Source organism: Lytechinus variegatus, chromosome 3 (assembly GCF_018143015.1).
Source record: "Lytechinus variegatus isolate NC3 chromosome 3, Lvar_3.0, whole genome shotgun sequence".
Classification (NCBI taxonomy): Eukaryota; Metazoa; Echinodermata; class Echinoidea; order Temnopleuroida; family Toxopneustidae; genus Lytechinus; species Lytechinus variegatus.
In genome coordinates this window covers 3,164,000-3,285,895 of record NC_054742.1, presented here as the reverse complement: position 1 = coordinate 3,285,895, position 121,896 = coordinate 3,164,000, and the positions used below count along the sequence as shown (strand labels likewise).

At 35.1% G+C, this 121,896-nt stretch overlaps 4 protein-coding genes across 9 annotated transcripts; 2 read left to right on the top strand and 2 right to left on the bottom strand.

Annotated features, from left to right (window-relative positions):
- The first annotated feature begins 2,714 nt into the window (after positions 1 to 2,714).
- LOC121410000 (protein ATP6V1FNB-like) lies at positions 2,715 to 4,889 on the top strand. Its single transcript, XM_041601806.1, has one exon. It carries the CDS (start codon positions 2,871 to 2,873, stop codon positions 3,426 to 3,428), a length of 558 nt encoding a protein of 185 aa, XP_041457740.1. The 5' UTR covers positions 2,715 to 2,870; the 3' UTR covers positions 3,429 to 4,889.
- A 6,970-nt stretch (positions 4,890 to 11,859) lies between these two features.
- Positions 11,860 to 92,509, bottom strand: LOC121409999 (trichohyalin-like). Of its 6 annotated transcripts, XM_041601799.1 has the most exons (56): positions 92,437 to 92,509; positions 89,148 to 89,346; positions 87,715 to 87,861; positions 87,114 to 87,386; positions 85,998 to 86,083; positions 84,018 to 84,190; positions 83,260 to 83,349; positions 82,273 to 82,476; positions 81,391 to 81,631; positions 80,233 to 80,419; positions 78,506 to 78,717; positions 76,259 to 76,382; positions 75,417 to 75,574; positions 74,527 to 74,698; positions 74,015 to 74,144; positions 72,504 to 72,753; positions 69,165 to 69,283; positions 67,420 to 67,623; positions 66,681 to 66,877; positions 66,116 to 66,241; positions 64,794 to 64,950; positions 64,299 to 64,439; positions 63,902 to 64,190; positions 60,698 to 60,842; positions 58,696 to 58,870; positions 58,132 to 58,319; positions 56,983 to 57,177; positions 56,251 to 56,488; positions 54,518 to 54,633; positions 53,937 to 54,109; positions 53,174 to 53,381; positions 52,654 to 52,815; positions 49,280 to 49,438; positions 48,710 to 48,892; positions 48,174 to 48,336; positions 47,645 to 47,835; positions 47,039 to 47,259; positions 45,748 to 45,935; positions 44,521 to 44,550; positions 43,782 to 43,921; positions 42,553 to 42,745; positions 39,221 to 39,363; positions 37,954 to 38,085; positions 37,192 to 37,411; positions 36,267 to 36,340; positions 35,249 to 35,378; positions 34,740 to 34,745; positions 30,925 to 31,007; positions 30,065 to 30,250; positions 25,864 to 25,998; positions 25,357 to 25,374; positions 24,185 to 24,244; positions 20,057 to 20,203; positions 19,574 to 19,678; positions 19,037 to 19,264; positions 11,860 to 12,238 (listed from the first exon to the last, which is right to left on the bottom strand). In XM_041601799.1, the coding sequence occupies exons 2-56, from the start codon at positions 89,274 to 89,276 to the stop codon at positions 11,963 to 11,965; spliced, it is 8,820 nt and encodes a 2,939-aa protein (XP_041457733.1). In that variant the 5' UTR covers positions 89,277 to 89,346; positions 92,437 to 92,509; the 3' UTR covers positions 11,860 to 11,962. The 6 variants fall into 6 exon arrangements, with proteins under 6 accessions (XP_041457733.1, XP_041457737.1, XP_041457734.1 ...); XM_041601803.1 differs by lacking the exon at positions 24,185 to 24,244; XM_041601800.1 differs by lacking the exon at positions 34,740 to 34,745.
- A 937-nt stretch (positions 92,510 to 93,446) lies between these two features.
- On the top strand, positions 93,447 to 95,042 carry LOC121412170 (UPF0739 protein C1orf74 homolog). The gene has a single exon (XM_041605078.1). The coding sequence runs from the start codon at positions 93,555 to 93,557 to the stop codon at positions 94,527 to 94,529; it is 975 nt and encodes a 324-aa protein (XP_041461012.1). The 5' UTR covers positions 93,447 to 93,554; the 3' UTR covers positions 94,530 to 95,042.
- A 7,096-nt stretch (positions 95,043 to 102,138) lies between these two features.
- Positions 102,139 to 111,806, bottom strand: LOC121409998 (mesencephalic astrocyte-derived neurotrophic factor homolog). The gene is made up of 4 exons (XM_041601798.1): positions 111,219 to 111,806; positions 109,310 to 109,434; positions 105,691 to 105,832; positions 102,139 to 103,992 (listed from the first exon to the last, which is right to left on the bottom strand). The coding sequence occupies exons 1-4, from the start codon at positions 111,319 to 111,321 to the stop codon at positions 103,814 to 103,816; spliced, it is 549 nt and encodes a 182-aa protein (XP_041457732.1). The 5' UTR covers positions 111,322 to 111,806; the 3' UTR covers positions 102,139 to 103,813.
- Between the last annotated feature and the right edge of the window lie 10,090 nt (positions 111,807 to 121,896).

The window sequence follows — 121,896 nt, the reverse complement described above, 5'->3', positions numbered from 1 at the left end:
AAATTGAAAGAATATCTTTCACTTGAGAGTCAAAAAGAAGATGCAAATGATATGTTATACGGTTGATTAAGCCTGAATACTGACCTAGGTCTTTTCTCTTCTCTACCAGGTATTATTATGTATTTTACATAGTGTGATTGAAGCTTCGATATGTTCTTTCTTCTATTTCTATTTCTTTTATCTCTTCCTATTCTCCTCTTCGTGTTGTTATTGTCGTCACCGTTTTTGCTGTTGTTCTTCTCCTTATTTATTTTCCTTCGTTATCAGTTTCTTCCGTCTCCTTCTACTCCTCGTCCCCATTATTCTTCTGTTGCTCCTCTTCCTTCTCCTTCTCCTTCTTTTCTTCTTCTTCTTCGTTATATTCTTGTATATATCTAATTTATTGTCTATATATATTATTTATTGGTAATACTAAATTCTGATTTTTTTCCTTCATTTTTGATATGTAAATAGTATAATTGAACCATTTTATTATCTTAATTCAGGACCCCACTGGAAATAAGCTTTCGAGCTTTCGTGGGTCATCCTGTGCAAGCCTGTTGTTTTAATGCTACTGTATATATGTTATGGTGACTTGCCAAATAAAATCAATCAATCAATCAATCAAATAAGATGAGGAGAAGACTTGGAAAAAAATAATAAAAAATCTTTCATGTCACTATAATTATGTCACAATTTTTTTGCTCGCGCTTCGCGGTCGCATTGCCTTTTAGGTGATTAACATATTTTGCTCAATATGGAGCTTAAAATATCAAATTTTGAAGTCAATATACAAAACATATTTCAGCTCGGAAATCGAACTTTCATAATTTTGTTTGATTTACAAATTGATTATTTAAAGGTGCTCTGTAAAACTTTCTGTTTTTATGATCTGAATATTAAACATTATTTTGATGTGATTTGTCAGCTACCTATCATTTTCCTGTATTCCATTAAGTTCTCAAAACATCCCTTTTCAGGTCAGATTGTCAACTGATATATATTGCTATAACTGCCCAGAATTTTGATCAGATTAAAAACGTATATCAAAATTTTCTGCTCGCGCTTCGCGCATGCAGTAATTATTTAGTTGGATCCTGGAGTTGGATATACATCTCGTTTAGGATCACAAATATTGCCAAGAATGTTTAAATTTTAGGACAAAATAATAAAAAAAAAGCTCGCGCTTTGCGCTCGCATTTAAATAAGGCTTATCTATCTATTTAAATAAGGCTTATGAAATTATTTTTCATGTTGAATTATGAAAATAAAGCGACTATTAGGACTACCCCTTCAAAAAAACTAACAAGCAAAAATTAACTTCGAGCGGCCTATCGGGAAATGTGGCTGATTTTTTTTGTTGCTGCCGTCTTATTTGATTCGCTCCCTTGTGATATACAAAAATGCACGGTCTCCACGGCCTTCCTATTGTCATGCACTGAATAACTTGATGTAATGATTCCATGATACTTATTGATTCTCCCTATTATGTATATAATGCCGGGATATAATGTTTTCTGTTTTTACTTTGTTTTGTTACATACATTGAATTGCTATTTGTTAAACTGCAAGGCGCCTTTGAAAAGCAGTTTTGCATAACAGACTAGGCCTACTATGCCATGCAGTATACAATTAAGAAAACAAATTGCAATTAAAAAAAAATCTCCCCCTATTGGCGAAGGCTGGATCCGCCGCGCCCCTGAATCTAACAATTCCTTGCTTAAGTTCAGTTAGTATCATAAACAAGAATCGCATTGTGAACTAAAACGAAATCACGCAGACGAAAGTGTTGTGTTTTCACAAAGTAGCCAATTGTTTTTGAATATATAATGCAATATTCCAAGAAATGGGATATTTTTTAAATTAGGGTAAATTATTGATGATCTCACTTCCTTTTCCATCTTTTTAACACTCATAACCGTAACGGTATGTTTTCTTTTTCAGGCTGTGTCAAAAGGGGTAATAAATATTATTTCTTCTTCCTTTTTTTCACCCCGGCTTCTGCATCTTTCCCCTTACCACTTTCCTTCTCTCCCCCTTCAAATTTACCTCCTTGTATAGGCATATATATATATATATATATTCTTCTACCTTTTTTTTCTTTTCCGTTTCGTAATGTTTATATCTCCTTTATCGCTGTTTGAATGTACTATCGAATTGCTATGTATCATCAAAATGCTGATTGTAAAGCGTTCTAATGTTCTAATATGCAGATTTTTGTCGCAATTTTACCATAAACATTTTTTTTGCTGTATCATATCCTCGTTGAAAAAAGCAGATCAACAAACAATTTGAAATTTATAATAAATTGCAAGACAAATCATTAAAATAATTTAACCCAAAATAAATTTGCGAATTTCTTGCAGCACTCCTATCCCCAACGTTAAACTTGCAGTGTCTTTGTTACGTGTTAGTTTGCTCAATACAATGATTCACCTGTCACATGTCAACATTTAACAGATAGTCGGGTCTGTTGATAGGGGTAAAAAGGATATTGGAAACCATTTTATGATATATAATTTCCATTAATAGTTTTGATAACCCCATATTATGCAATTGAATATTATACATGAATTATTCATGGCTAAAAATGCTGGAAATATTTACACTAGATTTTAAATTACATTCCAAACAAGTCTTATTTATGCACAATAACCCCTACAAAAATATTGGTATATGCCCAAACCGGCGTATCCATAACAACCACACGCGCTATGTGTACGTGTACGTGTATACTGTTTACTGAAAAGATCCGCCTACCTACCCTCGTCGAAACGACTTCGCTGGATACACTGGGTAGTTTAGATTTTTACACGTTTTTATTTGCTTCACCTGGACATTTTAATCATAACTTCATTTTCCTGCTGAAAGAATAAATAAAAACCGTCAGAATGGGCGAATTATTTGATGTACAGCGACAGAACTTTTGGACTGAATCTATCCACAAAGAAGCATATACACGACTGGCATGGCATGAGAAGTACAGCAAGGAGTTTGCCCGTGAGTCTCGGGAGGGAGGGCAGGCAGCGCTCGCTAGGAGGAAGCGGCCTGATATGGTGCCAAAGGTGAAACTCATCCCTGTTCAGTCTTTGAAAACCAAGAAAGCAGCAGCAAAGATCGACGCTTCCAAAGCACAGGAAAGTTCAAAGAAGGAATTTGAAACACTTGCTGGCAAAGATCCTAATGCACTATTGGTTGAAATGAGGCCAGTTACCGCTGATGTTCGTGAGCAATTGTTCCAGGGATTCAGCAAAGAAGGAACAGGACGCTATGCATATCTTCAGATGCGAAAATTGAAGAAACCAGAGATGAAGTATGAGGTTCCACTCACCAGTTCATGGGAATATGGATGGAGGTTGAATGATGTTGTGAAAGAATTCCGTGCACCCACGTACGGCCGTTCTCGAATCGTAAAAGACACCTTTTTCCGTACAAATGGAATATTGTAGTCAGTGATGATATACACCCTAGATCTAGATCAGACAATTCATAATCTAATGTTTAAGCCTACCAAATATGGTTAACTAGTTGCAGATCAGATTTTTTCGGCCTAGAAACAATAAAAAACAAAATAACTGCATCAAAGAAAACAGAGATTGGTCTTGAAAAAAGAAAAAAGCCTGTCATGTCTTCGATTCTTACAGGAAAATGAGTGAAATCAAGCAAACTACAGAGCCAGAGGGTTGATTCATGTGATCTGATTGAGTGATTCAACAAGATTTCAATGCAACATGCAATATGATGTCCTGGATTTCATTCCTTTTCTGTTCTGAAATGATATACTCTACTGTCTTTGTTGGACTATATCTACATTACAAAGGGCTGCATCGAAATGTTGAGAGACATGCATAAATATTTTTTTGTTATTTCAGCAGAATGATACTTTGAATCTATTTCAATTTTATCAAGGACTGGATGCAAGGGGGGGGGGTGGTTCAGATAGTCAAGATTGATAGAAATACTGATGAATTAAAAATATGTTTATTTAATCATATGCCAAATTTCATACTCGTATGTTGAAGGCAGAGAAAGTGTCATACATGTCATTCTTCCATTCATCCAAATGCCCACTTTCTTATATCAGTGCTAAATTTATATATGTGAATTGTATATTTTTTCATAATTGAAACAGTATTCCTGAAATTTCACAAATCTATGCATTCCTTTTCATTATCTGTGATTTGTTTTTGTTCAAATTTGTAGAGTGTGAAATAATTATCTTGAGAAATAGGACATTGCTCCAACATGTTTACAACATAATATTGACCCGAATGTTTATGTTTAAGACAAAAATCTTATTTGAAAGGAAACCATGCAATATGTATCTTGAATTGAATAAAGATCATTGATGCAGTTAGACATTTATACCGCTACATGAATCTATTTTACAATTTGAAAGTTTAACAGGGTCATAATATATTGGTATGCAATGAATATAGGCCTGTCATAAATTAATGAGTAAAATGGTAAAGATTGTTGAGGATACAGTTAATGTAATGATTTGTTACAGATGTTAAACAGAAATTCCTTGACCAGCACTCTTTTGTTGTCATAGAGCAAGTAAGAGGAAAATGTGTTATATTCAATCCTATCCAGGTGCATATTTTTCATTCATTGCTGCACAGATATTTGTTGATTTTTTCTGTAGTTATATGTATTCAGAATCCTTTCCCCCTTGAACATGCTGATTTACAAGAGATACCAACTCGGGTGATGGGATATCTGCTGTTCTAAATATTCTTTTCAAGTCCTTTATCTGAGACTTGTATGTATGTGATGTTTGTTCATTTGGAACAAATACATGTAGGTGTGGAACAAACTATTGGATTTTCACCTGTATATCTTTGAACTATAATTGTGAATTCAAATTACATTTGCTTATTCCTCACTGGAGTATGCAATAAAAATTATATTGTGCTTTAATTGAATTGATTCTACTATGTTTTTTTTAATAAATATATTGGATAGGTATGTTTTATTTTTTTTGTAAAGGTCAATTCCACCCCAGAAAAATGTTGATTTGAATCAATAGAGAAAAATCAAACAAGAATAATGCTAAAGGTTTTGTCAAAATCGGATGTAAAATAAGAAAGTTGTGACATTTTAAACTTTCAGTATTTTACTCAAAACAGCTACAATGAATGTGCACAAATTTGGCAACATGTAAATGAGAGAGTCCATGATGCCCCTCACTACTTTTGTTTTTTATTGTTTCATTTATACAATATTACAATTTTTAGAGATTTGACAACAAGGACCGACTTGACTGAACCATAAAATGTTAAAACAATGGTAATCCACATGTTCAGGGACAAAGAAAACTTTGTTTCACTATAGAATTAGGGGAAAATTAGAATATTTGCATTTAATAAAATACAAAAGAGATAGTGACGTCATCAGTCTCCTCATACCTACCAGGATGTGCATATAATTTTTTTGTGAAAATAAGCGAAACTTAAAAATGTCATATCTTAATTAATATTTTACAGCTGATTTTATGAAATTTTAAGTGATATGCATGTTGGATTTTTATCTTTTTATTCAAATCAACTTTTTGTTTGGGTGTACTTGTCCTTTAAAGTTACAGGCAACATTATTAACAACTGGTAACCCTTTCTTGTGGTTAATATACATCACATTTTCATTGGTGTTCAGTTCCAAAGAATTGGTCACCAGTCATCTGTATGGTTGCTTGTACGTAATGTACAGCTTTACAAAACATCTACCAGAAGTTGGATAAACATGAGGGGTTTAAATGAGAGCGGCAAATAAAATACATGTAGCAGGACAGTGAAAGGGAAGAAAGAGAAGAGGGAGCCAGACAAAAAGAAATGGACGAAGGAAACAGAAAAAGAGAGAAAATATAGAGGATTGGAAAAGTGAAAGAGAAGGGAGAGAGAAAGAGAATGGGAGACAGTTGATGAGTGAAAGAAAATTATTTAATATCCATACATCAATCAATCTATTCTTACATAACAACATATAAGGAGATAAACAAAGGTGAAGAGGCAATGCATTCATAATAAAACCAAATAACATGGGCACTGTTAAGTATGAGAAGTGATAATTGTGATTGCATTACTATTCAAGGAGTAACTTAAAGGACACTGGTCGATTTACGAGTCGTGTATTATCAGGAAGGTTAATGTTCCACTTTGTGGCACCAGAATAGAGGAGAGATCTGGTAGAAAGTGGTGGAACAGTCTTAAAATCATATTTGACTGTCGAGAATTTCTCATTGGTACTATGGCTAGACGTACAATTAAACATGTAAGTATGGGTGGGGCAAGTTTATGAATTATTTTAAACATTGTGCAGCAAGCAGTTTTCCTTTTAATTTTGGCCGAGATGATCTATTAAATACTTCATTGGACAGGGTATCACAGGTTAAGTGTAAAATTAAGTAATGTATGCCGCTTTATGGAGGCGATTAAGGATATCTTAATTGATATACACTTCTCTCTGTCCATACATTGCAACAGTGGAGAATATGGGGCATTATATATCCCAAGTAAATTGTTCTGCAGAGAAGGTAGATCTCAATCTCCTCAAATTATTGCTTGACATTTTTGGCAACTTTGTATGACTTCTAAAGCCAAGATATGAATCAATAATGACCCCGAGACACTTATATTTATGAATTTGTATAGAAATGGGGAAGCTGCGGCAACAGATCCATAAAACGTAAAGTTAACATTCAATCTGATATTTATTCTGAAGTTAGAGCCCTTTTTAGTACTGAAACTTTGCATAGTGAACAAAAAAAAAGCATGAAATAGGAATTGAAATGAACGGTTAGTTTGCATGTTTTCATTTGTGAAACCAGGGAAGGAGGAGTTAACTCCCACTTCCCTGGTCCAAGTTTCATGTAACAGATCCATTTGCTTTCACCCAGTTCAGAGTTATGATACATGTACTTCGATAAACTTAACCTTGGTTAAGAATTTCAGTTGATTACATCATAAGGATTCGCAAAACTGAAGTCATATTGCAAGCAGTATCTCTTCAAAGAATTTGATTGGTCTACACTTTATTTTCGTAATATAGGTCACAAGTTTCCTGTCTGTATCTCTTTTGAACACCTCATATCACACCATAGAGATATATATACTTCTCCATCTATCACACTGACTATATAAAATTACATAAACAAACCAATAGTGATTTCTGATTGATTCGGTTGAGTATCGTGCTTTTCTCATGAGCCAATTACACAGGTAGAATTTTCTCTCAAGTTAGCCAGAGCACAATCCTCTTCATCATAACTATTATCACTACCTTTATCATCCTAGCAGCTACAATCTGAGTCATCACCACAAATCACCATGATCTCTATCATCATCACAATCATCGGTAAATTGCCAACTCGTCCACTTCCCACATGGTCTACCTTCATTTAGTCTAATGCCATTCCCTCCATCAACACTTCATCTAACAACCATTTGGTCCAATCATCACTTCCTCTCATAACCAGTTGGTCTAATATCCATTTTATTCTCATTAATTTCGCCGAATTAACACTTAGTTCAATCAGACCAATTGGTATATTGACTAAATGGCTATTGGACCAACTGGTTACTAGGTGAAATGGTGAGTGGACGAAATGGCAATTAGCCCATGTGGATAGTGGATGAAATGATGGAAGACCAAATGATAGATGAGTTGCCAATTGGACGAATTGGCAGTAGACCAATTGAAAATAAACATCATTATCATTGTCGTCATCATCACCACCATCATCAACATCAGCAACATATTCATCATAATCACCACCACCATCGTCATCATTGTCTTTCAGTAAAGGACAAGTCCACCCCAACAAAAACTTGATTTGAATAAAAAGAGAAAAAATCAACAAGCATAACACTGAAAATTTCATCAAAATCGGATGTAAAATAAGAAATTTATGGCATTTTAAAGTTTCGCTTCATTTCACAAAACAGTTACATGCACATCTCGGTCGGTATGCAAATGAAGAACTGATGACATCACTCACTCACTATTTCTTTTGTATTTTATTATATGAAATATTTTTATTTTCTTGTCATTGTCATGTGCAGTTAAGTTTTCATTCCTCCCTGAACACGTGGAATTCCATTATTTTAACATTTTGTGCTTCAGGCAAGGAGGTCCTAATCGTCAAATTCGTAAAAATTGAAATATTGTATAATTCAAACAATAAAAAACAAAAGAAATAGTGAGTGAGTGACATCATGGACTCTCTCATTTGGATGTAACTGGCTCGTTCACATAACTATTTTGTTAAAAATAAGTGAAACTTTGAAATGTCATAACTTTCTTATTTTACATCCGATTTTGATGAAATTTTCAGCATTGTGCTTGTCTTATTTTTCTCTATTGATTCAAATCAACATTTTTCTGAGGTGGACTTGACCTTTAAATCCATATTAAATTCATTATCAGTGGAAAGATGGTACATATCAAACCAGGTAGGACTATCTTAGTGTAGGTCTCCAATGACTTCTGATCAATTTCAAGTCCCTCACAGAGGCAGTACTAAATTGATCAATTCTTATTGCATTATTTTGTTGTGTGGATTGAACACTTTATTCAACAGCAAACATCTTTTAAACACAAAGATATAAAACAAAAGTGATATAAAATCTAATACAAATGAGATGTGTATATTAAATACATTCTTCATGATCATTATTAGATAACTATATTTGAATAATTTAAGGAAATGTAATCAACAATATTAATAATTAACTTACAATTGTTTTGTTATAATATGTAGATACAAGAATGTAAATCGTAAAGAAAATAACTGATTTTATTTACAATAAATTACCAATCACAAGATATGTAATAATGAATAGAAAATGGACGGATACATACTTTAGTGAAAGACATGGGAATACAAACAATTGATCAAAGTATATGTAAAATATATTACATAGGTTATGTAGATTCGAATCAGTGATAGGTCAATACGCCATCACATGATCATAGCTGCGAGGATGGCATTTCTTATATTCTAGGTTTTGACGTCACCTCGTCCAATATAGCTGCGTGTATTGTTAATTGCGGCATTATATTCACCAAGGTGACTTCATTTGCTACTTACCCTATGGTTGCATAATCAGGTAGTTTATCTGATGTATGCGCTAGTGGTAACACGTCGACTGCACGAAGAGCGCGCTTCAAAATTTTTCTATTATGACTTAGAGGGATCAGAGCTGCAGCAAGAATTTCGAGTTAATCAGAGAGTCACATGATGAATGCAATCTCTGATGGCGAGTCTACATAGACTCTATAATATAACAGATAATGCCTGGTCTATCTTTTTGATAACAATTCAACTCCCCTCTAAAGCTACATTTTTCCCTAGGGAGAATATTTTCCCTCAGCGCTGCACGCAAAATATAATCCCTTGGGAAAAATATAATTCCGTCGGGTAGAGGAAATGTTATATTCAAACTCTAGGTTGGCAATATCTGTATGATATATATGGATTCAATTTTTGTTAAAAGGAATATCCATCGCAGTATTGAATTTATTGTTAGATAAAATCTAAGATTATAATCATCACACACATATAGATATTATCCAAAGACAAAATATAAACTGATAGCTAAAAAAACAAGAAAAACTTCTCAATAGTTTGCTTTGGAAAAATGTTTTTATAAGCATGGCATTGGAAAAAAAAATAGCATGAGAGAGGGTGCTCAGATTCAAATTTTCACACAGAATGAATTGATAAAAAGTGGTAAAACAGCCACTACATATAATTATGCTGGATATATTGCCACTGATTTCATGAACCATCATAAACCTAACTTTTGGAATGATGTTTTTATTTTATATTCTGAAAGCCTGTTTTCTGTTAACTAAATTTGATTAACCAAATTTTAGTTGAAGTAATCTTCACTCTATAAGAATAAGATTCAAATTTTCAAATGTTTTCAATGTTTAAAATATCACTTTTTATAAACAAAATGTCAATTGTTTTCTACACTATAGGAGACACCAGAATGGGTTAATTGGGCAGGGGTCATAAGCCAGCTTAGATATTGTGTGCATCAAGTGATTTTATAAACCAAGGATTATGAAGCTAAAAACCATGCATATGGTTTTACAAAGATACCTAAACTCGCTGTTTGTGTTTTGTAGTTTCTGTAATGTCTTTCTGGTTTTCATTTCAAATATTCAGCTAATTTGAAATGTAAACAAAAAACTTCAAATTGCAATGTGAAAAAACTTATAATAAGTTATGGGTATCAGAAAAAATACAAACTTTGAAAGTGATTATATAAAAAATTCAAGACCAGCCAAGGTTTAGGACAGTTCAATAGTGATGTTAGAATGACAATCAAACATAATTACATGATTTATTCTTTACTCTCTCTGAGTTCATGATATGACTTCAAAGTCATGATTACATATAACATGAACAAGGATGATTCCACAGATCATGTGAAAAATATAGATGTATTGTAAGTTTGATGTCATTTTGTTTCTACCATAGGAACACTGATATCAGTACATGTAACATTGAAATAATATAATACATATCCACCACCCAACTAAAGTAGTTGGTATAAGTCAACTTTCTATAAATAAGTAGAAATACACCCCAAAGCCCCCCCCCACTTAAACAAGCTGCTTTTTTTTCTTCACTCACTATTTATAATAGACCACATCTATCTACTAACCTTTATGTGGGAAATTATACACTGTGTGCCTACATAATAAATTGAAGTTATATTTCATCTTTAAATGATTAAGTTGTTGATATATATTCACATGTGATTGTCTTTCAATATCATCTTAATTTAATTCTCTTAATATAAGGGTAGGTTCAGTATGAAATCCATCATATATAAAACATTGATTGAGATGAGGAATAATACATTCTAAACACTCAATGTAGACTAACCAGAAATAAAATTGTGGAACTATATCTAAAAAAATCAAGGACAAACATTGTTTCTTGAATATTGAAATGAATCACTCAATGTACAAAATAAAAACAAACATTATCATCTATAGTATGCTACATCATATAAATGTGTCATTAAATATGGAAGCAAATTAGTGAATTTAGGATATGAATTACCTGTAGTTGATGCTATTGCAAATGAACCAAAATGTACACAAACGAATTACCTCTCATGAATGCAAGGAAAAAGATAACAGATAGGAAAATGCAGTTTCCCTTTTCCATAAAAGACTAACAACCATAGGCGGCGGAAGCAGGGGGGGGGGAGGGGGACGGGATCTGACTCCTCCTAAATTCAAGGTGGGGGAACAGTGCCCCCTAAATTTATTTTGATAACTTTTTTTTTCTTGTTGAATTCTTTACCTGTGTCCATCCCAAAATTTCTGGTGGACCCCCCCTAAATTTTTTGGCTTCTGCCACCAATGCTTACACCATTGTGATAAATGTGATAAACATGCATTATTTAAATTTCCTTGAATGCCAAAATTATAGTGAAGCATTTTCAGTGTGACAATTTACTCTATTTGATTTAATTCCTAGAAACTGTATACTGTATCTATGACATCCATCAAGAAATCTCCTGTGTACAAATCTTACAGACAAAGTACTAAATGAACAAGAAATCTACATGTTTTTCATTAAAAGATGTTCATTTGTAGTTTGAAAGAATGTTATATACTAGTAAGCTGCAATCGCATTTTATGAAAATCAAAGATTTTGATTAAATGATTTATGTAATCAAGTGAAGTGTTGAGATGAGTGAGCTATAGTAACAAATATCTCCTCTCAACAAATATATGGGGTGTGATTTGATAATTATTTTTAGGAATGATATTATTTCCTCCATCACATTATCTCTGAAATATAAACCTTTTTATCTTTTTAATGGTAAAAACTGATGTGATTTTGCTCAAGTGACCCTTCAAATTATACATTTATCATGACTAGTCCCACCCCCAGTCTTACAAGGGGATTGCTTTGAGGCTTCACTAGAACATCCCAGTCATGCCCAGTTTTTTCCTATACCTCACTACCATTATCATCTTCTTCTTGTTCTACTCCAGCTTTCTTGCGATCTTCAATCATCTTTGCCAGTGAGTCCATGTCAGGTGCAGCTGAGATACTATTATTGACCTTCTTGATCTCTCTTCTCTTGGCTTGTCGAGACTTGATCAACCGTTCCCTCTCCTTCTGACCCAACAGACGTCCAGTCTTTGGTCGTGCTGATCCTTGTGGCGTTGATGGCTTGGAACCCGAGGAGTTAGAAACCAGTTCTTCGTCATCAGCTGTGAAAGCCTGTTATAAAGATAGGTAACATTATTAAAAACCACTTTAATAAAGAACATTAGTCTGCTATGAAGAAGTTTTGAGAGATCCATCAAAGTATTAGAAGGGAGAGAAATTAATCACTTTAAAATAAATGACAAAGATAAACTTGTGGGACGTTCTCATCTTGTATGTTTTGTTCCATCACAAATTCAAATTAAATAATTTACTTAACATATTAAACATAAATAAATCCCAATTTAATTCAAGTGATTGATGATTTTACAATATAAGATATTTGTGTGTAAACAACCTAGAAATACATGTTTATAGAGCTCATATTTCAATAATGTAGAAAACATAATCAAAGATATTTGAAGAACTTTTTTTTTACAAAACAAAGATCATATATCAAATAAATAAACATCATGCAAAAATAAAGGCGAAGAATCCTCCATCAACTATTGAAAAATATGGGTGCAAAATGGGAAAAATAATGCATAACATGGTTGTTATCACATTATAAAAAGACATTTTTCAGCCTAGAATAATATATTTTTTAAAATTTGTGAATAACCAAAGCAAAGCAATAACAGATTGTGAATTTCCCCTGTTGAAACACAAGTAGGCAATACCAATAAAAAAAATAATTATATACACAGTGATAAAGCAACAATTGCTTTTGTACAACTATTGTACAACAGAAGATAATGCATTTAAGGAATACAGAAGTATGGATATTAAACATATACATGTAAAACCATCAGTATTTAATGATCTCTTCTTTCACAAATTATCAAAGCTCACCTCTCTGGCCAAAACAAGTTATGCAGTGACATGGAAAGTGATAAGTTGACCAAATTTTCTTTAACGAAACATTTTATTTAAACTGTAGAATGAATGAAGATATCCTATCTCCAAGACGATAAATTGACTTTGCATAGATGACCCCCCCCAAAAAAAACCCCAATCAAATAAGTAGAAAATAGTTTTTATGTGTTTCCAAGTAATAAATATAAGATAATATGGAAAGGAGGACTGCTATCCTTTTTTTTAAATTAGGGGAGACCGGGGTTAGTTGGAACATGGGGTAAGTTGAAACATTGTAATTTTCTTTAACCCCTGTAAAATAAATTTATGCAATACTGCCCTAAATTTATTGCAACAATAATTCAACACTGTTGTATTATTAATAGCAAAAAATTGAGGGCAGTATTGCATAAATTTATTTTACAGGCTTTAAAGAAAATTACAATGTTTCAACTTACCCCATATTCCAAATAACCCCGGTCTCCCCTACTGTTAAAACCAAGTCCACAAAGCAAGTTGATTTGAGTAAAATGAACAAATGTCAAACAAGCATAAGTCTGAAATTTCACCAAAATCACTGAGATTTAAAGTGAGTTATGTTAAATTCTCTTACAATTACATTCACATCCTGGCCTGCATGCAAACAGGGGGCTGATGATGTCATACCCTCACTATCTTTTATGGTAATTTATTACAATATCAAATATTTTCAGTCTTAGTGCTTTGATAAAAAGAATCTCTTCAGTAATGCTTTGGTAAGAAGAATCTCTTTTTAATTTCTAATAAATTGAATAATGATGACATGAAGGTTCAAATTAAGGTATACATGTTTGGAATGGAAAATTGAAATAATCACATAATAATTTAAAAAAGATATAGTGAGTGTATGGCCCCAATTGTTCCCTCAATTGCATACTATTAATGATGTGCCGCTTGTGCATAACACTGGTTTGTAAAAATAAGTGAAAAATTGAAAGTGTCATAACATTTTCATTACTCCGATTTTGATGAAATTTACATGATTATGCTTGTGGGTGATTCCATACGTGTCGTACGGGACATTTAGAGAACATTTGACAGTTTTTGACAAGAAAAAACAAAAAATATTCCAGTAACTATAGGTGGTCATCAACTACTACCAGAGTGTAAGAAAAACCAAGACTTAACATGACTTGAATTCACATCCTGTATAATACAGATTAAAAATAGTAATGTGTCGTACGGACGCAGAAAAAGTGGCTTTTTTAGAAACCTCAAGTTTGTACTCAAAAGTCTGTGAGTTGGGCAGATAAATTTCATAGAAACTGAACTCAAATTGACACTCAATTACCCAAGAACAAACACATTTATAAAAGAAAGCAAAATAAACATTCATGAATAAATAAAGCAAATTATAATTTTCGAGAACATTGTGGCGTACGGGACATTCAAAATGTGTCGTACGGGACATTCAAAATGTGTCGTACGGGACATCTCTAAATTGAAGCCAAACTTTCTTACTTTATGTCACTTTGACTTCTTCAATCACATTATTTGGCTGATGATAATGATAATCATATCAAACTAAGACATTCATTAGGTTAGAAACCGCTATTAGGTGAATATTTCTGTCAATACATCATAAACAAAATAATGTGTCGTACGGGACAATTGTGTGTCGTACAGGACACTTCTGTGTCGTACGGGACACTTGTGTGTTGTACAGGCACTTGCGTGTTGTACTGGGCAGCCTGAAACATGAACTTTTTATCAATCAGAAGGAGCATTGCCCCTAAATTCTTGCTAATTTATGAAAAATCTTTTAATAAGTAGTCATTCAGGACAATACAATTCAGTAACCTCAATATATACAACTGGGAACAATATGTTATAATTTTTTTCATGATGGGAAATGTACAAGTGTTCACAGCATTTTTACGAGCTGAAAAACTTCAGGTTTTGTGTGAAGTTATATTTTAGGGAATTAATTGATGATTTCCAAACACTATTTAAACAATGAATAAATGAAACTTTGTGTAAATTATGGGGCTAAAATGTTATGATTTTTTTATATAAATGTATATCTATATGATATATGTCACAACTGTCACTTTTTTTGCTTTTTTGGGTCACAATTTTTTTTAAGAAATGCGGTTCTACTTTTTCAAACCCATCTGCATTTCATGAAACCATATGGTTTGTCTTATTTTCCAGATTTTTTTTTACAACTTGAAAAAAGTAAGGAGTTTCAATACTGTATATAAAAAAATAGTGATCATCAAGGGAAGTCCGAATAGAAGATCATGATTGATATGTATTTTTTTTTACATCTTATAATAATTCCACATTAGCATGCAAGAGGAAGTCATCTTCCAGGCTAGGTTGAAATAATTATAAAAGTTTTCTTTTCATGCTCAATGAAAAGAAATTAACCTGCTCTGATCAGTGAAAATCACCAGTTTAGCTGAAGGGATTCACAAAAGAATAAGCCTACATGAAATCAATTAAAATGTTTAGAATCACCTATTTCATGTTTTATGGAGATAAACAAAGTACTTTTTCAGTTCACTTTATGTTAAATCAATTAAATGAATTTAAATATGCCTACTATTTATGGTTTCTGAATCCAAATCCTGCAATTAAATGCATTATTATATTGTGTGTCGTACGGGACATTTTTTAATAGGACAATCATTGAAAAATGAAGGGCAGTAATTAGATCCTTATGAGATAAATCGATCACCCATGGGTCAAACAAAGAGAAACTGATTTTATGAAATTGCATCATCAAAAATAAAATTGTAGGAAAAACTTTTGCATTGTCATGTGTCGTATGGGACATTGCCAAAAATAGGTTCGGAAAAATCAGGGCTGCCCCTATTATGGATCATGAAAATGTTGTAGATATTATTTGGAACCATCAATGATATATTATTCTATTGACCTGCAATATTTTCAATCTTCTCTTGCTTTGCAAATAATTGTTTCAGGCAGAATTTGTACTTGACTATTCAATGAGCAAAATTATTGAAAATTTAAAATTCCACTGTTCTCCCCCCAAAAAACTATATCTGTCTTCACTTTTGGTTAAAACTCATAATTTTCATAAAATTTAGGTATCATAGTAAAATATTACACTACTTATGACTTATTGAAAGCATTTTGAAATTTATGATATTTCTGAAGTTCTAGTGTGGAATCGCCGTTGTGTGATTCTTCTCTTTTCATTCAACCTAAACAAGATCATGGTAGGGGGAATTTACAAAAAAAAAAATATCAAATCACATTATCATTGGTACTCAACTAAGTGAGTAACAATATTTACAGATTCGGTCAGATACATAAAAAGTAGCAAAAGATCATGCTTCAGCAATTGCTTTTAATGCATAACCCTTTTCTTGCCTTCAGGAAGCAATTGCTAGGGTTTGAACAATAGTGACATCACGCTGGTGCGAACACGACTCACAGAAAAGGCAGGACTCCAACACAAAGGTGTGGCAGTGCAAATTACCGCTTCTTTCAGATAACATTTTTTCCTGAGACGTGGTGCCAAACTAACTTGTTTCTTTTTTATAAATTTACCTCTTTGGCATTTGGTCTGCACTTATTAGGAAGAGAACATGTACATGAAGGTTACGGTACACCTTGGGGTTCTATCTCAGGTGCTTAAATATGAAAAAAAAAGCACAAATGCTCTTATCAAGCAAACGCTCAAGCTGCTTTGACGGAGCTTAAAAAACCCCAAGTAAATGCTAAAACGCACAAGCGAAATGTTCGCTGTATGCATACGCTTTTTAGCAATATCTCAGTCATCAAAGAAATGCTAGCAGTCAGTTAGCAATTGCTTGCTCATTTTCATGCATACGGAATCAAGCCAAGAAAAAGTCTAGAAAAAGCAATTGCTACTTTTTATGCAACTGACCCATTGCGGTAATGATATGTGTATTTTAAGTGTTCCTTAGTTGGCCTTCTATGTTGATCAAAATCTGATGTGTAAAGGTGACGAGATGTCAGATCTCAAATATCATTGTGACAGTGATGGAAACTTACTACTATAGCTTCAAAAATCTGTGAGTGATGGGTAATAACTACATAAGATGAATAAATACTGTACAAATAACAGGTATCAGTACGGTAGTCATATGCAATAGTTTAGTTTCATAGGAACAGGGTTTGCAGGTGACAGGGTGATTCTAGTGGAAAATTGTTATGGTAACTCTTGGTACAATCCTTATAACCATGTACATGTTTGACATCAGGATTGTGTCATAATAAGTTGTGCAATCATTCAATGCAGAAGAGCATGTTAAAAGAAATTCATTCAGCAACTGCAATGTGAATGTAAAAATTCAAGGATTTAAAACAAATATAAAAGCAACAAGGCATATCTGCCATAGATTATGTTTACCATCTACGATTAGACAGGGTAAAGGTATTGTGCACATGCTGGTTGTTCAGAAATTGTTTTTCAAATCAAGTATGAATTGTGCAGAAAATGAGCTTAACTCACTTGTGAAATCACTGCATAATTTAGGTTGGATAAATATCCCTACAATAAGATCTTAATTTGGGCAAACACCACAAAACTCAAACTGACCTGTGTAACTGATCTTTCACTGCACAGACAAATAAAATAAGAACAAGGGCATAAAAATAAAAAAGGAAGAAAGAAACTGAAATTATAAAGTTCTTGATTGAATTTACAACTTTATCAAAATATTAGTAGCACTGTATGATATCTACTTAATGACAGCATTTAACTTTTCTAATGCCTAACAACATATTCTTCATATATTTGACATGCAGTGAAATATCAGTTACTCTCAAAATCTAAAGAAATAAAGAAATAACTGGAAAACTTAGAAATAATGTAGAATATTAATGTGCACAATAACAAATAGAGGTTTACTAGGGCCTTTGGAGAAATAAGTGTTTGTAAACATCAGAGATTATATTTTTGAAGGAAAAAAAAGCTGGAAAAGTGATAAAAATTCATAACGATCACAAACTTTAAAAATATTGAAATAAAGAATGAATTGAAATTGAATTTAATCATTGGAAGATTGAATTTAAAAAAAGATATGGTGCACTAATTTGAAGTATTTTATAAATCTTGAATTTTTTTCTTCTATGCATCCCTTTCACATACTAATTTGCTCATTTCTTCCTCCAAGAAATGTAGACAAGCATGACAGCGTGGATTGATGCTCTTACTGAGCATTCCCTCCTACAAAGAAGATTAATAACAATACCTTCATGAGCACTGAGAAAAACTAATTTCTAAATTATCATCACATATCTTTTTGATGAAATTGTTAATACTGGCATATAAATGTTTTTTTATCATAATCTTTCATTCATATCTGGTTTAAGATTGTCAAAAGAGTATATTTAAGAAAAGAAAGGAAGAATCCTTAGAAGAAGATTCACATTCCTTTCTAACAAGTCCACCCGTATGTAATAAATTAGTAATGCGTGACATACATGTAAAAAACATGAAGTAGTATTAAAAGCAAACTTCTATCAATTTCTGATTTTATTTTATAAGTAATGCATCACAAAGAACTGCTTAACTTGAGGCAAAAAATTGAGGTGATTTATTTTAGTGCATATACAAGTGGATGTATGCAGTTACATGATCCTATGTGGATTAGATTAAATTAAGTTTATGAATACTTTATGCACGTAATAATGTTTGATTACACTAGGTGTTATACTCAGTTATATACAATTAATGATGTACAGTATACACATTACCTATATAAAAGAACACATTCATCACGAATAAAATGGTATTTTCATATCCAGTACCAATCTGGAGTTGTCCAAGGAAACATTATTTAACAAAGGCAAATTAAATTTGAAGAATTCATTTCATTGTTTTAAAATAGAAATCTAGGTCAATTTTCCTTTCTGATGAACTAATTTTGAAGGAAAAAATGTCCCTGAGCCAGGAAAAAACAAAACAAAAAACAATGAGTTTTATTAGAAAACCTACTTGATAAATGAAATAAGAAGTGCAGTGATACAATAACTTACACTCTTATGTCCTGCTCGATAGCTGGATTCATCTCTCTTGAATTGACTATTGATCCGATCGGCTATCTTCATCATCTTCTCATCTTCCGTCAAACCAGATTCCTCTTTCTCCAAGTAATCTTGAAACTGTTTCTTGCCTTCTCCTTTAAACTTCATGGTCTGTGTGCGTTCATACCGTACACGCTGGACACGTTCCTTTACCATTGCTATCTGACGTTCTCTTTCATCCTACACAATCAAAAACATCATTTCATAATGCTTTCATTTGTATTCTCTAGATAAATCTCATTCTATTCAATGAAACACCTGGATATACTGCATTTTTACTAATGCAATTATAAGAAAATTCACTATGGCCACAATACTTGCTACATTATTTTCCAGTCTAAAAAAGATCTACATTCTCTATAAAATCAAATATGTAATATCTTTCTCATTAATTGTCTAGCCTCTAGCCATTGATTTCTTTATACTCCTGTGGGAAAGAGAGTGGGGTTCAATTTCTCATATATCTTAAGGAAATCTTAATTCTCTCACCTTCTTTTTATTTTCTACCATAGTTTTCTGTCTCTCTCCCAGGCCCAAGATGGTGGTGGCAGCATCCTGAATGCGAGTCTTACGCATCTCCAAACGTTCTTTGAGCTACAAGGAAAACATATAAAAATGAACTGGAAAGTATATCTTCTACTTCTTATGTAAATCTTGGCTTTTTGAGTATATGTATGGGATACCTTCCATGCTGCCATGCTTGATAAGAAATTATTTTTATTCATTTAATTCATTTCAATTTACACTTTATATCTGCTTCTGCATATATGAAAGAGTGAATTAAAAAAATATTTTTGTGTGAATATATACATAATTTACAATTCTTGTAATGGCAATGTCAATTCATGAAATAAAATTCAATATTTAAACTGAAAGGATGACACTAGATAGAAGCATGGAAGAAGGATCTACGAACAAAGTAAATTCATATTATAGAAGTCAATGTACCATCGGAGAAACAAACATACTTACCTCATTAGCTCTCTTTTGTCTTTCCTTCTCCAGTTTCCATTGTGCATTGCTATGATGAGATAGAAGCATCTTGGACAAGTGTTGTTTCTCATCTTCAGACATGTCTACATCAACTACAGTCTTTTCTCGTATTAGACCTGGACCAGGCTGAAAATAAAAGTTAACTCATTCCATTAAATCGTGGACCACATAGGGTTAGGGATTGATGCAAAGAGGAAAGCACAGCCCCAAATAATAATGGCAGAAAAAAACCCCCACAAGAGCAAATTGCAAGACCGGATACTGATAAGTTTACCTAACAACTCAACAGATACAGCAAATTCAATTATTATGATAGAATTAATGACTTGAGAGATAGGAAAGATATACACCACAAATTGAGAGGCAAAAAAAAATCCTTAATTTCTAATGTCCCAGTGATATAGAGATAAGTGATGTTTGATTACTTTCTACCAAGAAAATTAATTGAGATGTGTTGAAGTGTTGTCTTGGTTTGTAAGGCAAAAGGAGGTAGAATTGAGTAAAGGCATTATGCTTTTGAAAATCGGTATAATTTTGGAACCAATGGCCCCCAATACTTTTGTCAAAACCTGACATGGTCTAATATCTAACAGGCAGATTGAACAAAATATACTTGACTTAGACACCATTCTCATTATACTGTCTAAAACTGGTTTACTGGAAACCGGTTCAGGAAACCAGTTCGGAGGATTGCTTTGCTAGCATTCCCATATGATCACCCAAAAGTAGTTTTCAAAACCATTAACCTTAAAGCGGTCTTGTTGCTATGGGAACACTCTCAGAGGGGTGACATGTTTTGCACAAAATTTGAAACCGCAGCGTAGGCATTCCACATAGTGTGTGTAGTGCGCTCACTTCGCGAAATATGGTTGTGTCCTCATTTACGCTAAAACCGGTTTAATTAGGCAAAGCAATCTTCAAAACTACATTGCGAGGTAGTTTTCTGAACCGATTTGGAAGATCTCTTCCAATACCGCTTCGACCTTTCTCATTACACGTTACACTAGTTTCCACTGAACAAGTTTCCAGTAACTAGTTTTATGACGGTAGTGAGAACGGTGTCTTAAATTAACCATTTTCAGCATGCCTTGAAACCCCCGGAGGGGCGAAGGGCCACTTGCATCGACGAGTGGATACCATGCGCAATCCCCAAAAACATGTTAAAAAAAAAGGATGTCTTTTTCAAAATAGGGCACATTAAGTATATACGTAATGAGGGTGTCAAAAACACTGAATTAATGAAAAAAGGGTTTCTATTTTGCTAGGAAAGCTATGTGTTAAGGGTGAAATTTGTGAGGGTATAAAAAAGACTAAAATATTTTATAAAGGATGTACTTTTTATCCCAACAGTCAACACTACGTGTTTAGAGTTCAATTTGCGCTAGGTGTGGGAGGTGGGGCTGGGGCCGTACTATACCCAATGATGCAGGTAAAGGTAAAACCGACAACCGAAGTCCGTGACATCTAACAATTAACATATCGCTGTAATTGTTTAGGGGTTCAATTCAGAGAATACTTGCCAAGGGTATCTTTTTGTTTCAAATACTTGTTACGGGTTGGGTTTCACATGCCAATACTTGGTAAGGGTTGTATTTTGGAATATGGAAAATACTTGTTTAGGATGCTTTTCAAAACCCCATGGTCACGCATGGTATCCACTTGGGCTTGAAACAATAAATGCACTAGAACAGAAGAGAGAATTCACACAGATGACCATGGCTCCGGAAAAAAAATACTTAGCAATTGATTGTACAGTTGTAGAACAAAATTTTAAACCATTGATTGCATTGACAACAATGTTCACTCAATTATTAAGATCAGTCATAAAAATCAGTCACATGATCAGTTTACTCTATTTTATGGGATCTTGATAAACTGAGCAAAGACAATTATCAAAACATTGTTTGTATAGCTATACTTACCTGTAATAAGGTCAAAAACATTGAGACAATTTTCCCCTAGCATAGCAAAAATCATGCAAGGTGAGATGAGAAAAATACTTTTTACTTAATTGAATTAGCATACACATAAAATTTTGGTTAATGTTGATATAATTTAGGTGAAAGTTAGAACCATTATTTACATTATTTCATGCACTCTATTACCCTTTTTACACAGGATTTTCTTAACCCCGGACTATCGCTAACCCCGTACTATCCTTAACCCCGTACTATTTTTTTTCCTTTTCACACATGCCAAATTGTTATTGCTAAACCCGGATAAGGAATGCTTGCTTTTCACACACGAAACTCGCTAACCCCGGACTAGTGGTTTTTGTCCATCATTCGTAGTACAAGTACTTCACTCGTACACTTTTTACACACGCTACAATTTCCTTAACCCCGTACTATAGGTGGGGCCAAATTGCCATTTAGCCCCACCTATAGTACGGGGTTAAGCTTAGCCCACTTTCGTTTTACACTAGCGATCTTAACCCCGTACTCTCGCTCTTAGCACCGCAATTGCTGGGATCACTCTGCTTTTTTGCAGGGCCAAATAATCCCGTACTAAAGGAGGGGTTAGCCCACTTTGCAAAAATGCTGTGTAAAAAGAAAGTGGGCTAAGCTTAACCCCGTACTATACGTGGGGCTAAATGGCAATTTAGCCCCACCTATAGTACGGGGTTAAGGAAATTATAGCGTGTGTAAAAAGGGGGATATAAGTGAGAGGTTTGTATATTAGGTCTGGTATCATTTATCTATTTATTTTTTAAACGAAGAAGTGATATATTTGGTAAAAAAGTTAGCAACACCACATAATTCTATTTACATCCCCTCTAATCTAATACTAGCCATTGACCTTATGAACATGACAAAACTAGAGAAAGAATAATAAGATAAACAACAGCTGGGGAGAAAGTAATAATGCTATATAATATGATGCATATGTATGTACATAACAGAAGCACACTACAATAAACATGCAGGTAAACTTGCATGATATCATAATTCACATTACATTTCATTATTCACCTGCAAGAGTAATAATCATGTGACCAAAAGTTTAAAAGACCACATGCATGTACCTTGCTTGAGAGAAAAAATATTGATCTCTAAAAACATGTTCTTCTCTTCATACACATAAACATTTATGATTGGTTTTGATGATATGCAGATACTAAGCTTGACATTTTAATGGTACATTCAACTATTCACCATTAGACTGAGGACAGAGTATTTGTTTTTATGAGCATGTTTGAACAACGCTTGGGCCAGTGGATATGCAATTATGATATTAAAATTAATTTAAATGGCTACAGCATATTTCAATTAATTTGTTTAATTATATGTTTTCAGAATAACACACAATATATATATATCTGTGCTGTCCTTCATTCTTAAAACCCCACAAACAACCAAGTGTGATCCCTCAGACATTTTTCACAATGTAAGCAAAAACAAGAATCATTGTTTGATTTACACTGTATCCCCTCCTTTTTTTTAGAAACATGGTTTGCAACGCTTTTAAATTGGTCACATCAAAAAATTTTTTTTTTTTAAAGCACTTAAGATGACATTACAACATGTAAAAACAAAAATGCATGGCTCCACAAGCAACTTTTATCAACAAATAACAAATATAATTTTGATGGTTTTTGCGTTGGTTCAATGCTTGATTTATCAAGAAAAAAGAGAAAAGAACAACTGTATAATGCTGACACTGTATTTTGATGCACACAAATCACTGCATTGATTAGTGCCAAAATAGATAATACAGCCTTCACAGTCACCGCAGTTTCAAAGAATGGGAAGGCACAACTATTCAACAATCCACATTACCCAAAAGAGTGACAATCCGAGAAAAAAGAGGTAAAATAAGAAAGGATTCTTTTTTCTTCTAATGTTGCACTTATCCTTAGTATGGTACCATAAGCTTAGACCCAGTATTAGTTTTCATTTGATATTTATCCTAATATCAATACTAAACTATTGGCACATGCATATATATTTTTGTCATCTATGCAGGTTGAGGATGTGATATCACTGCTTGACATAACAGAATACCAATTCACCAGAAACTGGAAAGCCAAAAACAGATAGGAGGGTTTTGGATCTTTGGGATGAAAAGCGCCTTTGTTCTTTTATGCAATAACTTCAATCAACTCACCAGATCCTCAGCTTTGGGTGGTGCCCCAAAATGTACCCCTTTCTTGCCCTTTTTCTTGGGCTTTTCAGAGAGGTAAGCAGTAGATTAAAACAAATGGCAAAATAGACACCCACAATTAATAACAAGAGCTTTGATCTTAATTTGTTATAATTCTTGTTCCATCCACATACTTCACAGGTTTTTTTTTCAGTCAGAAGTATCATTATCTATACTGATTCAATATGACAGAAAGCATACCTTAGACACGATAATTCACATACAACAATATAAAAGTCAGGTCTTACATACCCAAACCAGATCTATAAGTGAAATTGACAAATTATACATGTATACCAAATGAAAGCTCATGAAAAATTGAACACAGCAATGCAAGCTTTACGCATTTTCACCGCTTACCAGATAAATACTTTGCTAAAATAATTATTGGGCTTCAAAAATAGGCTTTGAAACCATGACATCATGTTGTGATTCAATTGGTTCGCACAGAGAAAAAACGGGTGATATTTCTGCTTTTCATATATAGTGCAGTTTATTTCCTTCACTTTTATCACATTGAGGCCGAGATCTCAAGGGGGCGGGGCGGCCTGGGAGGCCCCCCTACCCTCGGCCATATGAACTCCCAAAACACCCCGGCCTAAATAGGGCTAAGCAAAATATGTAAATCACCTAATTCCGCACGAGCAGAAATTTTGTACACTAATATGAAAGGCCTTTTTTTTTTAAGTCTTCCTCCTCTTATTTTCCTCTTCTTTTTTTTCTCCCCTCTTTTCCATATTTTTTCTCTTCTTTTCTTTTTTTCTCTGCCAGTGGGGGGGGGGGGGCCCTCACCCTTCCCCCTGGATCCGCCTATGGTGCTGTACTGTAGCTCATAAATTGTCCATTTGTCAATTTCACTTTTAGTTTCAATCTGTGTCTTTGTACTGTGTGTTGATAATAATTTTGTTTTTTTTAATACTTCCCATTCTACTCCAGCCAAAGTCTATAAAGAGACAACTATAAACTAAATGTAACTTTAATATCATATACATATGCATGTAAGGTTCTCTAATATACCATTTTCAGAGAAAACCACAAATTTCCATGTACAAATAAATATTAGAGTTTGTGCCAATAAAACTTGTATTATTAGTATGCTATAAAAAGTGCAAGATTCTATATAAAATACAGCTTACCTCATCCCCAAAGTTCACCTAATTTAGTTCCAGGAAATGATTTGAATGAAATGAAATTATTATGGGAGATGAAGAAGTGATAGGGCAAAAACTTTAATTCAACACACATGATTAATAAATACTATTATAGAAATAGGAATACATCATTGATTGATTCATTCTTAGAACCAATATTAAAAATTCTGAAAGCCATAAAATGACATCTAACCAACAGTTTGAGGTATTTTAATCTTCATCAAATCCATCACAATTACTCTGAATGGAAATCAGATTGCAAATACAACTAAGGTGCCAACAATAATATGATTTGTAAAGAATTAGGATTGGTGCTAATACTGTGTATAACATGACATATCCTTCCTGGTTTTAAAAGGATCAGCTGCAAATTAAAAGGGCATTAGTACTATTATACAATGAAATCAATATCACTGTAAATCTTAGATAATACAAGAATGAGGCCGACACGCAATATAGTGTAATATGAAATATGAATGCATTTTTGCATACCTTCTTTTTCTCTTTCTCTCTTTCAAAAGAGACCTCTCTTTTCTTTTGTTCTTCTTGAGCCAACCTCTCTGCTTCAGCACGTTCCTCTGCTGCTTTACGTCTTTGTTCTCTCCGGGCAGCCAAACGATCTTGCATCTTGAAGAATAGATAAAAAAATGTTAATTGCTAATTTCTATGGATCTGTTACATCACTACACTCAGACACATATGAAGTGAATATTAAAATAATATTCAATGACAAAAAAGAGGAGAATCTAATCTCTTTGTATAAACATTATCTGTCTAAAAAAAACCCAAAACAACCCTCTTTACCAAACTTTACAGTAGTCACTCCTATAACACTGAGCTCCTTACCACAGTATTGTCTGATGCGTCATGGAATAGAAACCTACATATTCATGTTAACACTTAAAATGCCAATGTTAATTAAAAAGTTTGATATCATAAAACAAGATATGCATTTCATCATAAAAAAATATATATCTCAGAAGAGTATGATGAAAGACATTCTCAGCACAAATTTGATAGGAATCAGTTTGATGAGGTATGACCACATGAAGACCATACTAGTCACTATCGGTGTATTAATGGCCTGGTTCTAGGAATCAGTTTGATGAGGTATGACCACATGAAGACCATACTAGTCACTATCGGTGTATTAATGGCCTGGTTCTAGGAATCAGTTTGATGAGGTATGACCACATGAAGACCATACTAGTCACTATCGGTGTATTAATGGCCTGGTTCTAGGAATCAGTTTGATGAGGTATGACCACATGAAGACCATACTAGTCACTATCGGTGTATTAATGGCCTGGTTCTAGGAATCAGTTTGATGAGGTATGACCACATGAAGACCATACTAGTCACTATCGGTGTATTAATGGCCTGGTTCTAGGAATCAGTTTGATGAGGTATGACCACATGAAGACCATACTAGTCACTATTGGTGTATTAATGGCCTGGTTCTAGGAATCAGTTTGATGAGGTATGACCACATGAAGACCATACTAGTCACTATCGGTGTATTAATGGCCTGGTTCTAGGAATCAGTTTGATGAGGTATGACCACATGAAGACCATACTAGTCACTATCGGTGTATTAATGGCCTGGTTCTAGGAATCAGTTTGATGAGGTATGACAACATGAAAACCATACTAGTCACTATCGGTGTATTAATGGCCTGGTTCTAGGAATCAGTTTGATGAGGTATGACCACATGAAAACCATACTAGTCACTATCGGTGTATTAATGGCCTGGTTCTAGGAATCAGTTTGATGAGGTATGACCACATGAAGACCATACTAGTCACTATCGGTGTATTAATGGCCTGGTTCTAGGAATCAGTTTGATGAGGTATGACCACATGAAGACCATACTAGTCACTATCGGTGTATTAATGGCCTGGTTCTAGGAATCAGTTTGATGAGGTATGACCACATGAAGACCATACTAGTCACTATCGGTGTATTAATGGCCTGGTTCTAGGAATCAGTTAGATGAGGTATGACCACATGAGAACCATACTAGTCACTATCGGTGTATTAATGGCCTGGTTCTAGGAATCAGTTTGATGAGGTATGACCACATGAAGACCATACTAGTCACTATCGGTGTATTAATGGCCTGGTTCTAGGAATCAGTTTGATGAGGTATGACCACATGAAAACCATACTAGTCACTATCGGTGTATTAATGGCCTGGTTCTAGGAATCAGTTTGATGAGGTATGACCACATGAAGACCATACTAGTCACTATCGGTGTATTAATGGCCTGGTTCTAGGAATCAGTTTGATGAGGTATGACCACATGAAGACCATACTAGTCACTATCGGTGTATTAATGGCCTGGTTCTAGGAATCAGTTTGATGAGGTATGACCACATGAAGACCATACTAGTCACTATCGGTGTATTAATGGCCTGGTTCTAGGAATCAGTTAGATGAGGTATGACCACATGAGAACCATACTAGTCACTATCGGTGTATTAATGGCCTGGTTCTAGGAATCAGTTTGATGAGGTATGACCACATGAAAACCATACTAGTCACTATCGGTGTATTAATGGCCTGGTTCTAGGAATCAGTTTGATGAGGTATGACCACATGAAGACCATACTAGTCACTATCGGTGTATTAATGGCCTGGTTCTAGGAATCAGTTTGATGAGGTATGACCACATGAAGACCATACTAGTCACTATCGGTGTATTAATGGCCTGGTTCTAGGAATCAGTTTGATGAGGTATGACCACATGAAGACCATACTAGTCACTATCGGTGTATTAATGGCCTGGTTCTAGGAATCAGTTTGATGAGGTATGACCACATGAAGACCATACTAGTCACTATCGGTGTATTAATGGCCTGGTTCTAGGAATCAGTTTGATGAGGTATGACCACATGAAGACCATACTAGTCACTATCAGTGTATTAATGGCCTGGTTCTAAACATTTGGTTCTATTCAATGGGTCGAATTAGGTATTCAATAGGTCATATCTCGGGACTGTTGAACAGATTTCTACCAATATTGGGTTGTGTATGTGTATTATGATTCTCTAATAAGATAGGAAAATAATACAAGATGAAATACCAAAACCCAAACTAATTGTGCCTTCACCACTTCAGTAAATTAGAAAAAACAACTATGCATATCAAATGAATAGATCCTTGAACATGGAAAATGAGATACAGTGGGAAATACATCAATGAAATAAATAAACTTAGTACAGTAAGTGCATATTATATCATTTGAAAATGCAATTAATATTCTCAAACTTTGTATAATAAATATGTCCAGGAGATGATCTGAAATAAATAGTTAAAAATCAGAAAATTCCCAATCATGACTCCTATTCAGAACGCTATTTGTTAGCTTGGATAATAATCTAGAATAGTGTCTAGAAGTGACTATTGAGAAGTACAACGTAAGCATTCATGATAAAGAACAATCTTAAACAAATCCGTCACTGATGTAAGAGATGAATTATCTTACAGTGTACTTAGTAAATAAGTTTTTAACAAGTGGAATGCCTCTGGCCGTCTCACCTGCATCACGCGGTTCAATATAGCAGCAGTGCTGACTTTGAATACTACTCTAACTCGCACAAGATGTTCAGTGATACATGGTTACTCTTATGTCCACTTTTTATGAACTAGACCAATAAACTTACAGAGATATGATGGTTATTCACCAAAAAACCCCAACATGGCCAAAGTTCATTGACCTTACATGACCTTTGACCATGATCATGTGACGTGAAACTCAAACAGGATATTCAGTGATACTTGATTACTCTTATGTACAAGTTTCATGAATCAGATCCATAAACTTTCAAAGTTATGATGGTAATTCAACAGATACACCCAATTCGGCCAAAGTTCATTGACCTTTGACCTTGGTCATGTGACCTGAAATGTGCACAGGATGTTCAGTGATACTTGATTACTCTAATGTCCAAGTTTAATGAACTAGCCCAATAAACTTCCAAAGTTATGATGGTAATTCAACAGATACCCCCGATTCGGCCAAAGTTCATTGACCCTAATGACCTTTGACCTTAATCATGAGACCTGAAACTTGCACAAAATTTTCAGTGATGCTTGATTACTATTATGTCCAAGTTTCATGAATCAGATCCATAAATTTTCAAAGTTATGATGGGAATTCAACAGATATCTCCAATTCGGCCAAAGTTCATTGACCCTAAATGACCTTTGACCTTGGTCATGTGACGTGAAACTCATGCAGGATGTTCAGTGATACTTGATTAACCTTATGTCCAAGTTTCATGAACTAGGTCCATATATTTTCTAAGTTATGATGACATTTCAAAAACTTAACCACAGGTTAAGATTTCGATGTTGATTCCTCCAACATGGTCTAAGTTCATTGACCCTAAATGACCTCTGACCTTGGTCATGTGACATGAAACTCTAATAGGATGTTCAGTAATACTTGATTAACCTTATGGCCAAGTTTCATGAACTAGGTCCATATACTTTCTAAGTTATGATGTCATTTCAAAAACTTAACCTCAGGTTAAGATTTGATGTTGACGCCGCCGCCGCCGCCGTCGCCGCCGCCGCCGCCGCCGCCGGAAAAGCGGCGCCTATAGTCTCACTTTGCTTCGCAGGTGAGACAAAAATGATATCCTGAAACCTAATTTAAAAAGTATGTTACAAATGGAATGCCTCACCAGTTGATTTTGTTTATTTTTTTGTTCTACTGCTGCTTCTTCTTTCTGAGTTTTGCTTTTTTCTGCAGCATGAATTAGAGCTACAGACAACTCATCTTCATAGTTTCTATCTTCTTGTTTCTGTTTCCTTGCAGCCATCTTCTCCATTGCTTGACGACGCTGTCGCTCAAGTTGAGCTTGCATTGCCTAATGAGTAAAAGTTGAAAAAAAAAACAATGAAAATCTAATGTTATAGAATGTTTGAAAGATAATAACGTGTTACACTGAGAGATTACCAGAACAGTCATGTAAAATTGCTTTTTCCTTTAAATTACTTTCCTGTCTTCTACACAGTAAAATACTTTGTTCTGCCTGGCTTACCACATGAACTGATCAGGCATTGTTTGAATTTTTATTTGAAATACATACAATCATTGCTAGTTGAACACTGGTGATTGTCTTTTTTTAAAGGTTTGTTTAAACTCTCTTTAGACTGAAGAACAATTTTTAAGTTTAAATAATGAACTGGGTTATATTAAATTTAAACATGAGTACTGTGTATTTACTGGGTCAATCTTAATTCTATCATGTCCACCTGTGTTAACTGTTAAAGTGATACAAATGGGAGAAGTGGTTTGGTAACTAATTTAAACTATAACTCATGATTCTTTTTGATTGGTAAACTTATCCTTATCAATTTCCATCTAAGGAATTCTGATCTTAATATTTACCAAAAAAGATTCTTACAAACAATCTACTTCATTTTACTTCCAATACATGTATCTAATGATAATTTTGCCAGCACGTCTTTCCCTTCCTCTTTTTTCAACATTCAACATTATTCTAATTTTAATTAAAAAATGAAAGTAAACGTTAATTACCCTTTTCTTAGCAGCAAACTGGGCCTCAATTTCTGCCATCATAGCATCAGCATCATAGGCTTCACTAGGACGACGCTCACGCTCTGAAATAGAAGAACATTACACAAATTTACACTCTTAATACATATTCATTTATTCTATTCTCATGGGGTACTTCTTTCAGTTAAAGAAACCACTTTCTACAATTGAAAAGCTACAAAGGAATGGATACATTGACAGTACAAATAGAGAAAAGCAACCATTAATGACTTCAAACATTGAAAGATACACACAGATGACAACCTTCACAAACTGAAAAAGAGACTTTGAGATGAAAAAAAAATTGATCCCGCAAAAAGTATTTTTTAAGAGGATAATGAACATTAACTAGAAGGTAAACAACAACAACAGACAGATCTTACCAGAAAACCTTTTAGAGAAGTTTGTATGTACATGCTGGTTAAAAACAAGGCAAAAGAAATTTTGTGTCTCGCCCACTTATGAAAATAACCAGAAATATCATGATTTGCGAGGGCAAGCACGAGGATTATATCGAAACTTCATTGTGAAATGACTACAATGGAATAACACTTGTCATAAGACCCTTGCATAAAAAATTTGATGTTGACCTGAAAATGACCTTTGACCTTACCATGTGACCTCCGACTACAGCATAACACGCAGGTCGCCTAAGTACATCTACAATCCAAGTTTTGTTGAAAAGTAACTTACAGTTGCTGAGTTAGGTGTCACAAGAGTCTTGCATGTAAACTTTAACGTTGACCTCAAAATGACTTATGACCTAACCATGTGACCTCCAACTGCAGCATAAGATGCAGGTCCCCCAAGTCCATCTACCATTCAAATTTGGTTGAAAAGTGACTTACGGTTGTGGAGTTAGGTGTCATAAGAGAGTCTTGCATGTAAACTTTAACGTTGACCTGAAAATGACCTTTGACCTTACCATGTGATCTCAGACTGCAGCTTAAAATGCAGGTCCCCCAAGTTCTTCCACCATCCAAGTTTGGTTGAAAAGCGACTTATGGTTATGGAGTTATATGTCATTACAGGTTTGTGACGTACGGACGACATTTGGATCCCTAAGTCTCGCCTTCACCTCTGGTGGGCGAGACAAAAATGACAAACTGGCAAAATGCACAATGTTTGAAAGAACAAATGGAGCACCTCTGGCAGTCTCCCCTACATCACAAGATTTAATATAGTAGCAGTGCTGACTTTGAAAACTACTATAACATATATGTAGTTATTCACAAAAAACACAATACAAGAATGATACAATACTATGTTCATTGACAATAAATGACATTTGACCTTGATCATGCAACCAAAGTCTTGTCAGGTGAGACAAAAATCATTAGAAGAAATAGAAAAAAAGAAGGGGAAATTTAAAAAGAACAAAAAATAGAAGGTAAAAACAAAAACTAAAATAAAACAAGATGTTAAGTAAACAAATTAACAAATTCAGCCGATTTATAGTTCAAAAGAAAATAGGGGAACATTTTTTTTTTGAGAGGGTACTGGATGCTTGTGTGTTTAAAAAGTCTTTAAAAACCTTGGGGCACTTGTGCATCAATGTCTTCTTAACGAATACAATAGACAACAAAAATGGAAAAAGTAACAAATTTGACAAAAAAGTACAACCCCAATGTACAGTAATCCCATTTTCAATTTTGTTTTTCACATTATCAAACACTTATTACAATAAAAATTCATCAAACCATCTAACAGCGAACAGACAACAACACATAAATTAGTCACTGAGTGATCAAACAAATTAATAGTGACTTCACAGCTTAGTATTGTTGGTCCATTGATCATCTTAAAAAGGAAATTTCTGGCACTCCAAATCTTCATTACTACTGAAATAGAAGTGCATCATTATCATTTTGTTAAAACAACATATTTTGACTTTCGACACGTGTCATTAATCTAAATCTACGACATCAATTTAAATTAGGGTAGAGTCACAGAGATAGGAACAAGTTTTTTCTCTATTCCGTAGTTCAGATAAAAGAAGAGACAGTAGCATAATTTTAGATACAAATTCTAGCTTAGAGCAAAAACATTTAGTATTTTTTCAATTTTAGATGTCTCAAAATATTGAAATATAATTTTAATTCTTATATCAATATAATCAAACCATGGAAGCATGAATGTCATATTTCTTTATTTTCATGTCCAAATTCATCAGTGTTGTCTTCAGTGGACAATGGTTACCATTTTAATAATGCACATTTTTTTAAAATTTAGGCAGTGGGCATAATAAGGACGATCCCCATTTATGTTTGTGCACATCCATATCAGTGCATATTTTAAGCCATGGTTGTTGACTTCACAATAACACCTCGGTCACATTTGCTCTAGGGCGGCCGTATGGCAAGTAAAAAACAGCCGTTTTATTATACTTAATTCAAGTCACCTGTATGTAGCTGGTACAAAAAATGTTGAAATGACTGTTTTTGACTCGCTTTAAGGCCCCCGGAGAGCAAATGTGACAGAAGGATGAGTAATCAGCTAAAGGTATCAGCAAATCTTGATATGTTATTTTACAAAGCTGGTAGCTGTTATGGACCAACTTTTAAATCCCCTTTACCTCTTCAGAATACTTTACTCTGCAGCGCTGCAAAGTATGACCTCGAGTTTGAATAAATGAGATAGTGGTGTAGAATTTCCCTTCTGAAGACACAAGCCCTTTGGTGTGTTTTTTTTTTAAAAGCACATTTGCTCCAACAAAACGTGCTGATATTTTGAAAACAAGCACATGAATCCCCCAATTTTTAATGTTCACACCTCTTTAGCATTCCTTTCTCTGAAGCCATGCAAAATTTTGCAAAAAAGACATGGGTTTTAAATAAAGTGCAGCATCTATTGCACTTCTTTAATTTGTGTTACAAATTTCAAATTTAAAACTGAAGGTGCTACTACTCTTTAAAGAACAAACAAATAGCAACAAATATTAATAGATTCTTTACCATAAGAATATAATTCGGAACTATAATGTACAATTTGGTGAAATTGAGATGGATTTTGACTAATTGAGGTTTACACACAATGTTGTCATCTCGTGGGGTTTCAAATGTAAAAAATATTTTTATTGCATATTTAAATTCTCCAGACCTCGTAAATGGATGAACTTCAACGCTCAATCGCAAAAAATCAAGAACATGAACCCACATTATTTTTTGTTTATTTTGAATAATTAGGTGCTAAAGTAACTATGTGCAAAATTTAGCGAAAATGACATGGATTTCATTTTGACTGTGGAACGTCTGTAAGTGATCTTTGTGTAGTCCATCAATTGATCTGTCTAGGGAGATGTCTCTTCGCATAGAATGAGTACACTGTGACATGAATTTGCGGAAACAAAAAAAATGTGTGATATGACAACCTCTTTTACAAGAGACATCACAGGGAACAGTGATTTTGGATATGAAAGTGATTAGGTGTGACAAGCTAATCCCCAGAGTTCCTTCATTATGGTTTGGATATCAAGTTTGTTATACATATACAATACATTGTGATAGTTGTGAACATAAAAATCCTTGTTTTCATTATTACTTTGGGTGTTGCTCAAATTTTTAACATCTCATCAGAAAACTAGTTTCCCATCGCAGAATCTGGAATTCTGACATGACGCGGGCTAATTCCAAACAAATTTTAGTTAGAAATACATTTTTGCCTGATTTCCAAAATCCACTGAAACAATCCATACAATTGTTAGTTACTCAGTTTGCAATAGATAAGATAGAACATAGAAACCAAAACAACTACTCAAATTAGTTAAGTTTCACACTATTCATTTAATAGGTACTTACTTTTATCTAGACATATAAAGTAATGGACGGGAAATGTCAATTAGTTCAGTAAAAAGAAGCCAATTTAATATGACTGTTAACAAACTTTCAGATAATAAGTAAAATGGCTTTGAAGATGTATAGTTTGAAGATATTTTGAGAAGTACAAACTTCCTAACAGCAATATGTCAAGACAAATACAAAGTGATTAGTGTACATCATAATATAAAATGCTTTGCTTTCATTACTTTTTCTGAAGATATCTCTTTATATTAAAGATCATCATAAAGCATTTTTTTCAGATTTCTTTTGAAACTCAATGTTTTTTAAGAATTAACTCAATAATTGAAATGTTGGCTACTTCTTTAAGATTTGTCTCCTTATTGTGATTGTGTCATCTCATACCCTCACTCTTGAAACAAGGTGAAGATTTCAAGTTAATAAAAAAACAAGCAAGTTTTAAAATTCAAAGACACTGTCTGCAATGGTCCAACCTGAAATTACATCACTGCATTATGACTAGTTCATACCTTTTTCAATGGCTTCTTTCATCTCTTCATCAAGTTTTTGAAGTTCTTGTTCTTTCTGTTCCAATTCTTGGTTAACCTCTTTCATCTCTGCTTCCTGTCTTCTCTCCCTGGATTGCTCCTCTTCTAGAGCCTGAGTAATCAACAAACATCATCATCATTATCATCATCATCACCATCATCCTCATCATTTATTTCCCTCCAATGAGAGATGCTTTCTTTCATGCCATGAATGTAGGTGTCATCGAATTTTTCAGCCATTAGAATTCAAATGTGGAATCTGGCACTCTCTCTCAAAAATAGGTGTATTTTCAAATACAAATAGCCCTTTGACCACTCGCTTTATTTATAAATATAGTAACTGGATATAAGCTACAGACAAAGATGATATCATAAAATTATCAGCTGATTCTATGACTCAGAATGGGTTTAATACAACGTAAACCAAAATACCCAGTTATTTTATTTTGATCAAGGACCAGATTTTTGGTGTAAGTAATTTCTAAGCTCCTTCTAAGCACTTAAAGGTAAATGCTAGTTTTGGTAACGATATCAAAATGAGTTCGTACAGAATCTAATGAAATGACCACCAAAGTGTCTGTTTGTATAAATAAAATGCATGTGCCAAAGGATTCTGGAAGAAATTGTGTAATTGCTGAGAAATCAACAAATAAGCACAGGATTCGGGTAGGGCGTCGGGCCCGACGCTCTAAGCAATAATTATAGATTGTCCCACGTACGTGCGCTTTCTGTGTTGGGGATCTTCAGTGTGAACATTTTTCAGCATAGATTTCAAGATTTCACAAAGTTCAGTTAATGTAACTGTACCAGATCTAGATCCTCGATGATATACGGACAATTAAGGCCTGTTTTATACAGACTTTCTCATGAAATCAGTGTTTACTGCAACTACTGGAATTTTTCTTTAAAAGTATGAATGTTCATAACTCGGTAATTTTTTGTACTCTATCAGGAAAAAGTATAATGCAAGTTAAATGAACTGTATCAATACAAATCCCACCTTCTTTCTGTCTGCATATTCCTTCTCTAGCTTGGCAATCATGGCATCCAGTTCATCGGCTGACCTACCACTTTCTGCAAAATACATAATGTAGAAAACATATTACTCTTGAACAATGCGACATATGTGTAATTCAATGATGGTAATTGTAAAATACAAGAGCTCAAATTTCTCATATATGTAGTAAGGGGGGGGGGGGGGGGGGGGATCTGAACACTTTATCAAAGTCCTAGATCCCAGCATGTATATATGAATTGTGGAGGACCCATTTCAAAATCAACCCTTAATAAAATACAGGTTGAATCAGTATTTTCATGAACACGGGTATGATAATACATGTATGATCACAACCCTGTATGTTGCCTTTGATCATAACAAATAAGTTTTGGGGACATTGCTCCATCCTAAATTATTTTTGTCTTATAAGTGATCATTTCAAAACTTAACTCTATTAGCAAATGTATAGTATACAAATAATTATGGCCAAAAGAGTGTCTGGTTTAAATCTACAATACCCTAAGTGAAACCTTAACTTGAAAATAGTTGCATTCATGTTATTGAGGGCACCATAGAATGGCTCTCACTAATGGCCATCTTTCAGAATTCAATAGACTATAATTACATTAAAAAAAGAAGAAAAAAAAACTGCAGGCCATATAAATGTGCACTCTCCATGGTTTGATGTCCACTAATCACATTAATTATTTGCACAAAGTAGTCTTGTCACCTTGTAGCACACACATTGTGTGATGTCATGCACTGACACCAGATATGACACTTCATGGCAAATATGCTCACTTTCATGACCCTAGTGAGTACCCTATATTAACAACACATACTTTGGACAGATCAATTACACAGATACTTATCATGATGTATACTCTACAATACCTGGATATTTGCTCTCACACACTGAAGCACTTACCATTTTTCATTATATTTGCCTTTTTCTCTTCAAGCTCTTTATCCATAGTTAAGAGGGCACCCTCTCTAGCTTGTATCCTTTTAGTTATCTCCTCAATCTCAGTGGTCATCTCAAGAGTGACCGTAGTGTTGTCAAAGACTGTGACCGCTACATTGTCAAGCCATCCCTCCCGCCGTGCTCTGCGTTGAGAAAGTTTCATCTGAAGGAGGAACTCATCACTCTATGAATAGGAAGGAGACAAGTGAGTGTTAATATATGGTGTAAATCATTGTGTAAGTATTACTTCTATCAGATCCTTCTCAGAGACAAGTGAGTGTTACTATATGGTGTAAATATATTGTGTAAGTATTACTTCTATCAGATCCTTCTCAGAGACAAGTGAGTGTTAATATATGGTGTAAATACATTGTGTAAGTATTACTTCTATCAGATCCTTCTCAGAGACTACAAGAAGAAGCCGATCTTTTACCTGCAAAAGACTTCTCATATTAAACTCATCAGATGATCCTTACTCATTTACGTACATAATGTTCATGAAAAATATGAGAAAAATTAAATTTCATGTTATAAAAATTAGAATAAAAAAATTGAACAATCAAACAATTGATGACAATTGGCATACATTGAATTTTCAATAATTAATAAATACCATTTGAATGACATGTTTTGTGATATATATCCTGATGCAATGCAATGTTAGATGTTTGATCATGGTAAGTGAAGTAGGCTGTTTATGTTGACCTCCCATTATTGAACTGTTACCTTTACTCTTTCTGTAGATTCCAAGAAGAATAATTCTTTGAATGAGTGTCCTACACCAGAAGCAATGGATGCCATACTATGACGTTTATCAAGCCCATGAGGAGGAGGGCCTCTACCTTTTCTTTCATCTCCCTAATAGATATATTGAAGGTGAATAGTGTGGTGGAAAGGCAATCATGTGAAACTAATGTGATATAGCGTTAGAATGATTAAGAGACAAATCCATGAAATAACCTTTTTGTTCATCTGACCATATTTCTCTTCATTCTTACTTCACTTTACAAACGGCTTAAGCCATGAATATTTTAGAGTATTACACCCTTTCATGTGAACTAGATAAAAGACATAATTCATTTAAAAAAGGCCCATTGCATAAGGGCCAGATAAACAAATTTCATGGAATTGCTCCTAAATCTAGATATAAAGTGAACGCCACTTGCAATACATGTATATCGTAAGAGGCAGCATTAATGAAAAAGCATATATGCTATGAAAACATGCAATACAATAACTTTTAGAGAATGATAGCCAAGCTTGAACATGAATATTCCATTCCACAGCGAGCAATAATTTGGTCCTTTTTCAAATCTAGAGGTAAATTTTCATATACATAAACTAAATTTATAATCACTTAATATGCATGAAATCTAGAAATATTATATGCAGCATATTAAGTGAGACAGGTTTATCTGTTTCTTTATCCAAAATGAAATATTCATGTCATACTAATGAAGAAAAAAAATGAATTCAACAGCGAGCTAAAGTGTACTAAGCAGGAACAATTGACAGTATTATTATCAAAAGCATTAACTGTTTGATAACTACCTCATGATCATACAGTGTGTTTTAATTTCTAACAAACTATATGAAAGTAGTAAATTATTTGGGATAATTATGCATTTTATCAACATGAATGAAGTACATGAATCTATAAACATACATGCTATAAAGTATATGTAACAGCAGCCAAAACATAAGGCACTGGAAATATAGATCCAATAAGAGAATTAAGTGGTGGGAAATTATTCACTATTATATGATATATTGAACTAAGCATCTCAGATATATGATTCTGAATACTGGTATGCAAAAGGTGACAGATTAAATAATATATGTATATTCATGTAAATACTAAACAACATGGTGGACAAAGCTGAAAGTGATTAAAGAACAAGGCGTATGAGCTAAATTAAAAATGAAAAATAAATTGGCATGTAAGCTTGAGCAGAAATCAAGAGAACATAAGAGAAGTATTTGTTAGACTAACCGGAAAGCCTTCTAGAACATGGTGAACAGCACTGACTTCAACACTTTGTTTTTGTTGAAGCTCTGATAACATCATGACAGCAAGTTCCTCTTCAATCTCTTCTTTTGATAAACGATTCTCCTCAAGCAATGAACGACGGGTCACTAAAGAAAGAAAAAAAATGTAAAATTTTTTGTGTTGGAAGATGGAAGTAAACAAAAAAATTCTTTATATTACATGTTCTGTTCAAATTTTTGAAATCAACGTATCAGTGGGCCAGCCTTCCACCCCATCTCCTTTTTTCTCTCTCATCTATACAGCAGAAGAAACAAGGTAATGACATTATGGCATTGGATTTAAATAAAACTTAAAGAAGATAGTCAAATAAAAACCCTGTCCAGGTGGAGCAGTAATAAATATCACTGCCTCATCATGTGATCTATCATAAATGGAATAAAAAAATTATTTTAAAGCTGGTGTACCAGATTTATAGGCAAATCTATTTCCTGTGCTCAGATCTGACTTAAAGGACAAATCCACCCCAACAAACTTGATTTGAATAAAAAGAGAAAAAAATCAACAAGCATAACACTGAAAATTTCATCAAAATCAGATGTAAAATAAGAAAGTTATGGTATTTCAAAGTTTCGCTTCATTTCACAAAACAGTTATATGCACATCTCGGTCAGTATGCAAATGAGGGAACTGATGACAACTCTCACTATTTTTTTTGTATTTTATTATATGAAATATTTTGATTTTCTTGTCATTGTCATGTTAAATGAAGTTTCATTCCCCCTGAACACGTGAAATTCCATTATTTTAACATTTTGTGCTTCAGGCAAGGAGGTCCCAATCATCAAATTCGTAAAAATTGAAATATTGTATAATTCAAACAATAAACAAGTGGAATGCCTCTGGCCGTCTCACCTGCATCACGCAGTTCAATATAGCAGCAGTGCTGACTTTGAAAACCACTTTGAAAACTACTCTAAGTCGCACAAGATATTCAGTGATACGTGGTTACTCTTATGTCCACTTTTTATGAACTAGACCAATAAACTTACAGAGATATGATGGTTATTCAACAAAAAACCCCAACATGGCCAAAGTTCATTGACCTTACATGACCTTTGACTTTGATCATGTGACCTGAAACTGGCACAGGATGTTCAGTGGTACTTGATTACTCTTATGTAAAAGTTTCATGAATCAGATCCATGAACTTTCAAAGTTATGATGGTAATTCAACAGATACACCCAATTCGGCCAAAGTTCATTGACCTTTGACCTTGGTCATGTGACCTGAAATGCGCACAGAATGTTCAGTGATACTTGATTACTCTAATGTCCAAGTTTAACGAACTAGACCAATAAACTTTCAAAGTTATGATGGTAATTCAACAGATACCCCCGATTCGGCCAAAGTTCATTGACCCTAAATGACCTTTGACCTTAATCGTGAGACCTGAAACTTGCACAAAATGTTCAGTGATGCTTGATTACTATTATGTCTAAGTTTCATGAATCAGATCCATAACCTTTCAAAGTTATGATGGGAATTCAACAGATACCCCCAATTCGGCCAAAGTTCATTGACCCTAAATGACCTTTAACCTTGGTCATGTTAACCTCAGGTTAAGATTTTGATGTTGATTCCTCCAACATGGTCTAAGTTCATTGACCCTAAATGACCTTTGACCTTGGTCATGTGACATGAAACTCTAATAGGATGTTCAGTAATACTTGATTAACCTTATGGCCAAGTTTCATGAACAAGGTATATATACTTTTAAGTTATGATGTCATTTCAAAAACTTAACCTCAGGTTAAGATTTGATGTTGACGCCGCCGCCGCCACTGGAAAAGCGGCGCCTATAGTCTCACTCTGCTATGCAGGTGAGACAAAAACAAAAGAAACAGTGAGTGACATCATCGACTCTCTCATTTGGATGTAACTGGCTCGTTCATATAACTATTTTGTTAAAAATAAGCAAAACTTTGAAATGTCATAACTTTCTTATTTTACATCCAATTTTGATGAAATTTTCAGCATTGTGCTTGTCTGATTCTTCTCTATTGATTGAAATCAACATTTTCTGAGGTGGACTTGACCTTTAATATTCATGCTACTGTGGTTTACATGTAGTCTTTGTGATCTGCTATGTCATCACCAATGTCTGGACACATAATGCCTTTATTCCCAGACTGTAAATCAATTAGCAACATATCTGCAGAAATCATAATAAACCACAATACCCAGGGGTATGTATCTTAGAAGATGGTTGTCCTGGGGGTAATCATGTAGGGGTATCATCCTAGGGGAAATTGCCCTTGTGGGTGGTTGTCATAGGGGGCAGTTGTCTAGAATAGTTGTCCATAGGTTAATTGACCAAGAATGCAGTTGTCTAGAATAGTTGTCCATAGGTTAATTGACCAAGAATGCAGTTGTCTAGAATAGTTGTCCATAGGTTAATTGACCAAGAATGCAGTTGTCTAGAATAGTTGTCCATAGGTTAATTGACCAAGAATGCAGTTGTCTTTAAAGGGAAGGGGGGTAATCAGGTGGGGACAATTATATCATGGGGTCGTTTGGGGAAAGATGTCCAGGGGAACTTGTATTAGAGGGTGGTCGTCTCAGGATCCATATACTTCCTATCTAATGTTATTAGAATTTAATTGAGTAACAAAAATTAGACACCATTCTCACTACCTTCCTAAAACTAGTTTACTGGAAACTAGTTTAGTGGAAACTAGTTTAACGTGTAATGAGAATAGTCGAAGCGAACTTGGAAGCAATCTTCCAAACTGGTTCATAAAACCACCATGCAATCAGGGGTGTGAGTGGTCACAAATAAAAAGATCTGAAAAAAGCTGAGTGGTGAAAAAGTCTGAAATAGAACGAGCTCCCATTCTTTTTGTACAGAGGAAAGCCCCAAAAAGCTGAAATTAAGCTGATTATCAAAAAAAAAAAATCTGAACTCTCACACCCCTGCACGCAATTAAGTTTTCAAGACCACTTTGACTCGTTAAACTTGTTTTAGTGTGAGGACACAACTGTTCTTCGGAAAGCAATTTTCGCACATTTTGAGCATGCTACTCCACAGAACAAGTGTAGAATGCCTTCATTGAAGTTTCATATTTCACGCGAAATGTGTCACCCCAATGAGATTGTTTTCATAGCAACACGATTGCTTTACGTGAAGTGATTTTGAAAACCACTTTCATGTGATCAAATGGGAATGCTAGCAAAGCGTTCTTCCAAACTGGTTTCCAGTAAACTAGTTATAGAAAGTGTAATGACAACGGTGTCTTACTGCAGAAGTCATGCCATAAGGGATGTGATATCTTACTTTCTATTTTGATGTTAATAGCATTCTTAAGAAGTCTATGTTGTTGTTCTTGATACTCTGAGACCTGTGTAAGATGTCTTGATAATTCTTCTTCATTCAGATTAGATACATCTACATCACCAAACTCTAGATCAGCATCCTCTCGAAGCTGTCGTCTTTCTTCCTTCAGAGCTTCTAACTGGGCAAGCAGATCCTGCATCAAAATATACAATGAGTCTCTTGTATAGTTATAATGCTCATATATACTGATGTAAACACAATCAAACAATGCCATAATAACATATTCATCTAAATGTAGAATATCCTTGATGATTTGGTGTTTGCTTACATGTATTTCATTCAGATACAAATATATATGCCTGGTGACTCTATCTTAAAGGGTTGGTCCAGGCTGAAAATATTTATATTTTAATACATAGAGTAGAATTCACTGAGCAAAATGCCAAAAATTTCATCAAAGTCGGATAACAAATAATAAAGTTATTCAGGTTTAAAATTTAGCAATATTTTGAGAAAACAGTCGTCATGAATATTCATTAGGTTGGCTGATGATGTCACATCTCCACTTTCCGTTATCTTATGTTATTACATAAAATCATATTTTTGTCATTATTTCATACTTGTGTGAATAATATATCTCCTTTATAATGAAATTAGTTGCAGCAATTAATATCTAATGCACTAAATCAGATGTCAATCCATTTTTTCTAGTTCTTGGAGGAAAAAAATTGAATAAACCAAATTTCATACAATAAAATACAAAAGAACAAGTGGGGATGCGACATCATCAGCCCACCTCATGAATATTCATGACAACTGTTTCCACAAAATATTGCTAAACTTTAAAATTCAATAACTTTGTTATTTGTTATCCGATTTTGATGAAACTTTCGGCATTTTGCTCAGTGAATTCTACTCCATTTATTAGGCTATAAATATTTCCAGTCCAGACCATCCCTTTAAGTGCAAGTTTATTATTTCTTAAAATACGGTTGAGTAGAGAAAATGAAATCCTACCTACTTGAAACACATGTGTCAAGTTGGGATGAAACATAATAAAATGTCAGCAGTCATGCATGAAGTAACTCATAACTTGCTAACAGTTATATTCAACTGCATAAATAAACTTATTACTTAATGGTGAAGTGGGTGCTTATCATATATACCAGGAATGAAACAGTTGTATCAAGTTCACACTATTCATTTATCAACTAAAAATTTGTTCCTACCTTCAGAGCTAGCTCTTCAAGTCGTGAGCGTTCCTTGGTATTATTCAAGGCACCATCTACCAGAGTGACTAGAACATCTCTCTCAGTACTCTGCTTCTTATCTACCTCATCCATCACCGTAGAAACCAGGGATATAGGATCTTAAGAAAACAATATCAGGATTAAGGTTACTCAATTCAAGTCACAAACATACATTGATGAAAAAATATAGGTTATAAATGAATATTCATCCCTTGCATACCCTCTCAGGGTAGGTCCAAACAATTACATGACTTGATTAGTGTATAGGCCTATCAATCTCTCCATATTGAAATCAAATGTAAACCTGTATAATTCACAATCACACAGGGACTAATCTTTAGTTATAATAAATGCGATGTTCTCTTACAAGCAAAGTATGAAAACATTGTTATCATACATAAAAAATATATACATACAACTGCTACAGAGCATAAAAAGAATGATTTGTTTATTGCTTAATACAATATGCTGCGCTCTTCAGAAGTGAGATTTGATACATGTAAAACAAAATTATGATAATTTATAACCATATGGCACACATACAACTTGTTCCATTCATTTGGGTTGCTATTCATCAACAACAATGAAATGATAAAAAATGGGTTAGAACATCTTCTATCCTACCCCTCCCTCTAAGTAATAACCTGCAAATAATATATTTATATAAAACATGAAAATGAAGTACTAGAAATAAGTGCTAATGTTTGTAATGAGTTACCTTGCTTAATAACAAGAACGTCTCCATCAGCTGATGAGTGTGATGGTGAGGATAGATGGTGCACACATGATGGAAGCAATGAAGATGAAATTATAGAATGAAAATATATTCTCCAAACTCACTGTGGCATGTTAATAAGGTTAATAAGTTAGAATAGCTAGTGATCAGTAATTACTCTGCTTCAGTGCTGCTGTAAGTGGGTGGATATTATATCTACATGTGATATTAAGTTCTTGTTAGATATAACGAGCCAATGCTATGGGATGCACAGCTACAAATAAAAAGAGGTCTTACATTATTGGGGGGGGGGGGATGAATATAAGTAAATTTGCTTTGTGTTCACGACATGGTATTTGCATGTTAATAAGTCAATTGATATGAAGTAGAGTTAAGAGATAATTATCAGAACAGTTACCACACAAAGTGTAATTATACATCATTATCTTTCACATGATATTATCTACATGCTATGAAGATGGAGTTAATGGATGAATACCCATTACTGCATTTAATGGAATACAGGTGTTTAATGGGTAGTGATGAAGTTAAATTGGAATATAAATCAAGTAAAAGAAATGAATATGAGATTTTATTCAAACATATTAGCAGAAGCAAAGTGGACTAAGAAAGGTTAATTAGTAAATATCCATGCAAAAATCTATAGGAATAAATCAATGAACATGGTAATAAATCATGTATCAGTGACTTGTTAGACTTGGTTAAATTGAACAATGACAGGGGGTGAATTCAGGCATGACTACAGGGAACTATTCACCCAAGTTGTAATACTCTTTGACTTAATGAATTCATCTACACATAATTCCTTTGCAGTTTGGACAAAATGACCAAATCTGAAGATACAGGTGTATAAGACTGATATTGATAGACTGGGACTGAGTTAATAAATTAAAATATGATTTATCTTGGTGGATGTTGAAATTAAAGACCAACCATGAAATATATTAAATCCTAACACATAGCTACCAAGCTTTTGAGACCAGAAATCAGAATGAAGTAAACAGTAGGAATCTTTACAGAAGTTGTATACTTAAGCATTGACTTTTCATTGAATAACAAGGAATATTTGGAAAATCAAGCATTTCAGGAGGTAAAAAATGATAATTTAATCTGCCAATATAGGAGTAGTTGGCTGCTATGCTAACAAATTTTAATAATCCAAAGAAACCCCCAAATATGATATTGTTCTATTGCTGTAATGCATCTTACCTGTCTTGGTGGCATGTGCTGCATCTGCTTTAGCATTCTCTTTCTCTTCAGTCAAAAGTTGTTCTTGAATTTCAGACCTTGTAAGATGCTCTACTTTACCACTTTGTTTTTCTGCTGCCATCTTGGCTCGTCTAGCTGCTAATCTCTCTTTAGCAAGCTGCTTCTGACGTTCTTTATCCTTCTCATAGCTAAGGTAACATGATAGAAAGAAATAATTACACTGATGAACGTCTAAGCCACTTATCCCTAAATCTCGGGGGAGGGGGAGTATTTTCATAAACTGGAAAAGCTTCTGATTTTGTACATTGGGTTATACACCGTCGTATAGAGAAATATAGAAATTTCAGTGACATGTATTTGGTAAACTTAACCTGACACCCACATGGTAGATCCGACAGCCATAAATTTGGTATCAAAATTTGCAGGAAGGATCAGAGACAAAAAGTCCTGAAATTGTTGTTTTGAAATATTGAGGCATAAGGAAGTACCCACAAAAATTTGACAAGGAAGGGCCATACTACTTTTCTTGAAAGTATCATCATTGTTTCAAATAGTGTAAATAATTACCACACAGACACACCCACACATATGTATCTGAAAAAGCTGATGAAAACTAAAGAAATATATAAGAAAATTGAAAAACAAAAAAATACACAAGAAACAACTGCCACTACCTATCTTTTTCTTTCAGGAATTGATGAGGGAGATATGAAAGACATTTGTACCAAAAATTGCTATTCCCGAGGCTTTATTTAGTGAGAAATACCAAAATCTAAGATTTCCCGCTTAAATAAGCATAAATTAATGAAAAAAATACAAATAAAAGGACTTTTGTAAATTTAGCTATACAACTGTGTAGATTACATAATTTTTGACCCCTGAGCAAAATCTAATAGCCATCGGGCAACCCATGGCACAGATCTCAGGGGGGTCATAATGCCCCTCCCCCGTTAACAAGCTTTGTATACCCCAGGAGTATTAGGGGTAATGCATTTCTATCAAATATATAAAAAAAGGCAATACAAATGATTTCATATACAAAGAAAAAAGTCTTTTGCTATAAGACGTTGGGTGCAAAACTGTCAACATTCAATGGAAATAAAATATAGTTTTATCATAATTCAAATGTGCATTTTCTTTCTCTTTATATCCCTTCGTGTTCTGTGAACATTTTTAAATAAATGGATAAGATGATAATTTCAACACACATTAACAGCATGCCAAGTCCAGCATAAAAACTTCCATTTATTTTACAAACATGTATATTTCAATAACATCTCTTAAGACTTACTTGGTTTCTCTAGCCTTCTCATGCTGTTGTGCTAATCCAAATAAAGCAGCAGCTGCTTCAAACTTTTCCTCATCTTGTAGTTTACGTTGATCTCTTCTAAGTTTAGCCAAGGCCAGTTGTCTTTCTTTCTCTCCCTGAAATGAATCATCTTGTTTTCTCAAGGCAGCTAGAAGAGCATTTTTCTCATCTTCAAAGTGATTGTTCAGTCCTTCTAAGATGTTCTAGAAGTGCAATAAGAGAAAATCAATTATTTTAACTTCCATGCCATCATTAGGCATGTTCAGCTTCATTTTAAGTGTGATGCTATGCTAACCTACAAATTCACCTTTCAAAAAATGGTCAACACAGTACTTCATATTACCGATACACTACTTGCTTCTCTTATGAAGATATAAAAGCTATATATTACTGTGAGAAAAAAAGCAAATACAAATAGACTTATTTCCTTTTAAACTATAATATATCGTGATTAACAAGTAGAGAGTCAGACAAAATGACAAAATCAAGAAAAAAAAGAAAGAGTAATAGAGAAAAAGCTTATAGATAGAAAAGAGCAAGAGACAGAGAGGGAAAGAAATAGAAAGTAAGGTAAAAAAAGTAACTCACGTGTCTCTTTTTCCTTTCTTCTAGGACTTCCTTGCGAGACATCTCATGTTGTACAATTTCATCTAACACCTCATCACTAGCCTCTAATCCTTGGGCTTCACGTTCCTCCTTTAATTGCTTCTTTCTTTCAAGACGCTGCTTCAACTTCTCTTCCTGCTCAGTTTTGGTTGCCCCTAGCAACCGAGCAAGTTCTAAACAAATGACATTAAAAATTTGTGATAAAACAATGGTTGTAAATGGAAACAAATGAAATGAGTATTTTTGTGGACATCATCAACACCATTCTTCTTTTCCACCTCATTTTCATCTTCCAAATAATCAATGCCGTCATCAACACCACCACCACCACCACCACCACCACCATCACCATCATCATTGTCATCATTACCATCATCATCATCATCATGATCACCACCACCACCACCATCACCACCACCACCACCACCACCACCACCACCACCACCATCATCATCATCATCATCATCATCATCATCATCATCATCATCATCATCATCATTATCCTTTCTACCTGCTTGATCCTTGATGCCCTGACTGAGTAGGGAGTTGGCCTCATCAAACTTATTTTCTTGTCTCATCTTCCGTTCCTGGAGCTTGAGTTTCATGAGACGAGCCTGTCGCTCACGTTCAGTCAGCTTGGCCCATTCTGCTTGACCTGTCTGCTTAATCAAAGCCTACAGAAAACAAAAATGCATCAAAAACTTCTCTCAACACCACAATGATTTATCTCATACAGCACCAAATAGCAAGGTCTTGTTGGATTGCTGAAAGATTGTATGGAGTAGAACCAAGAATGCAGCATGTGAGAGTAGTAGCAATAGTTATAGTTCAGTGTCATTAGGTTTCAATAAATATAGTTGACATAATATCATCTAGATAATAGTGTACCAAATTTCATTCCTTTTGATAATTGGAGCTCGACTGGTGTGTCAATGGTCATTGTCGATACCTCAGCCATATAAATATATATATGATATATAAAACATACATACATACATTCTACAGAAATCCACAGTCTAATCAATAGCAGGAGTAAAGTGAGCTCACCTCTGCCAGTAGTTTGTCCCTCATCACATCATATTTGTTCTCCAGAGCTTTTAAGAGTTGTTCTTCAGACACCATCTCAGTATCTGACTTGGTCACCAGGACAGTGGCTGCTACATTGTCATTCCATCCATTGGCCCTTGCAATGAACTGAACTTGCTTCAATTGCTTCAGGGTCATTGCACTCTGAAATTAACAAAGATCATAGATAAGATGATCCCTGGTATTTCTTAGATGTACATTAAGAAAACATTAACAAAATGTAACATTTGGGGTGTAATGAGAAACTGCAATTTCTTTTATGAATTGTGAAAGAAACCTAAAGATATCAGAATACACAACTCATCACTTCAATCTGTGGGTCATAGCTCAGTTATTCTTAGGACAGATCATTCTTCTTGAAACAATTAATAAATGACAGATTCTCTCCAAGTATCTCATCAATTTAGTTCCATCCTGTCTCCTCATTCAAACATTTGTGTTCATAGTATTGTGCAGCGCTTTGACACTTTAGAAATGAAATGCATTACCATTATTATATGCTGATTTTCCCTATGAGGTGTGATTTCTTACCTTGCTCTCAAGATCTTCCATGAGATAGCTTGCCTCTTTGTCCTGTTTCTCCTGAAGGTCCGCAATAAGGCTGACCTCTACATCTTCATCTGTGACCTCTTGACCTTGATTAGCTTTCATTACTTGCAGGCGACTCTCAAGCAACACAGCTACTCCTTTCTGGAAGTTTATAGGTTTAAAGGCAACAAAGATGAAACATGTTAGGAATCACAAGAAGTGTTAAGAATTGAGAATTTGAATAACAGCACATAAAGATAGTATGTAGAGATAGAAATGATACATGAAGAAGCTTTTGAAGATCTATTCACTTTGTCAATGAACTCTTGCTGTATTTGTTGCTCCAATGGTACCTTTGGGAATGTCATGACTGTTGAGGGGCCAACATGTATACCTAGAGTACGAAATGGAGAAGTTCATTGGAAGGTGCTCTACCAAATACTCTAATGATTGCTTTGAAGAACAAGAACAAAACAGAGACAGTGAGGGATCACTAAAAGAGGGAAGTGTAACAATATGCATAATTAAGTGTAACTTCCAGTCTAAGGGCCACCGCACACGTTACTACCCGACTGGTCGCCGACTGGCTTGCGACTGAGTGAGGGGAGATGTGACGTCACAGCTCTTGTCAGCTTGAGCGTCGCAGACCGGTCAGAGACAAGTCGCAAGGAAAATCGGAAGGATTTGACATGTCGAATCCTTATGACTGGATCGCAAGCTCAATCCAACTTCCAGCCAATCAGACAGTAGAGTTGCACGACGCATATTATGATCAACGCGCATATGCAGAAGTGCACTTTCTCAGTTGCTTTGCCAAAAAGCAAAAAGCTCATGAGTCGCAGATCGGATCGCAAGGTGTGCAATGTCGAGGCTTATGACCACCTTGCGATTCATCTCCCCTCACTAAGTCACAGACCAGTCGGGTCGTAAGGTGTGCGGTGGCCGTAAGTCAATCTATAAGTAAGAAGTTACAATCCAATGTAAATATCTCTCTTTGTTACACCCTGATCTGATTTCATATTACTACAGGCTTACCACAGGTCAGTCCCCCATTAGCTCATATTCTCATAATTCTTTGTTCTATACAATGCATTAAACATAAAAGAAAAAATCTTGAATTATTATTGTATAAAAAGTTTGGATCAATTTTCAGCTCTTCATCAACTTTTTAACACTAACAAGTGGAGCGCATCTGGCAGTCTCGCCTGCATCACGCGATTCAATATAGCAGCAATGCTGACTATGCAAATGACTATAAAATAATTATTCACAAAAAACACCATTTATATAATATTCTACTATGTTCATTGACCCAAAATAACATTTTATTTTGATCAAATGACATACGACTTGTGCAAGATGACCAACGTTACTGGATTACCCCTATGTCCACATTGCATTAACTATATCCATAAAGTTACGATCATAGTAATTCAACAAATACCCCCAACAAGGTAAAAGTTCATTGACCCTAAATGACCTTTGTCATGTGACCTGAAACTCGGGCAGGATGATCAGTAATGCTTTGTTACCTTTACTGATTCCCAAAAATGGTCTAAGTTCATTGAACATAAATGACCTTTGACCTTGGTCATGTAACATGAAACTCAGGCACGATGTTCAGTAATACTTGATTACCCTTATACTTTTCAAGTTATGATTATAATTAAAAAACTTAACCTTGGTTAAAATTTCAGTGTTGACAATGCTGCTGTTTCCGCCATCGGAAATGCGGCGCCTATAGTCTCACTCTTCTATGCAGGCGAAAAACAAAAAAAACTGGGGGGGGGGATAATGCCCTCTCAACCTCTAAACGCTTCGCGCGATTTTTCCAAAATGCAAAAAGATAGTGCCACAAAATTTTATGACTTTTATCTTTGAAATCTCGCTCAACTTTTGAGACCAAATTTGCGACGTAGAGGTATAGCAACATGATGCCACATGACTTTTTACGAGATGATGTCAAGCCGAAAACAGCTATTTTTATACTTTGTGTACAAAGTATTTGGGAGATGAAATTCATAAAAGGGTGATTTTTTTTCCATTCTAGTTGGTTTTCTTAATTAGTTTAGGGTTTGATTTAGTTGTTAAATGGTCTGTATTAATTTCCATTGAAAAAAAATGAACAACAGCTATTGAATAATTACGGTATTCACAAACACTCATGATTAAAAAAATACTATGTCCATCGACCCAACATGACCTTTGACCATAATCATATGACCTAAGATGTGTGCAAAACATATTTGATAATCTGGGTTGCATAAACTACTTGTATAGATCCATAAACTTTCTAAGTTATGATGCCAATTCAACAAATACCTCCAACAAAGCCAAAGTTCATGGACCTTCAATGACCTTTGATCTTGGTCATGTGACCTGAAACACACACGAGATATTCAGGGATACATAGTTACTCTATGTCCAAGTTTCATGAACTTGATCCATAAACTTAAAATTATGACAATTCCACAAATAACTCAAACATTATCAAAGTTTGTTGACTGTACATCACCGTTGACCTTGGTCATGTGACCTCAACACCGCATAGGATGTTCAGGGGTAATTAATTGCTCTTATGTCTAAGTTACATGAAATTAGATCCATATACTTTTTAAGTTATGATGACAATTCCACAAATAACCCCAACATTGCCAAAGTTAATTGACCCAAAGTGACCTTTGACCTTGGTCATGTGACCTGAAACTCAGGCAGGATATTTAGTGATACACTATTACACTTATGTCTAAGTTTCATGAACTAGATCCATATACTTTCTAAGTTATGATAACAATTCCACAAATAACCCCAACATGGCCAAAGTTCATTGACCCTAAGTGATTTTTGACAGCTTAACAGCAACTTGAGAAAGTGAATGAGTCTCTGTACATATAAAGTCCGACAGAAAGCCTTCGAGTTTGAAGCTAAGTAAGAATGACAACAAAAGTGATGGCAAAAAGAAGCGGGTCCTAACCTCAGTGGAGGTACCAAACCTCAACCTAAAAACTGTGATTAGCCTTGTTAAGGGGTGAATTATTGATGTAAGCTCAACAACAGAGGCAGTTTCTGTAGTAAGTGTGTTATCTCTTCGCATAATACAAGCCAGAATTGCTAGTATAAACTCTGGCTTGGCAAGTAATTTCATGTACCCTGATATCTATGGATTTCCATGTACTGACAATGATCTATGAGTTTGTCAGTGACTGAGAGATTTACTAGGAAATTTGCATCATTACTGTATATCAGATGATGCTATAAACAGGCAAATAGAACAATCAAAGAGAGATGAGAATAGTACCATAAACAAAAGGAAAATTCAGAAGTTGGGGAAAAGCAGAATGGTTTACAAGAGAGAGATCGAGAAAGAGTTGACTGACCCTTAGAATGTCAGTTTGTTCCTCTTCTGTCTCTTTGGTAGGCCCACTTTCTCTCCATTGTCTACGTTGTTCCTTTAGTTCACCGAGTCTCTGTTGACGTTTGTCCTCAGACATCAGATTTGCAGTTTTCCTCAGGTCTCCCTGACTTTCATCTTGCACCAGCTGTACAAGAAAAAGCAAAACATGAGAGCTTAAAACTTATCAGTAAGGAGTATTATTCTGAAAAACATATATTCCATGATTACCTATGCAAACTAGAGCATTCTGCAGAGTGGTAATGCAAATTATCTGATATAACGTCTACATTTAAATATATTTGGTTTATTGATTATGAAGCCTCTCTTCATTTAACCTGTATCTCCAAGGATAAAATGAATTTCTTCTGAATCCTGCATGGTGCAGACATATCCACTCATTAATGTGTAGATTAATTCCTTTGGTTTCATTTCTGGATAAGTAATAAATTCCAACCTTTCTCATCACCCTTGCTCTCACACCCATTATCTCAATCAACCCTCACCTGCATCAAGAAGTCTCTCTCAGTTACATGTTTCATCTCCATCTCTTGGATAACAGCCTCCTGTAAACCTTGTTTGTCATTCTCATTCTCTGGTAGCATTACAGGGGTAACAGTCTCTTTCTTCTCCTGGGAAGCTGCCTTCAGACGGCGTCTCTGCTCTAGACGCTCCTTGGCCAACTGCTCCTGTCGCTTACGATCTTTCTCCACTCTGTAGTAAAAGTATAACATCAAAAATAAAGGAGCATATACAGCAAACTAATAACTTCATACGTATACAAAGAACTTATGTCAACACACAGTATGTCAATATTAGCATTTCTTTCCTGGAATAATGTATACACACATTACAAGTAAATATATATGATATACATCAGGCATTTAGAATGGAACTAAAGTGTTAAATCTTCCATCTTTTATAAAACTGTTTTTCATAAACCTTCATCATCAATTTCTTGCATGAATTGATTAGGTGGTTATTAGATTTATATCCAGGGTACAATGAACACTGAGGGCAGTGCTGTAATAAAAAAGGATCTATTCATTCAAATTCATCATCATTCTAATTCACAGAAATATAAACATTGTAATTTGCTCAACTCCAATTAAAATACTTTCTGTAAATTATGGGTAACAATTACACAGTGTGTAATCTTTTGCATCCAAACTAAACTGTCTATCCTCATGTTATGGCACGCCCAGTTCAGAAAAAAAATTATACATCACAGTCCTTGTTTGAATTTAAACTTTATTCGTAGTAACTTACGCATCATCAGCTTTCTGTGCAAGCCCCATTACAAGAGCAGCAGCTTCAAACTTGTCTTCATGTCTAGCCCTTCTCTGTTCCCTTCTCAGTCTAGCTAGCTCTGCTTGTCTCTCTTTCTCACTTTGTAGTCTGTCACCTTGACCTCTTAGTGCTGCTAACAGGGCTGCTTTCTCCTGTCATGTATATTTATAAAATCATCATCAATCATCATCATCATCATCATCATCGTCATTGTCATCATCATCAATACCAATATCATGATTATCATGATCATCATGATCATGATCATCATCATCATGATGATCATCATCATCATCATGAATACCATTGTCATCATTATCGCCAACCACCAATAACATCATCGTCATCCTCCTCCTCCTCCTCATCAATACCTTCATCATCCTCATCATCAATGACCTTTGTCATCATTATCATCATCATCATATTCATCAGACCAATCCCAAATTGTCAAATAACCATCCAATGATTTTTAAGAGCATATTACTTATGGAAACGTCGAAAGGACTACTAGTGACATTGTGAAAGAAATTATGTTCATGTGATTTTCTACAATAACTTACATCATCTAATCTATTGTCAAGGTCTAGAAGAATATTTCTTCGTTGCTTCTTCAGTTCTTCCTCCTCCTGCTTAATCTCTTCATCCTCAAGACGATCTACATCTTCCTCACTCATTCCTAAATGATTTCAGCATTGACAGTAAATAGAGAAAAAAGGTATAAATTTGGGTGTATAAATCTCTCTTTAATAACTTGTAAGCTATTTGATATTCTCTGGAAAGATTACATAGATCAAAATATTCCAATAATACAAGCAGTGGCTTAGCCATAGCTATGTTTATTAAGAGTTTTGGGTTGTCTTTGATTTCATTCAGGAAAGTTAATTAAATTGTGAGCACAACCGATACTGGTAAGTGAACATTCTGCTTGTAACTACACCATGAGTGAAGGTAGGCCACAGGCTCACTTTAGCTCAGTCTCTTAACCTGGAGACTGATTTTCAGGTCTCAAATGAGGCTGATCAAGATTTTTTTCCCCAGATCCTTGGGATTGACCAACTCCTCTCCCTCCTCAATATAATACTAATTGCCGAACCAACCCTGGATAGAATAATTCCACTATACTTTCTAAAACTCGGTAAAACTTGGTATACTTATAATTTGTATTATTTCAACAGAATAGCCCAAACAGTAGCTGATTCACTGAAATATATTCTGATTTTGTACACTTACATGTACATTACATATTTCATTCAAATCAAGATTTATTTCAATAACTTTCTTGGAGTCATAAAAATCAATAAAAGTGCTTCAAGCAACCACAATTTTCTGGATGTCTTATGCTGCTTTTACACTTGAACGATTTGAGTTCCCGCATTGCCATGATTTTATCTTGCCAGTCCTTGGCAATGTGGGGCACGTAATGCGCCAATGGTGTGTGTGCCATAGTCCCGACTAGTTCACAAGTTTACGCATAGGCATGACATGTTTACGCAGTATTTACAAATAATTTACGCACTGTCACCAGGTGCTTATCCAGCATCAGATCCTTCAAGAATTTCATGGGCCCAACTGTATGGGGACAATAGTGACTATTATGCTTCGGTATAGCCCATACATTTCTTTGTCATAGTTGATGCTGGATACGCAATTGGTCACGTCATTCATCATTCATTGAAGCATAAAATCGAACCATGAATTAGATATAGCCAAACTGCACATGCGTGTGCCTTTGAGGCGAACAATTCTTATGAGTGTGTGAATTTTGCGCAAACTATTGTTTAACTTGTCGCAAACAACTTGTGAACTAGTCATGAACTTATTATCTATTTATTATTTATTCGGCACTTCAAACATATTCAAGATTATGAAAGCAATAACAATCATTACAAAAAATGACAGAGAATATCATACAGGTATGTGCAATATTTGATAGCAGTTTGCCCAGTGCATCAGTTCGTGGCCAAGGAAGAGAGCAAACTTAAACTAAATTTGTCGTGCCATGATTTTAGAAATCATAAACTTTTTGCACCACACTTCAAGCATTGTTCCGCACTGGCCAGCATACTTCAGGAAATGGAATGACGCGGTGCGACTCGATGCGTGAACTATTCGGGCCCAAAAATCGTGCAAGTGTAATAGCTGCATTAGTTATGGTTTCAGCTTAAAAACTTGAAATACAGGGCAGCTTATAATAAAAAAGTGGAAAGGGAGTTCCAAAATAAGACAAGAGGCAGAGGTATCCTACTTCGCTTGGGTCTAGTACATGTGGTAAAAACATTATAAGAATAATTACCTTCAGCGAGTCTCTGTTTTCGTTTCTCAAGCCTCAACCGAAGCTTCTCTTCTTGTGCCTTTTTAGACTCCCCCATTAGTGCTTCAAGAGCCTTTTGTGATTTCAAAGCATCTCCTAGTAGTGCAGAGGCTTCGTCCATCTTTCCTTCTTGTCTCAGTCTTCTCTCTTCTAGCTTAAGTTTCATCAGACGTAGCTGTCGTTCTCTCTCTGACAGACGAGCCCATTCACCTTCGCCCATCTGGATTATAGGACATTATAAAATAACATCACTGTCTGTTTTTCTTCATTCATTTATACTGCTTTCAATGCGATCTGCCTTGCAGTTCAGCATTCTATCTACTCACCTATCCTACAAGTATAGATACTTATTTCAATCTATGATCTTTCAATATCCAATTTACTCAAACATTCACCTATTATTTATCTACTTTCTAATATTAACATTTAAGAGACGAATAATCTGCTGGAAAATTTTAATTTTTGATATTAAACACAATTATCACATTGATTGCAATGAAGCGAAAATGGTTAAAATAAGATGAAATTCACATTTGTTTTCAGTGTCTATCATTTCATTACAAAAAAATATCCCAGAATGAGAATAAGTAAACCCTGATTACAAAAAATTGTGAATTGAGCATGTCTTAGCAAAGCTACTGATAGCCTTTGTGTTATACAATGTGGAAATCATTGAGCGTCATCCTCATACCAATAAGACTGACAACCACTTACCTGTTTCATGAGTGCTTCAGCAAGTAACTTGTCTTTAAGAGCATCATATTTAGCTTCTAGAGCTTCTACCAACTGACTCTCATCAGCCTGATTACCAAGATCTGTACTTGTTATCACTATGGCTACATTCTCATGTATATCAAGTTTGATGGCTTCTAAACTCTCCTTCTGAAGCTTCTTGAGTGCTCCTAACTCCTACAAGAAATAATTGAAGATGAATATACATGAATATAGGGAATGTATACTGCTTTTAGTAGGTGTTTAAGAAAAAAGAAACCATACTAAGTAAGTATTAATAATAATTGGGTATTTCATTCAATGCAAACATCTACCAAATGAGGTGCTCCTTGACTAGTATACAAATAATGAATGTTTATGAGTGCAATAGACAGAATACCCTCATGACATGAAAGATGAAAAGACCCATTCAACAAGGCATAGCTGAGTTAAATTGATCATTCATTTCATCTTTCACCTAATGAAGCTGTCCATTGCAAGAATGAAAAACATACACCATCTGTTTTATATGACACCTAAAAATAGATCCTGGCCATTTGAAATTTATGAATTTTGATGCAAAACATGCTCGTGTGGACAGTGCGAGCTCGGTCTGTTGATTGTCGCGTACATACCATGCACGTTGCAAACACAAGTGTTTTTACTTGTGGTGCCTGGGGCTGGCCTGGCGTCATTGTAAAATGAGTTGAATAATCAACCTCAAATGACTAATCAAAACACAAGGACCTATCGAGGTGTAATATAATTTATCATAAAGAATATTGCTCAGCTAAAGCATTATCTCACACAATCAAGTGACAAGAATATGACTTAGGGTTCTTCATGTTATTGTTTATCATAGCAATCATTATCATTTTATCATTGAAGGATAGGTAGGTCAACATAGCTACACTTATGACAGGTTGGAAGAGAAATATAGCAGTAGTAGTATACCCAAAGTTTTATATCTATATCTGTCCCTGTACATAAGGCTTTCCAAATTTATTTCACAAGGGTGGAGAGTGGCATTTGCAGTTAAATGCCTTGCTAATAGAAGTCAGTGCTGCAGGGGGATTTGAACCACACAACATACGATACAGTCAAGAGACTGATCCACAAACCATTTACTAGTATTATGATGGAATATCTTACCTTATCTGGAAGGGTCTGTATAATAGTCTCACTCTCTTTATCTTGATGCAGCTGTAAGTCAGCCATGATAGATACAATAACCTCATCCAAGGTAACCTCTGAACTTGTAGACTGTAGAAGTTTACGACGTGACACCAGCTTCAAGATGGCTGCCTCTAACAGAAGCTTGAAGTGTTCCTCTTTGTTATCTGAATGAAAATATACATATTCATATACATCAATTGATCTTTTTTTTAAAATTTGGAATACATACAATTTGTGAAATTATTACATAATTAATAATAACAACAAAAGTGGCTACTTACATAGTGCACAATTCTACCTTTTGGTGTTGATAGCACTTCAAGAAGTATAATGTACACATGGACAACAGAAACAGGAATCATCCTGAACAAAATACATCATATACAACTGATGTTCTAAATCAGAAATCCAATTAAAATAAGGACACGCATAAAATAATAATACTACATAATTCTCCTACCAAATTTAGATATATTTTCTACAGATGACACAATGTGAATCTTGCCATCATAGTCTCTATTAGTTTCTTACAATACTTACTCAGGTCGAGTTGTTTTCTCTGATTCCATATCTCTTGTTGTTTTTCAGCTCTAGCTTCATTCATGAGATTCTCTGCAATGAATTTTTCTTCTTCACTAAATTCATTTTGAAGTAGACGTAGAAGAGTAGCTCTCTCTTTCTCATGCTTGATCTCTAACATCTTCATTACAGCATCCTATCAATATACAGGTTAATATGATGAAACTATTACGGAAAACACAAATCTTGATCTCCTATGAAACATATCAAGATCTAGGTTCTACAAAATATTTTATGGGGCATTCATCTGCAGAATATCTTATTTGTAAACATACCTACTTTTGACAAAACATGATTGTTTATTCCAACTTGAAATGATACTTCTCATATTCAAGACTTCTTTCACCACAAAAACTAACTGAAGTGTTTGAATGAAGCTATTAACTGAATAATCAACAAGTGGAGTGCCTCTGGTGGTCTCACCTGCATTATGGGATTCAATATAGCAGCAGTGCTGACCATGACGCGTTTCCTCCGTTTAACCCTAAATAGACTGGGCTATTTCGATGCCTAAGAAGGGGGGGGGGGGGGGGGGGGGGCTGATTCAGCCCCCCCTTATGATCTCGGCCGTCGATCGCGTGATCGCGAAAAAAATTGTCACACGTGTTACCCATGGCATTATCTACAAAACCATAACATCAAATTCTGCAAAAAACCTCATGTCTCATTAATTATGCTAATTTATGCGTAAAATCATAAGTCTGCTCTAATTAATAAAATAATGCCCCTGAAATGCTAATTTTTGTTTCACATACTCTAGATAAGCATCTGATCAAATTTATTTTAAAAAAATTTCAACATCACATTTATTTTCTTATGTATTCTATTGTTTTCTAAATTTCTTATGTATTTCTTTGTTTCTCGACTTTTTGTTTTTTATTGTTTTTTCAATGGAAATTGTCAGGGACTTTATTTTGACCATAAAAAAGATAAAATTAATCGATTTTAAGCAGTAAAGGGAAAAATAATGATACATTTATGAATTTTGGCTAAAAACACCATTTGCATTGGATTTGTACACAAATTCACGTTTTTGAGTAATTTTGGGTCTGCATGCACTTACGAAATGTTGCGTAATTTCGGAACCGCGTACCCGGGGGTCACAATTTTGGTCTCAAAAGTTGCGCGAGACTTGAAAGTAAAAAGTCAGCGAGCGACGCGGTCACAAAATTTTGCACGGCAGATTTTGTGGCACTCGTGTGATCGAAGGTCAAGATCTCGGTTGGGGGCCCACCCCCTTGGCTCTGAGATGGGTCCAAATAACCCAGTTCTTTTGCCTTTAACCTTGGTCATGTGACCTGAAACTCGTCTTATGAACTAGATCCATACACTTTCAGAGTTTTGATGGTTATTCAACAAATACCCCCACATGGCCAAAGTTCATTTATTTTAAATGACCTTTAACCTTTGTCATGTGACCTTTAAACTCGTGCAGGCAGGTTGTTCAGTAATACTTGATCAAGCGTATGTTCAGTGATAATTGATTATTCTTAAGTCCAAGTTTCATGAACTAGGTACATATACTTTTTAAGTTATGTCATTTCAAGAACTTAACCTTCGGTTAAGATTTTATGTTGTCGCTGCCCCGTCGGAAAAGCGGCGCATATAGTATCACTCTGCTATGCAGGTGAGACAAAAATTAAAATTAAGTACAATTGGAATATTAGAATACCTCAATATAGTATGCTTATACTAATCAGTCAGGTCACATACAAATCACTCGGGTTTTGGATTTCGATGCTATTTTTTTCTAACGGTGTCTTCAATTGGACAAACACGCTGGGGAAAAAAAATTAGATTGAAATTTGAGTATTGTTTAAGCCGGCAAGTGCGTTAGAAAAAAATTGTATCGAAATCCAAAACCCCGAGTGATTTCGCACACGCACGTGACCCGACTGATTAGTATAAGCCATATAGTACACATTATTGAATCTTTGCATCTGTAGATAGGCATTGCACTTACCTGCATAGCAGCCTTATCTCCATTATTTAGGATATCAAGATCTTCGCCGCTTTCCTCTTGAATAGTTCCAAGTTTCCTTTTCTTCCTTGCAGCTTCCAAACGTTCCTTGGCCAACTGCTCTTGGCGCCTTCGATCTTGCTTTAGTCTGGTCAGTATTCAATTATAACAATCAAATTCATGATTATGTTTGTGTATTATAATATTTTTCTGTACAGTTCTCCAATGTTATTATTACAATACTATTTTTTGGCATCACATAAGCATGGGAGGCAACTAAACCACTACCGTAAGTAACGGTGTATTAACCACAACCCCAACTTTGGACTAAAAAAAAAAAAAAAAAAATTCTTCTCACATTACATGCATATTTGAGGTACGAAGAAACAAAATCTAAGTTTTTAAGATTTCAAAGTATCCAAAGAGATTACCGGTATGCGGAAATCTGCTGTTCTTGATCAATTCATCTACAAATGTTAGAAAGAAAGAACGGTCCCGACAATATTGGCAACTTACACACTCACTCACCTCACAGTGTAAACACACACACACACAGCACTGCCATTACATTGCAAACTACGATACAGTACCGGTCATGCCAGTACATCAAATTATGATCTGTGTCTTTCCCAGCGTAGGAGGAAGAAACATTCACATTTCTTGCATCACAACCTCACAATCACTTTCAGAAATTTGATGTCTTAGCATGAATTTTGGATACGGGATTACAGGAAGGTTCAAGAAACAAAGAAATTGACATTTTTTCCAGTTGTTTTTCACGGCTTCGTGCCGTCTCTCTCTTGCGTGGTTCACATGGTATCTTATGAAAAGCAAACAGGAAGGAAAAAAAAACAAGCTGGCGATGGCGCGAAACGGGACTTTGAATAGCGCCAGCTGAAGTCGCTCTATAACCACATTACAACGCAACCTCTTAGCTCACTCAACTCTCGCTCAGCGGTGACAAAATATTACCGAGTATGCTTGGCGTCTCTTTTAAATTAACCAGAGAACTTCACTACTTTGAATCTAGAATAAAGTCAAAATTAGTGTCATGAAGGTGGGTGCGTTTGTTATGGACAACAGTAATAATCGCTTCCCATTACCCGCGGCTCATACCCCTCTAAACGACATTGCCTGGGCGGCTACGCCCGGCCGCTCGATGTGTTGTGAACTGGCAGACATCGTACATGTACGGGAGGGGTTACGGCGGGCTGCCAGGCTGGCTCAGACCGTCACCGTGTATAAACCGCACCCCCGACTTTTGCTTCTATCCCGCCGAGAAAAAGGTGCGGTTAATACACCGTTACTTACGGTAAGTCGCTTCAACATGATATAATTTAGTAATGAATTAATTTTGAGCAAAAGACGTCTGCAATTTTAGACAGTCTGTTTCATATACATTTTTAACTCTACTTGTCCTGCTCAAATGAGATATCTCTATTGAACTTTCACTGCACCGTTCCTGTGTGAATGCCAAAATATTTCTCTTTTGATATTGCTCTTCATAAACAACTAACCTCTCCTCGGCAGCAGCCTGGTGTCTCTCTGCTATTCCTAAGATTGTTCTTCATATACAACTAACCTCTCATCCACAGCAGCCTGGTGTCTCTCTGCTATTCCTAAGATTGTTCTTCATATACAACTAACCTCTCATCCGCAGCAACCTGGCGTCTCTCTGCTTATCCTAAGATTGTTCTTCATATACAACTTACCTGTCATCCGCAGCAGCCTGGTGTCTCTCTGCTATTCCTAAGATTGTTCTTCATATACAACTAACCTCTCATCCACAGCAGCCTGGTGTCTCTCTGCTTATCCTAAGATTGTTCTTCATATACAACTTACCTGTCATCCGCAGCAGCCTGGTGTCTCTCTGCTATTCCTAAGATTGTTCTTCATATACAACTAACCTGTCATCCGCAGCAGCCTGGTGTCTCTCTGCTATTCCTAAGATTGTTCTTCATATACATCTTACCTGTCATCCACAGCAGCCTGGTCTCTCTCTGCTATTCCTAAGATTGTTCTTCATATACAACTAACCTCTCATCCGCAGCAACCTGGCGTCTCTCTGCTTATCCTAAGATTGTTCTTCATATACAACTTACCTGTCATCCGCAGCAGCCTGGTGTCTCTCTGCTATTCCTAAGATTGTTCTTCATATACAACTAACCTCTCATCCACAGCAGCCTGGTGTCTCTCTGCTTATCCTAAGATTGTTCTTCATATACAACTTACCTGTCATCCGCAGCAGCCTGGTGTCTCTCTGCTATTCCTAAGATTGTTCTTCATATACAACTAACCTGTCATCCGCAGCAGCCTGGTGTCTCTCTGCTATTCCTAAGATTGTTCTTCATATACATCTTACCTGTCATCCACAGCAGCCTGGTCTCTCTCTGCTATTCCTAAGATTGTTCTTCATATACAACTAACCTCTCATCCACAGCAGCCTGGTGTCTCTCTGCTATTCCTAAGATTGTTCTTCATATACAACTAACCTCTCATCCGCAGCAACCTGGTGTCTCTCTGCTATTCCTAAGATTGTTCTTCATATACAACTTACCTCTCATCCTTAGCAACCTGGTGTCTCTCTGCTATTCCTAAGATTGTTCTTCATATACAACTAACCTCTCATCCACAGCAGCCTGGTGTCTCTCTGCTATTCCTAAGATTGTTCTTCATATACAACTAACCTCTCATCCACAGCAGCCTGGTGTCTCTCTGCTATTCCTAAGATTGTTCTTCATATACAACTAACCTCTCATCCGCAGCAACCTGGTGTCTCTCTGCTATTCCTAAGATTGTTCTTCATATACAACTTACCTCTCATCCTTAGCAACCTGGTGTCTCTCTGCTATTCCTAAGATTGTTCTTCATATACAACTTACCTCTCATCCGCAGCAGCCTGGTGTCTCTCTGCTATTCCTAAGATTGTTCTTCATATACAACTAACCTCTCATCCGCAGCTGCCTGGTGTCTCTCTGCTATTCCTAAGATTGTTCTTCATATACAACTTACCTCTCATCCGCAGCAGCCTGGTGTCTCTCTGCTAATGCTAAGATTGTTCTTCATATACAACTAACCTCTCATCTACAGCAGCCTGGTGTCTCTCTGCTATTCCTAAGATTGTTCTTCATATACAACTTACCTGTCATCCGCAGCAACCTGGCGTCTCTCTGCTTATCCTAAGATTGTTCTTCATATACAACTTACCTCTCATCCGCAGCAGCCTGGTGTCTCTCTGCTAATCCTAAGACCAATGCTGCAGCATGGAAGCCATCCTCCATCCTTGCTTTGCGTACCTCTCTCTTTAACCTAGCTAACTCTGCTTGACGCTCTCTCTCATTCAGATACTGGGCTTCTACTCCCCGTAGTTGAGCAATCAGAGCTTCCCGTTCCGCATCTTGACGCTTCTCAATCTGAGTAAGAACATCGATGTCACCTTCAGAATCTTCATCCTCTGAGATACCCTCATCTTCACCTTCTTCAATAGGGTCTAAACCTGATGAATACAGATATACAGACATTATTTTGTTAATGGGTTTACTTCTTTAATGGGATCTAAATCCTTGCATTAAGATAACTATAACAAGACACTTCTGATACATACCTTGTGATACTCTCTTTTTCCTGAGTTCCATCTTCTGTCTTCTTTTCTCTTCATATTGGGTTCTCTCTGTACCCATCAATGTTTTAATACCCTCTGATGTTACAACTATTCCTAACTGCTGACTGATCTCTGATGTCTTCCCTGTTAAAAACAAAATACAAAACAGAATTGACAACAAAGAACTACAAATACACCACATAGATGCAAGAAAAGAACCAATAAAGTACACTGCTTACTCCAATAAGAATTCAATTATATCGTATTTCATATTCCTGTAATTGTGGGTAGTTAACTGTTATGGGTGGTCAGCTGGTTAGTTGAAATTCAAACACCACTTAAGGAAGGAGAATTGAATTTAAGATGGCTGTACTACATCATTCATGGATGTTTTCATTTTCTTTTAAATTTTACAAAAGAATTTAAAGCCTATGGTGTGATTCCAATCAGTGATTCTGAGAGAAATAAATTACAAAATATGAAAACTATGTGATTTACCTTCAGTCCTAAGTCTCCTTTCTTGTTGTTTGAGATCATACAGCATCTTATGTCTCTCTTCTTCACTCAATTCATCCCATTTCTCTTCTCCAACCTTCTTTATAAGAGCAGCTTTCAGAATCTTCTCTCGTAGGGTGTCATATTTCTTGTCCAGGGCCTTCAAGATAAGATAGACAAAATACAATTAGGATAGTGCATGAATTACCAATAGCAAAGGCTAGCTCTACACAAACCTAAGAAGCAATAAGATGAATGGATTTGCATGTATGTATCTCATTGATATACAAATAGAGCAAAATATGCAAATGTGCCACCATATAATGGCTCAATTTGTCCTCAAATTGATTAATAATAATGTTTGAGACGTGTTGTATTAAATGATTCCACTGATGTACAAAAACATAGCTGTGCGGGGCACTCACATACATTGGTTTTACAGGGACGTGCCGTTTTGATGACCCCCTTTTTCAGACCCAACTTTCAGTTCTCAGAATGACAAAAGTTCATTCAGAAGCTGCACAGCCCCGCTTGCAAGACCCCCATTACGAGACATCCCCACTCCCAAGCACTACCAAAATTGTCAAGCGGCGTCACCGCATGCGAGAGATGCACGTACTGCATCGCAAATTCCTCCATGACTAGTAGCCGCTCCATGCATGGCTAGTGCATGCACAGCGTACACCGTACCTACAGTGCTGTGATCCTATTCTGTAGACCCCGTTTTTCACAGCACCTGGTATATATTCAGTTCTCAAGACCCTGTACTTTACCCTTATAGACAGTTCCTTAGAACCCCATTTCAGAGTTTTGTGAGACACACCCCCATCAAAATATATTTTGAGTGCCCCCCCCGAGCTGTGCTGGCAACTTTTCCACAATTTTGAACAAAAAAAATGAATAAGCTTTCCCTTTTTTAAAACAACTCTTGCAATGTCTATTTATTATCATGAAATTTTGAACTTTCACTAAGAGAAATACATGATGGAGAAATAACTAAACTATGTGTCTACATACATGTATGTAATGAATATCATATCTTGAAATACTGATATCATAGTCTGACCAGAAAAACAAGGCAATGCAAGAAGATACACAAATAAATAAAATGCAGATTGCTTGAAGGCACTTCATAGTTCAATGTCATTCAATGATTATAAATATCAATACTTGGTTATCATTTTTTGGCACCATCACATATCCTTTCCACTATCACTTGCTTTCCATGGGCCAAATAAAATTGATCGCACAAGTAATGATAATTGAAAGTCTATGGTAAACCATATAATTACAATCAGTCGTTAAGTTTGATTAAATGTTTATACCTTCAATAGACTGTCTTCATCCCCTACACCTTCATACTGTGTAAGTACAATCAAAGCATTGCTTCCCTGCTCATTGTGACGAGACCAGATCTGATCCATTCGCAGACGTGAAAGCTGCTCCTCATTCTAACAAAATAAAACAATAAAAAGTATCATAGATATAGCTACTTTGGAATTGTTCCCCTGTTCCAGATGGAATTCCTGTAGTAGCCATAGCAGCATTAGCATCAGTAGTTCAATAAATCCCAATATACCCCATTCTTGGAGTAGTCACACATGCATTAATACCCCCTCTACTCTGCCCAATCAACCCTCCCACTCTCCACCTTCTCTTGCTTTTGAAATAAATCAAACAATAAATAATCAACATTGGCTATACAGTGAATCGAATGCATATTAAGAAGTGAATACAGTTGCCATGATGACTTCACCTCGAAAAATGATTGGAGTGAAATAATTGTATATTTTGAAGAAATTTTTTCCTTTTCTTTACACTGCCTTGAGCATCTTTTTATGATGGATACCAGCTCATTGCATATGTCCATATTATCATTATTAAACTAACCATAGTGAATATAGTTGCCATGATGACTTCACTTTCTTTCTCTTGTTCTTCCTGTAGGTCAGCTAGGAGTGTAGTCGTCACCTGTTCTTGTTCTACTTCTTGACCTTCTTTCAACTGTTCTTGCAACGTCCGATGACGAAGGATACTCTTGATGGCTCCAGCTTCTTCAAGGATGTCACGGTTCTCTTCTCTCTCTTCTACAAACATAAGATTAGATTAAATATATGATGTATCTCTGGGTTCTTACTGAGGTGTATCAATCACATTTAAATTTTCTTCTAGGACTGACCTTTCATAACACCAGAGCAATGTAGATAAACAGCCTTGCATAGGTATCATGGCCAGGTTTCAAACCTGAACTGTCATAGGTCAGACACTTCAGCTCCTTCAGCCATAGTGCCTTTGCTGTGGTAACCTGATTACCAGACTCAATAAATGCAATACATCATAATTAGATAAAATACTGTGACCAAACTAGTTTGAGCCATGAAGTTCTAATACAGAAGCTGAAAATATGATCATTATCAATATATTAGAAAAAAATTAAAAAGTCTAAATATAATATGTATGAGCAATGTACACTTATTTGTGGCTTCTCCAATATGCTGAAAAAAATCTGGAAATTTAAATCCCCTCTATGCTTTAACAATCTTTAAAAATTTTCTCCTGTCATACTTTTGAAATACAAATCATGTGCCCTAATCCAATTTATAACCCCCTCTAATGATAATTTGTATACCTTTCTTTTCCAAGTTCAGACCCTCAGCTTTGGAGCGCAGATACAAGAGGCGCTGTTGACGGCCCTCTTTGCCCATCTTCCTGGCAGCATCTCTTACATCTTCACTCCCTTCATCCATCACTATGGTAACTAGAAGTTCCACCTCTGCTCTATGTTTGCGATCCATCTCACGAAGGACAGCATCTCGCCAAGCCTCCAAATCACCTGGTACACCACAGAATGAAAGGAAAGATACAATCATTCAATTATTTGCATGAGGATGGTATTGTCTATAAACTGTGAATGGATAAATATCAAAAGCTATACATTAGAGATATATTTTCCAAAACTTTGCTGATTGGAAACATTAATTCTGTCATTTTCTCCATGTAAAAAAAAAAATCACAATCAAATATGCATCTATTTAAATGCATGTTTTGAAACGAGGTTCAATTGCGGTATCCTTTGGCTAGGAGACTTATAATATGACCTATAGAGGGTGACAATTCAGCAAGCAAGCTTGCTTCATCGGTACTAAGGACACAGCCGTGAACAATATGCATCGTGATAATTTTTTTAATGCGATTATTTTTTTTAGAGTTGCAGATTAGAATTATGATGCTGCTTGAAATAAAAATTGCTTTTGCTGTTTGATTGGCAAGTGATTAGGTCTGTTTGACATGTCTAATGTTTGTATGTTGTGGAGTGTTATGGCCCAGTGGATTAGTCTTCGGACTTTGAAACAGAGGTTCGTGGATTCGAATCCCAGCCATGGCGTAATTTCCTTCAGCAAGAAATTTATCCACATTGTGCCGCACTCGACCCAGGTGAGGTGAATGGGTACCCGGTAGGATTTACTCCTTGAACGCTTTAGCGCCTATTAATATGGCGGCTCAGCTACAGCCGGGGTAATAATATGATACCAAATATCAAAGCGCAGTTGAGTATATGCACATAAAAACTGCACTATATAAATGGACATATTATTATAACATCTAGCCTTAGTTTTCCAAAAGACGTCTTGTAGATTGCCCAGGTGGGTTGATTGATCCCATGTACTTTAAATTGCAGTAATCCCCCGTCTCTACCTGGCGCTCAGCCCCATGCCAGGCCAGCAGCGCTTCCATTTTGCCTCCCCTGTTGTCTGCCCCACAAAGAGAGGTCGAGCTAAATGTCACAAAACAATACTGAATAACGCCACTGAAGAGCTAGAATATGAGCAGAAAATGCAATTTTGTTACCTGAAATATCAATTAAAACCAGCCAAGAATGGGGAAGTAAATGATTGTGGAGTGTGCAGTGCAAATTTAAGAACCCGCAAATATGTTTTTAAGCTGCCCATCACGAAAAATCAATCGTGCTAAAAACAACAGCGTTTATAGTAAAACATACAATACATGAATGTACATGAAATGACATCATCCAATAGAAACTGAAGCACTATATATATCACGGCCTCAAACAGCAAACTTTTTAATTTCTTGAAGTTCTATTTGTTTCTTTGTTCATTTAATGGACAGTTCTCATTCTCTCTCTTGTCTTCCATTCCCTCTGTCTTCTTAAAGTGCCTTGATCATTTCTACCACAATGGACATGGTAACATAAAATATTATGTACCAAATGTTATTATTATCATACATTTATATTCACAAAACAATGTGACAGAATATGCTAGTATTCAAAACTAAGGGTCAAAGTTGGTAAAAAAAAAATTGATGACAAACAAATTGAAGAAATTTTTAAAGAAAAGTAAATTAGCAGCAAACCTTTTGGTGGTAAGCTAGGATCATCAAAGTCATTGTCTATAACTTGGCCTGATTTCTTCTTCCTTGCTGCAATTCTTTCTCTGGCTAGCTTCAGTTGACGTTCACGTTCTGCCTTCAGTCTATGGGGTACAAGTCACCAGTGAAAATATCAATATCTGAGCTTTCCACTTGACCCAAGTGCGGTAAATGCATTACAGGACTGGTATATATTTCTTCCTTTTAAGCTTGTGCAATGGAATAAATGCTTGATAAATTGCATGAGGGTCATTCCATGTCAAATCACCCAATGGGTTTAACCCGACCATTTTTGATTTTGATCAAAATTGGTATACTTGTTTAGTGTGATCCCACAGTACCAAATTTCAAATTTTAGGTCAATCGGGCCAGGGGTTCGCGAGATACGGACCGTCGAATTTCGAAATTTCAAAAACCACTGGGCCAATCTTCACAAAATGGGTATCATTGGAAAGGGAATTGAATAAGGATTCTAATTCTGCCATCACTTTTAAGATTGGAACATATTGAGGTGTTTTGCCACTTTGACCTAAGTTTTGACCTTGAAACTGACCTTGTGGATCACGTGACCTTGACATTATTTTTCGTGAAATGTAAGCTCCGTCATGTTCTTTATAATATATAAAAATTTTAGAGACGCAATATTTTTTGTTTTGGAGCAAATAAGATTGAAAGTATGCATACCACCAGAAAAATCCATAATGAACAGTGTAACATGTAGGCCCTATACAGTTAATATGTACATGTAATGTGTACCAAATGCATGCAAAATGCACTGCATATAACTTCCATCTTGCATCTCCCGCAACCTTTCTTTGTTTTAGTATTAAATACAGTATATCCATTCATTCTCTGTGTTAGCATTACTTGGAAAATTACAGGGCTAAATGGTCAACATGATTATGCCTATTATTAAACATTCCTTGTCAGAATTGCAGAAGTATGGGAAAGGTGGCCAACACTTGAATAGTTGACCTGCAACAATAGGAAATTAATTTAAAGCTCAAGTCCACCCCAACAAAAACTTGATATTAATAAAAAGAGAAAAATTCAACAAGCATAACACTGAAAATTTCATCAAAATCGGATGTAAAATAAGAAAGTTATGGCATTTTAAAGTTTCGCTTCATTTCACAAAACAGTTATATGCACATCTCGGTCGGTATGCAAATGATGACATCACTCACTGACTATTTCTTTTGTATTTTGTTAAATGAAATATGAAATATTTTTATTTTCTAGTCATTATCATGTGAAATGAAGTTTCATTCCTATCTGAACACATTGAATTCCATTAATTTAACATTTTGTGCAAGGAGATCCTAATCGTCAAATTCGAAAAATTTGAAATATTGTATAATTCAAACAATAAAAAACAAAAGAAATAGTGAGTGAGTGACATCATTGACTCTCTCATTTGGATGTAACTGGCTCGTTCATATAACTATTTTTTTTTAAATAAGCGAAACTTTGAAATGTCATAAAAAATTCTTATTTTACATTCGATTTAGATGAAATTTTCAGCATTGTGCACGTCTGATTTTTCGCTATTTATTCAAATCAACATTTTTTTGAGGTGGACCTTTAAATAGTACAGAACAGGTAATGCATTAATTTCTCATGGACTATTAGTATGTGTTGTAGAAGTCAGATGATGAATGTTGGGACATTGTTTACTGTAGTTCTTGTACTAATGAGCTAAACAAGTCAAAGTAGTGCAAAATCACTGATATGCTCAAGATGTGCAATGCACACCTACATGTAAATACATGTATATGCATACATACGTACTATACATATTTTAATACAGTTCATTATGAATATCTGGTGGTATGCATACTTCCAATCTTTTTTGCTCCTTAACAAAGAATATTGCATCTCTTAAACTTTTATATATCGTAAAGAACATGTTGGGGCTTACATTTCACGAAAAATAATATCAAGGTCACGTGATCCACAAGGTCAGTTTCAAGGATAAAACTAAAGTCAAAGTGTCAAAACACCTCAATATGTTCCAATCTTAAGAGTGATGGCATAATTAGAATCCTTATTCAATTCCCTTTCCAATGATACCCATTTTGTGAAGATTAGCCCAGTGGTTTTTGAGATACAAGGGTTCAAAGGTAGCCGGCCACGCCCATTTTTACCGAAAATCTCGAAATTCGACGGTCCGTATCTCGCGAACCCCTGGCCCGATTGACCTAAAATTTGAAATTTGGTACTGTGGGATCACACTAAACAAGTATACCAATTTTGATCAAAATAAAAAATGGTCGGGTTAAAATTTTTATTTTTTTTGGGTGATTTGACATGGAATGACCCATGAGCATTATTCTCATTTATTATCTCAAAGATCGATATGACAGTCTCATATCAATATGTGAAGTTCAATAGTAAATATCAAATACAATTCAGTACAAAACTACCATTTATTTTGAGGATTTGTGATGTCTGTGAATTCTCCAAAGATACAGCTTAAGAGCAAGCAATATGGCTTATGATATTCTTTAACCAGAAAATCATATGCCAGACAAGAATATTATAGAAATAAAAGTCCTGGGGTGGTATTCTGTAACTCTGTCATAACTTTTGTCATAAATTTTGTCATTTCTCCCTGTGATGTGACACAAATGATTGTCACAAATTGGTATTCTGAACATTGTCTTTTCCCTGTCATATCTCTCAAAGTTCCCACCCAACTTTTCGGAAGCAAACCTATCAAAATCATCCTTAGTTCCCAGTTGGAGCCCTTCTAGCCAATTGGAAAGCCCCGTGGCAAGTAGGGCGTATCCCCAAAACAGTTGCTGGCATCGCGCAACTACGCGTATATTGATGCGCTTAATTACAAAGAGAGACAGGGAGCTGTGAAGAATTTTAGAGGAGAAGTATGAAAGTAAGGAAAACAGAGAAAAAAAGGAGGAATAAATATGTAGGCCCTTACTAATTGTAGCATGAAAAAATAATTTTGAAAATTGTCATGGAAGATGAGTGAAACTAATACCACAATCTAATCTAAATAATATAATTGTTTGCTTGACATTCATTCGGCAGGATATCGGGATATTTGGTACTATAAGATAGGACAAAATTTATGACTGCTACCCCCCTGTCATAACTTTTGTCATATCTTTTGCTTGTATAAAAGGATTACGCGCATTTAAAGCCGCGTATTTTTGCTGCGCGCTTAAGAGAAGAGACAAAATTTATGACAATTTTTGTGACAAAAGTTATGACATCCACCAGAATACCGATTTTGTCATATCTCTGAGATAAGATAAAATATGGAGAAAAGACAATGTTCAGAATACCGCCCCAGGATCTTACTTTTCTTCCATATTTGCTTTGTTTCTTTCAGCCAGACCAAGTAAGATAGCTGCTTCATCAAAGTTAGATTCTTTAGCAGCTCTCCGTTTTTCTCTTCTTAGTCTTAACAGTAGTTCCTGACGTTCCCTCTCATTCAGGTATTGGTTCTGTTGTTGCCGTAGTAACATCATAATAGCATTCAATTCCTCATCATGTCTACTCTGTAGGTCTTTCAGGATGTTGCCTCGTTTTCCTTCTTCTTCTTGCATTTCTGTTTAGAAATATTTCAAAAATGATAAGCCCCAGAAAATAACTTCCTACATGTATAATATATTCATGCTTGCACTAAACATTTAACCTGCCACACATAAAAGATACAGAAACTGATTGCTTTGATGATATGAAATCTGAGCACTATAAAATGTATATTTTTTAATTTTTCAATGTACTTTCTAAACACTAGTAAGATATGTAAAACTGAAGTTTAATGTCAGTTTTCACTTGAAGCAAGGAGGTTTCAAATGAGATTGAGTAACAGCAAATAAAATCCCTTTGAACAAGGCTAAAAACCACCAGCATAAAGTATGTCAGGCATGCACTTTGCTCAACATCTCTTGCAATTGAGTAGACAAATGATTCCTGCATGACTCTGCAGCTATAGGTCATATATAAAGGGAAATATGCTTTTGTGATAATTTTCGCCGCATCTGGTCTGGTTATTTGTGTAGTACACAATTCAGAGGCATGCGAAAATAAACTATGCAATATGTTCTGAAATATGACTCAAATTTCCTCGACTGGGCACGTGCGGGCACTCATCTGGCATATACAATAATGAAAAGCAATATTCCATCGACCACATTTGAAATTTTCATTTGTCGCAAATGATCGGAAAAGTGTTAATATCTGGTTTCAGAAAAGGTCAAATTCTTACTTTTTCCACTAATTAAAGGTAAATTGATATAATCTGGTGTCTTGTCATGCGTACAAATTTCTGTTTGTTTATTAATATAAAAGATGGAAAATTGATCCAAATGGATATTCGTAAAATTTCACTCCTCAGATTTCTTCACTGAAACCGGCGGCTTCGAAGGTGGACATCAAAAAGGTCTTAACTGCCATTCTTTCTTTTGTGCTCTTTAGAAATGAAGAGTTGCTTGAATAAATTTGTTGTCTGTTGGAACTCCAGTCATTGAAACTTCTTGCTTGAAGCAATGAGAAGGTGGGGTTACATAATGACATTAAAAACATAATGAAAATGGCCAAAAAATAAGACTCACTATAATCTAAAATGATTAGAAGGATGGTTATCTGTAGAGACCTCAGTTTCAACTTTTTAAATGGGATCAGAATGTGATTCATAATTTGTTTACTTTAAGAGACAAATCATATTATCAATAAAACCACAGTATGTATGGAGGCTCCAATGCTTGTACTACTTCAAGCTACATTAACATATTCACTATCCAGAATATCGCTTAGCAAACCTGAAATCATTCTTGCTATGTGTACATGAGCAATAATAATCTAACCTGTATCACTCTCTGTATCAGAGTCTAGTCCCATGGCTTTACGCTTCTCTCTTTCCATCAACCTCTGCTGAAGTCTTTTCTGAAATTCTTCACGATTCTTTCCCATCAACTGCTGCAGGGCTTCCTTATCCTATAAAAGATTATTTCATAAAATATGTCATTAAGTGCTCAAGATTTAAAGAATGATCGGTGATTTGTTAGGAATGTAAAATACAATAGGACTGTGACATGGTTTATGACTGAATCACTTGAAATTTAAAAAGAGAAGCACTTTTAATTTGCATACTGGTAAAACAGAATAAGAAAATAACATTAAAATGGAGAGAACCATTTAATCTCTCCACACTTTCAAATTTTGATGATGACTATAATAGTTACAACATTTAATATTGCTTGATATAAATTGAACCTTCTCCTGGTAAGGTAATTGGTAAATAGCATGACTAACCATACTACCCTCACCCTCCCAAAGAGCATAACCGTTTTTGTAAATAAAATCCAAGAAGGGCTACCTTAATACTATCTCCAAGAAGCTTGGCTGCCTGATCAAACTTTCCTTCTTGTCTTAGACGTCTCTCTTCTAGCTTGAGTTTGATAAGAAGTCTTTGCCTGTCTCCTTCAGACATCTTCTTCCATTCAGCTTCTCCATATTGCTTTAATAGAGCATCCATCAACAGCTTGTCCCTGTTGAAACAAAAGACATATAGAGATGATGATAATGATGATAAGAATCAATAGACAATTAAAAATAGTAAGTAGAAAACTCAAACAAATGCTTAAGCTCTCTTAACATTTTGTAAATAAGTAAGATCCTTTATCCTTAGTGTTCAGAAAGAGCACTGATCTCTGCTATTAATAGTCTGCTTAGGAAGTTGAGGAAATGCTGCCAGAGACCTACCTTGTGTTAGTTAATCAATATCAGTTATCTGCATAAAGAACTTGAGCCTATAGCAACTGGTATTTAAAACGGACCAAATATGGAAAAAATATACATGTACAATTTGAATGACAGAAAAAAAGAGTAAGAAATGGCTTTTCATGGACCAAGACTAAAAAAAAATTAAAAGGGAAATTCAAGACTGTTTTCCAGATTCATGCAAGCCCTCACTGAAGTCCAATAAAAAAATATTGCAAAATTACGGTTATGGCAAAGTAGACTGAAACATGGGAGGAGTAAGGTTTTCCCCATACTTTACTCAATCTACATCATCATTGTCTTTTAATCAGCAAGATCAATCATTAAATCTGTTATCAAATATGCCCTCTGGATGATACAAGAATCACTTTCCTCCTCTTTAAAAAAAAAAAATCTTTAAGTCTCAGAATCTTTATCAGAACCATAGACAAACCAGACATATTATCCTCCCTCTTTCTCTCTCTAAAAAAAAGTTTGCTGAATTACCTGAGGACATCATACTTGGCTTCCAGGGCTGCTACTATTTCAAGTTCTTCAAAAGAGAGTTCAAAGGTTCCAAGGATCACAGCTGATATACCATCCAAAAACTCTTCATTCAATGCACCGTATTCACGACGCCAGATTGACATTAGATCTTTGGAGTCCTTTAGGGGTTATCAAAGTGAAATGTCAGTTATAGATCTAATATAAATGTTCAACAGATTATTACACAAGCAACATTTTCATCCAAAATCAGTTTTCATTGCTGCTGAAATAATAATTCTTTGACATTATTGATGGTCAATAATTCAGAAGTTTAAAAAAAAATCCTTTCAAGTATAGATACAGAAAGGGTGGATTAAAAAACTTGAAAATACCATCAAATTCTTTGGGGCAATTCCACAGGTTGGGACAAATCTGTAACGTGAGTAACCGACACATTCCAAAGATTTGCCAGGAGCATAATAGAATTTCCCAAGTTTTGTTTTTATACAAAGGATAGTCAGACTGTGTACTTTGTTGTGATACGGAGATGTTTAGTTCCTATCAATAATAATGGAGTTACAGCTCCAAGTATGAGTCAAGGTGTCTCCAAATGTAACGTGAGTAACTGTGGAATAGCCCTTTGAGAGGAGCTTTGCAACAAAAATATTGAAATTTGAAAAATAGAAAATTAAACTAAAAAATAGCAGCTGCTGTGTAGAAATTCCTGCTGTGCCACTTGGGTCTATAATTAAACAATCATCAATTGAAATTACAGGAAGAAGTCCAAGTATTTAATAATATGTACAGAGCCCTTCCCCTTCACTCTTTGATCTAATATCATACATCCCTAGCTAGTTGGTTACCTTATGTTGCATTTCAAGCAGGATTCTCTCTAGCTCTCTAGAGTGATGCTGCTGAAGATCAGCCATAACATGTGCAGAGACTTGGGTCAATGTCAAGTTGTGACCTCCTCGGATGTCAAGTTGTCTGAAAAAAACAACAACAATAAACAAACAATTTTTGTCATCTTGGTCTTTACCGGTACTAGGAATTGAAAATCAACAAAGCTAAGTTTTTTTTAAAATTGTATATAAAAAGTCATAAGATATTTCCTTTTTACTTTTTTCTTTCAAAATAAAATTTAAATTGTAAACTGAGTGTTTCATCAACATTGACAGATCTGATTCTATGTTTAACTGATGGATAAAACGTGACTTGTTGGGTAACAAGTCATTTCATCAAAATTCAAATTGTAAACTGAGTGTTTCATCAACATTATTTGTCTCACAAATTGACAGATCTAATTCTATGTTTAACTGATGGATAAAACGTGACTTGTTGGGTAACAAGTCATTTCATCAAAATTCAAATTGTAAACTGAGTGTTTCATCAACATTATTTGTCTCACAAATTGACAGATCTGATTCTATGTTTAACTGATGGATAAAACATGACTTGTTGGGTAACAAGTCATTTCATCAAAATTCAAATTGTAAACTGAGTGTTTCATCAACATTATTTGTCTCACAAATTGACAGATCTAATTCTATGTTTAACTGATGGATAAAACATGACTTGTTGGGTAACAAGTCATTTCATCAAAATTCAAATTGTAAACTGAGTGTTTCATCAACATTATTTGTCTCACAAATTGACAGATCTAATTCTATGTTTAACTGATGGATAAAACGTGACTTGTTGGGTAACAAGTCATTTCATCAAAATTCAAATTGTAAACTGAGTGTTTCATCAACATTATTTGTCTAACAAATTGACAGATCTAATTCTATGTTTAACTGATGGATAAAACGTGACTTGTTGGGTAACAAGTCATTTCATCAAAGGCTCTACTGTGTTTGCTCATCACCAGCAAGAAATAATTTTCTTTTAATTGGATACTAAATCAATTAAATTCAGAGTAATTTGAAATATCCTAATGTACATGTAACTGCACGTAATCAATAAAGAAACAACTTTTATTATGAATTAACCCTACGTTCTATTTCAATTATATTTTCTATATAATCAACATCCATCATCATGATCTTCTTTGTTTTATCATTCCCAATTTTAGCCTCATTTCCCAAACACAGAGATGCCAATCTTACCTCACAAAAAAACCTTATATCTTTTCAAGGCTATGAGACTTATTTTCCCAAGGCTACATTGTTTCTTCGTTAGGAAATTTCATGTTTGAACAATTGAAACCCAAGTTTGGAGTTCCTAACAATTCTCACCAACCCATCCCTATATCAGCAATCCTATGCAGGAATGGTAATCCTTATACGCTAGGCTGAATATATTTATATTTAAATAAATAGAGTAAAATTCACAGAGCAAAATGCTGAAAATTTTCTCAAAATGGGATGACAAATAATGAAGTTATTGAATTTTAAAGTTAGCAATATTTTTTGAAAATGAATGCACCTCGTCATGAATGTCCATTAGGTGGGCTGATGTCACATCCCCACTTCCATTTTCTTATGTTATTATATGAAATCATAATTGTGTCATTTTTCATACATGTGTAAATGATGTGTCTCCATTATTAAGAAATAAGTTGCAGCAATAAATAACTGATGCACTTAATCAGTAGTCAATCCAATTGTTTTAGTCCTTGGCAGAAATTAGTGCCAATACAACATTACTTTTGGGAACATTACATGTTTTCTCTGTTTAGTAAAATACCCCACCAGCTTATAACAGAGGAACCCCATTGCCTTGCGTTTTACGTCAATTGGAGCACAAGTGGAGTATTTACCACCCCATTTTCATTTTTGGGGTGAGTTTTCATTTCTCTTGTTTAAACTGACGAGGAGCGGACTGACAGCTGATAAGAGCTGATAACACACAGCAACCACCAATATAATAAAATCATGTTGATTGGCAGCTATGCCAATCTTCAATTTAGAAGGCATCCATCATTAAAATGATCATCACCTTATAGCAGTTTATGGCTCCTCCTTCAAATCATCATAAATCGTCACCATCACTACTGTCACTATTACTGATGTCATCATCAACATCATTACCACTACCATCATCATTACTGCAGTCACCATTATTTCCATTCTTATCATATCAAAGAAGAATAACACAGAATTACTTACTTGTTAGCATGATACAGCCATGTTCCTTCCAGCAGCATCTTAACATGTGCATTCTGTTTGCTCCTAATGTACTCAAGAGGACTTTGTCTCCAATTTGAGCAAAGTGTTCTTAGTTCATTGATACGTTGTTCCTTGTCTTCTCTTGAAGGTCTTCTATTAGCTGCAGCTCTCCATGCAGTACTTTCCTTGCCTTGTAGCATGTAACTCATCATCTGAACAACATCCAATGCATCAATGTATTATGAATTAATTTTCTATTATATGCACTACTTAAGTATGGACAGATATTCATTAACAAATGAATAAAAAAAGTTCATGAATATAATTTCAAATATTAAATGAGTCCTCAGGTATAGAACAAAACCTGTGGATGTATTGTATATTACTATTACTATTATTATTATTTTTTTTTACAGCAGTTAAGAAGTGAAAATGTCTCATCAACATTAGTCATTTAAAAATTTATCAGATCTGACAACTTTTCTTGATTTTCATTGCTTGAGAAAAATAGTATCTGAACTATGGTGGTTTATATTTTATTTATCTACTATTCAGATAGTCTAATAACACATTGGCTATACCCATTTGGTGTAATGCTCAGCTTTGTCTACTTATTATTTTTCTACTTTGTCAAACAAAGATTTAGTTCCTAAAGAGTTCATCCAACTATAGAGATTTAAGTCATGTTAGACATATTAGAAAACAAGGGGAACGCCTTTGGCAGTCTCACCCTGCATTACGCGATTTGATGTAGCAGCAGTGCTGACTTTGAAAACAGCAATTGAATAATTATTCACAAAAGAAAACATTCATATGATAATAAAATACTATGTCCATTGACCATGATCACATGACTTGAGACGTGTGCACAACAATCATTCATACTTAATTACCCAGCCCCATGTCTATGTTTCATTAACTAGATCCATAAAATGTCAAAGTTATGATGCCAATTCAACAAATACCCGTAACATGGCCAAACCTCATTGACCTTATATGACATTTGACCTTGGTCATGTGACCTGTAATGTGCATAGGATATTCAGGGATACATGGTTGCTCTTATGTCCAAGTTTCATGAACTAGATCCATAAACTTTTAAAGTTATGACAATCCACAAATACCCCCAACATTACCAAAGTTTGTTGAACCTAAATGACATTTGACTTTGGTCATGTGACCTGAAACTTGCAGAGGATTTTTTAGGGATAGTTTATTGCTCTTATGTCATATGTCAAAGTTTTATGAACTAGATCCATAAAATTTCAAAGTTATTATGACAATTCCACTAATACCCTCAACACGGCCAAAGTACATTGACCCTAAATGACCTCTGACCTTGGTCATGTGGCCTGAATCTAAGGCATGATGTTCAGTAATACTTGATTACCCTTATGTCCAAGTTTAATTAACTAGGATCATACACTTTTAAGTTATGACATTTCAAAAACTTAACCTTGTTTGAGATTTCAATGTTGATGAAGCTGCCATCGGAAAAGCGGCGCATATAGTCTTGCTCTGCTATGCAGGCGAGAAAAAAATGAATAAAACTTTACTGGAAATCAAAGAAAATGTTCAATGGGCAATGGCAATCAGAACAAATAATTAGTAGACAAACTAGTAGTAGGTCAACTTTTTAGACTAGGACAGACATAAGCAATTGAGCACTATATGGTAACTGTCAGAACAAATGCTACCAAAGTGCTGTTGTACATGTATATACTCACCATCCTCTCATGCATTTGTTTTCTAAGTACAGCCCTCATGATCTCAACCTGAAGATCCACAATACCACGGTTTCTGCCTTCCATTGGAAAGTGTTCCCCTGAAGGCTTGTCTGGACGCTTGGACGCACCATCTTGGTGTAATCGATGCAACCCAAGCAGTTCATGAAGATCACGATCATAGTCGTAGCTGGGCATTTGGAATATGAAGACGAGAAGGAATGAGAATTAAAAATGATTTTATGTCTCTGAAGTTGATTAGATTAGGTTACTTTAATAATAATTCAGAGGTTAAGGGTTAGTTTTCTTCAATTTCATTTTGGCTGATTTCAAAACTTTGTTTAATAAAAGGCAATGTTATACATACATCTACATCCTCCAATGTAATCCAGATGAAAATGCCTATGGATGCTGAATACACAGGGCCTGATGGACATAAACATGGCACTTTGATATTTGTAAAATAAAATATACAGTTCTCATGATTCAAGGGGATTAGGTTGGCCTCTTGTGAACCCTTTCATTTTTTTCTTTCTCTGTTTCTCTCATGCAATGTTTCCTGCATTCTTTCAGTTTCACATCCCTCACTATATTTACTCTTTCTCAACATCACTGTAAGTTGCTTACTGGAACCAAGCAATAACTGTACACAGTCTATGGGAGTCACTGAATATAATAGCAATGAGGTAACCATGGTCTCTCTCCCTCTGTTCTGTCATTATATTTTCCTCAAAATAATTGTCTTTGTACATAACAGGGGCCAAGACACAAGGATTGGTTAATGATCATTTAGTTCAGGGCCGCACCTTACAAAGAGTTGCGATTGATCCGATCAACCACAACTATGATCGGCCATCAACGCTTAAAATGTATGTTTGTTCAAACTATTTTCTAGATATGATGTATAATCATACATTCATCATTCTCTTCAAAATTCATTGTGATTCTCTTTGTTTACTAAGGAGATTGTGTAAATTTCCTGTAAAAAAAAATCATGGTATGGAAGAGATTGATTGGATCAAATGTAACTCTTTGTAAGACAGGGCCCCACTTGTCTGCTTGAAGGCACATTATAATCAGCCCTACAATCATGCTTTGTGTTCATTGGGTCAGGAATAATGTGATCTAACAACAAAGTTTGACAATGAATGTGATTCTCACCAGGATGATTTAAGATCTTGAGTTCTCTCTGAGATTCCCATGGCCATTGCTGAATACTCTAGTTGAGATGGTTCCCATGCTGCTATCAATTGCTGAGTTACATAATGGACATATTCCGTCACCATCTCAGCAGCAAACAATGGACGACCTTGACTACCCTTCAGTAAGGAGAGGACAAATTCTCTCTCAGATACATGACGCTTGTGAAGGTCAATCAAAAGTTGACCTGCAGTGGCTCTTCCTACAATGATTGTGAATGAGATATTGCATGCAGTAGAGAATTTATCAATCAATCAAAAATAATACAGAGGGATCATTACCATGGTCACATGATCAAAAAGAATTTTTCATCTGTTATCCTTTACTCAGTCTTCATCATCTTTCCTACTTGGAGTGTGTACACATTTACTGTTGGAGTCTATTTAAATAATATGACATCATCATCTACCAAACAAGTAAATAAATAAACAACATTTAGACAATTAATGAATAAATATCAAATCAAATGAAAAATTAATAATAAAATTGATTGATCAATCAATCATGCAATTTCAACTTCCTACAAATTAAACAAAGTTAGAAATGAATATACAAATTCATGAAAAGGAAAAGCATGTTACAAATTAAACTTAAAGAAAATAGTAGTTAAGAAAAATTATAATTATGAAAAGCTTATCATTATTTTGTCTGAACACTGATCATAAAATGCAATATTATGTTTTAATTGCAGCATGATTCTTGTTTTGTCCCCTTTGTGTCTATCAATTTGTAAAATATGGATGCATTAAAACTAACTGCTTGTATTTGTCAAAGTAGGGTAGTATTGACCTCAGATTAGAATGTCACCTGTTTTAAGAGCATATATGAGATAAATCTACTCACCTTGAATCTTCTGCATGTGTTCCTCTGAAAAGACTTGATAAATCTCATCTGATGTCTTCCCATCTAATTTCATCTTCTTCTCTTTGTCTTGTAATTCTTTGAGGTATTTCAGATGGGCCAATCTTTCATACCCCATCATGGATATCAGAGTACTATTATAAAGTTGGTAGGAGACAGACAGCTGTGTGATCTTCTCAAAGTCACCTTAAAGTCAAAGGATTCAAAGGTCAATACAGTCATGTTTCAATATACCATAATGACAAATATTGTGACATTTCATATTACTTCATACTGTAGCTCGACATTACTTATCACTTCATTCAGAAAACAGTGATGAATGTTGTGTAATCAAGCCTACTGGTTGGGCAGCAGTGCATAAAACCATGTTTGAAGTCATTTCATACAGGGAAAAATTGTGGCTTCCAACAGAAAAATTATACAGTAACATGCTTAATGAATTATGAACATATTAGGTAAGTGAATTACAAAGGGAAGAGGTTCAATGCTACATCTCCTAGCCATTTTTGTATAAAAAAAGAGGGTGTGTTCAGATTCCACCGTGGTCTTGCGTCCTTTGGAAGGGGGTAATCCACACTTTTGCCACTCTCGACCTAGATGCTAAATGTGCATCCGGTAGGATGTGAAAGTCATTGTAGCTTGTCCAGTACTGTTTGCGCCTCAACAGCAACTGACTGGGGTTAAGTTGACAGGAATACTTCCCAAGGAATGGAGGATGTACATACATTATGTGCAGGAATGACTGATTGAGTCCAATGACCAGGGTAATAATATATCTGTAAAGCGCTTAGACACATCGTGCAAATGTATTAAGTGCTACATAAAAGCAGGTTATTATTATCAATATCCAATTGCATTAGGACACTACTTGTAGAGCAACACACATATTGTAAATTAATACAAATCAAGGCCTATACTCTTAAAAAGAAAAGACTCAATCTAAAGAAGAAAACAATAAGAAATACTTACCCTTGACTCTGTATTCAGTCTCTTTGGTCTTTACTCTCAAGACTTGTTCTTCATGCTCACTCTCCCTCATTGATGACCAAATGCTCTCACCTAAATGTAGAAAAAATATGAGAATATCATGATTATAATGTACAAAGGTCTGTAACCCAGAAAGAATAAACTAACATTTCAATATGAATACATGCATATAGAAAATCACATCTAAGGATTTTACTATAATTATCAACAAACTAGGTAAACTGTACTTCATGTTATGTAATAATTTACTACTACTACTACTACTACTACTACTACTACTACTACTACTACTACTACTACTACTACTACTACTACTACTACTACTACCACTACTACCACTACTACTACTACTACTACTACTACTACTACTACTTCTACTACAATGAAATGGACTTCACAACACCACTTCATCTTAGATAAGAGAAATATTTTCAAAAAAAAAAAAATGATTTACTATATTGAAATGACAATTCATCTAAAATTGTGTGTTTTCATTCAAGATTCATGTTTTGTACATGAGTACATGTATGTTCGATTTTCATACCACCTACATACCCAGGTAGCAATCCTTAACAGAACCAGAACAAAAGAAATGGTGAATCCATTGGATTGATCACTCTATTGTTCTGGCCCTGAGTGTAGAGTCGAGTGTAGTTACACTCAAGATTGTTGACTGCTACTCTAGCATCTCTCAGATTTGGTTTAATAAAAATACTTCATTGTTGTTCGATTCTACTTACCGACATGTTTCTGAGTGGCTTCCCATAGGAGTTTCTCTCTCAGAATATCATATTTCTCATCCATAGCTTCCATAAGATCTTGGACAGAGACTGTATTTCTTTGTGTACCATCTCCTTCAAAGGCATCATATCCATCATCAAATAACAAGGACTCTACTCCTAGCTGCACCCACCTGGTAAATGTACATATCAAAAAGGTGAAATACAATATATATCACAATCAGTAAACACTTCTGCATCTTTTGGGCAAATGTCTATACCTTAATTCTATCATCAATATTTGTGGTGCTATATAGAAAAAAAATCACTCACTTGGCATTTTTTAAAACACAGGTCATTAATATGCACTGAACATTTACCTCAAGTAAAATGATCACATAATTTAGGGTAGGGTTATATACAACTGGGTTTGGCTTCTACAACAACGGTTTCGACTCATGTTTGTAGATCTGATGTGGTCATGGACTTGATTTTCATGGATATGCACGGTGCAGCTATAGCAGCTGGATGAGTTGGTATCGACAGGTTAATTTTTCCGACTCACCATAACCCACGTAATCCCCCTAATTTACCTTCATTTCTGTCATTGTTATTCACTTTATCATCCATTACCTCAATCATGAATTTCGAAATCCAAATCTAGATGAACTTGAGGAATTTTCTTCCATTTCGTGATCGAAGTATTCAATGAGTGTAGAAACTATCAATTAATTGAGTTCTATTGGTCTTCATGATAACTGAAGCACACCACCGTGTTCTTCTTATTCTCTTCTTTAATTTGATATATAATTCCCCATTTTTTGGAACGGCAATATATTTCTACTTAACCGAAATACAAGGAGAAAATCCATCTTATCAGAAAGAATAAAATGCGAAGAGCAATCTAAAACTTGTTTTTTCAAAATGGGTTATAGAATAAACGAGTTATGGAAGTTTGAAAACTCTTGTACTTTCTATGGGATCCTCAAATTGGCAAACATGCTTCAAAATGGCTCATTTTGAGGACAACTCTCCACTTGTTTTGTACAAAAGTTTTCCTCACTTTCTTTCAAATTGCATCTTGCCTCCTTCTGTCATGGGAAAATATAGTTCACAGTTTCACACCACATATGTCAAGGTCAGGAGGAGATAATGTGAAATATGTAAAATAAAGGGGAAAATCTGAAAAATTGTGTACAAACATATGGAGAGTTGTCCACAAAATCAGTCATTTTCATGATGCGAAATCGTTGTAGAAAATTAACAAATTAACATTGAATTTCAAAATACAACATGCCTTTGAAAAATTGATTTAATATCAAATACAATAATTTAATTCTGAAAAGCTTACTACAGGCAAAGCTGCTCTTACGTAATATTACAGCTGTTGTACGGTCTAACCGTCTGGTTTGCGCCTGCGGAGAAACGTTACATAAGAGGGATTATCAGGCGATTCAGGGTTGATAGCGCTTGGGAATGAAATATCTCAGTTTCTCTGAGGATTTTGTTAAGGGGGTATAGGACTGTAGCAAAACCATTTGCTGTGGCGGCGAATTCTGCGAGGGTTTGACGTAATGGAAGCATGTTTGCCAACTTGAGGATCCCTATAGAAAGTACAAGACTTTGTTTGCTTACTATTGAACACGTGCCTATAATTCTTTCTTGCTATACTAATTTTGTCAAATTTTTTATGTTGAATTTCAATGTATATCATGCTGTTTTTTTGTTCAATGTACAGTAACGATGTAAATAACATACAAATAAAAAAACATGTAAAACAAAACTTTTCAAACTTGCTTATTTTATAACCGATTTGGATGAAACTTGTTTTAAATTGTTCCTCTCATTTTACTCTTTCCAATAAGATTGCTTCTCTTCTTGGGTTCTGGGATCCTTTACACCAATGAAACAAACTTTTTAGAGACTTGCCCTCTATTTCTTGAGTTGCATTTAAATGCAACACTTTCTGCATAGGGCCACAGAGCAGAGTTATCATCATACCTGTTCAATTTTCGCTTGGCCTCATTCCTGAATTTGTTGCTGTATTGTTGTTTTTCCTGAGCTTCAATTGCTTTGATGAAATCATCCTAATAACATGAGAACAGATTTTAGGATATGAGCAGTGAATGTAGTTGACTTTTGTTTAACAACTTGTCATTCTGTTGATCAATGTTATGATAGCAACATATATAGTACACAATGCCATCTTGACATACTAGGTGAGATCAATGTGACTATATTGATGTCACCAATCATTAAATATATTCAGACAAAAATTTATGCAGGGAGCTTGGAGTCGCATGTTCTTGTGACCCGTCTTACTAATTCAGTCTGTCATGTGTCTATAGAATGTGTTGCTGTACGAACATGGATAAAAACGTCTATTATGGCATGCAAAAAAAAAATCTGCGTTCTGGTCATAAAGTCAACAGTTAATGAGGATGCCCCCTAAAAGGTTTAGCACTTATTTAGTACATCATTCTTGCACATTCTTGGTGTGCCACAATACTTTTCATTATAATTTTTATACTATTAAATGAAAGTAGCCAATGTCATGTTCAAATGTTAGATGATGATGCTATCAATTACTGTGTCCTAAATTTGGGTCACACTGCTTATTCTTGGAAGTTGGGATTTGAAAACATAAATAATTTTGAATTGAGTGTGTGCCTGAGCAACAGACTCGATGCATCATTCGTCTTCTTGTTCCTGTGTAAGCGCTGATGAAACGCACTGATGGGGTGTGTTTATGTGGAGATACATGTATCATGTCGATACTAAGTCAAGATAATGATGGGGACAATGAATCGTAACATATAATGGTGATATATATTGGTTCAAAAGATTCAAGGCCAAAGACTCATCAAAATTAATAGGGAAGCCAGTTGGAATTGATCAGAGGGCCTGAAAGTCACCTAGAATACAATATTTTGTACACAAAAATGCTAAAACTAAGGCCTGAAAATATATTACCAGAGCCTGAATTCAGGCTTTTGCCTGAAAACTGGCATCCCTGAATTAAGTCAAGGGCCAAATTCAATCCTAAGGCTAAGTCCCCCATACAAGGAAACCATCTGATTCATAAGACCATGTAAAATTTCTTCAATCTTAAACTACCTCAAGATTCATCACTTTCTTCCTCCTCTGCATATCCTGTCTCTTCTTTTCCTTATCCAACTTCTCTCCCATTGCAATGACTTCATCATATCCACAGTGTGTCCCATGAAGTGGCCAATTACATAGCCACATGCGTATCTCAGAATAATTGATGTCTTCATGAGGGTGTGAACGAGACTCAAGGAATGATTGCCATGTGATGGTTGTAAAATGTTCTTGGTGAGTAGCTTTCATCAAAAACAGACCTTCCTTTACTGATATTCTATCTGCATCCTGGAATATCAAATATGGTAAAAATTGTATTGAGAAACATATTTTCTGTTATTTCTGTCACAAATGACATAAATGTACATGTTCCCATGATGTCGATAAAATATCATGGGCCAGTATTTCTGAATTGGACAGAGAAGCAATATAAATTTTAAATAGGTAACAGCAATCAAAATAGAAGGAAACAATGGGTTTATCATGACACATTTGACTTTCATTACTTGCTTAATATGGAAACCACATGACTGAATAATACTACTGTACATGGAAAGTGGTGAACACCACTCCACTAAAAAAAAAATCTTATAATAAATAAATGTCAAAGACCAACCTTTGTATCTAGAGCTTTGAAGTCCCACCAAGATCCTTGTTCAACCTGCCGTCTCCGCTCTAATTCCACCACCAGATCTAAAAATTGACTCTTCCGACATCTTCCATCAGCTTCTTTGCCACAAACATGTTTTATGGCTTCATGTACCTTATTTGCGAAGAGAGGAATATATTTCAAAGTTTATATATTAAGATTTTTGTATTGTGAGGCGAATGTGTAGGCCTATTGGGAAATAGGTAATAGCAGGAAAAAATCAGACACATGTAACTAAAAATATAACATATTGTCAGTAGAAAATTCATTAAGTTCCCACTGAAACTTTCTACGGATATCAAAATTTACATGGACTCCTGAAAAAAAGTTCTTAAAGCTGCATTAAGGGGGGTGGCAAATTGCCCTTGACTGGATTGAACAATCAGCAAGTCATTCTAAAGCAAAATTGCAGGTAGATCTGGTGTGGGGGATGGAAGAATAAATTTTGAGCCCTCAAGTTATCCTAGTTCATGTGTGGTTCAACAGGAAAGCTTTGACATCCCTTCTTTATATTGTTTCTATAAAGATTGTAATTATTATGATCTCTGTCATGACCTCTAAATTAAGCTTTTATTAAAAAGGGTGATATCAATGTTTCTGAATCAAAGATTTTGAAAGAGTTTAATCTATAAGATTTAGGCCTATACAAGATAGATAGATCTGATATTGTAGGAAGTTTAATTGTACATTTTGGATGCATCTGTTCTGTTCAGTTAAGTATTTAATTCAGTTCAGTTTTGGTATGTTTTTCAATGATTTATCGATACTTGTTCTTATTCATCACATCAGTCGCTGACTTACATGTACTTCCCTCGTCATCTTCATTCCTTTCCTATACAGATGTGCTCATTCATTCCATCCTCACATCTGGTTCTTTTGTTGAACATTCTACATTACATAATCACACTGGTCATTTACCCATCCTCATCCCAGTACTTTCTGATTATTTCCATGATTTGGGTTACGACATTTTCTTTCACTTCATTGCATGGTTAACTGTATGTTAATATTTATATAATTATGTTACTTTTTTTCTCATTTTGATATAGGCCGGGAATGCTAGGTGTATAAAGACAGATATTTTTTAATATAGATGCAAATACAGATAGACACATGATACAGATCTCATTTTATTTTCTTCATCTCCTTTATGTTCCTGTGGAGTTGCTGTGATATTACTTCCTTTCAGAAACAATTTAAGTATGTGTTTATTTTCAAACCCTACAGTGTCATATTATCATTGTGACAAGACTAAAGTGCAATGTTATTCACAAGCTGTTATTTACGATATAAAAGTTGTTCAAATATAAACACAGATAATTAATGCATACTAAAATACAAAAATTGCCCTCGATTATGAGATTTTGGGAAATTAAATATCAATAGGCAAATAAACTTACTTGATCTCTTGCAACAGGCATAAAATAAAATGCCTGGTAAAAATCAAGAATCTCATTGTATTCTATGAAACCTTTCTGTCTGGCATCCAGGAGGTCAAATATGGTGTCAAATTCAGATTCCACTCCCATTTTGATGAATATTACTTAGAAACTAAGAACTTCAATGGCATTGCCATCATGGCTACTGTGTACTTTGCATCTGTATGAATAGGAGGCAAGAAATAAAAAGAATTAATGTACTTTCATGTAGGGCTGTTTTATTTTGAAAATTACAGACAAAGTAATAAGAAATGCAAAACATATTGGTTAGAAATTATAACATTGAAAAGTGTAATTTTTATATCCCACACTCAAAATTTAATTTGTTAGGAAGACAAGTTAGACCTGGAAACTTGACTGCAGGAACAACTGTATTTTTCCAGTAGCTGCGGTATAAAGGTTATTCCTATTTCTTAAGTTGAAAGTGTTGAAAAATGGAAGTGGGGGGGGGGGGGGGTGAATCTACATATATGTGTGTGGGTCCATAATCCATGATAGAACCTTGCCAAAAAGGGTTATGACCTTATGAGAGCTATTTTTGTCTAAAAAACTTTTTTTGGCATCAGACAAGGTGTTATTTCATCAAAGACTACACATCATAAATATTCTACCACCAATCATAATATCTTTAAAAGTAGTTGGCAATTAACAACCTGAAAATTCAAATCCTAATATCTTCAAAATAAACCTAGGCAAGAACTTAATATGAACAATTTTCTCCATTTTTGACTGAACTTGAAGTCTTGTAGCCTAAATCAAAGCCTCAGAATGGCTTTTCTGTGGTATGGAAAGATAAAAAAGCCAAATTTGTAGAAAAAAATTGCATCCAGGGGTGGGGAGGGGGCATTGCTATTACAAGGTGGACATCACATACACTCATTATTGCAAAAGCACACAAAAATGGACTATTTTTTTATTAGCCAGCTATGCGCGCAGACTAGTGCTGCAAGTCAGGCGACATATTCGGGTTTGGTTCGGCAGGGTTCTGCAATTTTTTTCCGAACTTTGGTTCGGTTCGGGTTCCGCAATAAATGCTCAATTAAATTTAACATATAAAAAATAAAGTTTGCCGACCCACAAAAAAATAATTTGGTGAATGATCTGTCATATACATAAATTTTGTTTCTAAAAAGAATAGTTATGAAAATTGTTGCATAACTTTCTTCTGTTTTAATCTTTAAACAAAAATGAGTCATTTCTACTTTCATTTTTAAAATGAAAAAAAAATCAAAAGAAAAAATATTGATAACAAGAGAATCAGGACATTAACAGAATAACAAAGATCAGAATATTTTTTTTCATGATTATTTCATGTACCTGAGATCATGATCGATTACAATGTCATTGCCAATGCAGCTTCTCAAATTGTAAAGTGTTAATCGGGAATGTCGAAACAGTAGACAAACAACCTCCACTAAACTGTTATTATACTGGTAAAATTCCCATTTTAAAGAATATGAAATGTTTTAGAAAGTCCCCATTTTCCGAAAAGTAGTTAAATCTGATCAATCAATTACTTTAAAAAGATAAAATATCAGTCCATTCTTGGTACAGAAAGAACGACGCTAAGTGACTTCAAACATATTTCCAACACGAAAATGAGTACATGGGACTGTACTGTGTATTTTAGTGTTGTGAAATAACTCGGCAATGATCATCAGAACCAAGACGGAACTGATAATGTATCATTTCATTTTCAGTAATTGACCAGATTAAACCACTTTTTAGAAAATATTGACAACTGAAAAACGTTTCAAGTTCAGAATACAAATTTTACCTGTATAATAGCAACTGAGAGCAGGTTGTTTCAACTTTCCTTACCAACCATTTCTGGAACATCGATCAGGGAACATGCGTTGATTTGGTTTGAATTTTTATTCTATTTTTTTTTCAACCTCATTCCTTCATCTCTTATTCATTTATCTTTTATATTAATATGGAAATTTCAGAAGGTGGAACATATATACTTTACCATTAATTTGTCAGTCACAAGGAATTAATTATGTCTTGTCTTTTTCTTTTTTAAATACAAAACAATTAAATGTACGTCCAATTAGAGCAATACGTAATTCAACTACATGTTTTAACCGAGTTAAGCTTAAAATGTCCCTAAATTTTATGAAGAAAAAAATAAATTCATGTTTATAAAAAAATTGAAAATGAGAAAAATTTAATCAAAAACGAGTCTGAAGCTGTCATACTTTGTCATTTACGAGGAATGAATTTATGTCTGGTTCTTTTTCTTTATCAAATACAAAATGATTAGGTCCGATTACGATCGATTACGGCAGTACGTAATTACACCACACTTTTATACTGAGTTTAGCTTCAAAATGTCCCCTCATTTTATCAAGAAAAAATATATCCATGTTAATAAAATATTCTGAAGTTGATAACAGTTCAAAGACGAGATGGGAGCGTTCATAGTAGATGTTAAAAATATACTGAGTGGAATTCTTTTTGTGCACAATCACTAACCAATATATACATATTTCTAATTTTAAACTTAAATCTATAACTATGTAGTCATCGTACTCATGCATCGCAAGTTAACATATTTTTTTTTTAAACCAAACTACCGAACCAGGCCTTTGTGTTTGGTTCGGAAGTGCCAAGTTCGGCGACCTTCCGTTCGGTTTGGCAGTTCGGCTACAGCACTAACACAAACACAGTGCTGAATAAGGAAAAGATTATCAAAATTGGAAAATTTACCAGGAAAACAAAATACTCTTCAATATCATGCATAGTGCACATGGAAAGGATACATGAAAATTGAATATTTCAGACATCAGGTTGTCCATCTTTCAATGGGCAATGCACTGGTCACCTAAAATTACTGTATACAATAAGCTGTTATTTTAGCAGGGGTTTTATTTTTGCAGATTTTGCGAAAATTTGCAGATTGGCTGCGAATTTAACAACATGCCAAATAGAAGTAGAAATCTCGGGGGTGAAAGTTTCAGGTTTTGGGGTCGTGCGTGCAGATGAATGGGAAGGAACACCTGGCTTCGTTGAGAGTAAAGCATACGTAGTAAATCACTAATTCGACTTTAGATCTACTCTAGAACAGTCTTAGCCTCCTGCCCTGGCTACACACTACAACTGGGTATACAGTACATCATACTAACAAAAATAATATTAATTTGCTTGTTATTCTTTTCCAAAGGCCCTAATGGATTGTCGATTTGGATACACCCTGTCCGGATGCACAACTTGCTGAGGCTGAGCTGTGAACGGGGCTGTGAATTACCATGTCTGTACCGAAAATTGCTTCGCTGGCAAGCCGGTCGGCCTCGCACCGTAACTAAGTAGGTACCGTAAGGCGTAAGGTCAGCTGAGCCTGCTGAATTGAATTGGGGCCGGGGATGGATCATGAGACGAGGATGGATGGAGCTCCCTGGAGCTGGCCTTGAGTTGAAGTTGAGTCTGAATTTATGAAAATAATCCTACTTTCCGGAACATCTAACAAAGTTAGGCGAATCTGAACAGAGTAACGCAAAGATTACGACTGTTCATGATACCGTAATAAGGCCTTATCCCGATCTCGGATATTGTCAGCTAGCTAGCGCTAGCGCCAGGCGCTGGGGTATGACGTCAGTGTTGCAAAGGCAACCCAGTGCCAATCAATTAAGCCTTAAAATAAGTAAAGTATAAAAATCAATTTTTTATTAGATTAAAAAAAATCAATTTTCATTTATTTACTTGTAAAATATTTATGTTTATAATTATAAAATAATAAAAGAAAAATTATATTTCAAATTAATTCAAACGTTGAAATATTTGCCAATATTTCCATGGTCTTCCGAAATGAAACTGAAAATCCTAACATGGCCGCGCCCATCAGAGTTAAAGAAAATGAATGTAGTTGCAGTAAACACTAATGACTAATTTCACGAGGAAGCCTGTAAAACCAGGCTTAATTGTCACTATATCATCGAGGATCTAGATCTGGTACAGTTAAATAAACTGAACTTTGTGAAATATTGAAATCTACGCTGAAAAATATTCACACTGAAGATCACCAACACAGATAAGCGCACGTGGGACAGTGTATTATCATTGCTTTGAATGTCGGCCCGACGCTTGACCCGAATCCCATGCAATGTTTGGACCTCATTGGTACTAGGAGTGATCCCGTGCTTATTTGCTAATTTCTCAGCAATTGCACAATTTCTTCCAGATTCCTTTGGCACACATTTTTATTTATACAAATAGACACTTGTCTTTGGTCTTTGCTTTGATGAATTGTGGTCATTTCATTGGATTCTGTACGAACTCATTTTGAAATCGTTACAACTGGAATTTATCTTTAATTAACTCTAATCCACATTGAAACACGCAGCCACAGGATGCAGGACCATCTACTACATGGCTGCCAAGCCCATTCATTTACATAAACAATTGACAAGTATGGATTTTCGGAAACAGATTTCACGATTCTTAGGGAAGGCAGCTCATAGACGATGGAAGGATGTAGCAAGTGACATAATGGCAGTAATTGGAGGAATTAAACCCGGTTTTTTGTATGACTATTCAACTTGTGATTCAAAATCTTTGGACAAACTTGTGGCCGAAATGGAATCATTGACTAAGTGGGAAACGCAGAAAGCTGACATTTCGCCCTCACCTGATAGTGATTCTAGTGAGATGGTTGCAAATCATGGTATTCGAACAACTGGTACATTGAATATAAAGGATGATGTAGTTGTCTTCAACAAAGAAATTTTGATCAGAAAACTCAAACATTTTATTTTCACCATGAAGAGTAATGCAACTGATGATAGTGATAGATTAGGAGAGGAGAACCCATATACCTTAGTTGATGTTAGTGGTAAACTGTCAAATCCAACCTTGGCAGACAGAAGTATTACTCAGGAGATAGTGATCATAGCAAAGGACATTTTAACACAGATTGAAGCTGAATTTGCTGACCCAAGGCGGAGCTCTGGTGAGGTAGCAGTGACTATTCATATTGAAGATCATTGGAATGTATCAACAATATTTGGCCTTTTGCTTGGATACCCAGTATTGTACTGGTATCAAGTTGATACTCAAGACAATTGCCTTGCTTATACTCCTCTCAGTGTCATCAAATGTACATGTAAATGCATGGTTAAAACAAACAACTGTGGCTCTGAGAACGTTTGCAGATCTGTAAGAGAGATGAGCAATCATGATCATGTTATGTACTCGTTCAGTATTCCCAGTATCTTTTTAGAGCATGCAAGCAAACGAATTGCAGAATGGAAAGAGTCTATATGTCATGCTGTAGATTTATGTGAATATTTTACTTCTGCTTCTTTTGAATGTAACACAGTAACATTGCCGATAGTTGCATTATGAATGGATTGTGAAACAAGTCATTTTAGGCCTACAGACCAACAATTAAATGAAGGAATACATGTACATGCCAGTGCATTACGAAAGAATGCATAATTGTTGAAAATTCATTCCATTGCCAAAGTACTAGGGATATAAAGTGCAGAACAATACAACCTGGATTTGTCTTCAATTCTTTTATGGAATTCCCGGTGGGGCCACTTAAGTTGAGCGGATACCATGCGCGACCAAAAAAACATGTAAAAAGGATGTCTTTTTCAAGATAGGGCACGTTACGTACGTAATGTAATTATGGTGTTAAAACACTAAAATAATGAAAAAGGGTATCTATTTCCACTAGGAAATCTACATTTTTTGGGTCAAATTTGCAAGGGTGTAAAAAAATCAAGAGTAAAGTGTTTTATAAAGGATGTACTTTTTGCCCCAAGAGTCAATTGACACTACGTGTTTAGAGTACGATTTTGCGCGAGATGTGGAAGGTGGGGCTGTACCAAACCCAAATGATGTAGGTAAGGGTAAAACTAGTAAAACCGATGACCGACACATAATAGAAATATTGCTGTACTTGTTTAGGGGGTCAATTCAGGGAATACTTGCCAAGGGTGTTTTGTTTCCAATACTTGTTTAGGGTAGGGTTCACACGCCGATACTTGTTAAGGGGTGCATTTTCAGAATATGGAAAAAACATATCTAGGGTGCTTTTCAAGACCCCATGATCGCGCATGGTATCCACTTGTCAATGGAAGTGGCCCCCCTGGATGGAATTATAATTTTGAATTACCGGGTATTTATTTCATTATTCTCTGAATATAAATTTTGAATATGTATTTTTTTACTTTTTACCAAAAAAGGATATCATGACTAGGTCTGTAGAATTGTTTCAAGGGTGAGTTTGGATGAGACGGGAATGTTTTCTTAGATTGTCTTTAAAGGGATGGTCCAGGCTAGAGATATTTCTATCTCAAAGTAAAATTCACATCTAGCAAACTGCTGAAAATTTAATCAAATCGGATAACGTATAAGAAAGTTATTGAATTTTAAAGATCAGCATTATTCCAGTGAAAAAGTTCTAGGCATGTCTTTAAGAATATTTATTAGGTGGGCTGATGATGTCATATCCCCACTTATTCTTTTGTATTTTATTATATGAATTTCGGTTTATTCAATTTTTTTCTACCAAGAACTTAAGCAATTGGATTGACACCTGATTAAATACATTAGTTATTTATTGCCACAACTTACAATGTATTTCATCATAATGGAGACATCATTTACACATGAATGAAATCAATGACACATTTATGATTTCATGTAATAACATAAGGGAAAGTGGAGAAGTGACATCATCAGCCCACCAAATGAATTTTCATTATGTGCATATAACTGTTTTCACAAAATATTGATCATTCAGTAACTGTGTTATCCGATTTTGATGAAATTTTCAATATTTTGCTTGGTGAATTTTACTGTTTATTTAGATGTAAATATTTTCAACCCAGATCATCCCTTTAAAGGGGAAGTTCACCCTGAAGAAAACTTTCTTGTAAAAATAGCAGAAAAAATAGTAAAAAATATTGGTGAAGGTTTGAGGAAAATCTGTTAAAGAGTAAGAAAGTTATTAGAGTTCAAAGTTTTGGATTTGTGACGTCATAAACGAGCAGCTGTCCCATGTGTTATGCAATATAAAATGCATAAATTTCAAATTTTGTATGGTTCCTGATGACTTAATTTTCTTTTCTTTTCATGATCGGGTGTGAAACGATTTGTCTATTGATATACAAAAGTTACAGTGAAAACCATTTTCAATTTTCTGAGAAAATGACATTTCATTGATTTTTTACCATTCGCTATGTAGGAATGCTGCTCGCATATGACGTCACAAATCAAATAATTGAAATTCTAATAACTTTTTAATTATTTGATGAATTTTTCTCAAACCTTCGGCAATATTTTTCATTAATTTTTCTGCTATTTTTACAATAAACTTTTTGTCAGGGTGAACTTCCCCTTTAATGAATGATCAGTAAGGAGTACTAAGGACTAGCCTGCCATATTATTCACTTTATATGTGTATTATGTTACGAGGGTTGAAAACTATTCATACCAGCACTTTGTGTGATTTCAGTTTCTTACATAGAATTATTGAAAATGTTTTAACAACTAAAAAACTAAAAATAACTTAGAGCAAAACTCAATAAAATACAATTTTTTCCTCTTTTAATAAATCTTTTTATTGACATTTGCAAAAATGAAATTCAAGCAATATTGTTCATTCATTAAAGGTAAGGTCACTTGATATATTACACTTTATAAATGACACATATTGTAATTGTATACATATTTTACTTAAATCTGAAATAAAAGATTCAACTCACTGAAGAGCCATACGAAAACAAAGTGTAAGAGATAATGAAATAGTTAGTTGAATTGGATATGGTCATGTGTGATGAGATCTCTGCAGTTTGTAGTGTACCTCACAGTTCTTACATGTAAATTATTCATTATTTTTTTAATGCCCTTTGATCTGTGCATCATTGAATCAGTTTTGCCTTGATATGAATTATTTATTAGTAATAATTTCTTACTCGCTTTTCAAGTTTTTTGTTATATTTGCTTCTGCCTCTACTGAGAGTTACCCACCCTGACGGCGGTCTATAGAAACAATCTCAGTTCAGGATCTAAAGTTTGCTCAGTATTGTCTCTTGGCAAGTTTCATTAATTAACGAGGGTGCATACATGCAGGCAGGGCTCGACATTGGCAGTGGCCCGGGGCAACCTAAATGAGAGTCGGGCCTCCAAAATTCTGTAAAAGCCTACCCTATGTAGTCTAATTGGGCTACCAGTTTTGATAAATTATGTTTTCTATCGTTTTAGGGCCACCAAATTTGCTTTGCAGGCTACCAAGAAAAAAAAAAAATTGATGATTTTGATCGGGCCACCGAAGAAAAAAGTGTGGAGCCTTGTGTTTATAATGTTACATATTTTAGAACAAAAATGTTTAAAGATGAACTAGAATTATTTTAGATTATTGGTTTAATGTTATAACACAGGTCCCAAAGTAGTTCACATAAAGTTGTTGGAATACTAGGTTACCCCCCCATGTTTAGAACCTAGTCACAAAACTTGTTTTTTTACTTATTTCTTCAAATGTAGTACTAGTTTTTATCATCCTTTCACCCTGAATATGAGCAATTATTTTAAAGCAATTCTTGAACAGTATGTATGAAATTCAGTGTAACTGCAGAGAGCCACAGGTATTTATTCAGTGTGTGGTCATCTGCATGCACTATAGTGCCGCAATGATAGAGGAAGACATTAATGTCAACAAAGCTACAGATCTTTCCAGTTGGATAAATTTTTTATTCAACTTTAAAGTAATTGACTTGTAAGTTTAGTCAGACTTTGATGGAATGGAGGATTACTGACACATGACCATTTAGATTAATTAGTGTGAAACTTGTACCCCTTATTGTACCCCTTAAGTTATTTATATACAAAATAACTTATTTTAGTTGGCCTTTCAAGTTTCTATACAAATAATGTATTTTTCTTTAACCGGTTGGTGATTCAAAAGCCACCATTCTGTAAATTAAAATGAAGAGTGGTTTAAAAAAAGTGTGATTTTTTTCTTCTAATGAACGTACTTGGGAAGAATATGTCCAATCACAAGATATGGTATTTGAAGAGTAACTTAAAGCTTGTGTATAGTTTTGGTAAATCCACCAAAATGCACCTATCACTATTCCAATTCATTGGTAGCTAATATGAATGGATATGCCCTATAACAGTTATGATGTGGAGGATACGAAATCAAAATGTGTTTTACAGGATAAATTTTGCGATTTTACATGGAAATTTAACTTGATCGGGTCACCCGATCAAATTAAAATATCTGTGTGTTTTTGTCTTTCAATTAAATCCTATTCCAAATCATGGAATGGGCTGAAACTTTCAAGGTATGTTCTTTGTCTGTAACTTTTTGATATCTAATCACTAAATTTATAAGATAAGTGCTTGAATGCCCATTTTTTAAATTTAAAACAAGCATCGCCGAGAGAGGGCGCTATATATCCAAGATTTGAATATTTGAAATTTTCTCAGAGAAGTGCAGTTGAAAAAATATCTAACGGTCTCTACGCTTCAGTAAGACTGTCATATTAGATGATATTTGATTATCAATCACATTATTGACCCTTTGCCAAAGCTATACACAGGCTTTAAGCATTTTGCTAAAAATAAAAAAATTGTCAGGGCAGGATGTACACATTATTAAGAATGTGAACTAGAGAGGAAAAAAAGGAAACTAACTTTGTTAAGGCCTTCCAACCTGTCCTCTTATACATGTATGAAAATTTGGCATAGTGGACATGATCTGCAAGATTATTCCATGGAGATATTTACAAAGTACAATATACATATCTCTGCCCTGTTATATAGTACCATTAAAGAGTACATATATTATATAAATAGTGTACAATCTATTGTACAATATACTGGATTATATGTACGACAAATATAAAATTATCCCAAGTGCAGGTTTATTTCACCGAGGCCGAAGGCCGAGGTGAAATAGGCTTGCACGAGGGATAATTTTATATTTGGAGTTCATATAGTCCAGTAATATTGTATGATAGAAGTTCACTATTTATTATAGTAAATAGATCCCTCAATCTAAGCCCCCCATCATGGATTTTACCATAGTCTAGATCTAGATGGCATACGTTCTTCTTACCTTATATTTGTGAAATTCCAATTGAACACGATGTTCAATTTGTCGTCTGCTGCAAGGGGTTAAACCACGTAAATTTGTATTTCTATCTGCTATCGGAAATTATAAAAATGCTACTTTGGGAAATCGATATACAAATATATAGATTGAAAACAAATTAATCGATATTCTCCCCATTCATTTAACACGGGTTTTGCCATCCAAAAATCGAAAGTTATATTGTACATATGTACAATATAACTTTTTGAAGGGAGGTCACGTGGTACCAATCCAGCCAATCACAGCTCGTATTTTACTACCACTATTTACTATAAGATCATATTTCATAGAGCATGTCCCCCCCCCGTTTTGACATGATAGTTTAGTTCATTGTGGCCCAAGGTAAGACCAATTGGATGCCTAATTAGCCCCATGGAAATTGATGTAAATTGGCTTAGTACATAAATGTTTAGAACTGATTACATCAGGGCCATCTATTGTAGGTATTAGTGGCCACATCCCTTGCCTTGTGAACCAATTCCCATCTGGGCCATGTTGCACAAAAAGTTCTATTTACATGAAGTAACTTCACCATCCAATGGTACTTTCCTAAAATCCTATTCTGATGGGCTGTTGAACATTTGTTAAACAAATTATAATTTCCTCCTATAAAGCCTCTTAATTTACTATCTATTGTCCACAGCAGACGGCATTTGAATAGTAATGAGTCAGAAAGAAGAGGATCGAGGGTATTTGAATTCCAGTTCATCGTGGCTTAGCCGTGAACCAGAATAGCCTGGTGGTTGAGTCGCTGCCCGAAAAGCAGTAGATGGCAGGTTTGAATCCCACTGGTTCCAATTTTTGCTGACTGATGATTTTCATACAGATCGAGCATACTGATCTTATGATTTTCATTACAGATCGAGCATACTGATCTTAAACAAATAGGAGTAATGCTGAAAATTTGTTAAACAAATTATAATCCTATAAAAGCCTCTTAATTTACTGTTGAACGTTGATACCATTGGATGGCAGAGTTACTATAAATTCAGTTACTATAAAGCAACATGGTCAGATTGCTGTGTGTTTGGTATCATACTCCACCTAGTCAAGGTATGCAGAATGGTGTCAAATTGAAGCAGAATGTAAAAGACCAAATTTATTGCCTCAAATGATCAAGATGTTTATATCAATTTTCCACACTAAATTTGATTTGTTGAACTATCTTTTCAGTAAACATATACTTGTACACAGTACAATTCAGTTTTCATTTGCATGTTCATGTAAATACAAAGTCCAACTTCCATAAAATCTAACATTAATGCACATAAATGTAAAAATTCTGTATCAAATCAGACAGATTTATGGTCCAAATCAATTGGCATGGGACAGTACCTGTTTTAAAAGGGAAATCCAACTAATACAAAATTGTTTTTTAACAATAATATAGTCAGAGGTAAATGATAAAGGGATGAACTTTATTTGAATTTACTGTTGTCTGCATAGGTACATGTAACATCATTGTGATGTACATGTAGGGATGATCCAGGCTGAAAATATATCTTAATACAGAGTAGAATTCACTGAGCAAAACGTCAAAAATTTCACCAAAATCGGATAACAAATAATAAAGTTATTGATGTTTAAAGCTTAGCAATATTTTGTGAAAACAGTCGTTATGAATATTCATTAGTTGGGCTGATGATGTCACATCTCCATTTTCTGTTTTTTATGTTACATAAAATCATTTTTTTTAATAATTTCATACTTGTGTGAATAATATGTCTCCCTTATATTGAAATAAGTTGCAGCAATAAATATGCACTAAATCAGTTGTCAATACAATTTTTCTTGTTCTTGGAGGAAAAAATTTGAATAGTCCTAATTTCATATAATAAAATACCAAAGAGCAAGTGGAGATGTGACATCATCAGCCCACCTAATGAATATTCATGATGACTGTTTTCACAAAACATTGCTAAACTTTAAAATTCAATAACTTTGTTATTAATGTTATCCAATTTTGAGGAAATTTTCTGCATTTCGCTCAGTGAATTCTACTCTATTTATTAAAGGACAAGTCCACCCCAACAAAAACTTGATTTGAATAAAAAGAGAAAAATTCAACAAGCACAACACTGAAAATTTCATCAAAATCTGATGTAAAATAAGAAAGATATGGCATTTTAAAGTTTCGCTTATTTTCAACAAAATAGTTATATGAACGAGCCAGTTACATCCAAATGAGTGAGTTGATGACATCACTCACTATTTCTTTTGTATTTTATTATATGAAATATGAAATATTTTGATTTTCTCATCATTGTCATGTAAAATGAAGTTTCATTCCTCCCTAAACACGTGGAATTCCATTATTTTAACATTTTGTGCTTCAGGCAAGGAGGTCCTAATTGTCAAATTCTTAAAAATTGAAATATTGTATAATTCAAACAATAAAAAACAAAAGAAATAGTGACATCATCGACTCTCTCATTTGGATGTAACTGGCTCGTTCATATAACTATTTTGTTGAAAATAAGCGAAACTTTGAAATGTCATAACTTTCTTATTTTACATCCGATTTTGATGAAATTTTCAGCATTGCGCTTGTCTGATTTTTCTCTATTGATTCAAATCAGCATTTTTCTGAGGTGGACTTGACCTTTAAGCTTTACATACATGTACTTTCAGCCCGGACCATCCCTTTATAAAGGATTAATTCCTCCATTCGCTCCTATATACATGTACACATGCCATACTTTGCAAAAGTTTTCAAAAAGAGGAAACAAGATTAGGAGAGGAACTCAGGATTACTAATTAACCAAGTACATTTCATATGGGACAGTTGCAATAATTTACTCATCAAATTGCTTTAGTTTAGAGATCTCATTTTTCAAATGGCCATAGCTTATCAACATGCATGATTTTCTTATTTTTCTCCTTTCATAAAAACATTTCTTTAATATAATGGTAAAGGTTGGATGGAATCCCTTCAAGATGTCAGTCATGAAGAACACTACTTTCAAAGAAAATTTCAATGATTCAAACAATGCACTGATGCTATTATGAAATATTTGGAACATAGCAAGTACTTTCATATAAACAGTTCAATATTCATTGAAACGTAAGGTATCTCAGTTAATAGATCAAGATTATTCAAATCTGTCTTGTAAAATCCATACTGTAAGGGTAGAGCACAGCTTTGGCCATGAATGCAAAGATTCACATTGACCTTTTTACAGTCATTCCTCTTTTCTTTCTACATTTTGACTTTTACACACAAAAACAAGATTAAAAACTTTCATATGATACCAGTGAGTACAGAGAGCTTTATTGAGAGACTGAGTGAGTTGTACTATTGTGTAAAATCTCACATTTTTTTTTATTTTTGGGATTTTAATTCTGTATTAACATCACTTTTAAGATTTTTTTTTACATCATTTTGATAATAGTAATAACAAATGAAGACGTGCAATTTATTGAAAGTACCATGAAATGTGTATTTCAGACTATTTTTCAGAACAGGCTCTCATACCCTTGCATATTGTGAATTATTCAGTATGAAACAAAATGCTACATATTTTTGTAGCTGGATTTTACCTCTTTTGGTTAGAACATTACCAAATATTACCCTGAAATACGCATTTCTTGTGTGATGAGGAAATTCAAAGAGCCATCTTGTAATTATAGTAAACCTCTCAGTCTTCATTTGTTGAGTTTAAGTCATGTAAATTATTTAGAGGCAGAGTTGACTGTAACACAACTAGCAACTATCTCACATGGAGTTTTATTAAAGCAGAATCCAACCCAAATAGAAGTTTCAGAGTAAAAAGAATAATCAGACAAGTAGATAGGTGAAAATTTAAATATCGGACAAACAATTAGAAAGCTATGAATTTTTAAAAGTTGTAAAACTTGGTAATCACTATACCTATGGATACTTCAAATTGGCCAGTGATGATGTCATAGTGATGTAGGCAATGACTACTCAGTTTCTATTTACTCCAATACATTAAATGGCTAAAATTTTATATGTTCTTCAACAATTTTTTTTTCCAAATATTTATATTGAGAGGAATGGGTACTTGGGAGAAAACCAAAAATCTATAATAATTAAGTACATGGCCTATGGGAAAGTTGTCCTCTCCACTTGTCAGTTGTTACTTACCCAGTTGCCAAATTGAAATTTTCATGATCTTAATTTTTCAATTTTGAAACAGCCATAACTTTCTTATTGCTTGTCTGATTTCATTCAAACTTTCACCATTCTGTTTTATTATTTTCCCTCTCGCGCAACATTTACTGATCAAGGTTGGATTCCCCTTGAGATTAAGTTTGAGTAAAAACCATGCTTAGTGCTATTGCACATGAGGTATCGCATTCAAATATCAACCATAGTTTTCTGAAATGGATGCTTCTTCAGCATGACTTTGCAAACTATTGGTTTTAAGAGTGATTTTAAGTCAAACTTAACTTTGTGTAACAGCTCATGTAAGGAATGAATAAGATGTATTAGAAAAACTATACAAAATACAAATTTCTTTTCCAATAAATAACCTAAACTCATTTACAGCACAAGTTATAAGTCTTCTCTTGGTTTCTGCTTGACATACTTAGGTTTGAGTTCTTCAATACGCTTTACAAAGTCACTCTTTTCTATACATGATTTGCAGTCTTCTTCCCAATCACTTAGAATTTTCTTGAGTTCCTTCACTCTGAGCTTCTTCAGATCAACAGAATCAAAGTCAATTTGTTTCTCTGAATAAATGAAATAAAAGAGAATAAACTGTGGATTAGAACAAGATTTATTCAGCTTGGATGATCGTTATGTATAAGAAAGCTAAAAGATTTCTACAATTTCTTGGCAGAGAGACCATATACAACGTTACTGTTTGATGCCTGCAACAATAAACTCCGGGGGGGGGGGGGGGGGGGCACTCAGTATATAATGCGTGGTGGGTACTATGTACATGTATGTGCTTCAGAGAGGACCCCCATTTTCACACTCAAATTCCGTTCCTAAGCATGGCATTTTCTTCTAATCACAGAAAATATACGAAATCTGTTCCAAAGCTTCGCATATTTTTTGTTATGCTGTTCCAGCCTCATTGATCCGCTACAATGCATTTTTGGTCAAAAGCGGCCTGCAGAGCGCTGTCCGACCATTGCCTCTGCGTGAGCGAACCCATAGGGATGCATACGTACTCACATGCAGGCAAACCTTTCCAAGGACCCCCGTTTTCACAAACATTTGTAGTTCCAAAGACCCTACTTTTTACAATAAGCCTTTTCCAAAGCCCTCGTTTTTTGTCTAACCAGAAACCTACCACTTTTGTGGTCGAGTGCCCCCCCCCCCCCCGATAAACTTCTCATCAATGCTCATTCTATATTTAGCACAGAGCAGCTTAGGAACAGATATGCATCCATGTAATTAAAGAATCAAATTGAATAATTGATACACTGTTTCTAATACAAAAATGCAAGAAGTGGTTACTTTCAATCTACAGACTCTGAACTGCCCTAGAAAATCTTTAGGTCACAAACCTCACCTTATGCAGGGGGTGCAGAACGGTTTTCAAAGTGGGGGAGGGGGGCTGACCATGCAAAAAAATCACAATATGGTCATTTTTCCATTGTTTCCTGTTATGATCATGCATCATCATTTTTTTCATGGGTGTATCAGTTTTATAATGGATGGTTGGAGCTGTTATACATCTGTAATGGGTGAAAACTTTCCACTTAATTTCAATACACAAAATTGAACCCCCTTTCCTTCCACAAGACTGGATTTACATATTTTCCTTTACAGTGGCCTGCCATTGACAAATCATGGGGAAGTTGAATGATCAATACCAAATTTGCAAAAGGCCAATTGACTTGCATAATATAATCCGTCCATCATGTGAGCCTGTCGGACTAATGCAATAAAAGTTCAGACAGCACAAATTTGACGGAACTTGTGATCGCTATTTACTTTGGGTTGTTCTAGTTTCCAACAATTCCTAGACTCTAAGCAGGTCTCTTGATAACTAAACCAAAATAAATATCCTCTGTGAAGTTACATGTTTCAAAGTGAAAACACAACAAAAGTTTACTTCTGGTTGGTTAGTCTACTAACTATTGCTCTCCTATATTAGACCTTCCAGACATGCCGGCGTCTATTACATAACACCCCCAGGCATGCAGCTGAGTGAAAGATTTTAATCCCTTCTCTGTTCTGAGATTGGCCTTGATTTCCCCATGATTTGTCAATTTAAGGTCGCTTTAATTAAGATCATTAGGACATAGGTGAATGTTCCATAATTTGGTTGATTTATTTAGTAATATTTGAGCATGAAGGGCAGGCTGCATGGAGAAGTCACATGTGTTAACAAAAATATGTGGAATCAGATTTGTCAAGACACTTCATACAATGACCATCTAGTTCCAGTAGGCAATGGGTTCAATACTACTCACCATACTTGAGCTCACAAATCTGACTATCTTTCTTGTTTAGTTTCTCACAAATTCTTTCTGGTGGGAGAGGTACTGATAGTGGTTTGATGAGATCATTCAACATGCCTGTTGCAGCATCTGCTGTTCCTCCCATGTAATAGCACTGATAAAAAAGGTAATAAGACAAACATAAGAATATTTTTCAACTTGACTTGATATTAGACAGTAGAGTCTACTTACAATGTATGTTGACTTTCCACAGAGTAAAATGATTGCCTGAACTCGAAGTGCTATCCAGACCTGACAATGCAAAATATGGGTCAAATTCTTCTATTAAAGTTGAACAGATTTCTATGTTCTAATGAGTAGTCATTTGTATTTAAGTTGGTACTCCAGGCAAAAATAATTATATCTAAATAACTGGATTGAAACTCAATGAGCAACATGCTGAAAACATCAAATATGATAAATAACAAAGTTATTGAATTATTAAGTTTGGCAATTAGAAAAAAAATATGTATGGGGTGGCAAATATTTCACAATTATGCAATCCTCACTTTCCTTGAAATCATAATTGTTTCTGTCTCCCTTGTAAATAAAATAAATTGCAGCAATGATTATCTTACACATTAATCAGAAGTCACATCCTGAAGGACAAAATATGAATGTACAATACAAAAGTAAAGTGGGTATTTGACATCAGCTTGCTCAATGCATTTTTTTTTCATTTTTTCATTACTGAATCAACTACCAGATTTGACTGTACATTGTTTATAAATTTTTAGTGTTATGCTTGTTGAAATTTTCTCTTTTTATTCAAATCAAGTTTTTGTTGGGGTGGACTTGTCCTTTAATCTATAGACTGTGGGATGGTCGCTAAAATTGTGACTTTCCGTGGGGCGGCAAATACAACCACGGTTCTTGGACATGATAATATGTAAAATATTATGAGTGAATACATGCACAATGTTGCCATCGATAAATTTTGCTCCTGACCTCAAAATTAAAATAATAATATGCAAAATCGTACCATTGATTCGACTGGAAATTCCGCCATTCACCCCGTGTGTTAAGGACTTCCGTGAACGCGCGCAAGCGTGCACAATGCATGTAACCTCGTTCGCGTTTTATTTTTTTTATTCGCTGTGCATGATATACGTTATAATACAGAATATACGATGGCGTATAAGATGTCGTCGTCTTCGTCGTGTTTTGACAGCGAAAATGACGATTTATCACTAGCAAATATATGCTACATGCACGTCTTACCCAAGGAAAGAGGGCCAGTAAATTCCTTTCAAGTAAAGAGCTAGAACAATTTTAAGCCTTTGCTGCATTTGTTGATGTAGACTACCTGAGACTTCAGAATAAAAATAGCTATTCGTGCAGCAGAGAAGTTTGCGATTGACTTGCATGCAGCCCGGCCCCGGGAGACCAGCCCGACGTCCGACCAGCATTTCCGCAAGATCCGAATGGATCAAAATAAATATAGATGTTCGATGTAGGCCTACCGCGTTTACATCTTGCCCAGAGCCAGGTCAAACATCGTTCGTATATCACCAGCATTGAGCAATCAAGCGATCGAAGGTAATTTGTTTTCACTTTGTGCTCTTGCATTTCACTCTCTGCAAAAGTGAAGCGGTGCAAACTTTGATGATTTTTGTATAGGTCTACATCTAGATTTCTTAATTGAGTCGATGAATAATGTGACTCATGACTTACTTCGTCTTCTATTCATAGGCTTGTAAATGTGGCGGTGAAGTAAGTCATGACATGAGTCACATTATGTATCGATTCAATTAAGAAATCTAGACCTATACAAATATCATCAAAGCTTGTACTGCTTCACTTTTGCAGAGAATGAAATGCAAAAGCACAAAGTGAAACAATTTTGGCATGGACAAAGATCGCTATAACAAGGATCACCATCTCAAAATCATCCTCTGTATCTTTTTCACCTTCGATAGCTTGATTGCTGGAATGCTGGTGATACGAACGATGTTTGACCTGGCTCTGAGCAAGATGTAACGCGTTACATCTATAACGTTAGTTTGATCCATTCGGATCTTGCTGCAATGCTTGTCGGGCTGGGCAGGAGCGTAACGGGTCGGTGGCCATGCAGGAGGGGCAAGAGCAAAAAAATCTCCGGTCTTATCAGGGTCAGATCCATGATTTTCCAAAAGGGGGCTAATTTTTCAGAGGAAAATTTCGACCAGCCCCCCCCCCCAAAAAAAAAAAAAAATTCAACCAATTGACAAGCAAAAAAAATAAAGGTTTTCACCCACAAATGAAGTATATTTCGTACACGAAAAAAAGGGTCTTCAATTTCAAAAGAGGGGGCACACCTTTGTTTTAATGGCATATTTACATTACAAATTTTAGTATTTTGCTTCTCAAAAGGGGGGGGGCAACATTTTGAGGGGCGATATGGTGTATCGGGTAAAAAAGCAATGCGAGTGAGCAAAAAATTATACATTTTTATTACAAAAATCCAATTTCAGATTTTGACATAATGTTAAAGAAGATAACATATTTTTCACCCTTCTCTCTTTCCTTTTCCTTTTTTTTCTTGGTCTGTACGCCACGGTAAACAAGATTTTGTTTATGATTTTGCATGCTTATTTTTAGAAAAAGTAAAATCACCTTTTCATGACAATCTATCTGTATTTCTTTCTTTCTTTTTCCAGTTCCTCTTTTTCCCCTTTCCTTTTCCCCCTTTTCTTTTTTCCCCTTTCATTCTCCCCCTTTTCTTTTTTCCCCTTTAAGTTCCCGGTGAACTCCGCCAGGGGGGATAGCTTGCCCCCCCCCCTGCACTGTTAAGCCACTGCTCCCTGGGATGGGCCGGGTTGCATGCAAGTCAATCGCAAACTTCTCTGCTGCACGAATAGCTATTTTTATTCTGAAGTCCCAGGTAGTCTACATCAACAAATGCAGCAAAGGCTTAAATTTGTTCTAGCTCTTTACTTGAAAGGAATTTACTGGCCCTCTTTCCTTGGGTAAGACGTGCATGTAGCATATATTTGCTAGTGATAAATCGTCATTTTCGCTGTCAAAACACGACGAAGACGACGACATCTTATCCGCCATCGTATATTCTGTATATAACGTATATCATGTACAGCGAATAAAAAAAATAAAACGCGAACGAGGTTACATGCATTGTGCACGCTTGCGCGCGTTCACGGAAGTCCTTAACACACAGGGTGAATGGCGGAATTTCCAGTCGAGTCAATGGTACGATTTTGCATATTATTATTTTAATTTTGAGGTCAGGAGCAGAATTTACCGATGGCAACATTGTGCATGTATTCACTCATAATATTTTACATATTATCATGTCCAAGAACCGTGGTTGTATTTGCCGCCCCACGGAAATGAAAAACTAGAGACATTTTCCTTGTCCATCCCACAGTCTACTAGGATCATGACTGTATAGAGGATGGGTTAGTCTGCAAGTACAGACTCCTAATGTTTAGAATGAATAGATGCCAAGCTATCTGTCTGTGTCAAATAATAATGGTAGAGCCAGTCTCTGTACATCATAAATCTAGTCTTACCACTTCAGACTCTGCATTATGTAAATTGCGAAAACCAAGGGTCTGTGCTTGCAGACTAATGATGGGTCAGTAGGGCTACTTACAAATCTGTTTTCTTTTCCTTTGGCATCCTTACAGTACTTTCGTATCTTCTTCTCTATCTTGTCTTCACTCTTTCTGTCTTCATTCGTCATGATGCTTTCAAGGTGTTTTACAACAGAAATACACACTGTAAATGAATAAACAATGGGTGTCAGTAGTATTTGTTATGTTGACAAATTATAAAAAGCTGTTTCAATAGACAGGTTTAGCTTGTAGGCCTATGGCTATGCCAGGAGAGCATTCCAAACTGCTGAAAAATGGAAGCCCTAAACTAAACTGTATGGTAGTGGATCATATTATCGAACACTTTTCAAGAATTCAATCACATCAAACACATTTTTCTCATGAAATTCACCAAACTTTCACCACTAATACCAAAATACCTACAAAATATAAATGTGTAATAATTTTGCCGCTTGACATTGCTTTTCTTTTTTACGATATATCAGTTTCCAATCAGACCCCTTTGCATGTGGAATACTTTGGTCACTTAAAAAGGTATTGTATAAGCCTGTTCACGATTGTAAACTGTGCACGAGCAGAAAAAGGTCATTTGAGTTAGGTGTCATATGAGAGTCTTGCATGTAAACTTTAACGTTGACCTGAAAATGACCATTGACCTTACCATGTGACCTCTGACTGCAGCATAACATGCAGGTCCCCCAAGTCCATCTACCATCCAAGTTTGGTTGAAAAGCAACTTATGGTTGTGGAGTTAGGTGTCATTAGAGAGTCTTGCATGTAAACTTTAACGTTGACCTGAAAATGACCTTTGACCTTACCATGTGACCTCCGACTGCAGCATAATATGCAGGTCCCCCAAGTCCATCTACCATCCAAGTTTGGTTGAAAAGCGACTTATGGTTGTAGAGTTAGGTGTCATAAGAGTCTTGCATGTGGGTCATTCCATACCTTCAGTAGAGGCGCACGGCCAATATGGGAGACTCTCTCCAATAAGGGAGACTATCTACCATATTGGAAACTTGCTTTGCAAAAGAACAAAAGAAACAACACCAACAAAAGTATGATTTTTTCCACCCAGACTTTTGTCCCACCGAGGTCAGAAGCCCATTTGTTTTGTGTGTGGATGACAACAAAAATCCTTATAAAAACAAAAGTAGACGGTGAATTTTTAAAGTAGACGGTGAAAAGGGGTAATATTTCATGAGGAATCTGCTTATCACATTTTTATTTGCCGCCAAGGTAATCCTTTTTAAGCAAATGTAAACAAAGAAAATTGGTCTCCAAAACTGGAGACTGTCTCTGAAATTGGATACCAAAATTCTTTATGAAAGTCTCTGATATTGGAGATAATCTCTCTCATGGGAGACAGTCTCCAATATTGGCCGTGCGCCTCTACTGACCTTGTTCATTGAATGAGTGTCTTCAACTTCAAGTATGAATTGAAGGACACAGGGGCCGATTGCACGAAAGGGTCTTTCCAAGTTCAAGAACCATCTTTCGTGTCGCCCATCTTTTATGATACGCTATAAGCAGGGTAATTTTGAAATTTATGATAGAGAATAAGATTCGTTAGCTTGCTTTTCAATCAAATTTTATACAATTTCATGATATCATTTTATAAACAAATATTTTGTTTATTTTAACGGACGAATGAAATGTTTGCAGATGATTTATTTAAAATGCTTTTCACATGGCGCATCATAAAAGATGGGCGTCACGAAAGACGGTCCTTGGAAAGACCCTTTCGTGCAATCGGCCCCTGGTCTACCCGGCCCTGAAGAAGAAGCGAAGAAGTCTAGTATTAGCAAGGAGCTTCCTTGGTATTTATATTAACAAGTACGGTAACAAAGCCAAGGCCCAAACCAAGGTAAAGTTGGATTTATTTATACCCCTTGCCTTGGCCCTTACTTAGCCCATAGCCTAGGCCTTTATGGCTTTAATACTCACCATCACACTCTCCTTCCTTTATTTTGGCTTCTGCAAAAAACTGCATCAGCATAACCGAGAGAAAGACAATAGCTGAGCACATTGGCTGTGACGAAGCCTTCATGATGAATCGCTCTCCTTGTAACGTTACAATATTAGATTCCTCCAACTCAAAGACCAAATCGAATCCTGCTTTGGCTGATACGACGTACGCATACAGCTTGTTCTACTAACGAGACGTGCAAGAACTAATGCCCGTCAAGTTCGGCGTTAGATTCATTAGATCACCGCACTGTCAACTGGCCTGGCAAGCAAGCAGCGCAGCTCACTATTACACGTGTACATTTACCGTATTTTACGGTACATTTGGCGATGCTTGATTGGCGAACAGCTGTGACGTAAGAAAGAGGTCAGTGATTTTGTGGAACAAAATGGCAGCCTCCATAGGAATTTACTTTGGCGGAACAACTGCTTGTGTGGCAATTCACAAGGTAAGCATTTAGTTCTGTGTGCCAGGATACAATTGCCCAATTAATTAGATAAATTTGAATCGATTTTTTAATTGATTGTGATGTGATTTGTGGTGGGAAATGGTACTAGGCTGCTTGCCCATGCCATGGCATGTCCGTCGTCGATCGACTTTGCACGTGTGTCTGTGCTGTGGGCCATGTCTCAGTCTCAGCTCAGCCCCGCATATACAGAAATATGCAGGGCTCGAATTAATCCAAGGCCATCCAAGGCCATGGCCTTAGATGCCCACAGAAATGGCCTTGATGCCCTTTCAAATATTTGTAGACTGAAGGCCAAAATAACTGCCCTTATTTGCTGTGGCCTTGGTGCCCTGCGAGCTGCGGTAATCTAGTGCATGTGCTAGGCAGGACAACAAGAATTTCAAAATGTGTTTGTTGTCCCCAAGAATGATATCAAAAAATTTCTTAATATCTAATTTGTCATGTGAAACCACTTAAAACTTACGTAAAATTCATTTAAACTGCAAAAAAGAGCAGTTTCATAGCACCAACATGGGTCGACAAAGTCATAGACATCGCCACCCATGGGTTCATATCGTCTCGCGAGTGAAGGATTATCAGTCATACGCACGCGACACACCACTACACTTCGAAAATACAGTGGGCTTTTGCCCACATAAAATATTTTGTTTAAATAAACATTCCACATCCTGCTATGACACTTACCGAATCATTTAGATCCTTCCGTGACTTCTCCTTGAAGTTTCTTTCTAAAAATATGTATATTTTCTTGATCTTTAGTGAAGATTTTACGGAGATAGAAATCAGACAGCGTTGATATCAATTTTCTCCTGAAGAGGGCGCGCGATTTATATTCATATCAAAGACACGACAAGGGAAAGAATAGGCACCTACACTATTTTACACGCATATCGACGCAAGGCATTACGCAAAGTCCGTGAAGTGTCCAATCTTTTCATTGTATAGACTTTGGTACACCGTATATACGTATTATTGACGTTCGTCAAAGCTTGTACTGCTGGTTTCTTTCCAGGCACGTATATTATTTTCATTTTTTTTTATCAGTCATCTTTTTAAATTAATGCAAATGAGTGTTATCATCACCAATAATAATCATTAATTATGTTTTTTGAAGGCATTTCATTAATTGGTGCCCATAATTAGTAAATTAATCATGAGGATTGCGCATTCAAAGAATTTAGATACAGTTATAAAATTACCGAGGAGCTGAATCAAGGTTGTGAAATTATTAGCGCCACCAACGGGCTTCCTTGTATTTCCGTGGAAGAGACAAGCGAAGTCACTTTCGAGGCCGAGGTAAGCAAAATGTGCTTTTTTTTATCGGATTATTATTTTATTATTATTTTATATTAAAAAAACTCTTGCTACTTACCGGCAAGAGCCCCGGTGCGTAGCGAGAAGGAGCTTCGGCAAATATTACTTCAGCAATGAAGCGATGTTTGCCGACTACTTCGAAATCCAGGGTCAAACACAGTCTATTGTACGAGGTTAGTACATACTAACCTCGTACAATGTGTGAGTGAGACATCGCGGGTCCCTGTTAATAATACACTGTCCTTACTATCGATAGTTTAAACGATCACGATGTGCTCGCTAAATGCGCGCGCCCGTCGGCGTCTGCTAGCCGTCCTCTGCTGTGACTCTCAAATAGCCCCGCATGTGCGATTTTTAGTCAGATCGTCCCATATGCTGTTTTTCATGTTAGTACATAGATGCGTGCGCGTTTTTTGCGGACGCAGATCATGTACCCATCTCCGTCGTCTGCTACGGCTCTCTATATCAGTCCCAACTTGTGAAATGTGTTTTCTGGTGTATTTTCATTTGGTCTACATGCAGTTTGCCCACTTGTTATTTGGTCTAATGCCAAATGGGCTAAACCCATTTGGTCAACTAAATTGCCATTTGGTCTACACTTGGTCTAATTCTCATTTAGTGAAATGTCCAGTTGGTCTAATTTCAGCATAACCTATATAATTATATATTTTTTTACTTTAATTTGTCAAATACTGGTACATAAAATTGGCTTTATATCATGCAGTTCCACATTGTAAATATGTATATTCATTTGGTTCACATGCAATTTGCCCACTTCTCATTTAGTCTAATGCCGAATGGGCTAAACCCATTTGGTCTACACTTGGTCTACACTTGGTCTAATTCTCATTTTGTGAAATGTCCAGTTGGTCTAATTTCAGCACAACCTAGGCTACTTAATTATATTTTTTAACTTATATACATATATTTTAGTCTTTATACATATACCAAATGGGCTTGACCCATTTGGTTTAAAAAAAATTCTAATTGCCATTTGGTCTACACTTTGTCTAATTTACATTTGGTCTACACTACACTTGATCTAATTTTGAGTCCAGTCCAGGGTCTAATTTCAACATGACCTACATCATTATGATTTTATACTTTGTGAAATATATATTTTTTTCTTTATGTAATTTCATTTCACCTTATAGTTTTAGCATTGGTTTCCAAATAAATAATATTTGAACAGTGGCATAATCATGATAATGGAGCCAAAAGTTTTGAAAGGTGTATCGGGTAAATTTATAAAGTTGCAAGCAGAAGCAAACAACAAAAAAATGTTGAAGCGGGGGGGGGGGGGGGGGGGGGGGGGGGGGGGGGGGGGGGGGGGGCGGTGTTAATTAATTTCCTTTTTTTTTCCAATGCCAGATCAATCTTTGTTTTTGCTTGCTAAATTTTTTAAAAATTATATGTTCTATCTACAATTTTTACTAATGATCCTTTTTTTACTTATTTTTTTTCAGACACATTCGCACCCGAACCGACTCTACAAGGGAAGAGAAGGAATTATTGAACCCCTTGAGAATATACAGGTCAAGGGCTGTAATAGTATACAGGGGCACTTCCTGGGAGTTTAATTTCATTTTAATTATGTGTTTTCAGGATTTTTTTTAGGATATCTAACATTGCAGTGAAAATTATTGCCCCTGCTGATAGTTTTTCAGCTGTGCATGCCCCTCCTTAATTTCAGTGAATAAGGTGTGGCACTGCCCTCTATGATTCATTTTGAATTTTAATGGGCTCCAAAATGCAGTAATTTATAAATGATAGCATAATCTTATTTTGATAAAGCATTTTACTTAACGGGGGGGGGGGGGGTGAATTTGACTACTAAACCAGCCCCCCCCATGTCAAGGATTAAATTTTTGGAAAAAAAAGCATATATAAAATAGATATAGTTATTGCATATCAGAATATTATTTTTTCTTGATGTTTTCTCAATAACTCTAAGCTGTTATTGATGAATTCTTTCTTGAAACAAAAATAAGCAATTTATCCAAACATGTCAGTTTCATTTTGTAGACATACGCATTGAATTTACCAATTCAGAATATAAGGTATGCAATCTTTCATAAATGTTGATTTTTATCACTGGTGGATCTGGGGGAGGGCACATCTAGCTCAACCCCCCCCCCTTTGAGAGCTACAGTCAAGATGTAATGAAAATACGCAATTTTCATCAAAGAATCCCCCCTCCCCGTAAGGCCCTTTTTTGCTTGACAAATTTTCATCCTGAAAATGTGCCCCCCCCCCAGGATAAATCCTGGATCCACCACCCCTGGTTTTGATTAAGTTTACATGTATTTTCATTTTGAAAAAAAAAAATTCCTAGAGATTTATAAACAGCATGATTTACACTGAGCATTTCATACACTGTGCAGAAGAAATATTATCTTGAGAAATTTGGTTATTAAATTATGGAAGATATCTTTTGGAAATGAAATTACTTTATTGCAGTTATGTCTTACATTGTATTGTCATTTTACTTGATAGAAATTCATTATTTTTTATAACCATGACAGTGTTATAAATTCATATTTGCTAAATTGTAATAATCATTTTGATGTTCCTTCATCTTCATGAAAGTATGAATTCTAGTCATCTGCTTCAGTCTGCCCAATGAAATGGTTACAAAGGGCCTAAGCATCCCTTGTCATTTTTCAATAATTAGTTAAGTCAGTAGTCAAGTAAGGGGTCAGACAGTTTGGCTGTATTATATTTGTTTAATTGTCTTACTAGTGTCAATTTACTAAACTTTTTCTGCTTGTGATTGAACCACCAAATTGCCAGATAGTACCATTTTGTTGGGCAGACATTAATATTGACTAGAGGACTTACTTTCCAAACCAACCTAAAGATAATATGATACTTCATGTATTACAGGGGTATATTGCCTCCATTCCATTGTTGGGATGTATGCTATGGGCTGGGTAATATCATCTAACTTGTCCTGGAATAATCATTCTCTATAACAAGTTCACAGACAAACGGAGATTCCACTTCAGCAACTCTCAGTTGAACATCAACATTCCTGGCATTGGTGGGGGAAGCCAAAAATTTTAGGGGGGAACCGCCAAAATCTTTTGACCCCCCCCCCGAAAAAAAAAAAGATAGTGACCAAATAATATCTTGGGGGGGGGGACACAGGAAACAAAATTGAAAATTGACAAGCCAAAAAAAATTAAAAAATAAGGTTATCAACAAAAAATTGAGGGGGATGGAATCGTCCCCTCCCCACCTCAAATTTAGGGGGATACTCCCCCCCACTTCCGCCGCCTATGATTCCTGGTGCTTGGAGATCTGCGAAAGGCATGCTATAACATCCACTTAAGTTCCATTTCCTTTCATGTTTTTTCCTCTTCTTAGTGAGCATCTCCAAGTGTTCATATTTTTTTCAGTGTCCTTTTTTAGATTTATCAAACTCAGTTTTATTACCTGATAAAATTCTATCCCAAGAATTGAACACTTTGATCAAATTTGGAAGTTCAACTTAATGTAACTGACAATATATAACTGAAAATAGAAAATAAAAGGCAAAATAATAATTATGAGAAAAATAATAAAGAAACAGTTACTCAAATCAAATTCACTCAAAACCATACACTAATGTACTCTCCTCAAAAATCAGTTCTCACTTTTAGGTATTGATCATTCATTCAGTCAATAAAATAATAAAAACAGAGACAGGAGGTCCTCCTCAAAATAAACACAGAGTCTCACATACACACTACACATTAAGAGTAAAATCAGTTTGTATCTTTCGTGGGATTTGTTTTTATGTAAATCTGGATTCTTCTTGTTAGTAGGGCCTTAGGTCACTCTGACTTGAACTTAAAACTTCCAATCTCAAGAAGGCAAGATATCTCAGTAGATAGTCATTGTCAAGATGTTTAGGAGTTCAATCTGGAGGTGAGGTTATCCATGATGGCATCTGATATTCTGGCAGAAAGAATGAGAAATAAAAAAGTGCATAAATACAATTATTTATTTTTTCAATGCAAATTAAATAAACGAGTCATTCAAGATAGTGTGTATTTTTTAGAGGGGGGGGGGGGGGGGGTGATGGCATATTTTAGTCCAAATTATTTTCATCTTAATTTTTTTCCACTTTGTATTACCATTTATTCAAAAATTGCAATAAACATGTTAATATATAAATGAGTTTTAATCTAGTTGGCAAAAGAAAAACCAGTGGCGGCGGCAGTGCAAAGAAAATGCCAGTAAAAGGCAGTAAAGCACTGTGTCTGAGTGACTGACACCACGGCACTGACAGTGAGGTGAATGTTCATTTTCCAGTGCATGCACATTATTGCCCCATCATATTCACTCGTTTTCAGAAAATATTTAGTTATTCCTCATATGACCATGATTATCTCCTTCATGTCATTACTCTGGTGTTTATTCATGATTTTAAATTCAGGAAATCATTTAGCAAACAAAGAAAACAAAGCATTTCTTGACTGTGATTCCGTGTGATTCAAGTTCTATTTCATTTCTGTGTATCACACGTACGCACGTACGTGACGTAATCTTGATCTCTAATCTGCTAATTGTTATGTTAATTAATCATCCCGTGCGCGCGATTAAAATGGCTCGAAATTCGACCAAATTCAAGGGCAGCTCAGCTTGTAAACCTCACTGAGAAGGGCTTCCACAGCCTTTGCGATTCCCCGCGCTGCAATTTAACTGCAAGACACAGAAAGGAAATCAATTCAAGTTTCACAATCAACGGAAAATCCAGAACACTTCGAGACCCATTTTGCAAGAAATACAACTAAATAAGGTAAGAATTGAGAGCAACTCACGACACTTTTGACTTACCGACACTTTCATGGTTATTTTTGGAAGATTTCATAGAATTTGGGGCACGAAAATGACTTCGGTAGCTCGCGAAAGTCCTATGCATTACGATGACATATTTTTCATCGCACGGGAGGACAATCACAAAGAGAAAATATCATATTCATCCGCGCTGACAGGGGCTTAATTTTGACGATATCGCATCGCTATGCGATTTCACTCATTGACAAGCGGACGAAACTTACGTACAAATTTTGAGCACTTCCGCGACAGCGCCATCTAGTGACTACGGCCGTGCCTACATGTGCCCCATTGAAAAGTGCATTTATTGATGCCCTTTTTTTGGTGGCCTTGGATGTCCCATAAAGTGAAAACTGCCTGCCCTTTCCCTTAAGTGCCCTTTTAAAAAATGGCCTTGCCCCTTTAAATTCTTAATTCGAGCCCTGAATATGTAGGCCCAGACCGGCCAGAGCCTAGACACATACCAATCATGTATCTGTGTATGGACCTCATTCATAGGCGATAATACCCAAATTCCGGGTTGGACATTGCTGTTTTGATTTCCAACCCTGGACTTTGGTAAATGTATGTCTTATACAAGCTGGAGGAATGATCTGATTGCTTTAATTAGGCCCTACCCCTAGCAGTAGAGGCGCACGGCCAGTATGGGAGACTCTCCAATAGGGGAGACAATCTCCCATATTGGAGACTTGCTTTGCAAAAGAACAAAAGAAACAACACCAACAATTGCAATTTTTTCCACCCAAAATTTTGTCTCACTAAGGTCAGAAGCCCATTTGTTTTGTGTGTGGATGACAACCAAAATCCTTATCAAAACAAAAGTAGACGGTGAATTTTTAAAGTAAACAGTGAAAAGGGGTAATTTTACATGAGGAATCTGCCTATCACATTTTTATTTGCCGCCAAGGTGATCCTTTTGCAGCAAATGTAAACAAAAGGAAATTGGTCTCCCAAACTGGAGACTGTCTCTGAAATTGGATACCCAAATTCTTTACAAAAGTCTCTGATATTGGAGATAATCTCTCTCTTGGGAGATGGTCTCCCATATTGGCCGTGTGCCTCTACTGCCTAGTTCTAAAACAGTTTAGAAAGCATTGATTTAGATCTAATTTATAATGATTGATTTGACCACTCTAGGCGACACCCCAATACTTACCCGTGTTAAAAAACTGAGACTCCACTCACGCGCGTTTGGGCCGCCCTAGCTTAGAACTAAGTGATATTTGCGAGTTTTTTTTAAATGCTACTTATATAATAGGAAGGTATGAATCCTATAATAATGTTTAATCGGTACTCACCGGTTCTTTTGTTGCATTTCCAGACCACTTCTCACAATTCTTGGCAAATAGTAGCGGTAAATTTTGTCGCCATAGACAGCTAGTCATCCATCTTTATTTATAAATGGAGCGCCCTTTACGATAGTTGTTAATGCCGCGGAGAAATCGTAAGGCATTTTGGCCTGTGATCAAGGTGTAGCTGTCAGGGTTGGCGGATTTAAATCACGTTGATTTAAATCGTGATTTAAATCGCGATTTAAATCACCATGATTTTTTTTTAAAAATCATTGATTTAAATCACTTCCATTGAAAAATGTACAAATCATGGACAAAGTATTTGTTCAATGCAGTTTTAATTCTTCAAGTCAACTGAAAAACTTTGAATTAACTTTATATCAATAAAAGATCAACAAAGTCTTCATATCTACTTAAAACAAATTAAAATCAAATTAATAATATCAGGTAATTCCTTAAAAACTACAGATGTATGTTGTCAATAGGTACTCATTTTTTGTAAATTATGTCGAGTTTTTCTTCTGAAATTTTACATTCTTTGTCAGTTATTATTAGTCAATTTCTTTCTTAACAAAGTTTCCACATAATTCAAAGACTTTTCAGAGAGCAGTTTGTATTAAAAAAAATATATAATATATAAAAGTCAATGAGAAAAGGTTTGTTGGCAGTTTTCCAGTTTTGATCCTTCGCCTACACATAACTACTTCTGTCATGTAAAATAAAAAAAATGATACCTGCATGTAATCAACATATTTAACATGCCTCTTATTTCGTATTGTTACATTTATCATACATTTGATGTTTTAAATAACATAATTATAAAAATCACATTAACATAATGTAGTACAGTCATAATTTGACTGTTGAGAAAAGCTTTCTCTTATAAACCATTTAAGTCACTGCAGCCCATATTTTGTTCAGTGCTACAAATAATGGAAGTTTTGTTGTAATAATGGAAAGAGCTCTATAACAACAATTTGCAAAACTCAGAATAAACATTTAACACTGCATTTTAATGTTAAGATGCAGGTACTTCAGTTACAATCATTGGCAGTTGTAAGCTGTGTCTCATTTAAAATAAAATACTTCTTTTTGTAATACATATGTTGTAATTTAAGCAGTTTTGCAGTTTCTATCCTTTAAGTTAAAAGTAAGTAGATTTTTTTTCATACTTCATGGATCAAACAGATTTTTTTGTAGAGAATATGGGAATAAAAATTGTAGATTAATGTAAAAAAATCACAGTTACAGAATGTAGTAGTCACCCTTTGACTAAGCTATCTCCTATATTGTTCTCCAAAACTGAGAGTTTTGCATCTATATCTGTAGCGTGTGTGTGTGTGTGTGTGTATTTGAGTTTTGTCAGACGTGTATCAATCAGATATGATTATTTACGTCTGGGACCGACCTTTAACGTCACCATCCGAAAGACGTGACCAGGGCTCGAACCTCGAACCTCTGCATCAATTTGTAACTTCCCCACATAGCTTGGATTACAGGCGCACGCCACAACGCCCAAGAGAAGAGCTTTTTATCAAACTAAAAAGATCCTAAACATATACAGTTGTAGTCTCTCTTTGACTATTGTAAAGCTGTGACTAATTGAAAAAAATCATTGATTTTAATTATTTCTCTTACAATATACATCAATACTAGTAATTGGAAAAGGGTTTGTTGGCAGTTTTGATAAGGGATTTTTTCTCTTGGATTTTTTAAACATTTGAATGAAAAATCCCAGAGGGGAATTTTCTACTCACTGGGGAATTCCCTATGGAATATTCCTTCATAGGCCTACATGTATGTATGATAGAATTAAGTTCAGATACATGATTCCTCAAATTTATTTTTAATTGTCCATTTTTACTGGATTTTAATTACAAAATATGTGGTTAAGAACAATATTAGGGGTGAAATGTATAACACCAATATTGATGTCATTGTAAGAGTAAGGGGGGGGGGGGGATAAATACCCTTTTTTTCGAAGGAACTTTTAAAAAATAAAAAAAATAAAAAAAATCAGATTTAAATCAAAAAAATCTGATTTAAATCAAATAAATCCGATTTTTTTGATTTTTTTAAAAAAATCAAAAAAATCGCCAACCCTGGTAGCTGTTCTATTTTTTTTATATGTGTGAGATCGAAATCACAGCGAGTAAACACTCTTCCATATGGAAGAGTGTATACTCGCTGTGATATGATCCCGATAGGGAGGCGCAACACCCCCACCCACATGGGCGCAAATCCCAGGGCCGGGGGACATGTCCCCCTCACCCAAAATAGTAGGGGGCACATTATAAAATGTCCCCCTACTATTTTTGGTCATTTCATTCAAAATCGAAATAAAACATGTATTTTGGAAGAGACGATCTTACTTTTGGGATGCCCCCTTTTTTTTGCTTGTTTGCTTGTCAAATTTCTTTTGGTCAAGATGACCTTCTTTAGGGGGTGATAAACCTTTTTTTGTTTGTTTGTTTTTTACTTGTCAAATTTTCCAGCCCCTGGTCCCCCTACCTTTGGGGAGAGTAGTAGACATACTCTTGATATTGTTTGCGAATCTGCACGGGCGTCGGAGGCTGGGGGATGAGGAAAAGCGGTGAGACGAGAACAAAAATAGAAGGGAAAAGAGGACAGAAAAAAAGTGAAAGAAAGAAAAACTAATGGAAAATAAAAGGGAAGAGAAAATAGGGAGAAATGTGATGGGTAAAAAAAATTATGGGGAAAGAGGACAGAAAAAAGTGAACGAAAGAAAAATTAATG

Bases quoted from the DNA above. Each gene is read 5' to 3' on its own strand.
- LOC121410000 (XM_041601806.1), top strand. From the start codon at position 2,871: ATGGGCGAATTATTTGATGTACAGCGACAGAACTTTTGGACTGAATCT.
- LOC121409999 (XM_041601799.1), bottom strand. From the start codon at position 89,276: ATGGGAGTGGAATCTGAATTTGACACCATATTTGACCTCCTGGATGCC. The intron at 75,575-76,258 runs GTAACCAACTAG...TAACCCCTAAAG, and splicing joins TGCTTGAAATGCAACATAAG to GACTCCAAAGATCTAATGTC. The intron at 43,922-44,520 runs GTAACTCATTAC...TGTTTTCTTAAG, and splicing joins CGTTCTTGTTATTAAGCAAG to ATCCTATATCCCTGGTTTCT.
- LOC121412170 (XM_041605078.1), top strand. From the start codon at position 93,555: ATGGCTGCCAAGCCCATTCATTTACATAAACAATTGACAAGTATGGAT.
- LOC121409998 (XM_041601798.1), bottom strand. From the start codon at position 111,321: ATGAAGGCTTCGTCACAGCCAATGTGCTCAGCTATTGTCTTTCTCTCG. The intron at 105,833-109,309 runs GTAAGTAGCCCT...CTTTTTTATCAG, and splicing joins AAGGAAAAGAAAACAGATTT to TGCTATTACATGGGAGGAAC. The intron at 103,993-105,690 runs GTGAGTAGTATT...TCATTTATTCAG, and splicing joins GATTTGTGAGCTCAAGTATG to AGAAACAAATTGACTTTGAT.